Source organism: Onychostruthus taczanowskii, unplaced genomic scaffold, assembly GCF_017590055.1.
Source record: "Onychostruthus taczanowskii isolate IOZ18803 unplaced genomic scaffold, ASM1759005v1 scaffold201, whole genome shotgun sequence".
NCBI classification, from domain to species: domain Eukaryota; kingdom Metazoa; phylum Chordata; class Aves; order Passeriformes; family Passeridae; genus Onychostruthus; species Onychostruthus taczanowskii.
In genome coordinates, this window is record NW_024499252.1 from 243,324 (window position 1) to 361,452 (window position 118,129).

Below are 118,129 nucleotides of genomic sequence, written 5' to 3' on the forward strand. Positions count from 1 at the left end.
ACTCATTCGTAGATTTTTTTAAAGTTTTATCCCCCAAAATTCCCCTACTTTTCCACCAATTCCCTCATTTTTACTTCAACATATTTATTTAACACCATGGAGCTTTTCTCAAGATGTACTCTCACAATTTCCCCTACTCATTGTCTCATTTTTCCCATTTTTCTTTCTCTTCTCCAGAGAAGGATGGAGACTGTCCTCAGAGGGAAACACAGCCTGGTGGGACCCAGCTCTGGCACCCGTTTCCTCTTGTTGCTGCTGTCTGGAAAGCCACGGGTAAATCCAGCCCCTCTTGGCACCCAGAGGCATCTATTCCTGCACCTGACCCCGATTCCAACCCAGACCCCACCGTCTCAGCACGATTTTCTGCAGCACTGTGGGTCAGAGAGAGAAAAGGGAAATGACTTTTTATGATCTTGACATTTATCCAGGCAGAAGTGGGATGTCGCCTTGTCCCTCCCAAAGCACTGCAGGCACACGGGAGCAGCTCAGCACCGCCCAGGTCTGAGAAATAACAATGTCTAAACGAAACTCTCTCGTCTCTTGGTGCCAAAGATTCAGTCCTACAGTCCCAGACTGATGAGGGAAGAAAGGAACTTCCTTTCTTTTATTCCTTCTGCTGGCTTTTAATTCAGTGGCCTGTGTGACTGTCTGGTATCTTTCTAACAAGACTTGTCAGAGATTTAGATTTAGGAATTGAATTTGGGTCAGTTCACTACAAAATCTTGCCAAACCTGAAGGCCTGAGGTGATGACTGCTCTTAATCCTCTGTCAGATTTCCCGAAAGGCGGAGGTTTGGATCAGGAATTCTGCAGGCAGGGCCTGTGTGAGTGTGAGCGAGCCAGGGCTGGGACAAGGCCTCGTGCAGGAGCTCTTCAGAGCCATTTTAAAGGCGTGGTCCTAGAACATTTTGGAGGCTGTTTCCAGAGTTCCATTTGTAGCTGGAACTCACCCCAAGTGCAGCAGTCCAGGGCAGGGCTCTGACCTCTCCAGACTTCTCCTCAGCCAGGCTGTGGCTGCTGCTGGCTCAGACTGGGACTGGGGCAGGTTTTCCAGGGAACTGGAGATCAGTAAGGTGCTCTGGGAAGCAGGGACCTGCAGGGATTGGCTTTAGCAAAGCTGAAATGCAGTTTGTAAAGGTAGGCCAAATTCGAATTCCTGTGGTTTTTGTGGAGGACAGAACTAGATCGGAACTGGCTCGTGTTGTAAGAGGGTCTGAGGAGCTGCATCCCCACATGTGGCATGCTCTATGTAATTAAAATGAAGTCCTTGTCCCAGAGGCTGATGGTTTCTGCTCATTCCTGTCCCCAGCACGTCACTCTGGTTTCAGACTGTCCATGCCCTGGTCACTGCAGTCCCCAGTGCCTGAGACACAGAGACAACCCTGACCAGAGTGGCCGGTGTCACTTAAATAGAAATGAAGTGCGCCAAACTTGCTGTGGACAGGAACTACTCTGTGCTTGCCTCAGTTTTAAAATTGTGAGTAAATTCTTGATGCATAATCACTTAATTCTGCCTCTAAAGGGAGAGATTTTCCTCACCCCTATTTACAGATTGTTATATACAATATATATATATACATAACTTTATAAAGGAAAATCGGAAGTAAAAACCAACACCCTCTGCTACATTGGATTATTATTTTCTTGTGGCCATTTTTTTGGTGGTAAACCTGCCTTTCCCAGTGGGCTTTGGGGTTTCAGCTATTTGGGAATAATTTCAGCTGACTCTTTGCAGTGAAAATATGAAGGTGGAGATGAGTGACCAGTACACTGGGAAGGGCTGTGGGTGTGCCTGGGTCAGGAGCAAATGGTCAGGGTTTATCTTCTCCTGGTTTGAGGCTGGGTCTGGCAACACCACAACATTCCAAAGCAGACTAATTATTTCCTCCACTGTCACTTGTCCAGGCTGTCTGCATACTGCCATGTCAGTGGATACATCTCAGTGCCACAGGGGCTTTCCATGTGAGCTTCAGGGCTTTCCTCCAAGTAGTGGCAAACCAATTTCAGTTTTACAGACCTCTATTGCTGCTGGATAAGCTAAAGGACATGACCTCCCTGTGAAATCAGTTTTTAAACAAAAGGTAAACTTTGAACCTTGGACTACAGCTAAAAGATAAGAGATGCACACTAGATCAATACTTGGCAAATATTAGTCGCATGCCATGGGCAGATACCTGTCTGCTGTACCTTCACATGTTTTAGTGTGCTGGTGCAGCACAGATATTTAAGGGGGTTCTTTACAGAACTGGGCTTCTTTACAGAGCACAACCATTAAATAACTTCTAGCTGCTTAAAAGTGGGGTAACATAGTGTAAATCTAGTAATTACCTTCCTCTGCAGCCCACCTAGAGTCCAGGGAACTGAGGGCCACCTGTTTGCACAAGTGACAACATTTTTCCAACCTCACCAGTAATTTCCTTTGCCCTAGTGCATTACTTCTGTGAACAGCAGCTTTTAAGAAAATTGTCAAGTTTGAAACAGTTCCTCTTCCTCAGCAAGCAAGCAGCTGGTTCACCTTCTCCAATTATGTAATAATAATGTAAGTATAAATTGTGCTTCTATGTTTTATCAATAGCTGGGTACAACACACACATTTTGGACTCAGCATTTCCTGATTGTGCCCATAGGTTAAAAAGAGAGAGAGAGAGAGAGAAAACAGAAGCATTCAATTCCATTTTTTCACCTTTTTTTAGGGGACTTTGCTATTTGGTAGCAAGGCAGGAAACATCTTTCTGTTGCTCCTTTCTGCCTTTGGTTTGTAACAATGCCAAGCCTATTGCAAGAGTTGGCACATCAGCCAATATTCTGGGAGTCCAAATCCCCAAGACAAAGGCAGGTGGTGTTACACGCCAGGGAAGCAGCCCAAGAGAAATGAGTGTTCCTCAGGAACAACCCAGATGTGACAGATGTTCCTGCCCTACACGTGAACAACAGCCAGGAGCAGCCAGAGTGCAGCAGTTTGTGTGCAGTGCCAGGGTCCAGCCTGGCAGCCTCCTGGCCCAGGAAAGCACTGGCAAGAACTGCAGTCCAGTAAGAAAATGCAGCTGCCTTGAGATTTGCTTTGTACTCTAAATTCCCAGAGCAACAGAGCTGCTGACATCTGTTTGGCAAGGACACTCTCATGGTGAGATGTCAGCAGCATTGTCATTCCTTCAGCAGCTCTTAGGACCTGGAGAAGTTAATCAGGACTTTGGTGCAGAGACAAACACTAGAGAGAGGCAGAATCGCTGTTTCTAAGCACAAATTTGGACCAGAAATTGAATCTCCACCAATGTGGATTCCTGGAAGCAAGGTTTTACTTCATGTCTCGCTTAGGTGAAAAAAATAAAAACAACAAACAAAACCAAACCAAAACTGTCCTTGCTTCCCTAGGATACCACATTTCCTAAGGATTTTGGGCTGTTCTGTCTAGTGTCTCTCAGGCTTGAATGCAGGCACCAGGAAACTCAACTCAGAGCCAGTTCCTGCATCTCTGGCCTCTGGTGCATTCACCTCAAGCGTGGTTTGGTAACACATACCCCCTATATAGTGATACATTTCTTGTAAACAAATACAGGTCTGTGCAGTACACAAGTCATCTCAATTCATCGTATTCTTACTACGAACTTGTCATTTATCACGTGGCAAACACAGTCTTCTATCAGCATCAGCACAAGTACCTCGCTTGGGATTTTTCTGTCTGATGATAAAACCCCATTTCCTCTCCAGGCAGCCACTGGGAGCAGTGCACAGCCGGGCCTGGCTCTGACAACACTGACAGAACATTCCTTCCCAGTTTGCTTAACATCACCTTGCAGAGCTTTCACCTGGCACCACGAGAGAAGAAAGGCACCAAGAAAGTGCCACATCAACTCCTGAGCTCCTTTCAGCTCAGCAGTAGGGAGTCTGCTCATTTCAGCAGGGCGAGGGACTGCTGGGGAGCCAGCTTGGGAGAGGCACAAGGCAAGGCAAGGCCTTCCTACACCTCCTGTGTGCACACAGGGCCACCCCAGAGAAGCCAGGACAGTTCTCAGTTTGCTAGCATAGCTGTGGAAACTGAAGATAACTGAGTGCCTTTAGAAAGTGCTGGGGAAAAAAAAAAAAAAGATGCTGGATCAGCGAATACACATAAATAATACATAGCAACCCTCACTCAGCTTCTTCCTGTTCTTATGCTCAAACTATACTACCTAAAGCTGACTTTAAAAAAAAACCCAACCACTAAACCCCCAAGACTTCATGTAAATGAAAGCACAACTTTAAACAGCACTTAAAAAGCAGCATTAATTCAAACTGCCGTACTAATGCCAGCTTTCAGGAGTTAAACAAAAATACAGGTACAAATTAAATAGAAACCTTTAAGTTAAAATTTCAGCCGAGCTGGAATATTTTGTCAAATTATGCATTTCAGGAAAACTTAATTTGATGAAAAATTCCCAGTTTGGGTAAAGGTGAGCCAGCCAGTTCTCACAAACCTGTAGCTGCCACTGCCTGACTTCGAGAGAACTCCATCCCATGCTCCCAACAGATACAGTCATTAATCTTTATCCTGTCATTCACACGGGAAGTGCTGCACTACTACATACTGGGTGAAATCCAGGCCCTGCAGAAACCACCAGGAATTCTGCCAGCAGCACTGCTGTTTCTGTTAGATTTCCTGCCACTGATGGCTGCCCAGTGTTCCCCCTCTCTAGATCCCTCTGCAAGGCCTCTTGTCCCTTGAGCCCGCAGCACCTCCCACTTGAGCATCCTCAGCAAACTCCCTGCTGCACCCAGATCCTGGATAACAGCGTTGAACAGTACGAGCCCTTGGACTGAGGCCCAAGGACTCTGCTCTTCCCGTGGCACCTGGCCTGGCTTCCAGAGAGCCGAGAGCAGCGTGCCCTCTTCAGCCAAGCTGGCAACCTCGCCCTGCCTGGCTTCTGCCTGAACGGCATCACCTCTCCTGCACGTGTTTCACTCAAACCTGAGCAGCACTCTGGGCCCCCTGACCAGCTCCTCAGGGGACGTGGCCAACTGCTCCCTGGCAGCTTCAATTTGCCCTCTTGAAATGCAGAGTGACAACTCTGCTTTTTGTAACTACACCAAAAAATGTAAATCCAACCATTTCATGGTCTCTGTGACCAGAATCATCACTCCTGCCATGAGTCCTCCACTCACAAACCCCTGTGGCATAGCACCTTTCTGAGTTGGCTCGCTGAGCACTTGTGACGAGAAATTCTCCTCAACAAACTTCAGCAATTCCCAGACTGCTTGTCACAGCAGTATGGTACTCATGTCTAGTTAAGTTACTCACTGATCCTAAATTAAAATTGGACTTTATATTCCACTAGCACTCAGGAATGTTCTACTAGCATTTAAGAATTGTGAAACACACATAATCTTGCCACACAACCACTTAGCTTCAAACATGGCCTCGGAGCCTGTTCACTGACCTGGCTAAAGCAGAGTCTGGCCCACGCCCACGGAGGCTTGAGAGGGATGATTAATGCTTAACATGCTCCAGCTCACATATGTGAAATAGCTCCAACACGCCAGCCATGGGCACACGGTCCCTTCATTCACCAGGCACACTGGGAACACACGTGCTGTGCCAGCAGCAGGCAGGTGCCACCACACCCACAGAGCCGTGTCCCCCCACCCCAGAGCGAGCACAGCCCCTCGGTCAGAGCCCACAGCCCCTCTCAGCCAGGCCCCAGAGATCTCCATCCGTGTCCCCAGCAGCTGTGACCCCTCAGCTCCATGCCCAGGTCCATGCCCAGCTCCATCCTGCCCGCAGCCACACGCGCGGCTGGAGGCTCTGGCAGGGACCAGGGCCACCCCATCCCGTGCCAAGGACAGCTCCACAGCCTGGGCAGTGGGAGAAAGCTCTCACAAAAGTTGGAAAAGCATCAGCTAATATCTGGAGGAAATAACTCGCTTCCCGCTGGGGATAAAGATTCAGATTTGTATATGTGGTGGTCTGATTTTTTCTAGTCATAATAAACTTGTGAGGAAGAAAACCAAGTTTTCAGGAGTATTCTAGGAACAGCAGGTGAGTTCTAAACTTCAGTTCATACAGAATTAGTCCTGCAAGCATTAATTAAAAGTTGGGGTTTTGTCTTGGTAAGCAGAGAGAATAATATCTGAATCCCTGAATAAGCCTTGGAAGCAAATAATGTTGAAATGACTGCAAATTACACAGTTAAAGAGTCTTCACTTGGACATGAAATTCAGTAATTGTTTCTTGATCTTTAAATGGGCACATTCTATCTCCTGTTTAATGAAAATAAAGATTAATTCACTGAGATCACTAAGACAAGAATTGCATGTGTTGAATTGTTCTCCAATACAACAGAAAAATTCCAAGAGGCTGGAAAGTGTATTGTTTTAGAGCCAGTAGAAAGTTTTAGCTTTTAAAAATAAAACCACTCCCAAACAGCAAGCTGATACCAGTGATTCAGCAAAAGAGGGGACCCATACAGCATTAACAGGCTCTACAGTGGCTGTGCCATATAACCCCTGGTGAGACTGATACAGATTGATAGAGCAGGTACCTTTGGTCCAAAAAAAATTCACTGAAACACCTTAGCAGTATCTCCAAATAAGAATATCAATACATAGATATTTAAAGTGGGCATTTGCTGGAAACCAAAGAGAATTTTCCTCCCTTCTCCCTTATTTTGTGTTTCCTTTAAAAAAGGTTACTTTTCACTGTTGGATCTCATTTCTCCATTAAAAAGAAAAAGAGAGAAAAATAATTAAATTAATTTAACCAGCAAACTAGTTCCTTTCTCAAACACTAATACTACTAACAGCGTGAAACAGTAAGAAATGAAACACAAAAAAAGGAACTCTCCAAATAATTTTTCTTTAACTGTATTCTGGCGACAACATTGTGTAACTGGGAAACCTTGTGAGGCTATGGCAATAGATTTCAGGCTCCGGTGAGCCGAACCGGTAGGTGATCACCCAGGCAGGTCGTGCATGCAGTTCCTAGTGGTTAAAGACGGGCAGATGTTTCCTTCCAGAGCTGGGCACTCCTCCCCTCCCCACCCAACAAGAACCTGTGTCCTTTTAAGCCCGGCTCGGCCGCGGCCGGCCCCGTTTGCCCATGACATCTCCACGGTGTGCGGGACACAGGCGGACACGGAACAGCAGGTTAGTGACTGTGTCTGTTTCCACAGCGAGGAGAGGAGAGGCTGTTCTTTGTTCTCTAACGCCAGCACACGCACGCCCTGGAGCTTTGTGGACAGCGCTGCACCCGCAGGAGTGCTCGGTGCCCGGGGGACAGAGCCAGCAGCCTGCCGGGCCGCCCTGCAGGTGCCAGGGCTCCGGGCAGCACGAGGCTCCGCAGGGCCCGAGAGCCCCCCGGGCAGCACGAGGCTCCGCAGGGCCCGAGAGCCCCCCGGGCAGCACGCCGCCCTCCCGCAGCTCCGCACGGCCGGGCTGTCACAGAGCTGCGGCCGGGCTCGCACGGCGGGGACAAAGCGACCCCTTGTCCCGGGGACTGCGACTCCAGTGCTCACACTGCTCCCGTTTCTCACACGCTGGAGCTGCAGCTGCCGGGTACAAACATCACACGGGGGTTCTGAGGTGCGGGCACGTGAATGCCTCAGCCTAGTCCGTGACACAGCGTTTGGGGTTACACTTCAGCTAAATACCTTCGGGAGCTCTGTGCCACGGTGCTCAGTGAGCACAGTACAAACCCACTGATTTCCAAGAGCTGATCTGGAAAAAGCCCTGGAACACAGGGAATTGTTCTCTCACAAAAGCTGTTGCCTCACTTTCCTTCCCACTTCAGTCCTTCTTCTCACTCAAAACTATCTTTGAACACCTAAGGATGTCTGATGTTCAGCACTGCACCAACCTAAGTAATTACAGACCAGCTGCAGCTGAGCAGCCACAGCCTGCCCCTCCAACCTGTTGGTTTGGATTTACCCAAGGGACAGACTGGGAAAAGATAGCAGCTTCTTTTTCTCTGAGGTCTTGAAATCAGGATTTTGTGAAAAAGGCTTCAGGAAACAGGCAGAAGTGTCCATGATCCAGACACCATCACCCTTGATCATCCAGAAGCTGAAACACAAGGCCAACTCTGATTCACTAACCACACCCTGGTTTATTTGTTTTTCTCTTTCTAAGCTATCCTCAGAGAGTATGAAGATGGTGTGGCAGGCAGGCAAAAAGTTTTCTGGTAATTTCTTTCCGATCCAGCACATTTCCCACAGATAATCCTTCCATAAAGCTCACCAAATCTAATACATGCCAAGGCAAATCATCACGTATTTTAACTGCCAAGTACAGGAACCTCCGTCACCCCGTTCCAACCACAAAAAATAGAAGTCCACTTACTTGTCAGTTTTAAGTCTCTCCAGGCAAGTCAGTCTAGAAGAGCAGTCTCAGGAATTCCAGAGCTGTTGTTAGCCAGTAAATTTAATATCCAATGCAATGGCTACGCTTCTCCAACTTGGCAAAACCACTTCCAAAGCCCTCACTACACTGAGAATCACTTTAGACCAAAAAACCGTTACAAGGTCCCTGAACCACCCTCACAGCTGATCTTAATCAGGACTAACTTCCAGCATGCCTGAACACCTGTGTAATTCCCACACCTGTTTCTACAGCATGTACTGGACATTAATAATTCTGCTTTCCATCCTTTTGATACATAATGTTGCAATTCCCAGTGCTAGGTCAGGAATTGCCAGTGCTCACTTTATTTTGAGCTCAAGATCTGTATTTCACCCCCCTGCTGTTTCTGTGTGCAGATTCACTGCAAAACAGCAACTTGCAGCACCTAAGGGGCTCACAGGAGGGATGAGGACAAACTTGGGACAAGGGCCTGGACTCACGACACAGGGAATGGCTTCACACTTCCAGAGGGCAGGATTAGAGGGGATATTGGGAAGAAATTCTCAGCTGTGAGGGTGATGAGGCCCTGGCACAGGGTGCCCAGAGAAGCTGTGGCTGCCCCTCCCTGGTAGTGTCCCAGGCCATGTTGGACAGAGCTTGGAGCAGCCTGGGAGAGTGGAAGACATCCCTGCCCGTGAGGGTGGAAGGAGATGATCTTTAAAGTCCCTTCCCACCCAAACCATTCTGGGATTCTCTAGTTTTGACACTGGGAAACTTCCCAGTTCTCCCTGGCCAGGTAACAGGGGCTCGGGCTGCCACTGGTAACTGGCCTCTGCCCACTGGAGCAAATCCTTTCTGGAGCATTCTCCAGTTACCAATGCTACAAATATTTTCTTTTAGAAAGAGAGTACTTCAACTTTTTCACAAAAGCTGCTGCCTCACTTTCCTTCCCACTTCAGTCCTTCTTCTCACTCAAAACTATCTTTGAACACCTAAGGATGTCTGATGTTCAGCACTGCACCAACCTAAGTAATTACAGACCAGCTGCAGCTGAGCAGCCACAGCCTGCCCCTCCAACCTGTTGGTTTGGATTTACCCAAGGGACAGACTGGGAAAAGATAGCAGCTTCTTTTTCTCTGAGGTCTTGAAATCAGGATTTTGTGAAAAAGGCTTCAGTTCAGCAGAGCCATGGCAAACGGGACTGGAATAGCTATGGGAAATGCAATTTCACAGTACATAGGGTGATAAATGAGTTGGTAAAACAGCTCAGACTAAATGTGGAATCTGTGTGAAGTTTCCATCTAGCAAGGAGAGTGCCTGCAATGTCACTCGATGGCTCATTCTTCGTTACATTGTCACCACTGTCTCCAAAACATTGCCATCACTGCTGCCCTGTTTTTCTGTGTAACTGGGGAATTAGGAGCAGATGAATACAGAAAAGGAAAGCCAAGTCCAGCCCATGCCAAGCTGAGGCTACTTGGCTACTTCTGGGCCCTGACTTTAAACTCTTCTGGTGGCCAGACTAGCTGTAGGGAGCTCCTCCAGTCACCACTGACCCCAGCAGAACATCGCATGGAGTTATAAAACCACTATAAAAACTTTGTCTGCACGATTCTTCAAGGGGTCAAACTGATTTTTTTGCTTTTCTCAAAAGAGCAAAACTAGCACCTGTGTGAGATGCTGACAGGCATCTCCTGGGACACGGGAGCCACACAGGGACTGCTCCTGGCTGTACTGCAGCGCTGCAATTAAAACAATTTACAGCGGGCTGCAAGCCAAGGGCACCAAGAGCCCTGTCCACAACTATTTTCCTGGGGAAGAAGCAACATCATGGAGGGTACATTGTCAGCCAGACCTCAGTCTCCTAATCTGAAGATAATTCCCAGCCCCTCTCTGTCAGAGGGCTAATGGTTACAGGAAATGCCAGGACGATCCAGAACTGATGTAATGAGTTTGATGATTGGGAAACTCAAATCAATTTCGTTTACTGATCCCCAGCAGAAATCAGAAGAGATCATGGCTTCCAGGTTAAAGACCTTTGCTCAGCTTTCTGCTGCTCTGAGTTAATCTTTCTCTACCCAGCCATCGGAGTGACCAGCACCGGTAATCTTTAACCAGTGGCCATTGAATGACAAGGATCACAGCATTTCTCCTCTGGGACCCGAGCTGTCCCAGCACTTGTAGCCCTTACCTCTGTCCATGAGATTGTGGTAAATATGCCCTTTGAATGCTGCAGTACTCTGGGATAAGCTGATAAACACTACCTTTTGTCTACTCTTGAGCCCAAGAATTCCTGTTTCAATGTCCTCTCAAAAATTATGTGGCCATATCCAAAAGTGACGTGAGTCAGCACAGTCACTGACATTAAGAAAGCAAAGGGAGAAATTCAGTTCCACTGTTGGATATGTATAATTTTTCTCCATAAAAGATTCTGGCCTAAATCTTTGACCCAGATTTGTCTGGAAGTTTAAGCCAAGGGAGCCATGTCCACAGCTGGTGGGACAGTGGCAGGATTTTTCCAAAAATGAAATAGTATTATATGCTAGAGTAAAGCCACAAAGATACAGCTCAGGTTTTTATCCCTGCAGTTATTCCTTCAGTTTTGAAGCTGTTCTTCCACTGTTTCTGCACAGAAAAGATACCATCCCTGTGACTTCCATTTCCCTCAACATATCTTTCACATTATATATAAGATAAATGAGGGGAAAGAGCTTTTGTAGGGATCAAATCGTGTCCTTTGTCTAGTGACACCTTACTCACCAGCAACTCTGCATATAAAATGGAAGCACAGAATCATTTAGGCTGGAAGGGACTTTTGGAGATCACAGGACTGAGTCCTCTGCTCTGAGCAGTGGCAGCCTCACAGTTAGACTGCACTTCAAAGTTAGACAATTTTGCTTGGGGTCATAGGAACATATTTCCAAGGGAAGAATCTGGCCCTCAGGTCTATCTGCAATGTATGTTGCATTATCTGCCCCTGTGTCACCTTTAGTAACATTTAAACAAACCAGTTCCTTTTCTTTTTCCAGGAATTTCCCAATACTTTGGCATTTCATTTCAGAGAACTGGACCCCAACCAGTCTGCAGCAGTACTGGATGTTGCAATGCAGTTCCAGACTTTCCCCAGGCTCCCTGTGGAGTGACCAGTGCTTCACCTACAGCTGCAGAGCCCCATTTTGGGGGAAACTGTTTTTCCCCCCCCCCCTCCCAAAACACAACCCACAAATACCAAGTAAGTGGTGTTTCTGCTGTGATGAAAAGTAGCACATTTTAGGGTTTTTCTACTACATGTTTTGGACAACGTGGCATTTTGGTTTTGGGTTGGTTGTTTTCTATTTTAATATGAGGTTTTCTTGACCTAATATTGTCCTCTTTTTCTGATTAAGCATATTACCCAATATCTTCTGTATACTTCAAATGCCCACCCGTACTTTCAGAGTAGCATAACAAGTTTGCACACAGGATGCTGATATAATTTTTACATACCTACTTTCCCCAAACCTTGTTCTGCTACTAGGGCAGACTCTGAACTAGTAGAAGTAGTATTTTTGTCATCTTTACACTGGGTGCGTGTACCCGTCCCAAACAACGAATTACTATTTACATAACAGGACTGGGAGTAGAAATCAGCATTTCAGGAAAGAGTAGATTATTCTTGCCATGACAGATTTGCAGTCCAAGACAGTGTTAAGCAGAAAAAGATGTGTCATCAACTGGTAACAAAGAGAGTGTGAGGAGGAGAGGGCAAGAATGTTCTCCAAATTTGATTTCATGGTGGTTTTCTGCTGCTGGATGGACACATCCAGCCAAATTCAGTAAAATTACCTGGTTCCTCACTTTTGTGAAGTATTTATATTGAAAAGTTTGCTTCCTAAACCCCCAAAATATTACTTCAGATTTTTCCAAAACGTTCTAATGGAACAGAAGTATGGTAATGAAAGTAAGCGATGAAGCACCTGTTAGTTAACTAGCAAATGTTCTCATACCCAAAATGTGCTTTATTTTATGTTCAGAAAAAATCTCAGGTTCAAATCCTATTTTAGCCTTCACAAAAAAAGTGAAATTCATCAGGCCCTAAACTGGAGGTTTATGCAATGGTCTCATTGTTGAATGAGGTCCTGGGAGGTGTGTACCATTCCTGGGTTTGCCAGTGGTGTTCACACAGGCTCAACTGAAGCCAGGCTTTCCCCCCTACCTCCTAGGTGTAAAACCTGAAAATTACCAAGAAAAGTAGACAGTACATCAAAATTTAAGAAAGAAAAAAGATTGGCAAGCCTCAGCAGTGAACATGAGATGAGCACTGAGGAACTGACGAAATCAGTCTCACTGGCAGAAGTAAGCAATTAATATGCAGCCAGAGTAAACACTCTTCATCTCAGGGTTCAGCAAAACAAAGAGCTGAAACCCCCTTATCTTTTGCATTTTTCCCTCCCCACATGTGTTCTCTGAAGGAACAGAGAAAATTGAAGTCTCAGAGCTTTTTTCCATTCTTTCGTCTGACTAAAGGTGACTCTGGCTCAGTGCAGCAAGGGTCATCTCCCTCCCCCAGATCAATATTTTAATATGACTTATCAGAGCAAGAATGAATTGTTTACTTTAAAACCTCAGGATCCCATAAAGGGAGAGGGAAAGGTGTCCACTGGAAGCAGAGGCTTGCAGCAGCTGCCCACTGCTGGGAACTCAGAAAAGAAACCAGGACTCCAAAGATTCGAGTACAGACAGTCAGCAAAATGTCCTGCGAGAGAATCCCAGTTCTGCCAAGCCCTAACAACACACCAGAGGATCCTTTGGCTGTTGTCTCCAATGGTAAGTGCCTTCCTGAGCAAAATTTAAGTGAGGAAAAGGAAATGCTAAAAGAGATTAACAAAAATAAAATAGTGCAGGTGGATTTCCAACACTAAGCACTTCAGCGTACTAAAATATCCACACATACCCGGGGCTCAACTGTGTAATTTAACAGGATTTAATGTCTTGGACCTAGGGATCTCTACCTGCACTTGGAAAGAGATTTTGCTTTTGTTAGGGTAGTGCAAACCACCCTGTGTATTGTTTTTAAGAAATGGTGTGGTGGGGAAGCTGACAGACTTTCCGGGGGACCAAGAATGCTTCCAGGTCTGGCCTTGTGGGAAGGACAGGTTCTGTGACCCATCTCAAAAAACTCTCTTGAAAACCCATTTTTCTTCACAATGCTCCTCTGCATTGGAACATCCCAATTATGTTTTTTACACAAATGTCCAGCAGAAGAGAAGCAAAAAGGGGATTTTTCTCTGATGTTTACGCTTTGTTTTCTCCCTGTAGCTTTCCCATTATTTTGGGGGGGTTTTCCCCCCTTCCAGTATTAAAAACTAGTGGCCATTTCTCTTTCTTGCATGATATTTTGTCTTGGAAATATTCTTGTTGATTTGCTGGAAGCTTCCACGTAGCTGAGGGACTAAAAATTGCCTGTTTGCAGTGGCATCAGCTGCCTTGCTTTCTCCTTACGTGTTCTGCAGTGAAGTCAAGTCCTTCTGCCAGGATTTCTGGGCTTTCCTGCTCTGCACAGGATTGCCAGGCTTTTCTTCAGGGAGCTTCATTAGTAGGAATTTGCATGATCCTTCCCCTCTGCTGCAGAGAGAAAGCTGAGTAAAATGTGTATGAGGAAAGGGAAGGGAAGACACCAACACTGAGGTGAACTAGAAAGCCAGGTACAGCACCTCTGTCCCTTTGGCAATCGTTTCTCACTCTCAACAGCTGCAGCATAGGCACATTTACCAACACCAGCCCCGTGGACCTCAGGGCTACAGCTGCATCCTTGCTGACAGAATGTTCTGGCATGACTGGGTTTTTGCCATGATTAATTCCAAAGACTCAATGCCATGTGATGCTCAGGGTTTGCTGCACTCATCTCCTTCTTTCAGAGATGTCTCCTTCATAGCTGGACTGCATAGGAGCCTGACCTGTGGATCTGCACATCTGCCTGTTTTGTGTGTGTGTGTGTTCAAACGCTCAGCTCTGTCCCACTGCAGCACTACAGACTCAAAACACAGACAGAACCAGTGGGACATGAAAATCCCTTGGATGTCAGCCATGCCCGAGCATTTCTAAGCTTGCTTTTGTGGCAGGGATGGGAATGCCAGAATATTACTGTTGTAATAATCACACTGGAGAAATGAAACAGCCTGATCTGGTAATCAGACACTGAAGGTCCATTTCTCTGCTGGTCTGTCCACCAGCAAAGGGCACTCAGAACCCAGCTTCTACTGACAGCTTGTGGCAATGATTTATCACAAACCCTTCCCTGAGGTCCCTGATGTAAATGAAGAATTAAACCGATCCAGAGCCCTACTACGTCTGCCCTGACCTATCAACACTGGTTGAACTATATTACATTTGGGAAGAAGATGCAGATAAGATGATACAAAGTTAGATCACAGGGTGAGGAGACCCCTGTTACACTGTGAAGAGCAGGCTGGTGGTTCAGTTGTGTCAGTACAGGTGGGCAGCAGCTCGTCTGGGTGCCTTGGCATCACCTCTGTGCAGGCACTTCGACATTTGATGCTGTAGAATTGAGTGGGCTGATTTGTGAGCACTGTGCTCCCTTCACAGCTAAATTCAGGGAGGAGTTCTCAGAGGATGAGCCTTTTGAGGGCTTTAACTTCCTTAATACTCTATTGCTAATGCAGAACCAGATTCAGAAGACTGCTGGAGAGTCTGGGTTTACTACACATGAGGAGCAAATTCTCCACAGCATGTAAACTGGGAATGCATTTCTGAGCTTAAAAATAAGTGAGAGGGGAGTTGAAAAGCACTACAGCAAGACATCCCATTCTCACCTTTTGGCACAAAAAGACAACTGCATCCCCTCCCAAGAGGCTTCCAACCAGTCCACAGGGGATTCTCTTTTGAGCCAGAAAGTTCAAATTTCAGTACTTAAAAAAAAGGTTACTGCTGTTCACCCCAGCCCTGGTTTCTAAACTCCCCCCTTCCATGTGCTCCTCCTTCTCTGTTTTCTCTGCCTCTCTGCAGCATTCAGATGTGATGATGGCATATAACTGAACTTCCATGCATTACAAATCCCTGTGCAGCATGTTTGTGTGCTCTTAATCCACTCCTTAGTCCACATAATCTGTTATGGGATGTTTTCTACTCTCAGACTGAGAGTGTGGTGAAATGTTATTTGGCTAGCAGGCCAAACACACAGAGAAACACTCTGAAAACACCCAGCCTGTGCAGAGATGAGCACCACAGCTCTGGACCCTAGAGCTTAATTCCCTGATGCACAGGTGCTGATGTGTCCCAGAAGAACATTACGGAATAGCACAGGGGCAGTGAGACCAGGACTACAGACCAGCTTGGCTGTCTTGTATGTGGGCTACTCAAAAATGCTGCTAAAAACAAGTATATGAAGATCAAATATAATCCTCAGCATTTTAATTCCTCAGGTCTGACATAGCTATAAAAGTCTGACGCTGATTCTGAGCTGACCCTACCACTTAGAGGAAGACACAGGCCCTTGCAGAAATTACTCATCCCTCTCCTCAGGAATTTGCCTCTAGAATAGTACAGATTACTTTCTCAGGTGCTGTCCATCTCCCTTGTCTGTAAGGACACTCAAAGCCACTTAGCTTTTACATTCCCACAGCTAGCAGAGACACAATATCCACCTCAAACCAATTCAGGATGCTGTGTCCCGCCTCCTTGTGAGGACCCTGATGTGCCACATATAAATATGCACAAACCTGGTCTTGTGTCTGTTTTGCAGGTGTTTGAAAGCCCCTCTGCTGAAGTCTGCAGTGTGCCTCCATCACTCCTTCCACAGGCTAAGGACCTGCTCCCAGAGCTGTGGAGTGTGACAATGGTGTTTGTGTCCAGTCTATCAAACGCCATTATCACACTAAATAGTTCCTGGCAGACAAGGCATCGGGTCAGGAAGGTTTGGGACCTCTGGCAGTACATCTTCCCACTGTACTGAGAAATAAACAACTGTGGTACGTGCACAACAGGATGACTCTGCTCCTTCTTTCAGAGGCAAAAGCACCAGAATGTGTGAGAAATCCATAGTTTCACACATGCACTTCCAGATTCCCACTGTAAAGCACATCAGACATCTTAAGGAATCACCACTATACTGTCATCATTAGGAATGTGGATTTCCTTGGCATTAATAGGGCTATGTTTACCTCTCAGAGGTCAAGTCAGCTTGTGATTTTCATTGAACTGACCAGGACAATAAACTGAAGGCAATTAGCCAATAGAGTGAAACACCATCTCTGACTTTGGGACCAAACTACAACATACATTTGGAATATTAATTTGTTGAGATGCTCGTGGCATTTTTCAAACAGAGCACTTCCCAAAATTCTGATAAAAACCTATTGCCTCTACCTTGAAATACCATTTAGCCAATGCTTTTAGCTTTGTTCCCGTCCCACCATGCTCAAGCCCCTTGCGTTATGTTCTAAACCTCCTGTTTTGGGAACAGTCACAACGTCCTCACAGAAATTCTTTTGAACATTATTGTAAAGAATAGGCATCACCTGTAGGAACTTCCAAAAGCCAGGTACCAGCAGTGCACTGTGAAGCCTAAATTGCAATGAATAGTCCAAGATTTAGGCTCAAAGGATGTTTGCTCTGATTTGCAATGGAAGTGGTAACTTTAATATTCATCAGTGTGTTCCAAACTTCACCTTTCCTGACTTCTAAGTAACCCAGCATGCATATGCATATGCAATACTGTGCAAAACTTAAATATATTGATGTTTCCATAGCAGCTGAACCACAGGGCCATGGATGTAGACACAGAGATCTTCTTCTCCAATACCAGTCCACAGAAGCCTGTAAGGAAATCCAGGAGATGGCTTAGTTTGTTTTCAAAACCTTGCCCCAGTGTTATATCTCAGGCACCAAGAGCAGAGGATCAGCTCCTTCCTTTGTTGCTGGCAGCAGCATCAGGATGATTACAAAGCAATGTCAAAAGGCAAAAGACTAAAGTTATCCCCTCAGGTCACTGGTGCGTGTCACTGCTCCGTGTCCTCAAGAGTAGTTTCACAAGGTGGGATAGTGACACTCAGTGTTCTGAAGAAATGAAGTCTCTAGGTTCTCTTGCCTTCTTGGGCATCATTTTCTTTACTGTTGATGAGTTTGGCAGATTTTTGCTTTTAGTGGGTGCTGCTTTCCTCTGTTTTTGATGAGTGGTTCGGAGAGATTTCAGCCCCAGCATCTCACAGTACCCATTGCACTGGTGGAGGGCTCTGAACTGCTCAATGAAGGAAAAGGAGCAGTTGCCTTTAAACCCCTTGTATCTGTAGTAACAAAGGGAAAAAAACAAAACCAAATGGGAATTCAAGATTCATTTTCATCACAGGGAGGCAGAGTATGACTGCTGACTCATAAGCAACTTGAAAACATTAAGCAAGTCTCTTCTACCCATGCTGGCTTGAAGCATCCACTGCCACAGAAACTCAGACTGGGTCATTGGGAGGTGAGAGGAACCAGGTAACAAGTGGTGATAGAAGAGGGAAAAGCATTAGAGGCAAAGCTCTCTGGGCTGGGTCCTGGCACTGTCTTTATGGCATTAGGTTGGGAATAAAATTGTCTGCTGGCTACTTTTCTCAGTAACAGACACATGAAATCCGTGCTGCATCATTCTCTATGAACAGTTCTGTTGGCCACCATGAAGAAACAAGGTTGTTGCACAAGGTGTTTCAGAACTAGAAGCTGTTTCCATCTAAACATGTACATCATTTCCATGCTATGCTGCTCCCCTCCCCTGGCTGCCTACGGGGTCTCAAGGAGCCAAGCCCCCCAGGGAAGATGGAAGGAATGTTCCTGAGGAAGGCAGTCTCATCCAGCCTCTGCTGTACCTCCCACCATGAGATGTACAGGGCACATGTATCCCTCTTCTCCTCACCGTGCCTCTGGATGCTGACAGTCCTCCCAGGGCCTGCTTTTTAAACTGCATCAGTTTATTTTAAAAGGTGCACCTGCTCTTCAAAGGAGCCTTTTTGGTTAAATTCTCAGGATGGAGAAGGGAAAAGAAAGGCCAGGGCCAGGCCTCTCCCTTTTTAACCTTAATCAGTGCCTGTTCTACCCTGTTCTCTTGGTTTGTTGGACATCCAGTGTCCTCAGAGGTGAACTGTGAGTTGTGACTACACAAAACCAACCAACCATGATTTGGTTCTGAAATGAACAGAGAATGCTCATTCCCATCATCCAGAGAAGGAGTCTTCCTCAGGAAGACTGTGCAGTGCTAAAGAGAATACTGCTGCTCTGAGAAGGTCAGGCTCCTGCTGACAGACAGACCTGCTCTGGAGACACTACTCAGCTGGCTCTGAGCAGCAGGTGAACCTCAAAGGGATTTTCCCCTCCTCTCCAAGTAAACTGTGTGTTTGTTTAACCAAAGCAGGTTGAGGAGGCATGTCATGTTATCCCAAGACTATATCCTGGAGTCCAGCAGGGTGAACGGTTGGTTCTCTTGTTCCCTTGGAGAAATCAGAGACTTCAGACTTTACTGAGCTGCTCTCAAGAGCTCACATGTATTGTGTTGGTGGATGCACCAGACACACCCACAGAACAGGAATTCCACAGGCAAACACACCTGCCCTCAGCAAGGGAATTTCTTCTATCCAGCACCAAACCAAACCAAATCTTCCTTAAATCTGAAAGGGAAATGTTGGATTTGCCCTCAGGCTTAAACTCCCCAATGTCTCTTGTTACCATGTGGAGTAAAGCTAAACTTGTCAGTGCCCTGGAACCAGGCAGAGTTTCAGCCCCAGACTTGGCAACCAGCACTCCAGTTAATGACCATAACTGTGGGTTACCGTGCTCCTCATTCCCTCCTTTGTGTGTGCCATTCCTGGACAAATCCCTGGGCCCTCATGCACACTGCGTGCACAGTCAGGCACTGTGCTGTGTATTTCCATTGGCCACAGAAGCTACAGAGCAGCTGATTTAAAGGCTCAGGAGCAGCACTGTGGCCGCATTAAAAATGCTTCCCTGGCATTCCTGTTTCTAGATCCACTTCGCCCTCTCCTGACAGAACTGCAGTGCAGCTCCTGCAGCACATTCACCACACCGCTGTTTTGGGCTCCTCTGCTTTCCAGTTCCCTGGCAAAACACACAGAGCAAGGACAAACGATCCAAATTCCTTCCTCCACGCATCGTGGACTGTTTTGGAGTACAGAAGAGATACGTTCTGTGTCCCCTCTGCCAGCACAGTTCGAGCCACACCAGTCCCACTCTGCATTTCTGGCTCACTAGAACCATGTGCTCTCCCTTCATGGGACCAGGTTAGCTCTCAGCAGCTCGGCTGAGCACAGCCCAAAGCAGCAAGACCCAGCAACACACAGGAGTTCTGGGCACTGAGTTGATTTTCCCCACCCATGTTCACAGAATTAAAAATCCAACTGCAGACATTAATACAGAGATCTTCTTTCTAGGAAAGGAGCATGAAAACAAAATACAGGACCGGGAAAAATCTGTCATCTTGCAGGAATACCATTAGTTAAATAACTAACAAAATTATATTCAACATTTTCAGGAGGTTGTTCATTTAGGAAAATTATTTTCCTTTCTATATGCCTGAGCTGATCCTTACTATAGCTTGCATTGTGTGCTCACTTCCTCCTCCCCAACACAATGTGTGTTTTTAGAGGAATCGTTTCCCACAGTGAGCTGGACAACATTCACTGAAGCATTTTTATAAATCTTCTGATTCCTGAGAACAGTGTTGCCTAAATAAAACATTTATTACTTTTTTTGGTTTGTAACAGGATGATGTACATTCATTTCAACTGCTTTACTTTGGATCCACAGCTGCAAGGGTAAATCAGTAAATCAGTCTAACTGAACGGATGCCAGCCTGCAAATGTTCAAGATTCTCCCAGAACATTCTAGAGTTACATTTTTAATAATTTAGATGATATTGTGAAGTTTCTTCTTGTATCTGAGGTATACAGACATGGTCCCATTTAGAATAAAGGCTGAACACATGACCAGATCCTCTTTCTCCTGCCAGATTCTCAAAGCAGAATATGAAATTAAAGCACTTACCTCCATCCCCTTTCCCTGTCCAGCAGCCACTGCCTACTCCTATCCAAAACTCTGCTGGCCCATGTTATACCTAGAAGCCTTAATTAACTTAAGAGAAGTGCACTAAAGTTAGAATATGACAGGCCTACATCTTTACACATATGCTTGACTTTCCCTAAAAGAGCTGAAGCCTTTGCAAGGGCACTAGAAAACAGGCTCTAGCAATGCCCTGAATAATCTTTTGTTACCGCTCAGAACTGCTGTTTTTGAGAGAGAAAGGGGAGAGATACCATCAAATCCCTTCACAATTGTCCTTGTTTATCAGGGAAGTGGCCAATACACAGCATCCCACTGAGAAGTGTCTTTATAAAAGCTTGTGTCACAAATACTTATCCCAAAGCTCTGGCACTTCTGCTGGCTGCAGGAGGGATTCCGGGTTGCCTTTACCCCGGACTGCAGCCAGTGTGTTCAGCCCTACCTTCCTCCAGCTGATGGAGGAGCCTTACCTGCTGTCACCAGAACCCTTCATGTCACTCGTGGAATGCCCTTTAGATAAGCCCCTTTCAAGGGAGGCATGCAGGAAAAACAAAGCTCAATGTACAGGGTAGCCCCATTCTTTCATAACAAAATAAAAGTGTTTCCTCTACAGGCAGGTTTCCATAAATATGAACATGAAGAAGTTAAAACACTTAGATAAGGACTGTTTTCTTCTAAAGCTAAAGCAAGAATGAATTTCCAGTGCACCCTCCCCCATCCACATTTAACTGTGAAGAGACAGAGCAGTAAAGCACAACCATGCTGCTGAGAAATCACGTTCACTCACCCTTTGGCCAGGGTTGCTATGCCAACGTCCGTTAACTTCATCCCTACACCTGCAAGGCAGCAAGGAAAACACAGCTTAGCTTGCACTGGAATTTCTAGGACAACATTCACATATGGAGGCATTGAATATTATTTATTGAGTCACCTTTTTCGCTTTAATTATTTGTCACATTTTTTTCAAAGCATTTTCAAGTACCCCAGTTAAGAAGAGGATGTTCTCTGTGTCACCAGCAGTTTCTAGAAGTCAGGCTTATGCCACTATTTTACAGCTGTCAGGGAGATCAACAGCACAGCTTATTTCCTGTGCTACGATTTTGTTCTTTCTCCTCCCTTTAAATTACTTCAGGGAACTCGTTTAGGTGCCTTTTTGTTACTTTTCCTGCCTTCACATATAAAAGAATATAGGATGTTTCCTAAGATTCCAGCTTTTTCTGTTTTTCTTCAAGAGGGGTCTCTCTTCCCCTGTTCCAAATACATTGCAGGACTGAAGAGGAGTCACACCCGTGGGAGCTGAGGTAGCACTTAGCAAACATGAGGGTGTTTCTTCACTATTCTTCTTTCTGAAGGAATATATTTCTTCAAAACTAGCCAGGACCCCACCCCAGGAGCATTCCACTGTTGAGTGGTTGTTGGTGAGTATTGAAATACAACCAAGGAGGAAGGACTAGGGTGTCATTAACACCTGAAGCCTTTTACTCAGCAGCTATTTCATTAATCTCGGGGTGGTGAATGAAAAAGGCAGATTTGGCTCATACTGAGTGTCCTGATTCACTAAGGTACATGTGAAAGAACAACTCCTCCATTAAGAGTGTGATTTAGTTTTCTTTTCCAAACTGCCCTCTTACAAGAACATAAGCTAGATAAAAATTGTCCCTACTCAGACAACTCACCTTGCAGGTCAGTGACAAGCAAGTTCCCATTGGTCTTCTCATACACCCAGTGCTGAAAGGTGCAACACTTCTGGCCAGCCTCTGAGTCTCTTCTCAGGAAATTCACTTCCTTGCCATCCTTGACAGAGTATTTCACAAACTCCCCAACCAGCTCCTCCTCCACTGTGGCATAGGGGATGTTATTAGCAGGGCGATGAATAAGAAAAATCTGAATGATTCTGAAATCAAGGGATAGAAACATAAAATCCTGAGAATTCTTTCAGTAAGAGGGTAAGAAACAGACAAAAGTGGTCAGCGATCTCAGAATGAACAGCTACCAACTCTAAACCAAGCTGGAAGAGCTGTAACACTGTTCCCAGGTTTCCTCTTTCCGCTTTAGTCCCAGCAATCGGTGGGTTGCCATGGCACAGGACAGTATACATAAGCATATATGTATAGAAAATGTATATTTATACTCACTCTGGTACTTCTCCAAAGCCTTCCAAGGGTTCAGCTTCAGCTGCATATAACTTTGCATACTCTCTTGCAGTATTTTGGACATAGCATTCCTGTATTACAACAGACACGCCCATGGGAATATTGCTCAAAACATTCAGTGGATCATCCGTTTGAATTTGAGGACAGCTTTGGCCCACAAGTCTGGGGGCAGCTCACCTGCAGTGCCAGACTGTAGTTCTTCTGCAGCAGCTCGTCCCTGCTCTTGGTGCCGTAGGCGAGGGCGCTGTGCACCTTGAGCACGCAGGGGTGGCCGGGCGCGAAGGCGGGCGCCAGGCCCTGCAGCACGCGGCTGCGGAAGGCTCTGCGGTGCATCCCCTCGCCGAAGTGCAGCCCCTCTGTCATTATCGCTCCATGCAGCGTCCCACCAAAGTAGCTGGAGCTCAGGGGGTCTTCTCTGAACATCAGCTGCATGAACTCGATTTCTTCCACGCCTAAAAAATAACGGGAATCTCTGCAGGCGCATGGAGGGGTGGCATGCATGGGACAGCAGATGCATCTCTCCAGAGAGGAGGGAAAAATGCTCAGTGGAAGCACAAATTGTGTTACTGAGGGCTGGGATCTCAAGCAGCTCCTAAGAGGCAGCTCCTTGCCTGTATGACCTAAAGCCAGCATGGAGAAAGGTGGCAGCTCAGGATCATAAGGAGAGAAGACAGTGTGGCAAACAAGTCTGTTATAGATGAAATCAAGGAAGACTCTGGATTTCACCCCTTTAAATGATCTTTGGAATCCAAATGCAAAAAAAACTCAAAAGGGGGAAAACTGAGAGAAACTAAAAAATTCTAACTGCACTTCAAGTGTCTCTAATAATAACATTTCAAGGACCATCAGTAAAGAAGATAAATAGGAGAACAGCACTACACAACAAAGAAGTCCTTCCAGCTGTCCCTTGCAGTTACCTCTGGTTTAGCCTCTGTACACTATTGCCACAGAGGAAACACTGCACAGATAAGGCCAGAATTAGAACACTCCTTAATTCCACCTAAAATTCTCTGATTAAAAGTTATACAGTGCTGCTACATGAAAAGTCCTGTCTTTATTTTGCACAAGGAAATAAATGCTTCATTTTAATTCTTCAAGGAAAAGAAAGAAAAGTCAGCATGCCAGCTGAAGGCCTGGACCTCTGCAGGCTGTTCAGGAATGACAACCCCACTGGCAAGGCACTATCTTTAGCTGCAGCACAGGACACATGCTGGGTGTCACTGAACACCAGTTAACACACAGGGAAAGCATTCCAAAGCTCCATGCCTGCCTTTCTCCTGGAGTACAGTTACACAGCAGGTGACCTGCAAGAACCATGCGTTTGTGCCAAAGAGCTGCCAGTGTGTGTGGGTGTGGGTGGGTATGTGTCTGTCTGTCTGTCTGTCTGTCTCTGTATGAAGCCATGCAATGCTACTTCACTTTATATTTACCTTCATAACTCTGAAAACTTGAAAGACGTTCCAATACTAGGAGGAAATAAAAAAAAAAATTGTAGTAAAAAACTCTGAATGGAAACTGTCATTGTCATTATTATTAATCAAAACTCTAAACTGGGGCTTACCTGCAGCAGTCAGATGAAACTCAGCAGTCACCTTTCCATACATGTTATTCAAGCAGCAATAATACATTCCCTGGTCTTGGTAACTGGCTTCAGCTATTTCCAGAGAGACGGGAGAGACATCCTGGGCACTGGAACAGAGCATTTTGTGCTATCACATATCTTACTTTCTTGATAAATTTGATCTCTCTGCACTGTTTACTTGTTAAAACACAGCACAATTATTTAGCAGATAATGACATGTATTAATACTACAATTGGTATTGCAATACAACAATCAAAATCAGGAAAGTTAAAACAAGAAGAATCAGAATAGAAAGTTTAACCAATTCATGCAACTTTTTCTCTCCACTTAAAAGAACATGTAAGAAGAATCCTTCCTACAAAATTTTTTATCTCCTCAGAAGTGTGCATTTTGATAGAAATGTATTTTCTTTCTTTTTTTTTCTGTAATGTTAATTTTGTATTTTTGAAACATTCTAAACAGTTTTTAGATTAGAATGTCATTACCACTACAAAGAAAATAATTAATTTCATTAAAATGGAAAGGGTAAATGCTGTTAATGCCCTTAAGAAGCTTTTATTTCCACCTTTCTCTCAGTTAAAGGTCTTTGATATTTTTTTGAAATTGGCTGTGAACAAGCTGAGAGGTGATATAACACAAACTGTGACCAATATCAATGCATTGTGAGAAGATCTCCCTCCTACGAATAGCAAAGTTACCCCGAAACTCCCAGTCCTTCAGAAACATTCCCTTACCTTCTCTGCAGCTGAGCCAGTACCTTGGAATCTTTAGTCCATGTAATGGTGGAGTCACCATGAATGTCACCAAACTGACAGCACAGCTTAATACTTCCAGAGCAGTCGGGGAATAGCTCTGCTTGGATCTTCTTCAGCAGCCTGGGGGCTTGAAACAGAAGAACCACAGTTTAGGATTTGAAGACAATTACATTGTTTTGGCATTTTAACATTGCACGTTAAGAACACAAATGCTGAAATCCCTGGTAAGTAATTATGACTTCTTGTGTCGCAATACTAATAACTAGTAGAATTTTTTAGCTCATCACAGCCTGGAAAAAAGTCCCAAAAGGCCCTACCTAGCCTTGATCTCTGCTAGGACTTTTCACTGCCTCACAGAACCCTCCAGACACTTTGCACATGGGCATGGTGTGGGCAGGGGGCTGGAGGGGACTTGGAAAGAAAGAGAATCGACATATACTTAGAGAAAGGTTTTGGGATCACAACACAGCCCCACCCCAATGACACATCCCTGCTAGATGTAAGAAATGTAAAATGCCAGATGTTTTGTTTCCATCTGTGTTAATTCTGCACTCTGAACGAGGTAGCATGGCATGTGTCCCTCGGGGATCCCATTCCTGCAGATCATTGTGCACTGGTGTTTCTCCAGTAACACCCACTTACAGGGTCAGGCACACTGCCATGGTTTTCCCCATTCCCAGTTCCAGGCCCCATCCAGTCCACGTCTCCCCACTGGACTAGCAGTCCCTGAGTCCTGGGGCATGTAAACCTTGCTGTATCAGGGCTAAAGTGACACAGACAGGACCTGACAGCTCTAGAAATAGAACTAATGGCTCCAGGTTCCTGCCCTGGCCAGCCTTCTGTCCTGCAGCTGAAATAATGCAAAAGAACACCGAGTATATTCCACAGCAACCAAATTGGCCTTGCCATAATGCCAGGGAAAGGGCCACAACTGTGCTCTAGAGCACAGACATACTTCAGTTGAGACTGAGGCAGAGCAGAAACAGGTGAAGAAAATTCAGTGTTATCTGATGCAGCCTGAATGTTCAGAACATTTTGCAAGTGTAGCCTCAAGTAATGGAAACAGGTCAGGCATTGCACAGTCACTGCAGTTTGCTTGTTCTGCTTTGAAGGAATGTGTCTCTCCTCCCACACATCTGGTTCCCTGGCAAAGGATGCATCTTTGAACAGAGACAAGTCTGGGTTTTTTTAAATGTGATTAGAAAAAGTCTCACGAGACCGCACAGTAATTAGAGTGTGTGAAAAGCTCCACAAATGTGCAGCTTACCTTTAGTCACTGTTCAGTCTTGCTCTGAACTATTAAATAATTTTATGATGTGAACATGAAATGTCACATCAAAAGGTAAAAATAAGACCTTGGTCCTTGCAAACTACCCATAGTAAGAACAAATCCCTCATCTGCCCGGCAGTCACAATCTTGCTACAGTGTTAGCAACCTTCTAGAGACTCTGACAGGATCTCCTTTCAGTTATACGTTTCCTGTATCATTTTAATATTGCTCATTTCATCCGTGTCATTTTTGCAGCAGGGCAAAGCAATGCAGAACCAGTCAGAAGTCAGCACATAGGACCTCAAAACATTGTTTATCAGTGGTACGCTACTGCTAACAATAATACTTTGCTAGTAATAAATCCTTTGGTAACCAAGAGGGGAGAATTGCAGCTGGGAGCTGCAATGCAGGAGCATAAGTGGGAACACAGCCCTGCAGGAACAGAACGAGTAGTGGGCTTGCAGCTGCTACGTGGTGTGTAGTTATGTGGTGCCATTATGCTGTTCATCTGTGAAAAGTGACTCCAAGAGGCCAATGAGGCAGTGATTATTTCAAATGAGCTATAAAGCTCATGAATTCAATATACTTGCCAGCTGGGAAAAGGGTTCATCTCTGTGGCATGGGCATAGCACTTATTACTGAGTGCACAAATCTGGAAATAAAGCTCCATGAGGGCAGGACACCTTTAGCTGACTGAGTCAGTCTGAAAGAGGCTTGCAGTGCCTTTCAATAATCTTAATTTTGTACTGTAGCCACAATGACGGGAAAGGACAGAAAAGAAAATCCATTTTCTCTTACCTTTGCTATCCTTTTTCAAAATGAGTTTCCTTTGCTCTTTTCTATCCTCTTTATGAATCACGCCTCCCTCGCTCTTCCCAGACTTTTTAACACAGCTGGTATCCTTGCTGACACTTCCCCTCTCCTCCAGCCTGGGTTTTTTGGACAGAGTTGCTGGTGGTAATTTCTTCTTAGCTCCAGCAGCTACATGCCCGCTCTTTGTTGTGTCCTCTCTACATCTGATGGGCTCAGGTTCTGCAGCAGCCACTGGTATCTGGCAGGATTTTGACCCTTCCTGATTTCTTTGGCTTTCTGTGTTGACTGGGAATGGATCAAGTGTGGTCCACACCAAAGAGAATGATGAAGTTCTTCTGTGGGGTGGTTGCTCTTGAAAACACTGGTTGTTCCCTGAATCAGCTGATGGCAAATTAACCAAACCACTTACTACACTCTCTGCTGTCCTGACTTCCTCCTTTTTATCATACTCAGTGGACTTAATTGAATTCTCAGCCTCAGCTATCTTGCTGGAAGGGATCAAGTCAGGACAAGACTGCTCTGTATTCACAATCTGTTCCAGAGCCTGGGAGCCAGTCAAAGTGTGCAAAGGAGCCTTTGCTTCAGCTTCATCTGGGTTATATTCAATAGCTCTTGGAATCTCATGTTCATTTTCACACAAGGCTGCTTCTCCTTTGGTTTCTCCAGGGACCCTCTGGGACAGACCCTTCCATGACTTGCAGGAAATTTCCAATGTAGTTAAATTTCCATTTACTTTGACTCCAGTTTTTATGGATCCAGTTTTTCCCTCATTTCTTGTGACAGGACATGCCACTGCAGATTCACTGGGAAGGCCCTCTGAGTGGCTTACAGATGTGGGGAAGGGCAGGGTTTTGTTTCCAAGCAGTTGTGGGGAGTGTAGCCAATCCTGGGAACCTCCATCCTCCCCACTTGCTGTGCTGTGGTGCTCGCTTTGAGCCTCCCTGGGCAGTGGAGCACTGACTGATGTTACACTTCCAGCTGCATAGGTGGGATTTTTTGAAGAATCTATTTTTAATCCTTCATCAGACCTGAAAGTGCTGTCAACAAAAAATGAATGCTGTTCTGCTGTATTACAAAGGGAAGCTGCAGTCTGACTCTCTGAAACCTGACTAACTCCTGAGTCACAGGAAGCTTCAGCCCTGTGTTCCTCAGGTATGCAAATCTCTCTCTGTTCTCCTCCTGGTTTACATGGTTCACAGCTGGGCACTTCTACATAAAAATCTCTTAAAAATGGCTCCCCAGAAGGGGGAGGGACTGCTCCTTCTTGTTTTGCTGTTTCTGTCAGTTGGTCCGTATTTTGGGGTAGATTCTTATGTGTTCTTATGTTTTCTTGAATCTGAATTAAACTAGGTGATTGCATTACATCACTGTATTTCTGTGCATTAGAAACAACTTGAAAATCCTGACAGCCATTATTTTTTGAGAGATGGTAGCTGTCAGAATTAGTGAAATTTGGTGCACTCAAGCCTGAGTGATTTCCTTTTTCTTGTAAATTCACTACACAACTTTTATGTATGGTGTTAACAGAAGAGTGTTCTGCATGTATAAACTGGCTGGTCTTTTCACTGGGGAAAATGTCTTCCTCTTCAAGGAAATAAGGCAGTTCTCCTCTCACTGGACAGGAGTCCATAAAATGACAGCCTTCTCCAGGTACAGACTCGTTTGTCATGGCTATGTTGCATTCAGTGTGAAGTAACTGTCCAGCTGTCCCACGTGACATATCTGATATGTCAGCTTTGGCACATGCTAAATTACAACTCTGAGTATTTTGTAACCTTTGAGGAGAATCTGCTTCACAGGTTTGGGCAGCATTATTAACAGCAAGCTTCCCTTCCCAAGCTACAGTGGATCCATTCCTGTCCGTGGCCATTGGATTTGGCTCTAAGCACTCCTGGGTACGTAGTAGGACACTGCTTGCTGAAACACAAATGGATGGTGTTTCCCTCTCATTCCCAGTGCCAGAATTTAGACAGACACCATCTGTTCCTACCACTTGTGCAAGACAAATGTTTCCTATGGATGCACTCTCACATGCTGCAGCTCTCTGCAGGAGGATATCAGAAACATTGCAGGCAGCTTTCTCAGTTCTGGGGTTATGAGCTGGTTCTGTGATGGGCTCCTGCTCTTCTATCAAATCCATTGGCAAAGGCTGATCGGAACATGTCCCCCCCACAAAGTTCAGTTCTGTGACTTCGATATCTGTCAGCCTCGTACCTAAACTTGGGACGCCTCTGTTTTCAGGTGGGATTCGATAGTCTGAGTCATCTTCATGAAGAAGTTTCCACAGCTTGTCATGCACTGCAGATATATCAGCATCTCCTTGGCACTCAGGTTCTCCAGATTCCAGGACTGACTTGGGATTAGCTTCAGACACAGCCTCATCGGCTGATCGGCTGCAGAGAATATCTGGGTTACTGCTATCATGTGTGTCAAGCCCAGGCCTCTGCTCTCCCTCCCCTGGCTCATCACACAGCTTTGCAGAAGAGAGAACAGCACACAAGCGTTCCTGTTTATCAGGAAGAGAGTCCATATCCCATCGAGGAGAAGGAGAAATGTTATTCTCTGACTTTTTGCCACTCCTAATAATTTGTTGTCCAGAGAAGACCTGTTGGTGACAACCTTCTCTCTTTTCACAAGGAGCACAGTGAAGAGAAGAGGTCTGTAAATCTGCATTCTTTACTTGCAGCCTGTTTTCAGCAGAGAGCTGGCTGGTTCCTGCGCTCTCACAAGTCCTGAAGATGCCTTCCTTTTCTGTTCTGGGCTCCATACAGAGGTTCTCACAATTCTGGGTAACGCTTTTAAGATTAGCACTTTGACTCTTCAAAGAAGGAAAATAGAGCAATGTAATTAAAAATTAGAATTACAGCTTGACACAGGCCTGAAGGCTTGCATTTTTTTTAACTTTTTTTTTTTAATATATTTGTCAAGTTTCTGACTTGTAACTATCAACACAATGGATTGAAATCGACCTCCTGGGTCTGAGTCTGAAAGTGTTGCTCCTTAGAGAAGGATTTGTAATGAAGCTAATCAATTTTACCTCACAGTTTCTCACTGTTTTTTAAGCAGAAATAGTTTTGCAAGGTAATTTTCCTTTGCAAGTAAAGTCCCCATGTTACATTTATATCCCTCTGTTTGCACAAATGGAGTGTAACAAACAATCCCTAGAATACAGACTAAAAGTACATCACTGTCTCTGGGTCTCAGCTCCCTCAAATCCACTACATTTGGGACTGCTTTTACTTTACACTGTTCTCCAGTAATCCACCTTAATGGATCTTGCCACTTCCCTGTTTCATGCAATGCAACTCAAATTCCCCTTTCCTAAAATGACACTCTCTTTTAGATGGCACACCTGCCCTGGAGTAGCTGAAATACCTCAATATCTGTAACTATTTCAACTGCTTTAGACAGGTGAAACAAAATACCTGAGCTGTGCTTTGTCCTGCAGACTGACAGGCACATCCTGCCAGCATCCTGCTATTCCTGCTCAAAAGGCAGAAAAAGAGGAAGAACTATAATATTTTAAAGGACAGAAAGTGAGTTCTCTGGCAACAACATAGAGCAACAGGCTAATCATGCACAGCTGTCAGGAGTCCATGCTCCAGAGCAGCATGGATTTTCTAAGGGATTTTTTCTCGGTGTGTCTCCCAGGAAAGACTGGAGCCAGCTTAAGACATGGGCAACAAAATGGGATGTTAACTGCCATTCCTAGGGTAGATCCTACTGAATGAGCAGGGCTGGTGTCATGAGCTGCAGTCACTCCACGCAGGACTCCCCTGCTTGCTGTGACACAGAGCTACAGCCCCTCTGGCACAGCTCAGGCCTGGACCCTTCCCTTGCAACGCCGAGCTCTCATCTCAGCTAGATGCCCAATTACCTGGAACTTCTGTGTCAGTTCTGCTTCTCTCCTTTTTGGATAACAAAATTCAAAATGATCTAAAAGTGACAGAAGTTTGTCTTGGGAAGGTCAAACCAAGGATCTCTCAGATTTTATGTGAACAGGCTGTTCTGATATGGGAAAAAATAGAATAATGGCTCTGTAACCCAGGAGTGACAGCAGCACCTTGTGCTAAGAGTGCTGAACATTGACCACTGACAGGGACCCAAGGGTGCTGACCACTGAACTGTGACAGGAACAGGGTTCTGGCTGAACGCTGGACACTGACAGGAACAGGGTGCTGGACACTGACAGGGACAGGGTGCTGCCTGACTGCTAACAGAACTTGATTCCCAATGACACCCAGCAAAGCCTCCTGGCTCCCTGTACACTATGTAACATCACACAGCTGGCACCGCTTGTGTCTTGGACCTATTATTAATGAAGCTGCTCTGAAGCACCAGGTAAATAAAGAATTTCAGCTGGGCTAGGCCATGAGGTCGTGAAAGGAGTGAGGAGCCTCCCACCTTATCTATCTAATGGAAGGAGAAGTCACCCAGCACAGCAGGTGCTGCACAAGACACACTGCAAAGGTTGTTCCAGTTCGAACGCTTGGCGCCAAGGGAAAGTGTAAATCCTTGTGTCATTAGTGCTGTGATCCCGTGGCTGCTCTGCGCCACTCAGCAGACCTGATTCCCACATGGACAGGGAAAATAGCACACCCTTCCAAAGCAGTCAGCAGTGGGGTTTGCTGCGAGCCCCTCCCCTTGCTCCCGCAGAGCTGTCTCGCTCTGGGCTCCAGCAAACGCCCCAGGGTACTTTTACAGAAACCCATGTGCAGCAATAGATTCGTTCTTACCTCTCTTAGATTACACAGGCAGATTTCTGAGGTGTTGCTGGCTTACTATATGGGCGCTGTGAGAAGCTGTCCACATTTTTCTAGTGCTCCAAAAAAAGGAGCAGTATTCAGGTGGGATGCTTTGCTTGGCTCATTTTCAAGGCCACTTAATTTTGAACCTACACCTGAATTTCACTGTCATACACACATGTTTAAAAATGGGGGGTTGGTGTGTGCCCAGCTCTCGTCCTTTTGTGTACACCAATACTCATTTTTTATCCAATGAAAAGTTTTGGCCATGGAAATGCAGACATACTGACTACGCACAACAAGAGTCTAAGTGGCTGCTCTGAAATTTGTGCCAGGCACCTGACAGCTGCTCTTGGCTAAGAGGCTTCTGGGATTTAAATTATTGCACTGGACTTGGGGAAAAAAAAGCAAACAAAGCCTCTGGCAAACCACGGCCATGCACCCTGTCAGGAAGCTCTGGGGAGGTTAATTCCAGTGAGGGGTATTCCCCATCATAAGGACATCATGTGCTCCTCAGATGGGATTGGAATTTTATATACCATAAAACCAGAGAAACCTATCAGCATTTTTCAGGAAAAATAATTCAGTGATTTCTGACTGCTGAAGATACCGCAGTGGTGAGATTAAAGTCACTCTACTGTGACACTACACCCAGAACTGGGAGATACTTTTGCCCAGATGATCAAAAGAAAAGCATGTGCAACTGGAAAACACTTTTTTGTGACAAATTGGGTTTTTTCCTATGCAATTAGCTACACACCTTCAAACCAGAAAAATTGCTGACAATAAGATTATTCATGATTTAATAGTATTTATATATCTTGAGTCTTTACAATGTGAAATAAAAATGATGATTCAATTTTCCTACTTAGGAAACTGGTAGAGCATCATACCAGTCTCTACAACTGTAGTGATTTCTCCAGCTCATTTTCTACCAACAGCATAAAATATGCAAGTAGTTGGAGAGTACCACAGGGGTTTGAACTTTTAATTGGTTTGTATGTTTCAGCCATAATATCCAACTCTTTCATAGTTTTATTTTTAAAAATCACAGAGCTCCATTCACCTCTGTAACATGAACTCTCTGCACTGAATTCCCTTCATTGTTACAAAACCAGAGCAAACCCCTGCTGGTTTGATTTAGGTTTCCAGCACCGTAAGTGGAGGATGGTTTTGTGTGTTGCATATAGATTGAAAAAAAAGTAAATCAAAGCATTCTCTGCTCAAATACCAACAGGTATTTGAGAAACTTTCTGGGTTGAAAGAAGCATTACTTCGCTAAGACCTGTGCAATACCCTTCATATCAGATTTCCCTATCCAGCTGTCCAGAGGCCCATTAGTGCCTCTCACCATTATCAGGCTCACTCTATAATTAGAACAGCTTAGGCTTTACTTGGGCCTTTTCTAAACCCAGATTTCCCTCCCAGCCGTAGCTGTCATTCAGAAGTACATGAATAGTATCTTTCAAAGTAATTTTGATTTTACATTATTTTGTGACAAGCAGGAATAAATCACATTGAGTTCAGCAGAGCAGCCCTTTGTGTTAAATGATAAACATGTTACTTACCCCAAACAAGATGTTCTCATCTGGCATCTGCTTTTGCTCAGACAGCCCCCAAGTCCTTTTCCTTTCCCAGTGACTGTCTCTATCTGCCTCTTCTGTCAGACACAGACCAGCCTGCATTTGCACACTTTCTGCCTCTTCGGGAATCTGTGCTGAACAGATACCTTCCTGGCTGGGAGACGGAGCTCTGGATTCCCTGCCTGCTGCTGCAGCCTGGAAAGACTGTCCTATAGTACTTACATATCTGCAAAGTTCTATAGGGTTTAACAGCTTCAAAAGGTTTCTCCTCAGACTTTCTGTCAAGGTACAGACAGCGTGCCGTGCGTTTCCCTCTGGCACATTCCCTCTCCCCTCCTCCAGCAGCAGCGAGCTTTCCCCCAGCACGTCCCCGTCGGGGCTGGTTTCTGTCATTGTCCCCGAAGCCTGATCTGTGCAAGCAGCACCTATGCCATTGGCAGAGGAATCTACCTGGGCAGGGACAGTGTCCATGGGCTTTGGTTCGTCCCTTGAGGAACCTGCAGCCAAATGGCCACTTCCATTAGTCTCTTCTTCACTTCTGGGATGTTCATTTCCAGTGGCTGCAGAAGAAACAGGCACTTGATTCTTCTCTTTGTCTTTCAAAATGGCACTTTTATCTCGGTGGTGTCCAACAGTGAGAGTCATCTCTGTCTGCAGAGCTGACTGGCTGTACATAGAGGGGTCTCTCCTTACGTTTACTCCTTTGGTTTTTGACTGATGCTCACAGAAGCCAATGGGGGTATCCATAGGCGTAGTGTTATCTGACACTTGGAACACACAAGGCATTTCACTGAGGAAGTAAGCACACCCATCACAATCCTTACCCAGTTTTAGATCATCTTCATCATCACTTTCTAATAAAAATTCTAATTTCTTTTTCCAGATTTCATCTTCATGTACTGTAAGCACATCTGAACATTCAAAGTACTCCAGGTCATCATCAGAAAAGTCATCACTTACATTTGTTACTTTCTCTGCATAAATCTCCAGAACAGCAGCAGAATTTTCAGAGTCATCTTTTCCAAAATCAGTGAGATTACCTAGGGAAGTGTCTGCCTGCTCACCCAGCAGGGAATTCCTGCTTAGAGGTCTGCCCAGCCCAGGCCTTTTACATGCCTGGACATCTGCCAGAGACTGAGGAGATCCAGAGTCTTTTGTGTTAAGGCAACAGCTGCCTGTGTGACAAGTGGTTACATCTGTGGAGTGGGAAGGCACCTGTCTGCTGCAGTATTCCTCTGCTCTTCCAGCAGTGACATCAACCACACCGTTTAAATGAAGCAGGTCATCACCATCCTCTAACAAATCCTTCAGGCAGGAAAAGGTTGCCTGGGATTTAACTACATTTTTAGCATCCATGTTGTCTTCTGTGTTAGGCAAGTGTCTTGAGGGATTTCTCAAGTGGAGACAAAACTCCTGCTTTGCTGAGTTTCTCAAGCAGTAAATGAATGATTTTTGAAGAGTCAGAACCTGATGAAATCAACACGGTCTCACCCTCAGAGGGGGAACTCCTGCATTGTGCAAAATGTTTCCCATTTTGCTCATTCTGCCCTGAAGTCTGTCACGAGTTCATTTAGGACAACAACAAATTCTGGGCAAGTTTTGTTCTTTGTTTGTGGTTCTGGGTCAAGAAAAGTCATTCTAGCTCTCGGTGAAGTGCAGCTCTTGTTCTGTGCACCTGCAAGTAAAAGAAACACGAAGTTTAAAATTACTTCTGAAATGGCTATAGGTATTTCCTAAAAGGTGGTCAGTTGACACATATTTGCAAGCACTTTCAAAACAAGAAATCGCTATTTAAAACCCAAGCTCAGACGTTAAGGCAGTAACCCTAACCTGGCTGCCTATGCAATGACACTTACTGGCAGCACATTGCAAGTGTCCAGAGTGATCTGTGCTAGAACAAATCCTTGAGCACACCCACACATCCGTGTGGCACCTCGACAGGGGCTCTAGTACACAGCCTTTCAACTTTTCTAAATGCAAACAGGAACCTTCAGACAATGTACATTTCCACATGTACACCACTGCTGCAGCTGCCTGCTGCTTTGGTAGTCACATTGGCCCAACAGCAGGCTATTCCTTGGACTGGCATCATAGAGATATAAAATCCCAAACTCTGTAGAAATACCCAGAACGACCAGCCTGCTTAGACTTTTTAGGACAATTTCTGTTAAAAGCAATTTTCTTGTGCTCTGGCTTGATATTTGTCATTTCTGTGCTGAAAGAACAATGAAATGAAGCACGCTTGCTTCAATTTCCTGCTCATATCAAGTTTTCCCCTCAAGCGGGTGTGCAGCAGCACAGTGGTGTGGAGTTCACATAAAATCCAAGTGAGATACACCAAAAGGTTTCCACTGGCTGAATCCAAAGAAATGTGGAATCATTCCTCTCTTCCTGTAACAAAGCCCTCACCCATTTTATTACAGTACCATGGAAATACCCTTCAGAGTTCAGCCTCTCCTCTTAAATATGCATTTGCCCAATGTTTCCTGTTGCATTCTTTCAACGCTTCTCCCATTTTTGCTTTTCAGAAGACCAGATGTCTCCCTCCTCTCTTTTGGAGGTTGCGAATTATTTTAAAAGCATGGTAATTTCCCCAGCTGAAAAGTGCTTTGGCAACATGTTGTTAATGTAGATTGGCTAATGAAGAGCCTTTACTAAAGCCATTGCACTAGACAGTTATCGTTGTCTCAGTTTGGCTGCACTCTGACATTGAGGGGAAAAGAGCTGTCAAGATTTTTCCATATGAAAATTACATTGGATTTCCATGCACTGTCAGATGCAACCACAGAAATGAAAGCAAAATAACATTCCAGGAGAAAACTGCAATAAATGTTGGATTTCCACCCAAGACAAAGAGATACTATTTTTTTTAAATCTGGGAAGAAAATAGAAAGTATTAAGATTTTTTTAAAATTCAATTACTGAATTTAGACAGAAACTGGAAAGCGAACTTTTAGTACTATACCCTCTCAGCTCGTCAGGAAAACTTGTGACAGAGGATGCATAGTGAAATTCACAGAGGGAAGAGGAATGGGAGACACCATGGTAATTTACCATCAGCTGTTGACTAGTAACCTGAAAATTAATTCACTTCTCGATAAAGCGGAGTGGAACACTTGCTGGCAGAAGACATGAGAACATGCCAGGGTGTTGTGGCTGCTTGTCCCAGCTCTCACTCTGAAAACCAGTGATGTTACTTGCTGAATCAGGTCCTGGCTCACAACAGGAGACACCTGAAGCACAGCCACACAGGAGGAATTCACACCCCAGGTTTGAGCAGGTCATGGCAGGAAATATGCCTTGTTTGGCTCTCTAATCTTCTGTAAACAGATTTTCCATTTCGTACTGATCAGAGCCATGGGGAATTTTTTATGGTAGTCCTTGAGGCAAATGAAACACAAGTTCATGCTCAGCAGGGTCTGGTCCTGCCTGAGCTCAGTGCCTGGGAACTGAGATTAAGGGAGAACAAAGCTGGGAGCAGCATGAGAACAAAAACCTGACAACTGTGCTTGGGTGTGATTGAGGAGAAATATTGAACTGATGCAAACCTGTAACAGTCAGATTAACAAGGCAGCAAGAGGCAGATGGAGCTGCTTCACCAAAACCCTTTGATGGCAGGAAGTTATCAGGGTTTGTGAAAAACAATCCATGTCAAATAATATTTAACAAAAGAATGGCTGGGAAAAGCATCAAAATGGCTAAAACAATGACCCAACATTTCTGTAAGGCAAATATATAATAAAACAAATTTAAGTCAATTTCCAGAAGAGATTTTTCATTTAAAATTCATACTTTGTCATAGTTCCAAACTGGTTGTGAAAAGCCTGTTCACTATTCATAGTGCAAGTATTGTCCGAAATTCCAATTCTAAATATAAAATTTGACTGTTCGAAATTATTTTCCTTGAAATGACATCACTCCCAATTGAACCTTATTTTTATACATTATTAAATATGTTCAATATTTGATAATTTATTTCAATTGAGATCAAAACAGTTTTGAATTACACTTTAACATGGAAGGAAAAAAATTTAAATTATTTTATATTCTGTAGGTAGTTTTGGTGACAAAGCCACTTCTAGTGATTTCAGAGGGACCTGAGGGATCATTCCTCATGTCAGAAAAAAAAAATAACTGACAAAAAAATATAAACTTGATTAAACTTGAAAAGTGGCCATTACATTTTCTCTCTTGCGTCACATTTTTTCCTACTTTATTAAATTATTACCAAAATTAAAATCTTCGTCTGAAAAATGACCACATAATATTTGCTTTTGCATTTATGTATTAGCCTATGCATGCTGTTAGTGGTTATAACTATTTAGAAATAGTATCAATTATAACTGGTTTTAGCTGCATTTTAGTATAATATAATCTATCAGCTTAAGTATGCACTGTATTGCTCATAGAAATAGTAGTGTAATGAATATAACAGCTATGTATCACTTATGGAAATAATAGTGTGATGAATGTACTGTGTTATAGACCTTAGCAAAACATAAGATGTGAAAAAAAGGCTTTTGTGTAACCAAAAACAGTGTAAGGCCATCCACTGACCAACCTGTCCAAGTGATAAGATAACCATGACACAAACCAGAGCGCCGGAGGACAATTAGAGAAGACCATGTTAAAATTAAGGAGGACATACTAAAGTCTTATCAGAGGATGTGAAACAGCAGGATGGAGACACAAGAAGAAATAAAATATATTGACCTGACACCCAGCATGTCATGCAGATAAGCCGGAGTATGAAGAAGTCAAACAAAGGAGTTGCCAAAACACCAGAAAGTTCAAAAGAACGTTTGAAAAATGCATTAAACACAAGAATATGCATGTATCTTATCGATAAAGATAACATTGTCTGTATGTCGTCCCCCCCCTCCTCCCCAGCACTGGAAATATTGTCCTTTTTTTATCCTATTACTATTACTATCATTGTTATTATTATCATAAAACTTTTAAAAACTCTAAGCAATGATTTCTGTTTTTCACATTCCTTTGTAAGCAATTTTATATTTACAGAAATTATTTATACAGGAAGCTTATGCATTTTAGCAACACAGAAGTGAATTTGTGCCTTTCTGTGAGGTTCGTGTCCTCTAGAGTCAGTGGAAAAACCCCCTTTATGACCTCTCTGAAGCATTTTTCTTTTATTTAAGATCTATTCATGGAGTAATCTCTGTTTTGTGTGCAGGCCCTCCTCAGCCCACACCCTTTTCAGTAGGATTCCTTCCTATCTTCCAGCAGCACCCACTCGTCCCTGACCTTGCTGGAGCTGTCCCAGCCAGCCAGGAACCACGTCCCGTTATCTGTGCGGCCGCAGCCCTGGGGCTCAGGGCCCGTCCCACGCGTTCCCATGGCACCTGGTCAATGCTGTGACCCTCCCAAAGCTCCCACTCAGAGCAGGTCCTGCCAAGGATGTGCCTCACACCCACCAGGCCAGAGGAGTGGGAAGGGGGGAGGCTGAGTGAGCCCACACAAGCGATATCTCAGCAGAACACCGGGGGAATGACACTGATAATGCCACAGTGGTTCGCGCTGGGAAACAGCCTTTCATCAACCAACACTTTGGGCTCTCCACACCGAGCTGACAGCGGTTCTGGGATACCTGAAACATGAGAGAGAGCTCCAGAAACACTGTGTGCCTCAGGGCACGTGGACCATGGCTGCAGGAACTGAACTGCTGCTGGCCACACCAATTCAGTCAGAACCCTTTGCCTAAAGGATTAACTTTCACCAAAGCTGTACGCACAAAAAGGCCAGCCTTTCTCCTTTGTACGTAGGTGCACCTGAGGAGGATGTGGATGTGAGCCACACACAGTCTGCTCACTGTTCTTTGAACGCTTCTCCAGCAGACAGATCCTGTTTAGAGAGTCAGTGCTTGTGTGCTTTGCTTTTTTTAATCTGAGCTTTTTGGTCTGAGACAACTCAGCAGCTGCCAGCTGAGCTTCCCACTATGGCCTCCACTCCACAGGCTGAACTTTGGGATCTGGAGTTACTCTTTTGCAACACAGTCATCTCCTATCCTATCCTATCCTATCCTATCCTATCCTATCCTATCCTATCCTATCCTACCCCATCCCACCCTACCCCTGTTCTTAGATTTAGCCAAAGCGTTCTCCACCTGCCTGAGCATGCATTATACATTCCCTTTAAGAGACATTTTACTCGCAGGTAGCCAAACCACAAAGAAATATAATATATTTGGTCAATATAATTAGACTTCATGTAAGATGAACAAGAAATATCTCCAAACCAAGCCACCAATAACCAGAGAACTTGTCTTGATGATGAACAGAAATGGTTATATATTACATAGATCCAACCACAAAGCTTGCTGGTATGAACAGCAGGATGTAAGAAATATTGATTAAAGGAACAGAAAGCAGCATAAGTAGAACAGAAACAATAAAAATCAAAAAAAAAAAAGGCAGAAAGGAATCTCTACTAACCACAGAATCCCAACACTGACCAACTACAGCACCATATGTATAACAAAAAACCTGTCACCTGTGAAATCTGAGTGTCCTGCTTAAATGCTGCTATGCTCCAAGGTTAATGCTAATTCCCTTGCCCTTCTCCTTGGAATGTCCCTCAAATATGTCTTAGCTTTCCTACAGAACTTTGCATATGTTTCATTTAGCTTCTCTAAGAAGTCAACAGGTATAATTGCATCCAATCCCCACTCTCACCCTGTCAACTGTTTTTTATCTGGGAACATATATATTTTTTTACTCCTCATGCAGGGCAGCTCTCAACAGAGATCTTTTGAAGTTTAACATTTTTCTTCTTCCAAAGTAAAACAAAACATAAGACTTTTCAGTTATACAATTAACACAGACATTACGCACCAATTTGTATTTCTGAAATGAGGTATTATATGCCCTATATGGAAATACATACAATATACTTATGATCTGGAACATATAACTTCATCTTTCCAGAAAGGTTGCCATGAATGTTTTGCTATGTTTAAATGCTTTTGTTTGTTTTAAATGATCTCTGTTTAAACTTTCCCTTTAATAGAAATCAAAGATTTCAAAAGTTTTTGGCTAAAGGTTTCATCAGCACTGACATTGTGAATCTTTTAAGCTCAGTGCATCTGTAAGTACTAATGGAATCAAGTTCCACGTGAAATTTCTGATCCGCTATTCCTGGTCTATACAAGCTTCCCAACTTGGAACACCATAAAAACATTTTCCAAACGTGTTGTGATCGTGGTTGCATTCTTAAACTGTTACCTTGTAAAAGTTACAACCTCCAAGAGAACAGAAACCAGAATTCCAGATTCATTGTAACTTTGTGAACTCCACTCAACCACAGGGCTATAGTGAGGATTTATACAGCAGTCAGCCTACTACAGAGTGAAACATGTGATGGGGTAGTAATGAGAACCCACATGTGCACAATTTGCAATGATCCATTTCCTACTTGTTTCTCCCCCTCACAGGAGTTCTGCCTGGTTCAGTTCTGTCTCAAATACAAACAATAACTATAACCACATCATTCTTTTCCAAGTCCGTCGAGATACCACAACCAAATGGAACACCTCGAGCAGCATTCTTGTCAAAGAGTGCACAGTGTCAGAAACCAAACTGCAGAAACGCTGAATTATCTAAACCAGTTATCACGCTATCTATTGGATTAACAAGGTCTAGGTAAGAAAAACATCAGTGAAGTTGTGGCTGTTCAAAAAGCAAATGTCTGGAAAATATGCCCTTGCCAAAAATTCTGTGATACATTGTGGTTCTTCAGCTGCCAATATTCAAGGCTTTTTGACAACATTTTGATTACTGCAGTACCCACTGTAAACAGCCCCACGCTGTAAAAACACCTCAGCCATAATTCATCAGCTAAACAGAATAATAAATGACTGACTCTGCACATGTCAAACAAACACCTTAATATAGAGTAATTAAAATAAGCAATCACAGCACAACTCTTAACACTGATCTGTCTTAATCTATTTTTAACATCTGTCAAGCATCTGACCCTGTCAGACTGAGCAATTCCTGAAGCCTGGGAATCGTCTGTTACTAACAAGTGACCAGACCTTTTTCTCAAGAATGGAGGAACTTTTTATCTAAGGAGTATTAGACTGTGCAATAAATATTTAGAATTCATAAATGTGTTTTTCAGGATACCTAGTATCACTTACACAGTCTTTAGAGAAGGAAGCTTGCTTTCGTACAATTTTTGCAATTTTGTCTTAAGGAGACTTGGTGGAAATAGTAGCAGAGTGTAGTTTCAGAAACAGTGAGCAGAATTATAAATGCAACATGTTTAGAAAAACCTAAATCTATCAGGATAAACAAAAATGGCTCTTCTTTAGCAGAAGGAAATAACAAATCCCATTTCCTGGTCAATAGCAGTATAAATCACTATATCCATGTAGCGCATTGATAATAAAACTAACTTGCTTTTCTTCCTTTATTAGTCTTTTATGATACACATTCTACTTGCCCACAGGAGAAAAAAGCAGACAAATCATTTTCAAAGTCAAACACCCGGACGCCTCACTTACCCTCAAGCTCTTCGTGGATGTTCTGGGATAGGCTGGTCCTGGGCTGGGCCTCCCTGCTGGAGACAAAGGAGGCTGAATTTGCGCGTGTTGTTTGGAGCTGCAAGCCAGCCCGACGGCTTCGCTGGTGTTTTGGAGTGTGACCTCAGGATAGGGAGTCTGATCACTGAACAGTTTGACTTTTAAGAGAGACGATTTCATTACATGCAGCAGATGGCCCTTCCTGGGAAAACCTCTGCCAGACAGGGAGTTGGCAGTGAGAAGAGGGCACATCCTACTTCCATAGAAGTCCATAGGAATTTCCTAATGGCCTTGAGACAGAGGAAGTGTTGGCCTTAGCTTTTCATAACAAACCACTGGCTTGTTTTTTGAAGCACGTGCCTTACTGCTCTCCCGGGCACATTGGGAATTTCTTACTTGCTGGAAGTTAAGCACACAAAAGTTCTGCTGAGCATGAGGAAATCCACAGCGCCTAACAAGTAGGCTGAGGAAATCAAAGGTGGACAGTGGACTCTTCATAATCTGTATACAGAAATTACCGAATGATTCTCATCCCTCAAAGGCAAATAAGCAAATCCTGAAGTAAGAAAGTATTTCCACTCTTGGTACCCAAGGAGACAAGTCTCACACAGGGCAAAGTGGAATGAATTGCAGAAACTGCCCTGAGCTCAAGGGATCTGGAAGAGGCTGAAAAGCAACTTTTGTGCCAAGTTTTTTCTTAAGCATTTTAAAGGATGCAGCTAGAACTAGTTACAAGATACTACTGTGCTAAATACTTCTTGCTCCCAGTGTTATCTATACAGATAGGAAACAGGTCTTGAGCAATAAATACAGCACTTCCAACCACCCTCATCCAGAAATAGCAATAAGGATATCTGTGTTTTATATAAGATCCTAATAGTCAAAATAACCCCCAAAGAAATGACAGGCAGCCACGTCCAAATCGGAACAGTTTGGGTTGGAAGAGGCCTTTAAGAGTTATATAGTCCTACACCAACATGGGCAGAAACAACTTCTGTCAGACCAAGTTGCTCCAAGCCCCGTCCAACCTGATCTTGAACACTTCTAGGGATGGGGCATCTACCACCTCTCTGAGCTACCTGAATGCTTGATCACTGATTAAAAATGTTCGTACAATTACTTTCTTAGGCACTTTCAGTCCACTTTGAGCAAGTTGCAATACCAGAGAGGTGAGAATTCTCCTCAGACCATCTGTCCGTTTGCAGCGATGAGCATCACCCACGGGAACATCTCCTTGGTCCTTGGGAGCCTCCTCCCGAGCGGCCCCTCCTCTCCCTCGCTAAGGACGCAAGGTGCCTTACACTGGGCGCTCCCACTGTGGCAGCAGGCTGGGGAAAGTTGTGCAAGAAGGAGAGTCCATGGTCGTGCTGGTTGCAGTTGGATAAAGCTGTTTCTCCTCAAAGCGAAATCCCTGCCCGCAGCGTCCTGTGGGCTTTGTTCTGGTTTACGCCCCAGGCCCGGTTCTAAAGCCACGTTCGGCCTTCTCAGCGCCAGCTGGGGACGCTGCAGGAGGTCTCGCCCTCGCAGTCGGATACACGACACTCCCATTTCAACACGGGTACACCCGCACCCGGTGTGTTCCCTCTCGGTGTCCGAGGGGGCGGACGGGACGTCCCCGCGGCGCGGTGCCCTCAGGGCTGGGCCCCCTCAGGGCAGGTCCCCTCAGGGCAGGTCCCCTCAGGGCGCGATGCACGCGCTCCCCTCAGCCGCGCCCCGCTCGCCGCCCCGTCCCGTGCTGCCCGCGCGGCGCTTCCTTCCGGGCGGCAGCACCGCCGCGGCGGGAGCCATGGAGCGCGGCGCGGCGGGGCCGCTGCCCCTCAGCCGCCTGGCCGGGCCGCTGCTCCGTAGGCTCAGCGAGCTGCTGGACCGCGCGGCGCCCGGCAAGGGCTGGCGGGAGCTGGCGCAGCGAGCGGGGAGCCGCGGCACGGTGCGGCTGAGGTGAGCGCGGGCGGCGGCGGGGCGCGGGCAGCGGCGGCGGGGCGCGGTCCAGCGGTGCGTGTTTATCTCTCTAATCCCGTAAAACACTGAAAGTCCGCTCGGTAAGTGAAGGTATCACCGCGTACTGAAGGTATCTCGCCCCCAGGTTTGCGTGGCACTGTGATTTAAGGAAGGAAACGTTGAGTGGAAATGCGTAACCTTGTATTCTCTTTCGGAAGCTGTCGTTATTTCTTTGTTTGTGTTGATTGAATCCGCTGTGATTGAACGTGCGGGATGACAACGACGCCAAAGTTGAAACGATAAAGTTTAGACACAGTTAACTACACTGCGCAGTCGGTGTGTTAGGCTGGGCTCCAGCAGTCACTTGTTTACAACAACTTTAAAATCAGTCTTCCTGTACTTTGAAGTTAAGAGTCTGACTCACTCGCTACGGCTTCTGAATTAGGCTCATGGAAATGAAAGGTGCTGTACTACTTTTTCTGCTGACACTTTAAAAGTGAAAATTAGAAGGTTTCTTAATACATTTGCTGAGATTTGTGAGGTATATGCATCTCTTTTACCATCTAGCTCACTAATACTAGTTTCTGTCTGTGGAGGTGTCACTGAATAACCTCTGAACTCCTGAAACTTGAAGGAAATGCTGCAAATATGTCCAAATCAACTAGGAATTTCCCATCTCTATTTTTGAAAGTCTTTTTAATTTATCTACAAGTGATTGTTTACCCAGGTTCTTTCTGAGGAAAAGGTATTGAGAAGGTCTGTGTCTTGTCTTTCTCGCATTATTCCATAGCCCGCTGGACTTGGAGCAGTGTTCCCTCCAGGTGCTGGAGCCGGAAGGCAGTCCCAGCTGGAGTCTCCTGAAGCTGCTGGGGGATCGGGGCTGCACTGTGCTGGAACTGGCAGAGTCCTTGCAGGCCCTGGAGCACACAGAGGCTCTCCGGTGCCTCAGCCATTCAGGTCAGTTCTGGGCTGTGCTTTCACTGCAGCCCTGGATTTTAGACTGGGAACACTCAAGGTAGCACTCTACAGTAACCAAAAGCATCTTTAATGCTTGAATTCTGGTAGCTGGGATCCAGATGATAACCAAGGTTATTGGCTGATCTGATTCTGAGGTTAAATGTGAGCCAAGCCTTCATGCAGTGTTATTGCAGACTTGGACTTGTCTGCCTGGGTGTGCTGGGTGTTGTCATTCTGTCTGCTGACTGGGGTTTGGTCTCCCTGTGCCTCTGGGAGATGCTTATGGACCTGAGATGGACAGACAGGTAGTGCTGCCAGCACTGGGGTCTGGAGGTGTCAGTAACTTATCCCAAGCGAAGGGGAATGGTCCAGTTGGGGTCCAGTATGTGCTGGATTGGGTCCATCTTACTAACTGGACAGATTAATTTAGGATAGAACTAGATTATTTTCTACTAACACATGGATTTGATCATCCTTGTGGATCCTTTGTAGCTCAGCATATTCTGTGATTCAGTGTGGCTGTTCACAAAGTCTGGGAAGTGGGGCAGCACAAGGAGATACACAACTAGGACCGTGTAGATCAAGTGCTACTTGCTGTAGTACAGAACCAGAGCCCTCTCTCTTAGGTCCTTCTTCTTCAGGATGGGGTGAAATTCAATCTCCTGGGAAATGAAAAATCTTCTCCTTGAATGGGAAGTGGAAATGAGTCCTGCAGGCTCCTTACCATGGTGATGGCTGTCCGGTTCTTTGGACAGTGTGTGAAAAGAAGCCATGGGCTGAGAAGCATTGTTAGGACAATCTTGGGCTTTTTCAAGTGTATTGTAGCAATGCTTTTCACTCTTCCATCAAGTGTTTCCCAGTGTGTCAGCTAAGGATATAACAATTGGATTGTAGGTAAGATTATGAATACTGAATTTGCATGGTTTCAGAGTCTGGTAACCATAGATGTCACTTTGCCATATTCAAAGGTAACACATGCTCTGCATTTTCCAAGTAAAATGGAAGAAGTATTTATGTGTCTTTGTAATCAATCACAAAATTAAGCTGGAAGGTTTTTCTTTTCCAACCATTAAATTCCATGGTATGTACAAGAAGTGACTGTGTAGTGCTGAATAAACCGCAGGAAAAGAAATGAAACTGTGAAGAAATTATGGATCAGATTTCTTAGAACTTGTTTGGAATGCTTCCGATGAGTGCAAAATGCTTATCTTCCAGTGGATTTTTCTGATCTGTGTTCTTAAGAGCTGTTTGCGATGCAAATTGGGAGAAAAAAAAAAAAAAAAAAAAAAAAAAAAGTGGAAGTTTTGGAAAGGGCAAACCTTAATTTTTCTGTCATTTAAATTGAAGTAGTATAATTGCTTTTTCTGTTGGTTAATGTTAGAGGATCGTGATGCTCAAAAACTACTTAACACAGTTTAACTGCAGAAAGCAGCAGAGGAAGTGCTAAAGAGGAACTGAGGTAGTGATCTCCAGTGCTAGGTCTAGAAGGAAGTGATTTTAGAGCAAGAAAGGCAGGGAATTTCAAAGTGCTGCAGCTTTTTTGGAGTAGCTGCCAGCGTGTTCCACTCTTTCAGAGAAATCCTGTGTGTGAAGGCAGAACTCACTGTCCTGCCAGGCAAGGCTATGCGATTTCCCAGTGCCATGTGCTTTCTGTTTCAGGCTGTTGTCTCCAAGGGTTCTGGTCTAGTTGTACCATCCAGAGCAAAGAATGCTTCAAATCATGATTTTTAAACTTTCTGTTCTCCTTCTGATGACCTTGGCTATACCAGTGGATTTGGTTTTGAGACCATCCTGTAACAAGATCTGGAATGGTTTAGGTTAAGAAAATAACTGCATCATATCGGAGTGGTGTCAGAGTTGCTCTCCTGGCAGTTAAGATTTGAAGCAGAAGATTTTACCTTGCAGAAAACCCCACCCTTGTGTTCTGCAGGAGTCAGAGGCATAAAGCTGAAACCAAAGATTCGGTTCATAAGAGTGCATAAGGAATAGCAGGAAAATGTGCTCTGTTGGACTTAAACTCTGACTGCTTTGATTCCCTCAGGCTGGGCCTTAATCTGAACAGCTCAAAGAAACTGTTGGGAGTGAGCAAACATTTGAAACTGAGAATATCCTTCCAAAAAGGGATCCGTGATACCATGAGACATATTATTTCTTTTAAAATTAAAATACCTGAATTATACACTTTAAATCTTTTATGAGCTCCATTGAGTACTGATCGATTTGAGCATGGATTTTGTGTAGTGGAAGACAATTTTGAATGTTCTAAAGTAATACAACTAATTGGAACTGTGTGTATACACAGTACAAACAAATTATTTTCAAGTATATTTAATGACAGAAATGTTCTGTGCTCCAAGGGCAATTTAAATGCAAATATAAATGATGGACTTGTATTTCTTCATAACTTTCCTATGTGTAAATTCTGTCTTAAAGGTGTAAAGATCATTGTACAGCCAGACTCTCAAGCAGTGCTCTCTGGTCAGGTCGTCAAGATGTGCTGCTGGGCAACAGGACACCCATTTGTGCAATATCAGTGGTTCAAGCAGGAAAGAGAGGTAAGAGTTCATAGAGAATGCAGGGTTTTTAAACAGTTAAAATAACACGATGATTTTGGATCGTCCTTTTTTTAAGACTCTTATTCACAATGAGAGAAGATTGCTGTGTATACTCATAAAACTCATAAAGTTTAAGAAATGCTGGATGATCCTGCGAACGTGCTAAAACAAAACTGTGATTCCTTGTGTTCACCCCACTTCATTGCTGGGGGCTGTGAATGTGGAATGGGGCAGAAAGGAAGCTGTAAGTTCAGCTGTGTCAGCCTACCAGTAAGTTTTGAATAAGTGAAGGAGTTGAGGATGGTGTTAAGGACTTGGGATTAAATACTATCATGCTTGATCCTGGTTAAGATTAAACCAATTGAAACTGAAGTATTTTTGGTTCACCTGTGATGCAGGTTCCCCACGGTAATTCTCCAGAACTGGTTCTGAGTCCAGTGAGTGTAAAGGATTCTGGCTTTTACATCTGCCGAGTGAACAGTGAATCTTCTTTCACGTTCAGTCGGTGGGCACGCCTTGAAGTTTGTGAGCTTCAGGATCCACCTCATGGTGAGTGGCAAAAACACCTTCTGAAAGTGCCTTCCTGCTTCCTCAAGGTGCTTGGGTCCCTGTTGCTGTGCTTAGGTTGTCTCACACTTCCTTTTCTTGTTACTTCCTTTTCCTTTTATAAGGGCTCTTAATGGGTTTGCCTGAAAACAAGTTGTGCATTTGTAATCAGCCTCAGCCACAAAACCTGACAGTGGGGGATGCTTTAGTACTGGAATGTGGAGCTGTTGGAAACCCAATTCCTCATTACCAATGGTTCAGAAATGGATTTCCTTTGGCAAATGGGAGCAAAAGTGTCTACACGGTAAGTTACTGCAATGGCCACACTTGGGAGCTAATGTTGACCACCTTGAGCTTACCACAGAAGGTTCCCTTGAAGAAAATAATTTCTCCAGAACCTTGGTAACTTCTTATGAAGTGCTCACTTGAAGTGCTGCTTTTAGTTTTTTTACTCCTTCTTGCCTGTGGGGCTTAGATGCAAGGCTTAAATACCTGATGCAGGTATTTTTGGAGGTCTGTTGGGATGATTGTGATGATGCTTGCGCAGGTGCAAGGCTTACCTGATGCAGGTATTTTTTGGAGGTCTGTTGGGATGATTGTGATGATGCTTGCGCAGGTAACTTATGTGGATGTGGGACATCAAGGAACATACTGGTGTCATGTATTCAATGACCAGGAGGACGAAGACAGCAAGAAAGTAGAAGTCATTATAGGTAAGGAGTTCTTCTATTTCATACAGGTCAGCTCCTTTGTCCATTTCTTCCACATCACTAAAATTTATTTTTGAAGCCTTCAGTATTAAGACAAGCACATGCCTTCTATATTTCTAGTTTATCCATTTGTTAAAACACTCGCGCTTGCATCCAGCAAATGGCATTTTAGAGTTTTGGGTTTTTGTGGTAACCAGCACAGAATTGCTGACTCTTTTTGGCCCTGCCAGCATGTATGTGGCTTGTTAGCAGATTGCTAGCTGATTTATGATTTTTGACAACTAAAAACCGCTTTAACCCTTGCTGGGGACATGAACTCTGTTACATGGAGTCCTTCAGCAATAAGGAGAGGTGAGATTGTTAATTTCAAGTAGAATGAATGAATACATTTCAGTGCATGTGTATTTGTAGTGAACTGAAGAGGAGCAGATCTGTTTGCATAGCTTCCAGATTTATCTGGCAATACTACTGTGTAACTTCCTAACCTAAGAAATACCCTGGTTTAGTACTCCTGAGTTTCAGGAATCATTGCTGTACAGTGTTATGGCCAATGCAAATTTACACTGCTGCAAAGTGAGCCACATTGCAGAGCAGCTTGACAGTGCCCTTTGTCTTCCACCTTGTGTGCTAACTCTCATAACTGAGAGCTCATCTTCCAATTTTTTCTCCTCCTTAAAACACAAGGAAGGAAAGCTATGGCAGTGGAGTGCACAGAAGGTAATGTAAACCTCTAACTGTGAATCAGTTTTAAAAATCGGTGATGGGACTGACAGGTTGTTGAGTGTGTTGCTGAAAGGCATGTGTGGATTAAGAGCTTGGGTTTAACACACTGATGAATGATGCGACAGTCCTTCTACACGTGCTTCTCTCTTCATTGCCTGGACACCATGATCTAGATCACACAGGAGAAAAAACAGGCTACTTCCTTCTTTTGTGGTATTCAAGTGATCTGGAGATTTCTTTGGTGGGGCTCAGGAGGCAACATCCTAGCAAGAAAATCTGGAGATATTCGGGTACCTGGGTGATCGAGCTAGTTCCAGTATCAGCTCCACGTGTGCAGAAGTGTTTCCAGCAACTTCCTTAGGATGATTTCTGTTCTCCTTTGCACTGTTGCAATAGGGAGGAGGAAGTGTATTGTGACCCTTAGTGTTGGTGCCATCCCTCCCTCGACTGCCGAGCATCTCGCAGGCTGCAGTGTCCGCAGCACGGGGGATTGTGTACAGTGGTGCTCCGAGACAGCACTGCTGCTCCAGAGATGTTTGTTTTCTTTTCCCTGCTTTCCAGTGTTCTCACAATAAAGAGGTGAATCCCCTGGTAGCTTAGGATGTTTGGAGATTGTGTCTGAAGTCTTTCTGAATACACACGGCTTCCCAAAATCAGATTTTTTGCTCAGGATGTTGCTTTTTCAGCAGCCCTTCAAGCATCTGTTCTTCAGTGGGATGATTTTGATACCTTGTTCCTTTTTCCTTCAACCTACTTGCATGCCTGTGGGATTGAGGTGTCCTAACTTCCCCCCTCTTTGTTTTTACATTTACTGTACTGCAATGCTGTGTCTAGCACAGCTTAATGTATTGCTATAGGATTTTCTCTTCTCTGTCTGGAATAAGCACAAAAGGTTTGATTTGCACAAATGCAAAGTCAAAAGTATTTTAGAAAGGTAGTTTGTTTTCTGTGTTCAGCTTTGTTTAATAATGGCATGACACGTTTTTACTAATAAAATGGGATTTCTCCTTCTTGTTTAAACTATTATTTTATCGGTGTTTTTCTTCACAGAAGATTTAAGTGATCTTCAGGAATCAGGTAAATGATAAATTTTGAAGAACTTTAACTTGGCATCTTTATTTTATGTTACAAATCACTGAAAGCTCGCTGGGTTGCAGTATGAACTTTACAGTATTTGGATGTACCTGTAACTGAGAATTGAATAGGATCTGGTATCACCTTAAGAGCAGCACAGCTTTCTAGTTCCAAGAGATTTAACTTGAAGTACATAGAGAATCATAGGGGTGCTGTTTGTAAAATAACCCAAGGCTGCACATATACTTACATAGATACAAAGGGAATTATCTTTCTTGTCTGGGGTTTCTTGGGACTCTCAGTTTTAGCACATTGCTACTTTCTCAGATAATTATGGTGAAAAAGATGTGAGGTGTCTGGCTATCATTCATGACATGTTGAGTGGCATATTTCTTCCAGTCACGTTGGAGTCAGCCAATGTGATTTGAAGCCTGTTATGTGGTTATTGTAGAAGTGTTGCTCCAGAGGGGATTATCCCTGATACAGTTTTTCTAAAACCTCAACTCCCAAAGATAATTTCCTGGGTTAGATATCAAATATGTTTATGTTTTTGGCCAGCCTCAGTTTCAACCACTGAAGGGCTTCTGTGTCATACCGTGTCATTTTATCTAGGTGAGCCACTTTGGCACTCTGCTTGCTGTTTCTCTTGGCACAGCATTGGCTTTGCCACCCCTCTGTGAAGTGCAGAATAAAATAATTTTCACATTCAGATGCGAATCCCTGCTAAGCATCCCCCACCTTGCATGTCTGCATTTTGTTTGGAGACGATGAACTGGTCAGATGTCAGTGAAACTGCCAATGTGCAGTTTGTGAGATTCAGCATCTATTCTTCCTTAATCTATAGAATTAGCTATTCACATCCTGTCAGGTTGTTTGCTGGAAGAGGGTGAAGGAAATGATCTAAACAAAAATAACAATATCAACAAAACATCCCCAAACCCTACCAAAACAAAAAGAGGACTTTTCTTGCATTAAACTGGCAAAGTTTTAGAGAAAGCAGTGCTACTAGACTGTGGCTGTGGGGAAGATGCAGTTAATTTCCTGTAGTCACTGACACTCTGCTCTTTTCTTCTATTTCAAACAGATCCACAAGAAGAATCAAGTCACAGACCTGTGGGTAAGTAGTTTTGGACTGAAATGACTGTATGTATTTGACATCTAGGATGCAGATTTTGCTGCTCCTGAGTATTGCTGCTACTGACACTGCCAGTGCAAGACCCTTGGGGCAAATAGGGAGCTCCAGGGAGGGAGATCTGTGCATATTTGTGTAGTCCTTTTAGTATGCTTGTTTGCCCGTTCAGGAGTAAACTGTGCTGAGGGTACCAGTGTTTTTAGTGACCCGTGAAGCGTTTGCAGCTTCTCATCTGTTTCAGTTTACTGCTTCAGATTCCTGTGGCCAGGCCTTAGCCAGGGTGTTACTCCATTCCTTTGAACACTTGGAGCCAGTGGTACTGGGATGATGTGATAGAAACGATTGCTATCCTGTCTGCTAAGGAAATGCTGTCCTTGCACTCTGCCTGTTCCATCATGTGGATGCTTTGATGCTGAGCTGAAGCTCAGAAAGAGATGAATAGCACATGTGATATGAAGAATAGTTGCTGGGTTTTTAAACCACTTTCTTAAATTTGCACTGTAGACTCGAGTGGTCAGGCATGTTGTCCTGTTGATACTTAACCAGATGGAAAGGCTGCTGGCCTCTGTCAGAATTTTATGGCTCTTTCAGGTTCATTAGTGTGAAGGGAAGTGGAAGTGTTCCCCTTTCATGCAGGTGAGGCTTTTTTCTTCAGGCTGAAAAGAGTTGAGCTGTGTTGATGTGGGATGACTTGTAAAATCAGACAAAATATTGTGCCTGAAGTAAGATTTCACTTTGGAAAAGTTTAAATTTAAAGGTGTTAAATCCATGGAATATATAAATGTGACTTTTTTTTTTTTTTTCTCTGTGTGTCTTGGCAGCCACAGACAAGGTGGCTCTGTTAATAGGAAACATGAGCTACTGGAATCATCCCCAGCTCAAGGCTCCAATGGTAGATGTCTATGAATTGACCAGTTTGCTAAGGCAGCTGGATTTCAAAGTTGTATCTTTGCTGGATCTTACTGAGTCTGAGATGCGAAATGCAGTGGATGAATTTTTACTTCTCCTGGACGAAGGAGTTTATGGTAAGGATACAGAAATCCCTTCTGAAGTAGGTCCATTTTGTATGTATCAAGTAGCAAACATCTGGTATTTGCCTCAGCTAAACAACCTTCAGTGTAAATATGATGTATGTAGAATGGGAAGAAAAAGTTAAAGGCAACCACCAGCATATCCTCTGGCTTTGGTTAAAATGTTATTGTTCCTTTACTTTTAGAACAGATCAGATGTTTGAACTTCATTCTTTAACCACACCTAAAACTGCTGTGCAGGCTTTCATTTTGTTTGATAGTATTGATAGTACTTTGCTTGCCTAGATTTGATTTTGGGGCACAAAGCACAAGACAGAAGTGGGGGAGAGCATGATGGAATTTATGCATGGAGCAAAAGCCTTGCATGGAAAAGGCCAAGAGTGATCTGGTTTAGAGTGTAAGAAAAGTTCTTACATTTTCTGCTGACTGCCATTATTTTGTCATTTTTCTAAGATTGTATTTGCTGAGATTGTATAGAAAACTCCAGAAATTATTTAGGACAGAGAGCAAAATGTTTTCCCAGGTCCCTATTTATTGGATTGCAGAATTCCTGTAGTAAAAATCCATTTGAGAAAACATTATTTGATCCCTTTTCGGAACACAAGGTCAGCTTATTTCTTAGCATGACTTTTTTTACGAATGTGTTACTTGATGCTCTCTCTGTACAGAACTGCCTGCTCTGACATTTGGGCATTTATATCTGAGCCAAAACCTGCCTGACACGAAGCCTCGGTCTGGCTTTTGAGAGCAGTTTGCTTTTATTATTCCCTGGGAAATAGATGGGCTTATCTATTTGGGTGAACTTTGAGATTTTTGCACCTTCTCAATTTTTCTCCCTAATTGTGGACATGAATGTAGCAAATAAAGTACTGCAAGGCTTTAATTAATTTCTCAGCAGCACCATATGACAGCTCTTACATGGCATATTTTTGCAGTTGTACTTTTCCAGCCACTTGGTACAAAAGGTAAGCAGAAGAGTTTTCGGTGGTGTTTGGCAACAACTACTTCTGTTTAAATGATTACTTTGTTCTTTCTGCATAGTGGCTATGAATGGCTTAAAGCCTATAAAAGATGCTGTCAGTGCACAAATAGGTAACGATTTATTGCCTTTTCTAGTGGGCATAGTTTCAAATAGGAGAGGCATAATGACTACTGCTGTTTAGTCCCTGCTACATATAAACCTGATGCTTACTAGGTTGTGTAATTCTGGCTTACTGCCAGGAAAGTGGCATTTCAGATGCTGGTCCTTAAGAGCAGGAGTAGTAAACAAAGTGATGACGATTGTCTCCTCTGCTGTCTTAGTCTGTGCTGTTCTAAATGTGGGCTGCAATTAACATTGTATTCCACACAGGGTAAAAGCACAGACCCATGTGTTTGAAAGGCTAAAAATATTTAGGCTGCTTTCTTCTTAAATGAGAGGGACTGAGAGAGGGAGGGAGGGAGGGAGACAGATATCAGTTAAATGCTGACGTCTCTGAGGAACTTGAGCCTACTTAAAATTGTTGTGTGCGAGTCTCTGTTGAGGCCCTCCAAATATGTTTACTCCACTTACCCCAGGTATGTGCAGATTTATTTCTGATCTTGAGCTCAACATATTAACTGTTGCAGGTACTTGGCACATAGCACAGTCATCTGCCAAGGATAGAAAAGGAATGTACTCAGTCAGTCCAATTACTTACAGAATATATGCTCAGATACATAGAATCTCAAATATAACCCTGATTTAGGTCCAGGTTCAAGCTCTGGAAATCACATTAAGACTTTCCTTTTAATCTAGGGCCTAACACAAGGTTATGCAGTTGCACTTCATACCATTTTTAGCTCTCTTGAAGCTCACCAGACTCAGGTAGCCCTCATATTTTCATTTCTTGTAGCTGTGTGTACTGAAAAGGTGAAAGCATCTAGCCCACCTCCACAAGCTACTATGTTAGGGTGAGGCTTATTTTGGGTTTTGTCTGAATCTGCCAGTGTTGTAGTGACTTAAAATTTTCAGCAAATTTTAGTAAGAATAACAACATAAGAATATGGTATCTCTAGCCAGCATAAATTGTCAGATTTCTGTTGACTTTTATTCAGCTGAGCACTATATTCTAATTTCAGATCTGACCCACAGACTGCTTTGACTAGATAAATAAAAATTCTTTTTAGAAGATGGAATTTGCATCATTAAGGAAAACCAGCACTGGGAATGGGCAATAGGAAAATTCAGTTAAATCATGCAAACCTCTGGTAACTGCATTTCATGGCAGTAGAGATTACTGATTCTAGGATCATCAAATATTCATGCAACTTTAAATGACTTTAACATTGGACATTTTTATTCATATAAGGAAAATCTAAGTCCTAGTTTGCAGTTCCCTTTCTCAGAGTTGAGAACAACTTTCTTATTTTATTGAAGATTCTAAATCTTAAAATGTTGTAGACTGTTGTGCAGTGACACATGAAGGACATGATGGCAGGATAATAATTTCTGGCTAGGTAAGCCTGAGAACAGTTTGTTTAGTAGACCCAGAAGAGTCATGAGTGTGTAACTAGGAGATATAGCTGCAATCAACTGAACATGAGCTGTTGGTAGATGGTAACGGGGATGTGCTCTGGAGTCCTGCCAAACTCTTCAGCATTATTTTTTTTTTCTGTCTATAAGCTGCAGACTTAGTGCTGCTCAGAGCTTTGTAATTGCACATGTGGAGAAGATGTTTTACGGTTGGCACATTTCCTTGTTCCTCTCTGTGAGTTACACATCACACATAACAGGCTGTCTCTGTTACAGGTTAGAGCATTTTAAGAGTATTTAACTCGGTGTGTGTATGCAAATACCTAACTGATTCTATTGCATGTGTGATTTCTGTGCTTCTTTTAATTTATTGTGTTGGTGTATTGTGGAGTTGATGTTATTGTGGCTTGAAGTGGCTTCAGTGAACTCCCTGGCCCACAGTCAGCGCTGTGCATGACGGTTTTGACCCTCTGAAATGGACAGAAGTCTCTGATGCACTGCTCACTATCACACTGTTTTGAACTCAGGATTGTTATACTATGCTGGCCACGGCTACGAAAACTACGGGAACAGTTTCATGGTTCCTGTTGATGCCCCGAATCCCTACCGCTCAGCAAACTGCCTGTGCGTGCAGAGCATCCTGCGGCTGATGCAGGAGAAGCAGACGGGACTCAACGTGTTCCTGCTGGATATGTGTCGCAAAAGGTATCTCCTGGGGTGCAGCTCTTTGGGGTCTGAACAGAAAGATGGGCCTCCTGCCAATGAGAAGTCTTCAGGCTGAAAATTCACTGTACTGCAAAGTTCATGGTTCTGAGAATTCACAGCCTGCACCTGAGTGCTTTTAGCATCAGTAGGATTCACCCACAGACTTCTGCCCATGGCCTTGGATAGAGTTGTGAACCTGGTGGTTGGACTTTGTTCCCATGGGTACATTCCTACCTCCTGATTTCAATGACATTTATTTCTTTTTTGCTGTTGTTTTTTAGAAGTTATAAACAGACTGATTGGATTAAAGTTAAATTTGGCATCTTAAAGAAGAAACAGGACCCTTTCCCCTGAGATCATTATCCATCCTCTTCATTACAGGGAGGAAGGAGAAGCCCTGTGATCAAAGGCATGTTAACTTAGCAGAAGGGCTCAAGTGAAGTGCTTATTTTGGAATTCCTGAGAGCCATGGACTTTGCTTCTATACTGAGGATCTTGTATCTTTATTTAGAGGTTAAAAACCAACTGATTTATGAGATTTTTCTACACAAAGTACTGTGTTCTTTCCATGTTGAGAAACTACTGTGATCAATTAAACTTTCACTTGAAATCAGCTCTTCAGTCAGCACTTCTGGCAATTGGTCTCAGAGGAATGTTTCATAACAGAAAGTTGCTGGCACTTTAGTATCTGTGCAGCCTCCAAACTTCTCTGCCAATGAAATGCCCATGACCCAATCAGCTTCACAATCTGCTGTCCAAATACAAAATCCATTGTACTAACAGCACCATGTTTGGTGGGGAAAAGAAAAATTTAAAAAAAAACATGCCATTTTTTAAGTAACCTAAAATGGGCAGATATCAGAATTGTGTTTTTCAGAGAATGCAGCCAAACTCTGCTGGTTACTACAGCATGCCCTTCTCTGGGTAATGCCTGGTGCCTCTGTCTTTACACTGCCCTCAGGCAGAGTGTTGATGGGGCTGACTTTTGTATATGAGCAGTCAGGATTCATTATAGACTTGGAGGAGTGAAACAGATCACTGGTTCTGAACTCTCTCTGTTTTGTGTTTTGATTTTGTTGCCATTATGAGTTCTCAAATTACTGTTTTACTTTCTCGTGCTTCCCTTTGTTACAGAAATGAATATGATGACACTATTCTTATCTTGGATGCTCTGAAGGTTACGGCAAACATTGTTTTTGGATATGCAACGTAAGGAAGTTATTCTTCTGTGCCACAGAAATAACTGATACTGTATAGCTGATCTTTTTCAGAACTGTGCTGTGGGCCAGTAACCTTGGTCACTTTTCAAGTGCAAAAAACTGCTGAACAGAAGTAGTAAGGAGCTTTACTAAAGTCATCAGTAATAAATTTAAGCTCCTCATGTGAGCAGTTTGATGAACAGGTCTAGTCTGTGATGTCATTTTAAGAGAAACTTCCATCAGCTGCTTGCAAGGGGACATGAAGAGCAGGTTGGCCTTGGACACAACCTGGTTTTCAAATTGTAGGGTTTGTTTCCCCATTCCCAGTATAAATTTACTCTTAATCCTGCAGGTTTTTCAGTGTTTTTTCCGTGTCCAATGCTGATGATCTCACAGGTGCCAAGGAGCAGAAGCTTATGAAATTCAGCAGCTGGGGTTGGCCAATGGAATCTTCATGAAGTTCCTGAAGGACCGTTTGTTAGAAGACAAGAAGGTCACTGTTCTGCTTGATGAGGTTGCAGAAGGTGAACTCCAGCTTACTGCACTAACAGTCTCCTCAGTCTGCCGTACTGAAAACAACTTTGCTTCCGTGTCTTTCCTCTCATTGTGAATGTGTTACACTGATTAAATCTCTTTCTTGTTGTGTTTTGTTCAAATAGCAGGTGCTGCTAGACAGCATATTAACAACATTACTGATGCTCAGCTTGTTTAATGGTTTTCAGTTTTATACTTTCCTCTTCAGTGAACCTTATTTGTTCTAAGTATCTTTCTGCATGGAGCTTTGAATTGTCCATCCACAAAACAGCTCTTCTGTCCTGTGGTGCCAGCTGCTTGTGGTAGTCCAGTCGTTTGCATATTCATTTAAACAATTAACATTATCCTACTTGCCTCAGAGTGCTATAGCAATAATGATTTGTTCTCTAAGTGCAGTAAAAAGGGCAATGCAGTGTGTTAATTTGCCTGGTTCGGTGATTGTATTTTTGATGTTTTTAATGGGAGAAACACTAAAGTAAAAAGTGTGGAGGGAAAGCTTACTGCTTCTGTGCAAACACCTGCTCCAAGCGCAGAACAGTGTCAGACTGGTGTGTGGAGGTGCATCAGCCCAGCTCTGCCCTGGGTTCAGCAGCCTGGGGCAGCTGCAGGTCACAGAGCTTTGTGTTCTGTTCAAGAGCGCAGGGAAAGATTGACTTGTCAGGCAGCATGACAAGCACTGCTGTGAGTGTTCCCAGGTGTTGGGTGTCAGGGAGTACACAGGTTTGTGCAGACAGTGCTAGAGGAATGTTCCCATTAAGTGTTCCATGGAAACAGCCCCCATGGAAAAGGCTGCAGCCTGCTGGGTCCGTGGCTCTTGCTGTGCCTGTGCCACAAGAGTGCAGTGCTGGCTCATGGTCAGCTTGGTGGCCACTAGGTCCCCAAGCAAGTCCTTCCTTGCACAGGTTCTTCCCTGCAGATTTGCGTCCCAGAGAGTCAGGGCCCTTTGTGGGCCTCTGCAAGGGATTATTCCTGCTTGGGAGCAGAACTTGGTGTTCCCTGTTACTGGACTTCATGACATTCCTCTCTGCTCAATTCCACAGCCTGTCCAGGACACTCTAAAGAGCAGTACAGTCTTGTGGGGTATCAGCCACTCCTCTCCGTTTTTAATCATCTGCAAACTTTCCAAGTTTTATTCTCTGTCCTGACATGTGGGTCATTAGTGATGCTGTTAAATAATCAATATTGGGCCCTTGTATCTAAACCTAAAATACACTCCCCTTACCCCCAGTTCTTTAGAATAATCTCCTCCAATGGAATTACTCACATTCTTGAACTTAGCCCCTGTAATTAGGACCTTACCCAGTCAGAGCTGTGATGCTGCTTGGATGGCTCTGAGGAGCAGGGGACGATGTCGGCCAGGCTGCATGCGACACCTCGGGGCTCTGCAGAACTGCTTCAGCCTTCAGGGAAGGAGTAGCTGAGCAAGGAGTACCTGTAAAACAGCAGCTCCTGATGGGTGTGCTGGCTCTGGCATAACCACAGTCACCACACATTGCAGGAAGGTACTTAATTCAGTTGGAATTGCAGCAGCATTGATTTTGAAAGAACCTCTCTGCATCTTGTTTTTAGATATGGGCAAGTGTCCCCTTACCAAAGGCAAGCAAGCCCTGGAGATCCGCAGCAGCTTGTCAGAGAAAAGGGCATTAACTGATCCTGTTCAACAAAGCACATCTTCTGCAGAGTCCCTGGCACGGAACCTGCAGTGGGCCAAAGCTCATGGTACTGTACAGTCTGCCTTCAGATCCTGATGGGAGAAGGAAGGGCTTGTACTACTGAATGGAAATGGAAGAAATTCAAGGCTATAGCTACATTTTCATTACTGTGTTCAGTTGGAAGTTTTTGAGTTGGAGTTTACCCCTGCATGAGATAGTAATGAACAAGGTGACATGTAGAATTCGTGTATGTTCAGTATATTTAAGACCACTCAGACACTGGAGGGGGAGACTTAGGGGTTGTCTGTCTTCTGGGACAGTCTCCCAGTACTGCTTGTCTAGCAGTGACATTTGTAAGATGTCATTGATCTAGTTCCAACATCATCACCTAAAATGCCAGGTGAAAAGCCAGGTGAACTGTATGGTAAATGTGCATGATGAAAAGAAGTTTTCAATGCAGACAACCAAGAAAAATAAAATAAGACTGAGATGAGTTCCAGGCTTCCTAGCCTTTTAAGAAGGCCAGTGGGGTTTAAGACCTGTTTTTACCTTTTTCACCTAAACCTGTTGGAGTACATCTTCAAATTTCTTTGACAGTTGGGGCAGAGGGTCAGGAAAGGCATTTCTAAGAGCACTCGTCATATAGGAAGACTCTCTCAGAGATGCAGAAGTTTAGTTGTGATCCCAAGCACTAAATTATTGTTTGTTAAAGGATTGAAAAAGAAAAATGCATATGCTAAATTTATATTTAGACTGTAACAATGTGTTATTTCTTGGCAGAGCTTCCAGAAAGTATGTCCCTTGAATTCCAGTGTGGTGTTCAGATTCAGTTGGGGTTTGCAGCCGAGTTCTCCAATGTCATGATAATCTATACACAGATAGTTAAGAAGCCCCCTGAAATCACAGCTTGCAGAGCCCACATCACAGACTTCCCACTCGTAAGTGCTTCCTGCTGCTGTCTCATGATCTTGCTCCACTGAAGTTGAAAATTTTCTGCTCCACCCATATCAAGTTGCATCTTCTATAGTAAAATGGGTCTAAAATGCTGCAACTTCTCAAACTGAAAGAAATACTATTTTATGGTCTACAAATTCTATACAATCAATTAAGTTCTCTTTTTTTTTTTTTTCTTGCAATAGGACTTGGATGTAGATCCTAAAGAGGCCAATAAAGGAACTCCTGAGGAAACTGGAAGCTATTTAGTATCAAAGGACCTTCCCAAACACTGCCTCTACACCAGGCTGAGTTCACTGCAAAAACTAAGGGTTAGTATATACTGTTAGTTACGAGTTTGCCCAGATAATTGACACTGTTTATGTTGCTTTGCAGATCTGTTGAGGCAGCTGTGTATTGTTAGTGTTGTTAGTTCTTTGGAGGGAAAGAATGGATAATGGCACAGTTCAGGGACTTTAATTTCAGCTGAAAAGTAAAAGGCAGGGAATTGATGCATATGCAATCCTGAAACAGGTGTGCAAGGCCCTTTGTATTTTCCAGGCCCATACTGAACTTGGCCAAGATGGTTATTTTTGTGCAGATAACCTATTGCATGCTCTGAGGGTATTCCTATGCTTTTTAGGAGGAACATGACCTGAAGCAGAGCTGCCTCTTACAAAATCATTAGTGGGAGATGAAAGTGTTGTGTATCATCTGCCTGTGCTCCTGGCACACAGTTTTTGAAAGGTTCTCTTCAGCAGACTGGGGCACAGCTAAGTGTCTCTGTATCTTTGTGTCATGAACATCTATGCCAGACACAGCCTGGCATCTCTTCTTCAGTGCTTTTGGCAGTTGAGGTAACACAAGTGCTTCTGGAAACAAGGAGTGACCAAAAGAGGACCTCAGGAAACAAGGCCTGGCAATTGTGTGTCTCTAGCTCCTAAAAAGGTCACTCTGCTTCTCCAGGAGACTGGAGCCTCCCTAAGTGTTTCCTGTTGTGTTTATTTGGGGAGGAAGTATAACTTTTCCTCTCCCCCTTTTTCTGCTTTTACAGGAACATTTAATCTTCACTGTTTGCTTGCACTATGAGTATTCAGGAATAGAAGATACAATGGATGAAAGAAAGGAGATTAATGTTGGGAAGCCCCTTATTGCTAAATTAGGGCTTCACCCTGGATTCAAAACCAAGAACTGTCTCCAGACATGTTGCATGCCTGGTTATCCTTTTCATAATCCAGTAGAATTGAGTCCAGAGGCAGCTGAATACTACATCCCTAGTCATTGCCAACCCAATTCCTCTCCAGGTGTTTACCATCCAAACTGTGCTTGCTCAAACAGCATCACACAAGCAGAGGCATGTTCCTGCAATGGAGCTTCCAGGATGTTGGCTTCAAGACACGAAGTACAGCATTACTCACCCACTGTGGAAAAGCATAATGTACCAGTAGAGACCACTGATGATACTGTTGAACTGGAATTCTTCCTCTCTGACAGCCTTAGCTTCTCTGAACAGCAATAGCTGGGATGTGTTTGGACTAGACCATCCTTGGACAGAGGGGCTTCCACACTGACTCTCCATCTTCTGGAGTCTGGAGACTTCCAGACAAGGCCCTGCAGGGTCTAGAGTAGGTGCTGGGAATGAGGTTGTGATGAAAATTTTTCATATCTTAAGAGACAAAACTGGACCAATAGATTTAGGAATGAAAAATGCATTCTTTCTATTTTTTTTTTTTTTCACCTACTATTTGTTGTTTGGTACAGAGAAAAATCTGAACTGCTCAAAGTTTTCTATTCTTTGGCCATCGTGTGTTAGGATTGGTCACTGATGTTCCAGTGCCTTGGATGTAGCCAAAAAGCAGCTCTGACTGCATTCTCCTCTCTGATTGCCAGATATCCAGCATCTGGCAGTGTCTGAGAGGGATAAGAACTGTGCAAGGAACCCAAAACCTGGAGAGCCAGCAAATTGACATCACTTTTGTTTTTAAGAGAACTACAGATTATCAGAGGGAGCAAAGTCACGGAATCATACTGTGGTGGATTGTTTCTATTTTGATTTTTTTTTTTCTTTTCCATAACACTTAAGATTTTTGCTGATCTGATACCTGATTTTTCATATTCTGGAAGAACACTAACTGGAAAGATGAGGGCAAGTACCTGCTCAGCAAGCAAGGTATTGTATGGTCAGTCTCACAGACATGCTGAGGGCTAAAACAAGAATTACAAGAAGAGTGATGTTTTATTAGGTCATTGAAAGTCTTGATGCTTTGAAAATGCAAAAAATATTGGGGTGTAAGGAAACTAAAATCAAAGGGAGTTTTCAGACAGGGGTAGTAGCCTCTCCTGTACTGGTAATGTTGAGAGGAAGAATTGCTTTAATTAAGATCCTCATAATGAAAACAAGATAAGTGAATGTTATTGAAGCAGACAAGCCTGTTTCAATCTCCAGTGGAGAGTGCTGCGATCTGGTGCCCTGGCAATGTCTTGGTGTGGCCATAAAACTTTTGAGATTGGAATGTTAATGCTTCTTTAACTAAATCTGGTGATCTTCAGGATGCTCTGTGCTGAAAGGTGGATATAGGTACATGGATATAGCTGTTTCCAGATGACAGCCATGCTTGAAGTAACCTGTACATGAGCTTGAATTTCTGTTTTCCTTCTGCAGGGTGTTAAATAGCATCATACCTATTAATGAATGAGATGGACCTGCATTAACTATTCTGTGCAGTTGACTTCTAAATCAGATTATAGTTTGAGACGATGGTCTAGGAGTGTACTACTTAGCTAATACTTTGTCAGTTTCCTAATATGTATAAAAGCTTATTCTTTTTTCTTACCCTGTAATAAATTGTTTGTCCACAAAATCATGTACTATGTGCATATGTAGTTGCTACATTCTTCTATGCCTTCCAGCCTTAAAAAGCCCAAAACTTTATTGAAACAAAACATGTAAGGAAAGAATTTCCTTAACAGAAAAGAAGGGAAATCTGAATTACGAGCTTCAGCTCAAGATACACAGGTCTGGGCCTGGGCTGATAGCCTTGCCCCTCGAAGCTAAACCCCTGCCTCTTGAGAGGTGCAAAGGCATTCGATCTTTAACAGGTATCCTTGGAAATATTTGTATATGCATGCATGTACTTCTGTGTGTGTGAATTGATTTAAATCCTCTATGGGAAGTATAGTATAGATATTGCCATCTTAGATCTGGAATTGAATTCCTGCTGCACTCATAGGAATTAAATACTTTCACAGATGTTAAACAGTCAGCAGTTAGGTGGTGCCAGATTCTTCAGGCGTAAACCCCTGCCCAGGTCTGAACCCTGTGACTCAGCAGCAGCCTCTGGCATTCATGGTGCCTGTGTAAATCATTCTGCATTGATTCTAGACAGATTTCCCTCTGTGTGCATAATCCATGGAGCAGTTACCAGAGTGAACGCTGCCATTCAACCTCATCACCCTTTTGCACATTTACATTAAACCTGATTTTGCTAATACCTTTAACAGAGGTTCTCTGAGTGACCTAAATCACTCAGACTTGTCCAAATTGTATGACAAAAGTCTACCTGTGGCAGTAGAGTGTCTGGAGGAAAACTTTTATCTGTCTGAACCCTCTTTAAAAAGAGATTGGTGATGAAAAGGCATTTCCTCACTGCAGCACTGTCTTTAGGAAGTGCTCTAACTGTTTTAATCGTTAGTGTTCAGAATGAAATACTCTGCTTCTTCAGAGCAAGCAGCAAGCAGCACCCATTTCCTTTGGCCCAGGTCCAGGAAAGCACTTTAAAAGTTCAACAGGCATAAATTAACATTTCAATCTCAGTGAAATTGGTGGGATTAAAAAACATGCCTAAACCTAGGCAGTTGTTACTGCTCTCTTTGACTTGTGGTACGCTTTTTAAATCAAAGCCTCGGGGTTTTGGGGTTTTTTTCTACAGTACAGTTATTTGGAGATAATTATTTTTTGCTGAAGTATCTGGTAGGCTAAATTACTTTGACCTCTGCTGTAGCATTGCTGTATTGTTTTGTATAACTTAAGTGTTTGTTACCTGGGTTTGGATGTTGAATATGTTTAGAAAAAAAAGGTTTAAGGTAATCTAAATAAACTCAGGCTTCTCTGGCAAAAGAAGGGTTCATGTGCTTCAGAAAGGCCAAGACAGTTCTTCCATTGTCCCTCACCACACTGCAGTAAGGTGGGAGTGCATTTACCTTCTGTACCTCCACAGAACTGTGCAGGCTGACTCCTCTCGTTATCCTGAGAGTCCTGAAGCTGCCTCTGGCTCCAGAAGACCATCTGCACCATGGAACTCTTCAGTAGATTTCAGGGCTGGTGTTGCTGTCTCTGTAGTTGCTGCCTTGGTTCATGCATCAACTACTTTTCCTCATTCTGTCAGCTAATTAGTAACTTTGGCAGCTTTCACATGCAGTAAGCTCCTGGGCTGTGTTCACCTTGACATAGATTCCTCACTGCTGTAATGTGGATACGTTTTAGTATTACTTATTCCTTGCACAGGATTTTAGTTCAGGGTACAGTAAGATCTGCTCACATTTTAGAGTGCAGCATTCTGAGCTCCAAGGTTTTTTCTGGGAATTGGAGATAGGTTTAAAGTATCAGATGGAGGAGAACAGGTTGGGAATTTGGTTTGCTGGGTTTTTTTAAAAGACTGATCATTTAGTAATTGCAGTAGTCTAGGAACGGAGTGAGGACACCTCCATGTTGTGGCATTTAAGCAGTTAGTAATTTCTAAGGTATCGCTGCGGCAATTTAGTCATACCAGGCTTATTTTAAGAGCTAATGAGAAGAAATGCTGTCTCCCATCCTTGTTGCTGGCATGCAGTGAGCAGGAGCCCCGGATCCCTGTGAGGGCGTGTTACCACAGCGACCAGCCTCCGCCTCTGCAGCGGATGTGGGAGGGAGCGACCAGGCCTTCCCATCTGCCCTTCAGACAGAATCTGCTGGCACCCTGCTTTCAGCTTTCAAAGTCACTTGCAATTAGGATGAAAAGTCTTCAACCTGTTAAGCAAATTACTTCACTGCACATAAGATCAAGCAGCTCTCAGATGCTTCCTGGGCTCTCTGATGATTTAACATGGTGGTTATGATTTATTTCATCTCTCTAAAGATGCGCCAGCTCTGCTTCCCGACATCCTGTAAGAAGAGGGATGTTGACTGTGCATGGCACACAGACTCACTGAATATGCTGAGTTGGAAGGGACCCAGAAAAATCATAGAGTCCAACTCCTTGCTGTGTACAAGGCCACTCCCAAGAGTCACACCCTGTGCCTGAGAGCAGTGTCCAAATGCTCCTGGAGCTCTGGCAGCCTTGGGACTGTGATCACTCCCTGGGAAGCCGGGTCAGTGTCCTACCACCCTCTGGGGGAAGAACCTTTTTCTAATATCTAACCTAAACCTCCCCTGCCCCAGCTTCAGGCCATTCCTTTGGGTCCTGTCAACAGTCACCACAAAGAAGATATCAATGCCTACAGAGGTAAGCACCTTCTGTGGGTTACCATCAGGCAGCCTGTCAGAAACTGCTCCGATTATTCCCCTCTGAAAGGGCTGTTTGCCAGAACTGCAGGTGTTTAAAGCAGTCCCAGGAGTCTTTGTTCACATCCTGTCTTCTTTGTACCTGCCAGCTCTTTTCCTCTCTTTCCTCTTCTGCTGAATGCTAGCGGTATGCATGAGACCTGCCTTGCAGGACAGGGATTGATCCAAAAATTTTTAAGGACTGCTTTGAGATACTCATAACATACAAAATCCGATATTTTTTTGGTCTTAAGAAGCTACAGAGTTGCTATAAAATACTAGTTTGCTGATTCTCAAAGCTTTGTAGGCTTTGTTTCATCCCTGCCTTAGGGATATGCAGAAAATTGCTGCAGATTCTGGTTCAGTGTTGCAGCTGCAAGAAAACACAATTTTGAAACACCCTAGCTCTTATTTTAGTGTAAGTAGTGGGTTTATTTAATCAGAAAATAGCCATTTACCCATGCTGGCAGGTGGAGAACTGCAGCTGTTAGCATCTCACTGCATCCCAGCACATAAATCAGAGGTGGGACTCATTACCACTGCAGAGCCTCCCTGCTAGTTCCTCTCTTGCTGTCTGCACTAGGATAATCCAGGTTTTAACATGAGTACAACTTGCTTTCCTGTGGTGGGATACACAGGAGCAAGCCACTTGCCAGCTGGAGTGAGTTTTACTTGGAATGAGGTGTTTTACCCTCCACTCTGGTGTTGCCTTGCCATCAGCATCTTTTTTCCTTTTCTGATCTGATGAGAAGAGCCACGTGCCCAGCGGGCCCTTAGTATCTGCATGTGCTGGGACACCTTTACACCTCCCATCATCCTGTTCTAAAAAAATCCATGGGAACTTCTCATCTCTGCTGCTGTCAATCCAATTATCCCTTCTTTTCTTTATAAGCTGCGATAAACAAATACCTTTTTTTGTTGTTGTTTTATGGAGACTGTAAGTTTCCACAACTGGAAAAGCTCTGTCTGATGTCATGCAACAATTCTTAACAGAATACGATGGCAAAGAAGGATTAAACCCAGGTTTGTTACCTAAAGGTTCCCAAGATAAATAACTGCCCTTTCTCAAGTAATTTTGTTTACAGTTCTTTTCCTTTTAGACTAATTAGTTGCAGTATTTTTTTATTGCTATAGTCTTGATGCTAGACAATAGTTACAATACAGTTAACGTATAGTTAATAATAGGGCTGTCATGAGAATGGTATTAGTAATATTTTTTCTTATACGAGTTATCCTGAGTCACTGGTGACAGCAGCTTCTCAAGCTGGCAGATGGTGTCTCTGTAAGAAAACATGTTTTCTTGCCTTGCCCATCAGTTCATTCCCAGACTGAGCAAAGAGAACTCGGTGGTAGCAGCATCTGTTGATGGAATAGTTCCTGTTAAACTCCATCTGCCTGCCAGCTCTAGGATGTTCAAACTGTGGTGTATATATAAGGTACAAAAGGTATTATTAGAATTCTGATGTATCACAAACTAGAGTGGGTTTAGTTATGTAAGACGGACATTTTTGGACAGCTCTAAGAAGTAATAAAAAAATCTCATGGGTAGAGAGATGATGCTCAGCAGTTGCTTTTTCAGCCTGCATTATTATTTGCACCCATGCAGTGCAAGATGGAGATTTTTGACTGATCTGAAGCCAAGCCAGTTCTTGCAGGGTGGCTGCGTGGGAGCCTAACTTCTGAAGCAGAGGTGAAAGGACAAAAAGAAAAGATCCCTGGGGCTGAAAGGGAGGATGACGACCCCCCCACCCCAGAAAACATGAGCCTATAATTTGGCCAAAAAAGTGCAGGCAGCCCCCAGCACTGTCACTAGTGACAGCAGGAGGTGCCTTGCCAGTGGCTCCTGGTGGCCACTGCACTGCATGGGAAACCCACGCTCCAGCACCTCGTGTCCCACAGGGAGCAGTGCTCTGTCCTTGGGGGACCCTTCCAGGCAGGGGCTGGGAGCTGGAGCTGCTGCAGCTGCTCTTTCACATGAAACAAGTCAAGAGCCTGCCCACTTGTACTGCAGAGAGGAAAGCCATCTGAGACTGCTAATCTGGCTGATGGAACTAAGCATGGGCTGCTACTGAGCAGTGAAACCCTTGGGGCTGGGGCTGGATGCTGCTCTGGTGCCTCTCCCCTCCTCTGTACCCAAGAGATCATCCTGGTCTCCTCTGTCCCTTTCTGAATGGGAGAAAGTTGTCCCTAGTGCTGGCACATCCGAGGAGCAGAGTGGCATGCCATAGGGTGGTGCAGTATGCCAGCACAAGTGTTTTTCTAACTCAGGTGCACTCTAAAGTATTTTTGGTGGTGTAGGTTGTTGGGTATTTTTAACACTTCTGCGGAGTAGCAGAGCACTCAGCAGGTGGAGAGTGCAGCAGCTTCCCTCCCTCTTGCCATGCTAACACAGGCAAAGTCATTTTTGGAGCATGGGTAAGCCCAGTAAGGATTAGTGAACTGGCAAGGACAGGACATGTACCTCGGGCTAGGGGACTGCCTGCAGTAGACCTTGGGGGTCAGGTTGTCAGGAGAGGGAAGCTGCCAACAGGCTGTTGTTTGAGCTGCAGCCAATAGCCAGCTGTTATTAAATCGTGTCTGGTGGGAGAATCACCGCAGAGGCAGCAGTATTTGCAATTTGAAAGAAGTTAAAATGGTGATAACAACCCCCGTCTGTCCTAGGGAGGGACCAAAAACCAGGATATACCAGCCACCGGCCCCCACTGGGGGCATCTCTTGCTGATCACTGTGTGTTCAGAGATTTGTTCAGTAGACTTTTATGCCAGCAGACAGGAAAGCTTGCAACATGGGATGTAGTGTTGTTACACAAACTAAATGGAATTTGTATAATCCTGACTCATCTTTGGTAGGTGGGGATGAATCAGATGTCCTTTTTCCAGCAGGAGATGCCAAGGACCAGCATGGAAAGTATGAGTGCTTGAAAGACTCCCTGGCCATGCTGGCCACAAACTAGCAAGGTGCCTTGATTTTAACTTTGCTTTCACTGTAGGAAAGTCATCATAGGCAGCTTGGAATCAGGAACTACAGCCAGGCTAAGCTGCTGCTGCCACCCTCATCTGTGAGGACATTTCCTGAAGTAAACAGAGGAAAAGTGACAGAAAAAAATTCACTCTTGGGTTCCTCCTTCTTTTATTATGTGCTTATTTCATTTCCAGAGAAGGCACTGGAAAGGCAAAAGTGCAAGCACAGCTGCTGCTGGTCCCGAGTGCCTGTGTGCCCATTCCTGCAGAGGAGCAGTACCCCTTGTGTCACACAGCACCATCCCCAGCACCCCATCCCCAGCTGTCCAGGTGGCAGCCCCGAGGGACCAGCAGGAAACCCGCCAAGCTGTGTGATTTGGGATGGATTTCTCAAGCTCATTGACACCCAGAGCTATGCAGTGTCTCCCACTTCCTAAGGCTCTCCCAAAGCTAGGGTACAGCTGTGCCTGTTGTGTCTGTTCTCACAGACACAGAACCCCCTTGGGTTCTGGAATACAGTGTATTCTCTCACTTCTTGGTCTCCTCTTCCAAGAAAGAAGTGCCTGGAGCACACAGATGATGTCTGGCCCTGCTCATGCCCATAAGTCATGGCAGCAGTTGTCATACCTTGCAGGACCACATATATAAACTGCTGGCAGTTTCTGTCCTCTACTTCACTGCTTGAAGTGATGTATTGAGTAGTTTGGTGGGATATATACTTAGCTATACCAAGATTTTCTGAGAAAATTGTATTAGATAACATCTAGGACAAAATATAAGTTTTACAGCAACACTTGCTCTCTTTGTGTGGTCTGCGGGGTCACTGCGTGGGTATTACTCATCTCCCACACCGTGTTCAGGTTCAGCACTCTCCTTTTGCTGGGTAAATGCACGGAACACACAGCACAGGAGCTGCTGATGGCACCATCTGCAAAAGCCTAATGGCTCATTCATTAAGCAGTGGGAACCGGCACCGCCACAGTCTAATCAGATATTGTATGAATAATTCAGAAATAATCCTTGTACTTGAATTAATATAAGGAGGAGGAAGGAAAAAGCCCCATACATATGGCACGTTAAGGGAACAAAACAGGCATTTTTCAATGTGCCAGGCTGCTGAGCTCTGTGGTACTGATGTTAATCACGCAGGTGGCTAATTCCTGATGAGGAACTGACTGAGGGGTTCTGGCCCAGCACTCGGAACGTGTTCATAAGCGGAAAATCCAAACGTAACGGAAAATCCAAAAATCCATCAGCCTCGCATTTTGCAATATGCCTGTGGTTGTGTTGTATTGTGTAAGCAGGTGGGGGACTGAGTTTGGGAGGTGTGGCCTGAGGCTGTGCTCTTTGTGCTGCTTGAGGATGGCTGTGATCAGGTGTGTGCTGTCCCTCAGCAGCTCCTGCCTGCACATCCTGAGCTGCTGCTCTGGCTAAAGTACTGGTGTGATGCACTGAGCACTGAGTGCCCAGTGCTCAGGGAGCCTCAGGGTGGTAGATGCTGTATAAATAGAATATACAGACATAAAGTATTAGGGTGCATATTTTTTCATCAGGGCCCTTAGTGACAGGGCAAGGGATGACAGTTTTAAATTGACAGAGGGCAGGATTAGATAGGAAATAAGGAAGAAAGTCTTCCCTGTCAGGGGAGTGAGGCACTGGCAGATTGCCCAAAGGAGCTGTGGCCGCCCTGCCTCTGGGGAGCAGTCAATTTTCTGCTGTTGGTCCTCTGGGAGTAGTCAATTTCTCCAAAAACAGTACTCCTGTGCAGAAGAAATGTCTTCCCAGCTTTTGACAATCATCAAGTCATACAGATTTTTCTATTACATTTTTCCTATTTCATATCTAGAAATGCTTGGGCTTGAAGGCACGCTTTTGCCAACAGATGTAACCCTGTGACAGTGCCTTCAGCTGTCTGCCTTGAACACCAGTGTCACCGCTTGGCTGCTTGGGGATGAGCCAGCAAGTGCTGCAGGCATATGGCCTGTGTACCAGGCGTGCTGCATGTGCAACACTGCGTCTCACATATGTGCAGGTTTTGAGCAAAGCCCTTTTTTCCCCACTGGGAATACACTTCCTACTATAGTTCATATGTAGGTAAGTGCCTGAGGTGTGTGTGTTCTGCTCTTGCCTGTTCAGAGGAGCGGGGACCTCTCAGCACGGCACAGCACGGTGTTACCTCATATGTCATACCTCATACATGTGGAAAAACTGAGGTATTGACTGCAACTCCTCACAAACAGAACTGTTTTAGGCCTATGATCCTCACTAACCAACTCTGATTTCTTTGGATAATGCTTTGTTAGCTCTGTTTTGTTAACAGCCAGAAAAAGTATAATTAAGCCCTGAAAAATCCTCTTGGCCTTGTATTATATCTAAATCAGCATCTCTTTTATAGATGATTAAAAATGGGAGTCTCAAGATGTCGAGTTGTTCGAGACGTTGCAGTATTTGGGCCTTTACAGTATTTAACATCTTGAGAGTCATTAGGGTTTCTCACCCTTCATGCTGCTTGGGCATTGCAAATGTTCACCCTGTAGTTAAAGATTCTCTCCTCACACATGGATAGCATGAGTTGCCATCTTCCATGAACACATTCTTTAAATCTGGGGGAAACTGCCTGTTGCGGAGATGTTCCTCAGCTCTGGGCAGTGTTTGTGGATTTCTCCCTACCAAAGTCCTTCATCTTATCTCCTATGAGATCACCTTCTTTTAATAAAACTCATAATTTTAAAAAGCAGTCCTGGGAGGTTTAGTCCAAAATGTAATAGAAGATACATTTTAATAACCAGGAAAGGAAAATGATTTTTTTCCCCAAGAAAATACCTAGAGATTAGTGATAGGAGCATCTGAAAAGGGGAAGTTTAATTGTAAGCTGGTTTTTAAATATTGAATGTTTAAATAGAATGCGGTGGTACTTTCCTTTAATCATATATAAACAGTGATAAAAAGAAAAATATAAGTATTCTAAAACAAGAAGTATATGCTTCTGTTCTGCTCTTGTTGATCACATGTTACAAGAATTCTTATGGTGAAAACAGCAATGGAATTAACAAACACTATTAAGCATTTGCTGGAAGTTGTAAAGCTATTACTCTGAAAACAAATTTAGGACTGGAAATATGGAATCTGTATTTTACCCTTCTTGCTTTAAGTTAAGCATGTTTTGCTAGCTAGAAAGCTAGAAAGGAAGTGTTCTCTTATTGTTCCCCAAACGTAGGAAGGACAAAACAGGCATGATTTATTCTGACATAAAAAAATCAGATGTAAATTGACTTCAGTTTTTATTGTGTCAATCCACCTGCAAAATCCTCTTTGGTCCCAGCACATCTTTAAAGTGCAGGAGCTCTGTTTGATGCAGTTAAAATTGATCCCTATACAGAAGGCATGAAATGAATACACCACTGTTCTGCGTTCTGAATTTCAAGAGCCTTAAAATCCTTACAAGTTAAATAATTAAGAAGTTATTATTGCACTCAAGTTCAGCATTCAGTGTAGCATCAAAGTGTTCTGAGTTGGCAGCACTCCTTGCTGACTGCTCAGAAGGAACAGCAGGTCGCACTGGAGGAATCTCTTCAGGAAAAGGAAAGGAGGGGCTCAAGGTTCCCAGAGAAAGAAGTACGAGTTATGGGACTGCGCAGGTGTCAGCACAGGGGACCAGGAGATCCCACTTCAGAGCTGGAGTCCAGCTGGAAGGATCCACTGGTGATGGTTTCATTGGTTGGGATGAAGATTGTCCCTGCAAGGACAGCAGGGCTGGGGACTATGAACCTGGCTGCTGCAAAGCCAAGGGATAAAACAGGATAGCTGAATCAAGGAGAATTTCTCCCACCACAGGTTCTAAGCATTATGTGGCAGAGTGTCTGGGAGAGTGATCAGGACCTCTGGTCTAAAACTTCAGAGCCAAGACATAAGGTCAACATGCCAAAAACTCCCAATGCAGAAGTGACTGCAGGGACACTCATGGTGCTGAACCTCTTTTTTTGTGTGCTTGAATTAAAAAAACCACTGGACAAGTGCTATCAGCCTGGCATGACTTGTAAAATATACTTTAAATTCTCTTCATTTTACGTGTTTTAAGTCAAATACTTAGGGTGACAGACTTTTTCTCCTATGGAGTTGTCAAGGACACCTGACTGGAAGGAAAACAAGTAGATTTGTGTGAAAAGCAGCACACGCAAAGACCTTTGTGCCATGTATGAACTGTGAAATCAATTAACATTTCAGATATTAATACCAGAGAAGTAGTAGCAGCTGCCATCTTCTTTATGCTATTATGCAAGCCGACCACAGAAATTCAATGTAAGTAAAGAGAGTGTAGTTTTCACTTCTTTAATCAAATCAGTTTACTGGTGAATTGGGAAGAAACAGGGTGTTGTAATTATCATGGCCTAATTCTGCAAGTCACAGGATGAGCCCAAGGCTTGTGCAAGATGAATTGCATGACCCTTCTTGAACATTAAAACTAGTGCACCAATCCTAACATCCATTTCTTATATTCAAATTCAAATCAGTAGAACCTATGTTCTGCTGCTGTTTTGGTTAATTGGAATAAGTTAGAATGTTTATGTGGAGGCAGGATTGGAGCAGCCAGGGTAAGCACGACGGGTAATTTCCTGCCCTACCGATACCTGCGGGCACAGCTACTGGGGCAGCTTCCCAGAAGGAGCTGGGCTTGTGCAGAACGCCTTTGCGACTCTGCTGCCTTCCTAACAGGCTCGTAAGAGACGTTAATACACCAGCATTATTTTATCTAGAATAGTTAGTACACTGTATGCTCACAGCGTAAATTTGAGACGGGTGTTTTGTATTTAAAGCCATTAGTATGCTTCAATAAAGCGATTCGCGTGCAAAACTTTACATTCTGAAAATGGTGCTGCACGGCGGTAACAGAGAGGGCGGGATCTCGTCCTGCCGTTCCTAGCAATGGCGATGCCGCCAGGATGCTGCGCAGCCAACAAAGGCGGCCGGTCACAGGCAGCGCACGGGCCGCAGGCGCTGTGCAGGCGGGCCCGAGAGTGCCCGGTTAACGAGGTGTGGAAGGAAAGGCAGCATCGCTCCGGGACACGGTTCCCGGCCGCGCCCCGGGACCTGGGGGGTGACCTCGGCCGGGCCCGGGCACAGCGGCCGCACCGCCGGCGGAGGGGCTGAACCGCCAGAGCTGGCAGCGTGTGGCTCCTCCCGTCCTTTGTTGGCCTGCAACCGGAGCAGCGGCCGCGGGCTCTTTCCCCGGCTGCCCTTCGAGGCCTGAGGCGCTCGGGCACGGGGAGAGCCCGGCGGGCCCCGGGCAGCGTCTCCCACGGCACACGGGCGGCGCCGGCTTCGGCGCGGGGGAGATCGGCCCCGGCGGCCGGCGCGCTTCTGCCCGCCGGCACCGCTCGGGAACCCCCCCCGAGCTGTGCGGGCTGCGGGAGGCCGCGACCCGGCCCCGGCCCCGCGGCGCTCGGCGGCCCCGCAGCCTCCCCGCCCCCGGCACTCTCCAGGGAGCCGTTCCACACGGAATCACACGGGAGCGTCTCCCCATCTGTGCCGCCGAGCACCCCCACCCCCACCGCCCAGCCCCGCAGCCTCCTGCCATTATGTTCCTCCGACGCGGGGCTGGGCCGCGCCGCGGGCCGTAGCCCTGCCCGAGCCCGCCGGCTCCGGCCGCAGCAGGTGTGTCGCATGGGGACCGGAGGTTGCATGCTATGGGGTCGCTTCCTCCCGGCCCGGCGGCGGCCGGAGCCCCGGGAGCACCCGTGCAGGGACTGCCCGGGCTGGCGGCTCCGGGCCGGCCGGGCGGGGGCGGATCGTTCTCCCCGCCGCCGAAGGGGCCACGGCCTCTCCTCCCCGGCCGTCCCCAGGGTTCGCAAGGCCCGCTCGGACAGGGCCAATTCGTGCCGGGAGCGCGCAGACCCGCGGGGAGGTGTCCGGGGCCGCGGCAGCCCGGAGGAGGGAGAGGCCCCCCGGACCGAGGGGCCGAGGGAGGGCCGGCCGCGGTTGCGGCCGCGACAGTCTGTGTGGGGAAGACGGGCCGAGGCAGCGGAAGAACATGGTGGTTCTCCCCAGAACGGGGTGGGGATGAGGGATGCGAAGAAGGTGTCTCCGCAGGGAGGGGTGCAGGGTTGTGCCCGAGACCTCTGTTCAGTTGCAGGTGCAGCCAGGGGCAGAGGGGCTTTGCCGGGGTCGCCCATCCACCCGGAGGGAGCCCTGCAGAGCAGCATCTCCCGCAGCCTCCGAGAGGAGGGGGTTTCAGCGCGTAGGCGGAGGTGGTTACTGGTGTTCCCAGAGCAAGGGTGAGTAGCCAAGAGGAGCGGGGTGGCTGCTGTCTCGGTCTGGGTGCCTGTCAGCCATGCAGGAGGAAGGCCCTTGCGTGGCCGAGGTGAAGGGGAGCGGGCAGGAGCAGAGCGGCCACGGGCACAGGTGGGTGCGGACCCCCGGAGCGGCGTGGGCACCGCAAGGGGCTGAGACCCTGGGCAGGCATCGCCTGAGAGGCGCAGGGCCGGGCAGGCGGTCTGTCCGCACAATCTCTGCGGGGTGGGAGCTGCGCAGAGCCTGACCGGGCCTCCCCAGCCGGCGGGTGCAAGCCGGGGGGGCTGCCCAGCCGTGGGGCCGCAGCTCGCCGCTTCTCAAGGCCTCCAGCATAGTCGAATAGCAAAAGAAAAAAAAAAAAAATCAGTGTAGCAGCCAAGTCGGTGCTGCGAGGAGGGGGCAAAGGAGCTATTTTGTAGGCATCTTGCTGCTGTGGAAATGGATTTCTTGAGGGGAGGGAGGCGTATTTGTGGGTACTCTATAGTAATGCTGCTCAGAGCGCAGAAAATGCCACTCGGGCGGCCCCAGACGGAACGAGGAGTGGGGAGGGCAGATGGGAGAAGCCCTTGATCGGGCACCCCATGGCCGTGGGCATGAGGGGACAGATGTGACGTGTGTGAGTAGCCACCCCTCATCTGGGGAGCAGAGGGGCAGCAGTCCGGGTTAGCAGCCTGTCTCCCAGGGCTGTGGCCGAGCCTGCCTGGTGCTGCAAGAGAGATCCTGTGAGGATTTTTATTGCGGTCTCTTTGTTAGCTACAGACAGGCACGCACACACAGCTCTCAGCCAGGTTGTGGGAGGTAAGTGGGGGAGGCGAGCAAGGGAGCGTGTGGGGGGCTCTGGGGAGCAGGGGCCGCGTGGGCCGGGCAAGAGGGGAGCCGGGGCACAGGGCTGTGCCAGCCCCATGCCACACAAAAACCAGCCCCTGCGATTTTCAGGGTCTTGTTGGCAACTCAGCGAGGGTTGCCATAGCTTTTTATGTAGGGTGACCAGAACCGGCTGGAACTGGTTTGAGGCAGATCAGCTCCTGAACACAATGCAGTCACTGAGCTACTACACTGGGATAGCTTCCTCCCTTCATGGCAGCCAAAAGCAGAGGAGCTTGCAGAAAGATACCATCCCAAAACAGTATGTGAATGCACACTTTAGACACACAGCACTGGTATGTGGCTAACGTAGTCATAAAGGGTTCTGTATGTAAATGTACATATTTGCAGTAACTGAGATTACTTTGGCTTTTCGTGCCTTTTTATGCTTAAGGAATGGGCAAGAGCTGAGATTTATGACCCTTACTAAAATATTTTTGCTTTGTAAGGGTGGGACACTGGTTATGCAGTCTATTTTAAAACTAAACTAAATAAAATTGATTGAATTATTTGTAATTGTAGATATGCTTGTGACTGAGGATGCTTTGCATGCTGTTTTATTTACAGGGTGCTGTCTTGTGGTTTGCTTCCTTAGGAAACATTAAGGGGGGGGAGTTGCTGTGCCTTTCTCTAAGGCCAGAAGGAAACAATATTGCTGTAGAATTTTGCATAAAAGCATTGAAAAGATGCTGTAAGGCATACTCGTTTTCCCTTTTTTTTTTCCTTGTAGGCCTATTGATTGGGGCTGCCTTTAACCCTTTGGTGTTTGCAGAGGTAATGCGGCTGTGGCAGTAACTGAGCACTGGCTAAAAAAATCCCTGAAAGGTCAAGGTTCACAAGGTGAGAGTGGTGGTTTGGGCTGAATAGAACAATAGCGTGGAGTTACATCCTGATTGCACACTTGGCACATTAGGAAGGAGGCAATTGTTTAAGTGTTAATGAAGAAATGCTATTATGGTCCTCCAGTTTTAAAAGGATTAAAGCTATTATTTGTAAAGACTTACTGATATCTTGGCTAAATACAGTATTTTCATTGAAATATATCCAGATAAACTTTTTTTTTTTTTCACAGTGTAGTGATACGGAATAGGCCTCTGAATGACAATCATGAATTGCCGACCAGTTGTGGCAGGGAGCTGTTCTGTGCTGTATTAAGAGACTCACACATGCAGGATTTGCTGTCTGATTATTTACACATTGTTGTTTGAACACATCTCAGAGACCCAATACTTGGGTTTTAATTAAGGTCTTCCGTGTTAAACATGTACTTAATATCGCCTACAGAGAAAAAAACTGTGCAAAAGAAATAGCTTTTCTTAAACTTCTGTGACCTGGGGAGGATTTTGCAGCAGCCAAGTGGAAAGAAGTATTTTGGGGGGCTGGATGGAGCTCCAGTGGTGTGAATTATAATATCGTGCATAGGAAACCGGATGGGCAGTGCAGCAGCTGCAGAGGAGTGACTGCTTTTAACTTAAAGCAATGGATAATGGAGAGAATTTTTAGTTTTTCCTTCTCAACTAGAAAATACAAAATGTGTACTTAGATTTGAGCTGACGCTTTTATCTTCTATTGAAATCTGAAGGATTCAGAGAGACGGAGAGGGGCAGAGAGAAGGAAGCAGTAATGAATCTAGCAAAGGGAAGAACAAAGGCTGTTAGAGCTTGCACAGTGGATCACTAAACATTTTGCCTGGGGGATTCTTTTGCTAGAACTGTTACTTCCTATAACAGGAAATCAGCAACTCTAGAATGCCAACCAGTGTGATTTTTTAAAAATCTTCCTAGTCCTGGCTGTGTTAGCTGGTTTGGTAACCTACAATCAAGATAATATGGAGGCAGAACATTGGAAATACTCTGTTGTGGTGTGAAATGAGGGTCCTTTCCTCTGTGCTCAGCAGAATAGACAGTCCTAAAAGCCTTCAGAGGTTGTGGATACTGGGTAAGTTGTGTGCTGGCTGCTGAGGCAGGGTGATAATACAAGGGAACCTTTTTGTTTCTGACTGCAGTAGATTACGTAAGGCACTGAGCTATTAATTGTAGAAAAGTGGAAATAGCATGCTAACATTTGGCCTGAAATTCTGGGTTTGTGAGCTTTACTGCAGCTGTGATGTGTTGTTTTTCAGGTTTGATAGAGCAGTGAATAGCTTGTGGTGGAGCAAAAAATGCCTGACAGATCTCTGTGCAGATTTCTGCTCCTGTTCTTCAGCATCGGGATGCAGAGGGTCTATATTTGACTATAGATGCCTGTAGCAGAATGATGCTTGCAAACAGGAATTCTTGTTGCATGATAGGAGTAGGATCTTTTCCTGATGAGGATGCATGTTCTTTTCCAAGTGTCAGCTAAAATTCATATATTACACAAGAGCATCTTTTGGAATTTTTTTCCTTCTGCCAGAATAGTAGGCAGCTTTAAAATATTAAGTTCTTGGATTGTGACAAAATTCCTTGAATCTGTTTTGTTTGAGTTTTTGAATGCTATCTGTATTATGAATTTTTATTTTTAGCAAAGGAGATTTTGAATTTGCAGGGATTTTTGGTGTCTGTAAGATGAGAAAATTGAATAGATGGAGTCTGTGTTCTTGGTGAGTTATCTTTTTTCAGTCTAATAATATCTGTAAACGCTCTTCATCAGGAGATTTGGATCGTGCACGCAGGCCAGCTTGCCAGCAGCAAATGCTAATGCTGGAGGGCTGGTCTTCTGTATCAGCACCCAGGATCTCATTTTGCATTGGTCTCAGTTATTCGATCTTCAGAATTCTGGAGGGTAAGGATTTATCACATTCCAAGTCCCTTTGGAATGAATTGACTAACTTGTTTTCCTAGCCATATGCCTATGTGTTAAAATACAAATATGCAGCGGAGTACCAGGAATATATGTTCAGAAAAACCCAAACTTGACCCTAATGTTCTCGGGCCTGCTTGTTGGCCTGATGTGCCCTGCCTGGCTGGGAGAGCTCCCTGAGAGGCTACAGCTGCTCATGCTGTGCTTGGGGCACAGTTGTCATCCACTTCAAAAAAGGTACCTTAAAGGAAAGAGGTAGGAAGCTTGTGCCATTCAGAATGTAATTCCAGTCTGCATTCATTTGGGAATCTCAACATTTTCTTCATTGTTGTTGTGCATTTGAATTATTCACATGGTATTACCCCAGCCTATTTTGCATATAGAAGTACAAAATTAAGCCATGATTGTAATTAATTTCTAAGTAGACTAGAAAAAGAGTGGCATGTAGATTTCTCTGCTTTTCAGGAATTCATCTCTGTTTTAGGAGGGATTTAGGAATTAGGTAGACCCAAACCCTGGCCTGAATCTATTGATAAATACAGGATTTGGTCAGCTGTAGCTGGGGATGGCCTGTTCAGCCCCATGTTGTGCATAAGGAGATTCCTTGCTCACGTGTTGAAACATCCCTGTTCTTTTTGCCAGCCAAAGGCTGATTGTCCTGAACGTTGAACCAGCTGCACATGGTTCTCTTCAGATTGTGCTAGCAGTGGTTCAGACTCCAGAAGATTCCTCTCCTCTTTCCCATCTTGTTTTCTCATACCCAAATAGAACCTGAAATACCCAGTTCAAAAACTGATGTGTTGTACTACAGGATGAGGCTCCTTAGGGAGTCACAAACTACAAGTAACACTATTTTGGCTGTAAGAATGGTGGATTAAGTGTTTTACTCATTGAGTCTTGAGCATGGAAGCAAATTGAATTTTCGCCTTTTTTGAAGGCAAGTGGATATGGTGTATAATATAGAAAAAGTAGGTTCTTGGGATAGACTTTAACTGTAAAACACCCATACTTCACAAAGATGTTTACATTAGGACTGGAATGACCTTACAGATGCTGTGGATGCTAAATGGATGCTAAATAAGACCATTATCCTAAGAAATCGAAAATTCTTAGGGTAAGAATTACTTTGCATATTACAAAAGGAATTTCTGTGATTTGTGGAACTCGGTGTTTGTCTGGGTTTTGCAACAGTAGCAGGTCATGGGCCCTTTGATAGTGAAAAGGAACCTTTCACTATGTTCATTATGTATATGAGCATGAGAGCCATTGCTGACTGTGGTTGAAGTGGCCTCTTGCACATCCCACTTGCCTGCTGAGTGTGTCAGACCAGGCAAGGCTGTGATTGGAGATGTGGTTCCCGTTTCCTGAAGAAGGTTTTGTGGTTAGATTAGCATATTGCTTTGTCTGTTTTTACAGTGCTTGGCTTTCAGAGCAAATGACTGGAAGTGTAAGTCAATCATAATTACCAATAACCAATGAAATGCTCATAATCTGTGTATTAAGATGAAGTTTGTCTAATGTTAGGATATATGTTACTGTAATTCTGATTTAATCCCTTATGTCTTCATCTCTGATGAAATTTCTTGTCACGACAATACAGAAACCAAAACCCAAAAAAGTGTGGTTTTATGCTGGCTAGGCTGGTATTGCTCTCTGTGTAGGCATTTTCTTCCAGAATGAGCTTGATGTTATTTAAGCATCATTACTCTTGTTTGGAAGTGGAGTAATTATTCCAGATTACTGGAATTTTGCTCTGGAATAGTGTGTCTGCCTGAGAATCAGTAGAAGTAATGGACCAATTCCTATATGTGGCTATAAGAAAACCAAGATGCTGCCATGTGCCAGATCCTGAAAAGAGGTTTCTCAGTGTTCTCTCAGTGTTCTCATTTCACAAAACTGGAAAGAATGCTGGTGTTTTTGGAAGAACATGCAAAAGAAAACGTCTCCATCCTACAGGATACACAGACCTCAAATGTAGTATGAGGATGTATGTATGTAGTTCAAAGAGCAGTAAAAACAAGAGTTTAGGGCAGGTAAAGGAATGTAGTAGAACGTGAATGCCATAAGTAGAGGAAGATGAAATTTGGTGGTTTTCCCATTTCCTTTGATAACAAATGGATTTGCTGCTGAGGGAACTGAAGTTGAGTAGTTGTCTGAACAAAAGCAAGGAGGCAAAGGGTAGGAATTCAGTAAGGCAGAATGGTCTGGTCCAGTTAAAGCAATTATATAAAGTTGTTAGACTTGTGGTTTAGCTATTTGGAAGATGTGGATGAATAGGAAGGTGAATGTCAAGAAGGAAGAGTTGGTTGGCTCTTCAAAGGTTAAGGATTAAATAAAAAAGTGAAAATTGAGCATGTAAGACCATGATTGTGATCCAGAAATTACAGAAGACTTCATGCATAGAAAATATTAATTGGAAAAGTATTGGGAAGGGATGAGGATTATTTGCCATTTCTGGAAAGCTTGAAGCTGTTCTTGTACCTGGTAGACAAAAATTAGGGGTCTGAGCAGTTTGCAGATAGGACCTGGCTGGGAGCTGCCAGGTTATTCTATTTCCTTGTCTTCATTAGGCTGCTGAACTTCCTCAGGACAATTCTGATTGGAGTGTTTACAATTGCTTGGCATTACCCAGAAACACACCTTTTAATCTCAGCAACAGCTTCTAGGCAGTTTGGTCTTTCTGTGGAGAATGCTGGGCCTAATCTGCAGGTGTCCTGAAGCCAGAGCTACAAGATAAAATTGACTTTGAAAGTAAGAAAAAATGTGTGCGTTTCTCTGGTGTGTCCCCTCATCTCAACAGAGAACATGGAATGGTAGGTTTGTTTTTCCTCATATGGCTAGAGTTGTTTCCCCTGTAACAAGTACAGATAGAGGGGCTGAGGAGGAGTGATAACAATTCCATGCAGTAAAACAAAAAGTCAGTTCTTCAGAAACAGCTGTTTACTTCTAAGCCCTGCTTGTCCTGCTTGCTGCTTCTGCTATCAGAAGAGAGTTCTCATGGTCTGGTTCTTGTTTTGACATAATTCCCCAAGTGAGTGCTTCACTGGAATGTGGTATCGGGTGAACTGGAGTAAAAAGGCTGACTGGGAGAAGCAAGGCAGTGGCACAGACAAGGAGTGCCTTGCTTTGGCTAAAAACTTCTGTGCCCTATGTTCTTCCTGCTGTTCATAGGATACATTTGAGGAGATGTGTTTCCAAGGAAACAACAATGTAGGAAGTCATGCACACATGCTTTGGGAAAGCATGAACAAATAATAAACCACTGCTGGTTCACCCCCAGAACTTACTTTCAGTGAGATGCTAACGCACAGATGCAGGGGTGGGTGTTGTGACTGAAGAGATTCAGGGAAACCATGTACTAAGGGTATATTCAGAATCTGTTATTTTAAGTTTTTAAGACTCGTTGTCTTCCCAGCAGTTCTCTCAACCACCATCAGAAAAGCAAAACCCAGAAACATTTCACCTTACTGCTTTGTGGCTCCCTAGCTGTGTAATTTTATTTGCCATATCCAGATTTTTTTCCTTGTTACTTTTATCATTGAATGAAAAGTAAGCAGAGTAGTGCTTGAATTTTTAAAGAAACTGGTTTTCTGTATAACTTTTGTCAAGCATTCTCAGATCACTTTTCAAAAAATTCCAGTTCCTGGAAAATCATGATTTCTTAGGGAACCAGGAGCTTGCCTGATTTCCTCTTCTGAAGTATTTACAGGCATCATGTTGGCCCAGAGAAGGAATAGACTCACAGCTTGTCTGGCAGCCAGGGTGTTGGTTGATTTTGATTTTGGATAAAAGGCAGAGTTTTATCCTTAAAGGAAAGAGTTACTAAAAGGTTTGGGGAGGGAAAAAAAAAAAGGGGGGAGGAATATGGCTACAGAGTCCTGGCAGTTGTGGTGGAAACATAGTTTATATACTGAATCTTAAGATGGGTGCCCTAGAATAGTGAGGAAGAGATTAATAAAATGGCCAGGTTAGACCTTCTCTTCCTTGTGTATCACAACTGACCATGTCTGTCTCCTTTTTTATTTAACTTTGATTGCTTGAAAAGTTAGAAGAATGAGAGAAGTTATTGATAAGGGTTCTCAGTAAAGGACAGCTGTGTCTCCTCTGCTGGGCAATTGTGGTCTTAAACATACTTGGAGGAAGAGGAATTAAGTGTGTAAGCAGGCCTTCATTCATTTTTATGGGTAAATGTTAATTAAACTCCAAGATACGTAATTGGAGGAAGTTTCAGACTATGGAGACTATGTAGTTCTTTTTGAGTGTATGCAACAACTGTAAAAAGACACCTATGGACAGACGTACAAGCAGAATGCAACTAATTAGTATCCCTGATTATGAGAAACTATGTCAAAGCTTTCTGTCAGTTTACATGGATTTGATATGCTTTCGTATCTGCAATCTTTTCCATTTAATCCTCATAGAAACTTGCTTGTGATTTTGATTCTATGCATGCAGTCCTTTTATTAAGGACTTCATAGGTTAGACAAAGGGCTGAAAACCTGTGTAAACAAATTTCTAAACCCTTCTGTATTTATTTGAAGCTGTTTCATGAAATGTCTGTGTCTATTCCAGTATCCTTTAAAAGTTTTCCTCAGTTGCCTTCTCATAGTCCACAATGACTTCAGGTAGTCAGTGTCGATGATACCTAAGTCTTACAGATGTTTATTACTTCATTATTTTCAGGAAGATTAATTACTCCTCAGATTAATAGTGCAACTGTTAAGGAAAGTCAAGACTTAAGAGAAATTACAACTGTCTTGTGTTATTTTTATGTTTGTCCAGGTATTTTGCAGTCTGGATGGGTGAGGATAGGAGTGAGTGTAGAAGAGGGAATAGGACGAAAGTCACTGCAATTTGGGCCCAGAATAAAATTGCCAGGTTACCATCTGTGGAGTTTATAAATTACTATAGTTCTTGGTGTAATAGTTCAACTGTACACTTGGACACTGTTCTATAATGAATAATCTCTGAAAACATTACTTCAGAAGTGAAATAGCACTTCTTTGCGTGGCAGATGTGAACAAGCACTTGTTTTGTATAAGGCTGGGCTACTAGTGCTTAAAGTGATGATTTTCTCCTTATTTTACAGATTTGCTTACAGTCAAATACATGGCCATGGGGGATATGAAGACCCCAGATTTTGATGACCTTCTTGCAGCCTTTGACATACCAGACATGGTAGATCCCAAAGCAGCTATTGAATCTGGACATGATGACCACGAAAGCCACATAAAACAAAATGCTCACGCAGATGAAGACTCCCATGTCCCATCATCATCTGATGTTGGGGTGAGCGTCATTGTGAAAAATGTGCGTACTATTGATTCTTCCGAAGGTCTGGATAAGGATGGCCACCATTCCACAGGCAATAGCTTGCACAATGGCTTTCTAACGTCAGCAGCTCTTGAGAGTTACAGTAAAGATGAAGGGAAATCACTTAAAGATGATGGGTCAGCTTCTGAGACTACACTGAAGGATTCAGCTTTCAACCAGTTCAGCCCAATATCAAGTGCAGAAGAATTTGATGATGATGAGAGAATTGAGGTGGATGACCCCCCAGATAAAGAGGAGATACGTGCAAATTTCAGAGCAAATGTCTTGGCAGGATCTCTGTCGCAGCAGGAATATGACAAACTAAAGGCACTTGGAGCAGAGAACTTAATTAAATCTGGAATCACTGTTTCAAGTAGTATAGATAAAAATAAAACTGCTAAAAGAGAGACAGAGACAAGCTCCATTAATTTAGGTGTTTATGAGCCTTTTAAAACTCGAAAAACAGAGGACAAGTTACTAAAAGACAATTCTGAGAAGCTTCTTGAAAACAGGGTACTTGATGGAAAACTGAGTACTGAAAAATGTGACACAAATCTTGCCAGCATTTCCCAGTCCAAAGCGAAGTCATCAGCAAAGCTTTCGTCCTGCATTGCTGCAATTGCAGCACTGAGTGCTAAAAAGGCAGCTACAGATAGCAGTAAAGATTTACAGTCTAATTCAGGAGAGTCTTCTCCATTACCAAAAGACATGAGTGAAAGTCCCCGGGCTATTGAAAAATCTCCTGAGTCTCAGAGTCTCATTGATGGTGCTAAGAAGCTGTCTGTCAAACCACCCGATAGTCCCAGAAGCGTCTCAAGTGAGAACAGTAGCAAAGGGTCTCCATCTTCTCCTGCAGGGTCAACACCAGCAATTCCTAAGGTTCGCATAAAAACCATCAAGACTTCTTCTGGGGAGATCAAGAGAACTGTTACTAGAGTGTTGCCAGAAGTTGATTTGGACACTGGGAAAAAGCCAGAGCAGAGTGCTTCCATGGTAACCTCCATGACATCTCTCCTGTCCTCACCAACTTCCACTGCTGTTCTCTCCTCTCCTTCCAGAGCTCCTCTGCAGTCCTCAGTTGTCACCAATGCAGTTGGATCTGCAGAAGTTGCCCCCAAACAGGTCACTATCAAACCCGTGGCTACTGCCTTCCTGCCCGTTTCGGCAGTGAAAACTGCAGGTTCCCAAGTGATCAATCTGAAACTGGCTAATAACACCACAGTGAAAGCCACTGTCATCTCTGCTGCGTCCGTGCAGAGCGCCAGCAGCGCCATTATCAAAGCTGCCAACGCCATCCAGCAGCAGACGGTCGTGGTGCCAGCATCGAGCCTTGCCAGTGCCAAACTTGTGCCAAAGACAGTCCATCTTGCCAACCTTAACCTTTTGCCTCAGGGTGCTCAAACCACCTCTGAACTGCGCCAAGTGCTAACAAAACCCCAGCAACAAATCAAGCAGGCAATAATTTCTGCAGCCGCCTCCCAGCCTTCGAAAAAAGTGTCTCGAGTGCAGGTGGTGTCATCTCTACAGAGCTCTGTAGTGGAAGCATTCAATAAGGTGCTGAGCAGTGTCAATCCCGTACCAGTTTACATCCCAAACCTTAGCCCCCCTGCCAGTGCCGGAATCACGCTACCAACACGAGGTTACAAGTGTTTAGAGTGTGGCGACTCGTTTGCTCTCGAGAAGAGCCTGACCCAGCATTATGACAGGAGGAGCGTGCGAATTGAAGTGACTTGTAATCATTGTACAAAGAATTTAGTTTTCTACAATAAATGTAGTCTCCTGTCCCATGCTCGTGGGCACAAGGAGAAGGGCGTCGTGATGCAGTGTTCCCACCTGATCCTAAAACCAGTCCCAGCAGATCAAATGATAGCATCTTCTTCCAGCAATACTACTGCGGCCACGCTCCAGAGCGCAGGGGGAGCTGGCACGCACTCCGTAACAAAGATCCAGACTGGCTTAACTGGGACAGTGATCTCGGCCCCTGCGAGCTCTCCTGTCATTCCAGCTATGCCGCTAGACGAAGATCCATCAAAACTCTGTAGACATAGTCTAAAGTGTTTGGAGTGCAATGAAGTTTTCCAAGATGAGACATCTCTTGCAACTCATTTCCAGCAGGCCGCAGACACAAGTGGACAAGTAGAGTATCCTATGTTTACATTCCAATGTTTCATCTATAAGCCTAGGAGACTTTGGATATGTTTTTACTTTCATTTAGCTGTTAATTATCTGAACCTCTGTGATTAAAATGATAAATGAAAACCACAGAAAGTCTTGCAAGCACTTACATAGTGAATGTCAACACTTTTTAAATAAGACTTAGAATCTTTTTAGGCCCTGAAGTCTGAAATTGACATTGTATATTTTTGCTAAAATTTAGCATTAGCTTTCTTACAGCTGAACATGGTAATACAGAAAATGATCGTGGGTATTACTAATAATATGTTAATGCTTCTTTCTGTGCTTTGGAATTTGACTAGCCTGTGGAATCCACTTAATTGGCACCCTCATTAACAGCCCGTCTATTCAACCTGAATGATAGCTTTAAGTGATTCATTCTAGATTGGTCTTCAGGTTTTAGAGTTTTCACCAAGTGCCCTAAGTGAGCGAGGCATTCCCCTCACGTGCAGGGAGGGACTCGGGCAGTGACAAATGGCACACTGACTACTGACAGGAATGCTGCTGTTTGCCTCAGCTCTGCCTCAGAAAGTGCAAAGTGCTGTTCTCACTTGCACGTCTTCCTTTCTGTGTGACCATTGGTTTAGTTGGTTCAGTTTCTTTTCCTCTTACAAATGCTAATGAGATCAACATAAAAACCATTTGAAAATTATTTACTAATGTATGTGGCCTGACCTGAAAGAAATACGTCATTCAATAAAACTTAATATTAATCAGTGTGCGATGTATTTTATAATCCTGGCAGAGTGAAGGTGGTTAATTAAATGATACGGTTGGATCTCTGTTGGGGTGTGCCAATTAAAAGGGATTCTGGTGTGTTTCAAAGCAGTCAGGTGAGCTTGGTGCTCCAGCTTCTTGTTGCGAGGGAAGCTGAATACCTGCAAGCGTGCTCAAGACAGGAATGCCCCAGGAGTCTTCCTGGGAATCACACAACAGCGGACAGGCTAAAGATTTTTAAGTCCTGCAGTTAGGAAAAAAATGCACTAGTCCCAGGAGCACAGACAGGTTCCTGTCAGGATCTATTTGCTACATGTAGGACCTATTCTGTACCACGAGGCACCTACCACTACAGGTGGTAAAGAAATCTGCATGTGGAAATAACCTTGATTATGTGGCACTGCCTTAGCTCCTCCCTTTTACTGGCTAGCAGAGTTACACTGAAATTATCTGGATTCCAAGTGGAATGCCATGCAAGTCAATTTCTGTTTGTAAGATACTACAAGTGTGCATACCTGAAGGAGTTTCCTTCAGCAGAACATGTCCACCCATAGATGTTGCTGCAGTTCTGAACAGGATCTAATGGCTGACCATTAGAGTATATACTGCACCAACTCAGGCTACTTAATACTCAGGGTGTTCAGCTAACTGATTTGCTGATGCTTATTGGTTGTAGATAGTTTGTTTGGTTTTTTTTCCCATAATAAGCCCATTAGGTAACGTTCCATCTAAGGTCCAGCAGACCTTGCAAAAACCTGGTGGTTTTGGTACTGGAAAAGCAAGCAAGTAAGAAGGCGACAAGACAAAGCAGTTGGATGAGGGACAGAGAATAGGTTGGGAGGATGAGGCTAAAATAGAAATTGAAAGAGAACAAAGATAAAGTGATGTTCTCACTTTCAGAGTGTGAGGATTTTTGTCTTTATGGCCAAGTAAACTAAACCTTTTGCCCTTCCCTTTCTCCCTCTGTCTGATGCTTTTGCCCTGTTGCTGCTGAGTTTGCTCTCCATACATATCCTTTAGATGCTGTTTATCCTGGTAATTTACTAAAGGAAAGCAATTGTGATGTTCACAGAATATCAAAATGCAGCTGCATGGAGGTGGAGAGAGAAGTATGGGTTCCCAGGTACTGCTATTCAAGGGGGGAAGCCCCTGGAGCTGCAGGAGCAGTTGGCATTGCCTGCTGCCTGTCAGGGTGTTTGTGTCTCCTCATGGAAACCTACTCTGCTGAGCTGCAGGTTAAAAAAAAACAAAAACGGTGCAAAGCACTGGAGGAAAATAAGCTATTTTCATGTTCTTCTGTTTGAAAAGAACACTTAATAAATGTAGTTTTAAATGTTCTTTGTTGAAGTATCCTTTTACATCTTAATTACACATTTTTGTAGTCTTTTTCATATGTCAAGCAGCCGCTGTTTTTTTATGTTGAGTTTGGTTGCATCCTGTAGGGGTAGTGTTTCCTGGAGAAAGGCTCTGTATAGGCATTTATTACTAAGTATGTTGCTGCTTTTTCATTAGATGTTACCTCTTGAGAAGCTTGTATGAGAAATACTCTGACTTGCTTTCCTTCTTAGTCTTTTTGCTGTAAAACTGCCATTATTATGGGGGGAAGAAGACAGGGAAGTTAGATGAGATTGGTATTTTTTCTTTGGAAGGAAGAAAGAATAAACACTTAGATTTTGCAAACAAGTAATAGGAAAAAAGGTTATTTGCAGCTTACTATTCTTTCTAGTGTCCCATCTAATTGCTCCTGCAATGGAAAATGTATAGTTTTGTGTTTCCAATGAGTAAGTAGCTGCTCTTATACTCCTGCTACAGAGGTAGAATGTTTTGTTTAAAATAAGCAATAGTAGAATAATTTTATCAATGAAAATGCATTCACTATAAAGTTGTTACCTTTCTGTAATGTTTTATTGCCATTAATATTCCTGTTAAAGGAATATTAACCTAAAGGAATATTCCTGCTAAAGGAGTATTAATCCTGACTCACTGACAGGTTTTCTGGCTGAGTAAAACCCTCATCTACTTGCTGGGGGGAAAAGGTAGCAAATCTCAGCTAATGAATGTTAGTATTTCTCTTAGTTGTAGATAGGAGTATATAGCTCCCATGGAAACTACATAGCTCATTTCCCTTCATACTCAGCGTACGTGTGTATCTTTATTTTCCACCTCCACCATTTTTCCTTCTAACCCTTTTTTTTTTCTGAAACTTTGACTTTAAATGCAGGCAGGTGATGATTTTCACAAACTGTGTTTTATTTTGGTATGGGTTGGAATGAGAGAACTGGAAGTTAATGCCACCTTAAGCCCAAAATAAAATGGTAAGCAAACGTGCTGAATGTCAGAATTTCACAGTAGATGCTTCTTGTTCTACTGTAATCAGTTACAATTAAACATTTTCTGTACTCATTGAAATAGCAGAGCAGGGGCCTTAACTAAGAGCATTATTAGCATGTTGGGTCAGCAAATGAGTCTGGCAGCTTGCTGCAATATCAGGAAGATCACTGAGCTGGGGCTGGAATGTTGTGTGACTTCTGTGGCATCACATCCCGGTTTCCTTCAGAAGTCCTGCAAGCCAAAGGCTTTGGAAGGACTGTGAAACTTGCAAATGTTTCTGTTACTGGAATAAGTTCTGGTTTTCAGTTTTCTTACGTAATCAAATAATGCTTCAGATTCTCCAGTATTGTATTACAATACAGGAGTAGCCAAAGAGTGATTTGGGGAATGGTACTGAGCCCAGTAAATGTAGCACTTATTGCTGGTCAGAGGGTTTTGCCTTTATCTGAACTTAAGACAAAGTTAACACCCCAAAACAATTCTAGTCAGTCTGAGGCTGTGAGTCCCCCACTTTTGGGCACTCTTTGGTCAATTAAGGCCAAGTATTTGGCATTTAAAAGTGAGTATTTCTGTGTGACTCAGAAATACTGCATCCCAAAGGCTCTAAGCAGATGCCGGTTTGAAATCCCTGTAGATAGCTGAACTCAGGCAGAGCCTTGCAGGAGAGGAGTACATCTAGCCATGCTGAACACTACTGTAGTGGGCTGGCAGGAATGCCAGTGGAACCTGCATTGCAGTGATGGCATGTTTTCTTTGCTTAACGTGCTGTATATTTCATGGTTTGCATTTTGCTGTGTCAGGACATTGGAGAACATTGTATGGAGACTGTGTTCAAACACACCAGGCCACAGTGCTCCCAGAGCGTTTATTTCAGGATTTCTTCATGCATATGTTAGTGAATAATTTATAATGCAGATCTGGAGATCTTTTTTTGGTCAATATTCTTGCAGAGTGTACACATCACTACATATGCCAGACTCTTAGAACATTCCTAAAGATGTGCAAATACATGTTCAAAAAGATACTGATGTCATGAAGGAGTCTTGGGTTTGATTTTGAATCTTTGCAAGTCACTGGCGAGGTTCACAAGTCCCAGGCTGTAAGAGACAATAGCAGTAACTTGATTCTGGAGTTGTATGTAGGCCCCTTGCACTATTAAGGTAATCTGGGAAGGCACCCGTGTAATATTTCTGTAAAGCACGTGTATCTCCCGTGGTCAGTGGTGTAGGAAGGAGCTTTGTAGCCCAAAGTGCCAGTCAGTCTGGCTACCAGCACCTGCCTGCTCTGTCAGCAGGGCTTGTGTTTGTACTTGCCTACTACATGGGGTCCCGTCCCACTTACGACATTTAACCTTTATTTGCTATATTGCAGTGTTTGACTCAAGACGTTATGTAGAGCTGAACCAAACCTTTTGTCTCATCTATTCTGGTTTATCATTTAGAAGACATGCAATATCTGCCAGATGCTGCTTCCTAACCAGTGCAGTTTTGCATCACACCAGAGAATTCATCAGCATAAATCTCCATACACGTGTCCTGAATGTGGAGCAATCTGCAGATCTGTCCACTTCCAGACCCATGTCACTAAGAACTGCCTGCATTATACCCGAAGAGTTGGGTTTCGGTCAGTATAATGATTCCTTTTGCTGTCAATTTATGTATAATTTATGGTTTTTAAAGTGGTTTTTCATAAGCACTGTTTGAACAATACCAGCTTCATGGGTTTAAGATTGTCATGGCAACAGTACTATTAGTACTGAAATTCTGGAATAAATACATTAGGATTCTGCTTTGTTTTGGGCATCCACTTTTGTATATTATTAAATCAGAATATTAGCTAGTGTAACACAGATTCAAGACTTCATGGTTTATAAAGTCTAGAGAATTCAGATGCCTCATCTTAATTTCAGGTTTTCGAAAACCTTCTTGAGTTTTTCCAAAACCCTGAATTCTAGATTGTTCTTTCTGGTAGAACAGTCATTGTCAGTACTTCGAGAATGTATGGTTGAGATGCTGATGGACATACTGCACCTGTCTGGTTGTTCTCTTTTCTGTGGCAAGTCAAGATTCCTTGACTTTATCACTTTACATCACTTGGAAATTGCCTTTCTCAAACAACCTTGTCTTTTGGCTCTCCTTTGTTACTCTTCAGTTTCCCTTTGACTTTTATATTTCCCTGTAATGGCAACTCACTGAGAAAATGGGGAGCAGAGGCATTTCATAGAAATGTTTAGTTTTGAAAGACTTGGAAAAAATGCTTTCTGTTAGCATTTTCCTTGCACTTGAATGGCAGGCAGCACAGGAAGAGATCAGAAGAGCCACCTGTACCTCGAGCTTTGCTTAGCACTCCAAAAACATATCCACTTCACCCTGTCTGCCTGGAAAAATCTTACAGCAGGTAGCTCCTTCCACCCTTAAGGTGCCACAGTTCATTTTCCAGGATGGCTGTGCAACCGTCCCCTAAGGGAAGAAAGCATTTTTACTGCATCAAGCCTCTGCTTTCAGCTTGAGTTCACTGCCTGACATAACTCCAAGCTCTTTCATTTCTTTGCGTTCTTTTCTTTTACCCTTTTCTCTCAAGCAGTAGTCTGTCTTTTCCTGCATTTCCTCCATCTGCTTCCTGCACTCCACTGCTCTTCCCTCTAATGCATGCCCCTTGGGTTTGTACACGGAATCACTTCTAAAGACTCCTGGCCTGCCCCAGTAACACCAGCAGAATCCCCTTCGCTGGGAATTTAAGTCACTAAACTTTTCAAGATGTCTCATAAACATCTCATGTCACATTGAGTGAACAATTTCTTGATCTGGTGAGACTAAACCAAAGTCACCCAGGCAAGCAAAAGCAGTCTCTGGGAATTACTGTCTCCCTCCTTAGCCTCCTCAGCCACTCCTTAGAACTGTGGTGCTTTTGCTTAAGGAGCAGCATACCCTGTCCTGCCTTTCCAGAGGGCCTCTGCCAAAAAGTTCCCTTTGACTCCAGTGATTTAGACTAGTTGTCTGCACTGAATCAGCTGAAAACTTCAGCCTGAAATTTCACTGCATCCTGCCAAGGTGAAAGCAAGCAGCTGTAAGAATACTCCCCAAGAGGAAAGCTCGGTCCTTAGGAACTGTGTAATATACAATGGTGGATGCTGGGGATCAGTTGTTATGTGGCACCATTAGAGAATAAAGTCAAGCCATGGCACAGGAGGTGAAAATGCTACTGCACTCTCCAGAGGGACACCTCAGGAGCAGATGTGTTACTGAGTGCATCACGCTGTGTACGGCTGTGAAGAAGTGCTCTGCTCTCTATATGAGCACAGAAGCTCTTAACAGAGCCAAAAAAGACCAGAATAATCTGCTTTAGAGAATGCATTGGTAAGCAGAGATTAGATGGGTATAAACTCAATGAATATTATTAAGAGTGTAAATTAAAATGCCCAAAAAAAGAATGGATGACATTTCATAAAATTCAAGGGTGATAAATTTTAAAAGTAAAATGGGATCCTTGAATTCAATGTAGAACTGCATTTCCCGCTTTATTGCTATCATCAGGGCAGTAAAACTATTGAAAAATTAAATTGACATTTATATGAAAACAATCATATTGCCATGATGGATGCTAAAATTAAAATTCTGGAAGGGTGGAGACTTTCTATGTTTGAAGAGTTTGTAAAAGTCTTACTGCAAAATACTGATCAATAAGAAATTGTCTCATTTGACAGGTAATTGCTGATTTCACTTTGTTCTTGGGATGATTTGGGAGCATTTGCTACTGGAGACGTAGGGCATTAAAGGGGATCATTGTGTATAAAAATTCTTATGTTCTAATATTAATTCAATTTTTTAATCGTTTCATTTTAGAATAGATGCAGAAAGGTCACAAATTTTCGACACAGCAGAAGTATGTTTTTGAAAAATATTTTCTGAATTCCAATATTATATATTGATCTGATAGTAGGGATTTGGTTTAGTTTTCCTGAGTTTCAATCCAAGTGCTGATTTGATTACACATACAGAAAATCATTACCAGTATATCTTCATTAAATCTAAACAAGGGAAATGGTGAAAATATTTTCCTTACTGGTTTTCCATTCGGTGGTAGTTTCTAAATTGCGGTGGTGTACTTTAAACAATGCCCTGCATGTGATAAAAATGCGTTCTGGAAAATCTCTTTCCAAATTTGCAGAGGATTTAAGCATTTTTTCTGCAATCAATAGAGTATTTGTCTGTCCACCCTTCTATCTGTTTTACTGTAATAACATAAAAATATGTTCTGACCTTATATCTCTTAGATTTTCAAATAACAGTGTGTGAAATTTCTTTCCCCTTACTTTGTGATCCACAAATCACTGGTTATGTTGATTCTTACGGGCTTGTTTAAGCTGACAGAGAAATGTAGTTTTATCCAGTTGTTATCCATGCGTGTTTCTCTCTTCCCTTTGCTTGAAAATCCACGTTGATTATGTCCAGCACTGCCCAGGGCAGGCCGCACTGACTCTCCTCTGCTCTCTCCGCAGCTGCGTGCACTGCAATGTTGTGTACTCCGACGTGGCGGCACTCAAGTCTCATATCCAAGGTTGTCACTGTGAAGTCTTTTACAAGTGTCCTATTTGTCCCATGGCATTTAAATCTGCTCCCAGCACACACTCCCACGCCTACACGCAACACCCGGGTATCAAGATAGGCGAACCAAAGTAAGCAAAATTCATCTTCTACTGCGCTTGCCTGCATTTGAATGACCTGTGAAATTGCATTCTGTCCTGTGCTTGCAGGACACCTCTGACAGCCACCAGTTTGTCAGCCTGCTGGAAATGTGGGATTTGTGTAGTGCTTTCATGACTTTTCAGCTGGTTATTCATTGGGCAAAGGTGACATTTCTCTGAATGCACTAGCAGGTCTTTAAGCGCTGCACGCTACAAGAGAGTGATTGCAAGATGTAATTACACAAATTATTTGGACAGGTGGCCAGAGTGTTGCTCGTTCTGATGTTTTAATCTGCTTAGCTCATCTGCATTTTTACTGCGAATTAAAATAATGTGATTCCAAAAAGAGCTGCTAATTCTAATCAGTGCTTATGTGGTGATTTTCATAATGTGGTCGAGAAGCTGAGAAAAAGTGATTTTTTGTGTTTATATAAGCTTTTTTTCCAATAGGTAATCTCTTTCTGGCTTAAAGCAGAAGTGGTTTTGTTCTGTACTTAGGAAAGTTGCCCATAAAAATGGTGGTTTGGTGAAGGTGGTGACACAGGGTACAAGTAGGACTTGGCTTCAGGGTCTTTTTTTAAAGCTGTTGGGCACTGCGGGGCTCTGCTGAAGGCAGCAGGTGCTGCAGAGTCTGTGTGTGCAGACTCCTCCGGCCCTTGGGTGTGAGCCTCTCTGAGCACCCCTTCTCCTCCATCTGCCTCTTCCTCACTGCTAGAGTGCCCTGTTGAGAGCAAACAGGGATTGAGCTGCATGTTTTCTCTGGGGCATGCACAGAGCACCAGCACGGTAACAACCTGCAGGCTCAAGAACATGGAATGTGTCATGTGATGTAATAACAAGCATTCCTGAGAGTTCAGTTTCTCACTGTTTCTTCTAATATACTAACAGCAGATTTTTTTTTTCTTTGTTTACACTTCCAGCAAAGCAAAATGGTAACAAAGTTGCCATGTGTAATACCAAATGGAAGTAACTTCTGCTGTGTGGGAAATGATACATGTTTTAATTCAGGATGGTGTCATCAGTCAGGAGCTGTGAGATACCAGCATTTAAAACTTTTTTCAAGTTCCCATAGTTCTCATTAGAGAAATCTAAAAGATTAAGATCACTGTTTGTGTAAGATGCTACACATACGAAAAGTGAACTGTGCTCCGATCTGCCAAATTGTTTCTGATCAGGTTAATGAATTAAGTATTTTGCATTATTTTTTTCCATACAGATGCACTTATAATTGCATTACGTGATGAATTTACTTTGATTATTAAAAAGTGAAATGAAATTTTATTATGTATCCATAGTTGAGCACTCCTCTTAAGAAGTGGTGTTTCCTTTAAATTTGCCGGTTTTAATTACAGTGCATGTGGAGTGACTGGTGGGATTTTTCCAGCCCTTGCAGTGTTCAGAGTTCTGACAGGTTGTACTTGAGGCAATACATTCCCATTTGGGTTATCTGTGCTGCATCACGGAGCACCCAGGCTGCATGACTGGCACCCACTGCAAGCCTGCCAGCCTCATTCCTGAGCCCAGGGGTGTGGCACAGTCCAAGGACTCTGGCCATGGCTTCAGCAGTGCCCCTTGGCTTCCGAGGGACTCCGTAGTAGGTCACGCTCCTCTCTTTACAGGAATTGGGCTCCTGGGGAATCTGGCTGCCTGCCCCTAGCATTTACTTGGAACTGTGTGATTTACAATTACATTACAAATAGTTGCTGCAGAACAGATGCACTAAATTATTTGGTGTATGAAAAATGATTTTTATATGCAGGGATTCTCAGTGGGATGAAATAAGATTATTTTAATACAGGGAAATGGATGGCTGTCTTGTCTTTCAACTCTGGGAAGCTCTATCCTCTAACATACTCGAAGCTCTGGTTTCCCAGAAAACCACAGAGGTGATCTTTTTTTCAGTAAGCAGTGTCTAAGAATGGCACTAAGATATTTTTAATGGCTGATCTCTTTTTGAGTGCTGGAGAAATTCTTTTTATCAAGCCAAATTATGGATATTTATGGTACTGTTGGTAAAAAAGTGTATTATCCCACAAGTTCCTTTTTTTAAAGAAAAAATTTGGGAAGAAGGAATACTATCCTCTGGTGCAGAAGCTTTCCAAATGCTAAATGTCTTTTATATGACTGAAAGTATTTTCCTGTGAGATAACACATGTATTTATTCCAAGATAGTACATGAATTTGCTAAACAGATTTTTAGGAAGTGAAAAGGCCATGTGCCTGCTTTGGTATGTACTGTGGGGCAGGAGCAGTGCTGAGTAACCAGCCTGGGAGTGGGATGGGATGGGATGGGATGGGATGGGATGGGATGGGATGGGATGGGATGGGATGGGATGAACTGCCTGACTTATTCCAGCATCCCTGTAAATGACATCCTGTGGAAGCACAACTGCCTTTAAGCTTTGAACAGCATTTTAGGCAGTTGCATGTTAAACACTGACTACTACAATTAAATTTAAAAAAAACCCGAATCCAGCGTACATGGTTGCATATATATTGTTAAGGATTGAAAGTCATGTTTTTGCTGTGTCTAAAGGAAATACTCCAGGTGTGTATAGTCATAATTCATACTGTGATGTGTGTTGGTATGAATTTAAGTGAGTACAGTCTTTGCCCAGAGACTTGTCTGAAATTCAGATCTTTACCAGATAGTTCTGCTTCTGTGAAGGCAGGGTAAAGTACTTTAGCTGCCACAGAAAATACAGAGATTCAGCTCGTGGTGTTTTTAGAGAGTTACAGTTTTTATATGCGATAAATTCAGAAAGAAGTTCTACAAATCTCCAGATCTGCAGTGAAGGGTTCACCACAGAAAGCAGGACAATATTACATTGATCATCAGAGGATGCTGTGTAAATAATAAAATAATACATTTATCTTAGCATGTGTGAGAAACTGGGACCCCTTGATAGCACAAAGTCTTTCCCAGTTAATATGAAGAAGTGTATTGTTTTTCATTTGGAGTTACAGGACAGTTTGGACATGGAAGCAATGCCCATGTTCTTGTCATCTCAAAACACAGTGCAGAGTGATCCCTAGAGCTCTGGAACAATGTACTATCAATGATAATTACTTAGAGGGATACAGAAATGAGTGGGAACATTTTTGTGGCTAATGAGAAGATTTAGGTAGGAGGGTTTGAGGGTTGTTTTTTTGTAAGTGGAAGTTACTCTTAAAGATGGGAAGTGCCTGTTGATGTACTGAGCACCCGTGGTTGAGTTTCTTTTATTTTAGCTAAACTTTCTCTGCAACACTACAGATTACATGGCTTAGATTTCTCTCATGAGTTATCTCATGATCTGTGGTTAGAAAACTGCTGTAAGAACAGGAGCCTGGGGGACCTATGTTCAAAAGTCACATGTGTTCCAAGAAAGGAAGCATTTGGTGCTGTCTCTACATTTCTGTGACAGATTCATCAAGGCTTGGAATGGCAGATCAGGGAAATCCCGTCCTGCACTGTTGGAGCTTCAGGGCATTGACAGAGTCTAGGTTTGGCATTCAGGAGCATCAAAGCCATGAACATTGCCAAAAATGTATATATCTTGAAGCATGTTACTAACTACGATTGAATGAATCACTCCCTTACAATATACTGCATATACAATATACAGGTTTGCAACCTGGAGCAGGGATATTATCCTTTAGCTACAATGTGAGTTCAGAAACTGAAGGTGTTAAACTGTCAGAGTATCCTGAGCAGATGTTGCTGTTGTGTCTGTAACTGGCACACGCTGTTGTTTTCTGGCTTCTTGTTTGCACTTTTAAATTTTTTTTTCTATTTTTCTGTTGCTTCTACTGCTCCCATATTTTGAAATTGGAGCATGTGTTGAATTAGTTTAACTTTTTTCAGGCAGTGTGAAAGGATTGCTTAAACATGTCAGATCTTATCTGTGATGAGAAAAAAAGTTAACGTCATGATTCTTGCAAATAGATCATCAATATGACTGACACTGTTTGTTGTGCTTCTGTTTTTAGAATAATATATAAATGCTCTATGTGTGACACTGTGTTTACTCTACAACCTTTGCTCTATCGCCACTTTGATCAGCACATTGAAAACCAGAAGGTGTCTGTTTTCAAGTGTCCAGACTGTTCTCTTCTATATGCACAGAAACAGCTTATGATGGATCATATCAAGGTGTGTAGGCATCTTCTCTTGTTTCCTTCACGATACCATTTGTCATGCAATACATGCTGTGAGAACGTGCTGTGAAAAGGCATGGAGTAACAAGACTGCTGAGACAGATGTTAATAGTTCTGAGGGGGTAATCTGTGAATGTTGTTACCAAATATTAAAATTTTATATTTTGTCTGCTCTTCAGCATATCTGTGATGACTCAGTCAGTTTTGCTGTAAGAATGTTGATTTTGGTGTACTGGGAATATCTCAGCAAGTCCAATCCTAACAAATACTGAGTTTTATTTACAGTATTCTAAGTATTATTCCAATTGTTAGGAGCTGAGAATACTGAGTGCATCACAAAATCAAACCTTTGATGTTCAGAATTCACCAGGAAGCAGTATGTTGCTGGATGTAGAGGTTACCTGTGTTATATGAACTTGAACATGTGTGCTTTGAAAAAAACTCCAGTGGATTTCCTCATAAACACCCTTAAGAGCTAACGATTCACTGTGATCCTTGTAAGTCCTGGTTTGAAGGATCAGCAGCCCCCTGGCTATCATTTGTTGGCTGTGTTTGACACAGACTGTTACCTCGTGTCACACAGACCAAAGCTGAGGTTTTTCTGCCTTATTAATCCCTGGTGCCTGAACACAGAATGGGACTGTGGAGCTCACTGCACTTCTCTGGCAGTGACACAATTTCTGAATACTATTTCTCTACCGCAGAGTGGAAAACCAGACATCTTTTTGGCTGCTAAAACCATCATTTTGCATTTTAGTCCCAACGATGGCACTTGTAACCACAGAATTCTTTGAAGTAATGTTGAAAATAAGATCACAAGTCTTGAAAAAAACAGGTGGTCTTAAAGCCAGTCTTCAACTTGAGGAGGAGATGAGGGTAAGGCTGAGCCAGGATGTTCAGAAATACAAGGACTGGATATTTTCTTTGTTTCTGAACTAGTAGCACTAGTTCTTGCATGTTTACTGCAAGATATCATAGATGCTCCTCTCATGCAGCAATGCAAAACTCTGATTTCTGTTTCCTTTGATGTACTCATATGGTTGGGGTTTTTTTACTAAATAGGCAAATTCTGTGTATTGCAATGTAGTCTTGTTTCTGTAATTAGTTTTTCCTGACTCAGATGTTACTGGAAATGTATTGTTATATCTGTACACAAGTACTTCTGTAAGACCTGAAGACAACACTTTCAGGAGCTCAATCTGACTGCAGTTAGGGCCAGAAGCTATCTTTACAGAAACTGAGGTGCTTAGCATCTCACATTTCAAAGTTATGCTCAGTTACTTGGGCACTAGTTAATTTCTTTGGCTTTAGTGTTCCATGACAGTATTTGAACTTTCAACCAGTGGGGTTTTAGCATGATTCACTATAAATGATTGAGACATTTTTAAGACTAAAATTAGAGGATTAATCAATACACGTGCGGTAGCAGTATTGCAGGTTTTGCATTTAGAATGTCTGTATAGCAGTAGGGACTGGAGCAAAGCAGTGTAAATTGGAATTCAGTTAAGCGGGACTGAAAAAAACAGTAACAGGTTATAGATAAAAGCAGAAAAGGATTCAGGGAGAGGATAAAAGCACAAAAGGACTCAGAGAGAATATGAGTGCCAGACAGAGGCAGAGCTCAGCTGCACAGAAAGTAATGGTTTGGTATGGCTAGACATAAACCATCAAGGCAGAGACAGACCTGGGTGAAAGTAGGACAGAAAGGGACAAAAGAAAGCTCAGGAGGAGATTATTTAAAGCTACAGAAAATAACCCAGAATAACTCCTGCAGATGCCAATATTTCTTGATGGCAAAATGTATGTCTTATTTTCCTGTAATGACTCACTACAAGAAAATTTCCAGCAGCCAGTGACAGAAGATGGTGAAGGACTTGCCTGGCCTGGCCTGGAGGTGTAATGCTCCCTGTTTGCCCAGCACTGGGACTCCATACTATGCTTTAAAGCTCTTGGTGTAGTTTCAAATAAGAAACAAAATTTCAAGTATTGTATTTACAAGACATTTGGAAAGCTGAGCACTAACATTTTACATGCTGACAGGTTAGGCTGGAATGGAATCTCCAGGTCAGCTTCAGTTGCCTAAGAGTACAGGAACCTCATTTCCTGCTCCCCTGTGCAGTTGGATACTAAAGCCAGCCTCCTCCTCTACTACACAACTGCACTTGGTTCTTAGTTGTTGGTCCTGTGCACTTTGCTTTTTATTAACAGTTATGGGGGGTTAATTACTGGCTTTTCTGCTGTTTAAAAGCTGTTAAATCAAATCAATGTGATACTCCTGTATTCCCAGAATCAAGAATGGATTGAATGGGTTTTACCTGAAGGAAAAATAATTCCGTTTGGGCTGGTTAAATGTATCCTCCAAGAGGGTTATAGAAAGGGTCAGTAGGTGACAGGATCAGAACACCATCCCAGTAAAAGACCAGCCTTCCAGACATGAGACCTCAGTTGTGGGTCCCTGTTCAGCAGTGGATTAGCTCTGTGCTGCAGTCATCTCTGCTGGCCCACAACCCTCCTCGTTGTTGCTGTGTCCACGTCCATGCATGGAACTCAGACCCCCAGCCTTTTCTGAACAAGTCACTTTGTTGGAAGGCTCAGGTGTCACACCAGTGCACTACACCGGTTTGGAAATGGGGAGTGGGGGACGGACGAGTTCTTCCCTTCTTACTGACCACTGACTTAAAGTGCAGACAAAAGTCCCTGAGGAAAGCTTCCCACCCAGGAGCTTCAGGGGCTGGAGAACAGCTGCTCAGACCCCTCTGACCTGCTGTGGGGCCCTGTCTGCTCCACACACCTTGCCCCGCATTACCTAGCAAGGTAGCCCTAAATGAGTGTGCTCATAACCTGACTAGAGAGTAAGGCTGGCCTTAATCTCAGCCTCACCATAAAATGTTAATAAATTACATAGCCGTGTGATGTTTCCAGACTTGCCTTATCTTATTTACCAATATGCTAAGTCAACATTTGGTCAGTAAAAACACCTTTCCTTCTTGGAAAACTCCAGTCTCATAGTCTGGAATGAGGATGCTCAATTAACATGTCAGGTAAGTAAAGCAAGAAATTAAACTTAACATAAAGTACTTCTTGACCCCTTTTTTCCTCCCTGCTAAACCACAACTTAAACTTAACCTCCAAAGTAAGTCTCTTATTTTTTTGTGAAAATACCTACATACAATGTCAGTTATTGTTAGGGCATGCTAGGTCTTGCCTTTACTTAATCCTGTTTCTTTATTAATGTGATCTGATGATAATAGTATGCCAAAGAAGTAACTGAAGGCTTTTGGTTGAGTACAGCTGTGTATGTCTATGTCAGTTTTGTACCTTTTTCTCTCTCTTTTATTATAGTCTATGCATGGAACTTTGAAAAGTGTTGAGGGGCCACCAAACCTGGGGATAAATCTGCCTCTCAGTACTAAGCCCACAACTCAAAACTCAGCCAGTCACAACAAGGAGGACACAAAATCTGTCAACGGAACAGAAAAGTTGGAGAAGAAATCTCCTTCTCCCATAAAGAAAGCAGAACCTAAAAAAGTCACTAGTCCTGGCTGGACATGTTGGGAGTGTGACAGGCTCTTCACTCAGAGAGACGTTTACATCTCCCACATGAGGAAAGAACATGGAAAGGTAAAGGAATATATTCAGTACAAAAAGGTGAATTAAACCTGAAAGGTGAAATATTTGTTTCTAAATACTTTTCTAAATTTGATTTTGAAAATAATTCCTTTAAGTCGCAGTACTATTATTCATTGTTCTTATACCTGTTTCATCTTTTTCGCTTCGTCTGCTTAGTTTATTTCAGTTTCTACATCATTCTACTGAGAAAATCATTTGTAGGCTTGTTCATTCAGTACCGAAATTTTTTCAAGATGGAAAGAGTGAGAGATATTGCTGTATTTCATCCAAGCCATCTAATCTGTTCCAGGTTCTTATTTCTTCTTTGTGCCTTCTCAGTTCCCTGTCTTTACGGTGGTGTGGTGAATGTGGCAGTGCTGGAGTAACAGTTGGACTCACTCTTAAAGATCTTTTCCAGCTCAAACAATTTGATTCTGTTCTGTTCTGAAGCTCAGTGCCTGTTAGCCTCAGGGAATGGAGACTCAGTCATGTTTTACTTATCCAGTGAGTGCCAACTGGTGTTTCATTTAAAGGCAGACACATTCCACAGCTGAACTGTTGCTCTAATCGGACACTTAAGAGTTCAGCTGAGTTAACAAGTTGAATTTTATATTTAAAGCACCTGAATTTGAGCTATATTACTTAAAATGGATTGAAAGTGAAACGTGGGAATGTTGCATCCTCATGTCAGCAGACAGACTGTTTGATGTTCTTCCTGTGTTCAGTAGCATTTCAGTTAAAAGACATCTAAAAGACTGGCAGGCAGGAAGGCAACAGTGACCCTGCCTAGCTGTGGCAGGCTCCAGCCCCTTGCTGACATGTGGCAGCCACCGGCCAAGCCAGTCTTCACCTTTGCTGTGTGCTGGTGGCAGTGCTCTGACTCTTTCCTCAGCTGGGAACCAGGGAGCTAAACTGATGTATGGTGCTGCACTGCAGCAAAAGAGCAGGACTGGGAGGGATAATAGGCTGGTTTGGTCTAAGTGGAGGAGAACCACTCTAACTGAAAATCCGTAGTTATCAGGATTCTAATGTGCTGTAATAAATGATTGCACATTTCCAGAGGTTTCTATTACAGTTATTATCTCTAAAGCTGTTCTGCAAATTATTTTATTCTGTTTATAAACCTTTTATAGAAAAGCTGAAAATGCTGGACTGCTGAGTATCATCTTCAATTTTCTTAGGACAACTTCAAGCAAATAGCACCCCAGCATCATTGCCTCCAGTAACTCTCACCCCATTCCTTCAGCTTCCTGCTGCCCAAATATTAACTCAGCAGAGCTTTTACTGGCAATCAGAAATGCATTTAAGATCAAATGCATTACACATTTATGCAATTCTTAAGAACAAAGCAGCACAACCTCCCAGTGAAACTGTCACTTCAAGTGAACTAGAGAGTGATATTCAGTCTGATTCCATCCACAGCAGAGTAGCCAAAGGCATGTAAAAGAAGGTTAGTAACATATCAAGAATGCTTTTTAAATATTAGCTTTAAATGTGTGTCTTTCTCTCTCTGATATTTATGTGCAATGTTACCTCAATATTACCTTGAGGTAACATTGCACATAAATATCAGAGAGAGAACCTTATTATTAGCCCTTATTATGAAATATTAGATAATTGTTGCACTCAAATCCTGGCCTGAAGACCTCTTTCATTGCTTCCAATCAGGTGCTGGTTTTCATCCCCATTCAAGCAGTTCTTTGAATAACATGAGGCACACAGATACTAAAATGAACAGAAATACAATTCCATGTCTTTCAGAAATAGGGGATACAGACCAGGTGCTACATTCCTTCCCAACCTGACAAAATTTTTTGTAATTGTTAGCTGTCAAAAAGACTATGTTGAAAAACTAAACTTTTACTATAGAGAAAACAGGAATGAGCATAAGATAACCAAGTATTTGACATGGATCTAATAAATAGAGGAGCTAATTTACAGTCTTATTTTCTTAAGAATGATAGGTGTGGGTTAAATGCTCTAAAATGATCCTTTCAGGATGATTGTTAAAACTGTAATTAAGCAATTAATGTGCTATTCACAAAATCCATTGTCATGCAAGGTATATGAAAATACTAGTTTCAAACTTCTAATTTCTGCTTTTGCAGGACCAGAGTGAAAGAGCTGTAACCCCTAGCTGATCCCAGGCTGGATTAGGCAGAGGTATTCACAGGAGAGGTGTTGCTATGTATATCCCCTTTGGACAGATCCTTAAGATTCCAGCCCTTACTGGGAACTGTCTATGCAGACAGATTCACATTTTCTGATCCTCTCCTGAGGCTCCAGGATGAAGGGAGCAAGCTGTAGGGTAGGAAATTTTGTAGCCACCTTGGTGTGACTTTCTGCCTGATCTTAAAAGTGCTGCCAAAAAAAAAAAAAGTTACCAGCCCAGACAAGGGAGGGTTCTAACAAGCCTGTGTAACTCCTGTGTGAAACTGGATCATGTGTGTCTGCCTTCCAGCAGGCAGCCATCTGCTGAGCTCCTTGGACTTGTGTGCAGGTGTGTTTCTGTGAAAGGGCAGATGTTTTCTAAGTGGGAATTACCAACTCAGCTTAGTCACTGATCATCCTCTTCTGTCAAGACGAGATGCTGTACAACAGGTCATGCTGCACTTCATTACAGAACTAATTTTTGGTTTGGCTGCCATTGCAGAAACTAGTGCATCCAAAATCCTGTTTGGGTCTCTATCTTGAGTCTCCCCAAGGAATTTAGAACAAGTGTGGGGTCACAGCTGGCTACCCCACATAGTGCCCCCAGGTCCTGCTGAGCATCATCGTCCTCCTGCTTTTCTGACCACGGGCTTGATGCTTCTGCTCAGTGCCACACAGCTACGTGTGTGACTGCTCCAGCCCTTCTCAATTTCTTCCTTTACTTTTTCTTTACTTTCTTTTCTGCAACATCAGCCCCACAGAATTCCTCAAACAGATGGCCGTCAAGTTGGCATCAGATCATCCCGCTCATTTTGTCATGACTTTCCTGAACCCTGTCAATGTCTGTGAGATTCAAGTTTGGTCCTTCTTCTGTGCTCTTCACCACTCTCTGTATGTGGCTGAGGAGCTCCTAGTCAGCAGCTGAGGACATGGTTTGGTGATGGGAAGGGAAAGCATCCTGCTGCCTTTATTGATCCAGAAATAGTCCTCTGATCTTCCGTGTTTCTTTGGTGTAAGAAGTTCTCTTCATCCACTGTCTGTGACACCAGTTTACAGGTGTGTGGGGGTGTGTGTGTAGCTTGTGGGGGCCACACTGACCCCCATGAGGGGGTCCAGCTCTGACTTGTACAGTGTTGTTGAAGAGGGGGTGTACGTGAAGTACAGTACCAAAAATGGGTAAGTGATGTTTCTTTCCTGTTTATCAGAAGGTTCAACACATGCACCACTTTTACTGAGCTTTTTTAATGAATGTTTTTCTCTTCTTTTTTTTAAAGCAAATGAAGAAACATCCTTGTCGGCAATGTGACAAATCTTTCAGTTCATCTCACAGTTTATGTCGGCACAATCGTATCAAGCACAAAGGCATTAGGAAGGTTTATACGTGCTCGTAAGTTCTGGTTTTATTTATTTAGAAATGGAATACAAAAACCATTGTTAGTTGAACATCTTTCCTTAACTGTGGAAAAGCCAGTGTCCCATTCTTTCAGATGCCCAGGACAAGCCAAATCAATTACCTATCCTGCCTGCAGAAATATGTCAGGCTCCTGAGAGTGCAGTGTGTAAAGTCTACCATCTGAAATTGGCTGAGCTGAGTTCACAGTTCCACTTTGGGGAACCTAGTTTTCAGGAGACTCTCAAATACACAACCACTCTCCCAGTCTACAAAAGGCACTTGTTAAGCACGACACTTGAATGTTTGTGTGTGTGTGTGTGCGTATTTGCAGGCACTGCCCAGATTCGAGACGTACTTTTACCAAGAGGTTGATGTTGGAAAAACATATTCAGCTGATGCATGGCATTAAAGACCCTGATGTGAAAGAAATGACTGAATCTACCAATATGGAAGAAAGGGAAGTAAAAGAAGACACAAAGGTAATCACTTAGAAGACTCATTCAATCACTGAGAATGATTTTTTTGGGGGGTATATATTCAGGATCTTTAAATAAATACAGGTACTTCGATGCCATAAATGTCTCATCTTCTGTGAAGTAGAGCCCCAAAAGGATGGTTTATCAGAGTTGTTTTAGAATTTGCCAAGGGAAAGGTTCTGACATTTGCAAGTCACAAGTAGTTATGAAAAGAACTGCATATTTATGCTTACATGATACACCATTTCTGTCTCTTTGTTAGGTTCCTAGTCCAAAGCGTAAATTGGAAGAACCTGTAATGGAGTTCAGACCTCCACGAGGTGCAATCACTCAGCCATTAAAGAAGCTGAAGATAAATGTTTTTAAAGTTCACAAGTGTGCAGTTTGTGGCTTTACAACAGAAAATCTTCTCCAGTTTCATGAACATATTCCTCAGCATAAATCTGATGGCTCTTCCTACCAATGCAGGGAATGTGGACTCTGCTACACATCTCATGTGTCCCTTTCCAGACACCTCTTCATTGTACATAAGCTGAAGGAGCCTCAGCCAGTATCAAAACAGAATGGGTCTGGGGAGGATAATCAGCAAGAAAACAAACCCAGCCATGAGGATGACTCTTCCAACAGTGTGGCATCAGACAGAAGATGCAAAGTGTGCGCAAAGACTTTTGAAACTGAAGCGGCCTTAAACACTCACATGAGAACACATGGCATGGCCTTCATCAAGTCCAAAAGAATGAGTTCAGCTGACAAGTGACCAGACTCTTTGGGATGCAGAAATCTCACTCCACATTGGAATACTAATGACATTTTTGCTACAGAAAGTTCAAGGTATAATAGTGTTAACAGTACTGTTCAGGCTGTTGCAATATATTCTGCATAAAAGTGTCCCCTTCACCTCATTGTCTATACCCTCAGAACCATTGAAGCAGTATTTGAGTTGAAAAATGTTTGTATATATTTAAACTAATAATTTTTATACTCTTTGGTTATGTGTTTGTATCAGTATCTAGTGGAAAAAATGGGGTTTTTTTCCGGTTATTTTCTGTTCTTTTGTAGTAAGTTTCTTTAAAACAGAGTTCTGAATGCCGGGGCAGTTCCTTTGGTTCTCTTAAACTGGTTTTTGAATGCTTCTGAAAGAAAGTTTAGCTAATGGAAGATTAGCATCAGGAGGGAGGTGCTAGGAGGGGAGAGGAGAGAGGAAGCAAGCTAAGGGGAGATTTTAAATTCTAAAGAACTTGGACCTCCAGATGTCTGAGGAAGCTTTTAAACTTTTTCTTACAAAATATATTATAACAAAAGACGAAAGTACCACTGCATGTGTAAAATAAAGTGCTGGTTTTTAGGTGGCAACACCAGAACAGGTGCAGACCCCCTGGAATGGTAAAGTACTTTTGAAGAGTATAAATGCACAACTCTGAGTATCATGAAGTGACATTTTTAGGTCACCAGGTGCTTGTGATCAAAGCTCAAATTGTTATAAATGGGCTGGGCTGCTCTGGATTTAAGAAATAAGATGTAATTAGAGGAATAGGTTTATAATGATGATGTTTTTTGTAATGTAATTTATTAAACATATAGAAGTGAGTACACAGCATTATGTATTTTCCTTGCTGGTTATTGAAATGAAATAGTTGACCCTTGCTGCAGGGGTTGGGATTTGCCAGCTCCACATGATCATGCCAAAAGTTCTGGTGCTCAGTGTCACACACAGCCACAACTGGGAAGGAGACAGCCCCAGCCAGGAGTAGGACTGGGGCTCGCAGCTTTAGCACAGGCCCTGCAGAGCTTGGCCAGACATTGCAAACTCCTGTCCAGCACCGCTAGTTTTGCTTGCACAAGTACAAAAAGGTACCATACTGTCCCTTTCAGATAGAGTTCTCTGTAAGAGTATATTTTTAGTTTGTTTTTGCATTTTATACCTTGTATGTAACCCTACAAAAAAAATTTTGTACTTTTTTTTAAAACTAATTGTGTATATATAGGTAGCTGCATGATAAACAGTAGTAATCGTTGAGTTCCTTAAAAGTCTTGCTGCTGTCAGATGTTACTATACACTATGTCCATTATGACTGTATTAAACACATTTCATATGTAAATAAATGTGGAGCATTTTGCCCCAAAAGACTTGTGAGATTCTGTTATTTATCATTAAACTCTAATAGTTTTAAAATTTGAAGTGATTAAAAAAATATGGGTCCTCTCAGCCACCTCTGTAAAACCTAATCATTCTGGAAATTGTTTATCAGATACATTAGTTCTGCTCTCTCCATCCTCATTCCTGATTTGGCTCCTGGGTAGATGCTTGTTAGCTCATTTCTATTACTGGCATATCAAGTGCTTGTGAGGTACTTCATCCTACAGCAAGCAGTGGGCACAGCATCACTGCCACCACTGCCCTTCCCATTTAGTGGATACCTCTGAACACTTGTTTGTTGATGTGCACTGTCAACTGTACAACAAATCAGTTATCACTATGCAGAATGGTGTTTTGTATACAGTGAACAGATAATAAAAGTTCAATTTTCACAGCTATTACTATTACTTTTCTTTATTTTCCCGTTTCACTGTCTTACGCTTGCAAGTAACCTGATGATGCAAATGGCATCATGGTGCCAGGCTGTCACGCTGCCACTCGTGTCCCCAGAGGAGCTCCTGCACAGCCAGGGAGTGCAGCCCAGCTGCTTGGCAGTGGGCTCTCTTCAGGTCTAACTGGCAGAACAATTTAACTGTCCTGCCAGTAATCTCTTGAAAGGTTTAAGGGATAGAGGGTCTTGAACTGCCCCATAAGTTTCAGCCACATTTCTGTGTCAGAGCTGACTTACGTCCATAACAGGAGGTGAACAGAAGGTTTTAAAGCAATGTGAGATATGGTGAAAAGGCACAAATATCAGTAGGCATGCCTAAAGGAATTATTTCCTCTTGTATACTATAGAAAAAATGTTTAAACTTAATTTTGTCCAAGACCTGACATTTGAGTTGTTTGCTTTTAATTAACATTGTGACACGAACAGTCAGTGATGACACAAATACTCCTCTTTTTTACCCCTTTCCTGTGAGGATTGAGTAATGGATTAAACCTCATAAAATCTCTCTGAGAGTTAGGAAAGAGATCGTGTCGACTCCACCATTTTGCAGCCAATCTTGTGGTTGGAAACAAAGGTGATTAACAGTGCAACCTCAAGTTGCAACAGAAACTAAGGCTATATATCTCCTCCTGTTGTGTGCCTTCCCATTCTATCTCTTCTGCTCTTCAAGGAGGCAGGGAGTGCACCAAGACCTCTGCCCAAATATCCAGCTGCAAACTGCCCAACCAGGACTGCACCAACACTCAGGTCCACCTGCCAACACAGCCTCAATAAACCTGTTTTTTCACCTGCTACTATTGTTTAACACCTCACCTCAGGGCATGTGGGCAGTGACTACCATGTGCATCTGCCTCCCTTGTCCCTGGGGTGCCTAGGCATGACACAAGGGGTGCTGTGCCCCCCCCTGCATGGTGCCCCCAGATACATCCCTCGGGAGCTGTTGAGCCTTGGCCTGCTTGCCTGGAGGTACAACCAGAGCTAAATCTGACCAGTCACAATCCCTGTACTTCTCTACACTTGTCTGGTTTTTGTATTGCTGAAGGGCACTTACAGATGCGCAACTTGACCTGCCAAAGGCCCAAATGTTCTCAGTTCTTAACCTCTGTCTACCTGTGGGGAATTCAGTTTGGCAAGCCTATTTACTTTTAAAAGGATTTTTATACAACTCCGACCTTTTCATTCTGTTAATATTACCTTTCTCAGTACACTTAGCATACGCACATAGCTGCCAGGCCAGTCACGGCACACAGAAGAACCTATTTTAGTTTAAAACCTTTCTCAAATATTAGGGCAGTTCAGTAGTCAATTATTTGTATTTGAATTTCAGATTATTACTCAAAGGTTATCTGCCCAGGCTCTGTGAAGGGTGACTAGGAACAGTGGGGAATGGACTGACATGAGAAATAAGTACAGAACTGGTCACCCATGGAAGGCACAAGCGTTCCTGACCTACATCCCCGGGCTCTGTGGACAAAGTAGATTCTGCAGCCAGGAGCGGATGTGGACGCAGACGCACGAAAGAAGGAGCCACTTCCCAGATCATCTCTGGGCACTTCCTCACTTTGAAAAAAAAAATTTGATTTGCTCCTCAACAGTGACTGTACAAAACCTGGTTTTGATGTTATTTCTTTCCTAGTTGGCAAAAAAGAGCTTTCCTCATTGAGAACCAAATGGGCCACTTGAGGGCATTGCAGTGAGGCACTGCACTGGGAATGACCCAGATTCACCTGGAAAATGAACTGGAGGCACTACAGCTCTCTTCTCTGAACCCCAGGATTCTATTTTGAAGGAAGAAATGTATTTAAAACAGTAATGTGACTATTAGCCAAATAAACTGGGCATAGTACCCTTCTCAGATATGTCCCCTTATCTGATTTGGCGAAAGACTTTATGCAGTTCATTTATTTTCTGTTCTCAATTTGTGCTACTTTGTATTCCATGGCTCTAATGTGATGGTGGGGATATGGATGCAGTGCATTACCAGCATTGCTCTCCCCGGGTCAGTCCAGCACTTGGCTAACAGTGCCATACCTCTGCGGGCCACACCAATATTGCTGGTCAAGCACAACAATATTTCCTGATTTAGTGATTGTTTCTGATTTTTTTTTCCCTGTTCCATGGGAGAAGGGGAAGAAAAAGAGAACATGATTTGCTAAATTCAATTGAATGTTCAGATGGCTGGGTCATTCCCTCCCCCTACCCTTCCTCCCGAGCAAAATAAATTATTTTCACGAATAAACTATTCCCTGGAACAAATCCACTCAGCTGAAATCCAATTAGCTCTACAGACACTGGGTCACAGAGCAGACTCAAAATGTTGACTCATACCCTCAGAAAGTAACACTGGGGTTGCAAACTGTGCCTGTGAGTGGGTCCTTGCCAATTCCCAAGGCACATGACAAGACTCAGGACAGGAGTGACACAAGACAAAAGCCACACATGCTCCCAAGCAGTGGCCTCCAAAGTGGGGGTGTGCATGAAGCAAATAGTCTTTCTACTGTTACAAAGCTGCAATGAAACACAAGTATTAAAAGTATCCAGAAGAGCGGTGAGCTCTGTGCCCATGACCAGTCTGCTGGAAAACCAAGAGCTGTCATTCAATATTATATATACACATAGTATTAATTCCTGGCTGTGTGCAAAGGTCTGGCAAATCTGCCAGAATGTCAAGAGCTACATTTTCTGTGTACTAAAAAACTAGCATGATTTTCTAGCTGCAGAGCTCCAGAAGATCTATTGTACAAATATTGAAGTCAAACATCCAGCACAGGGAAAGATTTCAAAATACACGTAACCTTTAAAAATCGAAATCATGCAGATGGTAAAATAACAAAGCCACCAAGAGAGATGTGGGTGATTCCCAGCATCTCTGGAAAAGGAAGAAAAGCAACTTCCTGATATGTTTCTCTTACCACAAACAATGGAGGAGTCCCAAGTGTTTTCTGAGCTATCAAACACCAAGCACAATCAAACCAACAGGCCAAGGAACTGCAGTCTCAGAATTAAGTGTGGGTTTGTGCCTCGGACAAAAGAAAGACCAAAAACAGCTTCAATCCTCCCAGATCTCAACACAAAGCTGCCTTTTCTAAATTCTCCATACACTAACTCTGCTTCCTCCCTCTGCTTGTTACAGAACTAGATTTTAGCACCTCGATTTCCACTATTCATTCTCTCCATCAGGAATGACTGCAAGGAATTGTTTTAACACCAAACTTTGTCATTTACGTTCTCTCAGCTGCTGCCATCTCCCTTTGCTGAGTGGCTTGTCTTTTGCCTCCAAAAAATGATATCCCTGCTTCACAATAGGCAAGAACAATTTTCTGCCTGTTTGATGAATAAAGCACTACCCAAAAATAACATTCAGAGATTATTCTTCTATGACAGCCATTTGTCTTTGCTCTGTGAGTGGCAGCATTGCAACTATAAATGGATGAAAATTCATCCATTTACATTCAGCCATTCCTTGTGCGACCAGGTAATAGAAAAGTCTCAAATATTTACTGCTAAGTGCAAATATATAATTAAATACAAAGTAAGGATTAAATCTATTGTACTTTAGGAGGAATCTGGGTGTGATACACAGTATCTTGGAACAAAAGCTGGTTTATTGTGTTTTTTTTTTTTTCATATTGACGCAGATATGTTACCCAGCATTAATATAATTAATTAATAGCTACAGTGGAATATACAGCTAAAAACACAAGAAACGACACAGATTTCCTTCCAATAGCAAAGCACATTTAACAAAGACTTTTTTTTTGGGATTGCTATGAGTTAGTAGTGTGAACCCTAGTGTAAATTACTGGTATGTTCAACAAGGTTTTTGAACACTGAGGATTGTTAGTCTCCCTTATGTTGATTGTACAGCCTATATCAAATTTGTCCCAATCACCGTTTTCATCTCTGTTTTCTTGGGACTTTTTATAAAAATAAAGGCAAGCAGATTTGTACACAAAGGCAAAAAAACTCTATTAAAAAAAAAAAAAAAAAACCTGTCCAGATAGTATGGTATGAAAAACCTACTCAGGGAATTACAGAAAACCTTTTGCTGCTCAAGAGTCAACACAACATTTCAGTGGGTAGATCCCACTTGTACAGAAGATATAACTTTGTTACACACCTTTTTAATTAAATTCTTAATTGCATAAAGAAAATTCAGAATCTTTTCAATATCCTTTGAGTCTCCTCTTGTATATTTTCCTTCTCTGTTAGTAATTACTTCTGAATATTGCATCTGCTCAAAGGGGATAGTAGCAGATGCTTTTCTCTGAGTATGTAAAGGATAGCAGAGAACTAACCTAAACTGATGTAAGCTTAGAGGAACTCCTGTGTAATAAGTAAAAGAATAATGGTGTCACTGGACGAATAATTAGATGAAGTAAAGGATCTTATCTAGATCATGCCTACCTGGTGTCCTTGGAACTTTCTTTCCAATTTGCCATTTCTGTTCATTCCTGAGAGCATCACACCTTCCCCTGTGGTCTAATGTCAGTTCTGCCCCTCTTAGCCAGTCTTAGTCTGTTTCATGCAACTGTTTACAAACATTAAACTCTTGATGTATTTCTAGCAAATTACAAAAACACTGCTGTCAGATGGTTTGTTTCCATTTATCTTAGTAGCATTTCCATGTGTTCTCTGCTCACCCATTCTCAGTGTTCAAGGACTAATTTTAAACTTGGTGAATGCCTGACTCGGTTTGGCCCATTTAATTCCCAAGAAAACAGGCTCTAGGCTGTATCTGTGTGGCTTCACTCATGCAACCATTCAGTGACGAACTGGAAATGGGTGTCCCACTGCCAGGCACACTGAGCAGCCCCGGCCCATCGCTGTGGGCCGCCAGGCCGGCGGGGGGCACCGAGGGGCTGCAGCTTTTCTGGGCCTCTGTGCTCGTCTCCGATGGGGCTCGTGTCCCTGAACAAACGCTGAGGTGCTGCTGCCATGAAATTATTCCGCTCACAGCTGCTGAGGAGGCCATCACAGCTCCTCACGGACCCTCGGGGCCCCTCACGGCTCTCACAGTCCCTCACGGCCCTCACGGCCCCTCACGTCGCTCAGCACAGCGCCCCCTGGCGGACAGCGCCGTCCGCCCCTCACAGAGCGCGCGCGCCCCCCAGCGCGCCCCCCGCGCTCCCCTTCCCGCCAATGAGCTGCCCACACGCAGCGGCGGCTCCAGGATGCCCGCGGCAGTCGCCTGACCCAAGACTCGCCGCTGCCGGGCGAGCGGCGCAGCCGTCCCGACGTTTCTAGGGCGGGTGCGGCTCTTCCCGCCGAGCCGAGGGGGTCTGAGCCTTGGCCGACGGTCCCACGGTATGGCCAGCTGCTCCGGCACCTCCAGGAGCGAGAAGCAAGGGGCCTCGTCCTCAGGACCTCTCGCCGCGGTGCGTCTGGGAGTTATGGTTCACCTGGCCGCAGAGTCTCCCTGTGTGTCAGCAGGGCGGAGAGGAAGAAAACTACAGCTCCCAGAGAGCAGCGCGGGTGCCGCTGTCATCGCTGGCGCCGCGCTGGGGGCGCGGGCTGTGCTGGCCCGGGAGCGGCGGGGTCCGCGGCGGGGCCGCCATGGATCTGTTCGGGGACCTGCGGCGCATGAACAAGCGGCAGGTACCGGGCTCTCTGCCCTCACCGGCAGCGGCGGATTGCAAACGCCAGCTTGCAGGGTCCTTCCCACCACTGTCCCCGTGTGCTGCCGAGAACAGGAGCCCAGAATAATGAAGGAGTGTGGTTAAAGCGCATCCGCTGCTGTGAGGGCCGGCGGAGCGGGAGCACTGGGGGCAGAAAGTCAAATCAGTGATTTTCTAGATAAGAGATTTCAGTATGACAGTAGCAGGAAATGATCTTTTGTCGAGTCTCGTCTGCTCCAGCTCCTCTTTTTAAGAAAAGTCGCTCTCAGAAAGCCAGGCTCTGCTGGTAGGCCGGTGCGGTATTTCCGAGCTCGGCAGGGAGGCAGGGTCGTGTCACCGAAACAGCTCTGATCGTCTGCCAGGGCGCTTCCCCAGCTTTATAAGCCTTTATCAGAGTGTTCTGTCACTGCCACACAGGAGTGAATTATCCCAAGACTAAGGCACACTGAGGATTCCAGCTTTATGCTGCAGTTTGGTGGATTCTGACGTGGCAGCCTGTGCTACCAGACTTGTGTTGGAGTAGGATTTTAACCTAGAATTTGAGGTGGACTTGAGTTAAAGTTCTGTGTTGTTCTTCCAAATACAATACAGGACCTTTAAAAACCGATTTTCTTGTTTCACACAGCTATATTACCAAGTCCTAAATTTTGCTATGATTGTGTCTTCTGCCCTGATGATCTGGAAAGGGCTGATCGTGGTGACTGGCAGTGAGAGCCCCATTGTGGTGGTGCTCAGGTGAGTCAATGGAAAGGCTTTCTGCTTCAAGTCCAGGAATTGTTTTGCCTTTTGTCTGGTCCCCCTCCTCCTTGGATACAGTTGGAATTTGAGATGTCACCTATTTAAAGAAAGACTCAAACACTCGCTTTCTTCTAGCTGTGTTTGGGCTCCAACAAAAGTCACAGTGTCAGTAGCCATGGCCCAGTTCCCACTGAGGTTTGTAGGAGCAGTAGATGTGTGAGACCTTTTAAAATCCAAGTTCCTTCACTTAATGGGTAAACTCCTGCAGATTGCTTTCTGGGATTTGGGTTCTGTTAAAGGTCTGAGCAGTGTAACTGAATGGGTGAAGCTACAGATCTCTGTTAGAACTGTGGATTTATCTGTAAGAATTAAATGTTCTTTGATTTCATGGTGCTTCTTTCATTTTTGCCAACAGACTCTCTTTCTTGTTTTTTGTAGTGGCAGCATGGAGCCAGCTTTTCACAGGGGAGACCTGCTGTTCCTAACAAATTTCCATGATGACCCAATCAGAGCTGGTGAAATAGTTGTTTTTAAAGTTGAAGGCAGAGACATTCCAATAGTTCACAGAGTTATCAAAGTACATGAAAAGTAATGCAACTTGGTGGTTTTTTGTTTGTAAAGCTCCTTTCCTTCCCCGTGGCTTTCAGTGTCAATTTAATTGTGGTTTAGTGTGTGAGAAAGGCAAGTGAGGATCAGCAGTGAGAGAAAGCTCAGCTGTAGGATGTGATCCACTTCTGTCCCCAGTTCTGTGTCACACTTTGTGAGGGTCTGAGACCTTTCCCTCAGCGGAGCTGCTCAGGCTTGGAGCAGCTGGAGCTGTGCCCAGGATGAATCTTGGCAGCAGGAATGTGCGTGGGAGCAGAATCCACATCTGTGCTGTTGGTTGTGCAGTTGGGATTTTGGTTTTAAGATGTAAATTTTTGATGGAAGGTGGAGATCCAGAATCAGGGTGCAGCCTGACAGAGTGTGTGAACTTTGCTAACTGAAGTTTTCCAAATTTGATTCAGGATAAAAGAAGAGACTCTTGTTATTCTTGTGTCTCTTGGCCACACTGCCCATGACAGTTCTTGCTGAAAGCAGCAGGGAGAGGGCTTGGTTTGGCCTTGATTGCAGATGCCTGCCCTGCCAAACAGTTCTTCCAAACCACAGTTCTGCTCCTAGTTCTGCACAGTGAAAAGCCAAGCTGGAGGTGGCAAGCAGTGATGTATTTGCTCCATGAACTGAAGGTGTTTATTTCTTGAGTAGCATCTGTTCTTCCATGCTTTTTTAAAATTTCCAAGAATTGCTTATTTAATTTTTTTTTTAAAAATTACCTAATTTGTCTTTATGAGAACTCCTCATTTCTTGATATTGGTACTTAAGCAAAATTCATTTGAAGACTGTAAACTTAAGAACTTTATTTGAATTTGTGTTCTGTGGAAGATGCTGATAAACACACAGGATTTGCTGAGGAAGTTTAGTGCCTGGATGGACAATGTCCCTTTCATGTCCCTTGTGTAATTGCTTACATCAATTGACAATCTAGGAGTGTTGTAAAAAATGTTTCTTGCTTTTTATCTGTCTGTTGATAGATAAAGTCAGTAAAGTCTGTAACGTTAATGATTTAATGGTGGTTGTTCAATAAGCAGGGCTGAAAGCAAACGTTGTTATCTAATCTTGTAGCACTTTTCATCCTCATTTGCTTTGTAGATGTTAATTGATATTTTTAAATTAAGTGCTATTTAGTTTATCACCTCATTGCCTTCTAGAGGAAATGGGAACATCAAATTTCTGACTAAAGGGGATAATAATGAAGTTGATGATAGAGGCTTGTACAAAGAAGGTCAGAACTGGTTGGAGAAGAAAGATGTTGTTGGAAGAGCAAGAGGGTGAGTAAAGCAAAATGTACTTTGTAATTAAAGAGAAAAATTAGGTCTTAAATCGGTTCTGCTGTTGCTACAAACCAGATCTGATGTATTTTTTCAATTTCTTAAATGGAATTGTAATTTAAAAGAAAACCTGGAAAAGTTGCTTCCTATAGTCCTCACACTGATGTGGAGTGTGGGGGTGGAAAAAAGGGCATTTAACAAATAGTTCACCTGAAAATGCAATATTAACCAGCTTCTCCTTGTAATTGCTGGGAATTTCTAGGAAATTGTTTTGGCATTCCACAGAAATTTTATGGAAGGTTTGAGCTTTTGACTTTGTCTCCTTCTCCTTCAGTTGAGCTGAAATCTCTTCAGATTTTCTCAGATAACTTTGATTAAGGAAAACTAATGAATTTTACTTCCTATTCAGATCCCCATTAGGTGTAGATTATGGGATCACACTGAAATATTCCAGACTGAGTAACATTAAAATACTTCCATGTAATATTTAAGGGTCAATTTTACATTCACCTGTTTTGTCAATTACAGGTTTTTGCCCTATGTGGGAATGGTAACTATAATAATGAATGACTACCCAAAATTTAAGGTATGTATGCTGACATTGTGAATACTTGAGTTGCTAAAATAACAAGTACAGACAATAAGAACCTTGCCTCTAAGCATACATGTTAATAGATTTGTGCCTGTGGTTTGGTATCTAACGTAGGATGAGCTGGGTTTCCTTGCTGACTGTTGGGCAGTAGAATTTGTTGTTTGTAAGGAGTTGGAAACATATCATTTATTAGAATTTTGTTAGTTAAGTGTATGCAGTTGTGGTGCCTGGTTATGATGAATTTGATCGCTTTAAAATCTTCCTGCAATTTTGTAGGGCCAGAGCTCTGTAATTGTGCAGAGTGTGATGTTTGAGAGGGCATCTTTTGAGCAGTTTGTGCTTTCAGAGCTCAGTGGAGAGGAATTGTAACGAGTCTGTGTTCTGTGTTTCCTTGCAGTATGCTCTGCTGGCAGTGATGGGAGCATATGTACTGCTCAAGCGGGAATCCTAAACTTGAGAACAGGGGGAAACAGCCAGGGGGAAACAACTGATATATTTCAGATGGTTTCATTTCTGTATACAGTTACAAAACTGTGCAAGCTTTTGTCTTGTCTGAATAAACGACTCCTAATGAGTGAAGCTCTTGGCTGCTGGCTGATTCCAAAATGATGTATTTACCACCTTCTGCAGGCTGCTCTCAGCTAGCCTGGCACTGGCTGGGGGGACTGTCGTGCTGGTGCAGCCAAGGGCTCTCCTGCCATGCTGCAGTGGGTTTGACTGGCTGCTGCTGCATCTGATCCCACTTTTTCCCTCCTGTTAGTTTTGGGCGTTATTTTTCATCTGTCACTGCCCTCTTTTCTCCATGCTACATACTGTTTTGATCAGTGCTTGTAAGGACACAGAATCTCTGAACAGGCAGTGAGTTCTAGGAGTTTAGTCAGACTTATGCCTAAGTTGGCTGGTTGTGGCTGCCAAAAACAGCCAGGAAGGGGAGTTCCGCTCCAACTTGGTACTGAGCAGTGGGGACTCACAGCTTTTTCCTTGAATTTGAAATTTGCTCCTTCACGGGGTGAGGAAAAAATGCAGATGGCCTGATTTTTAGAGGCCTGGTTTTTAGGGACTGTATGTGTTGCTAGCGCTTGGGCTGTTGATGATCTGCCTTTTGTGTTCTAGCTCTTAAACTAACCCAACAAAAAGGTTTTCTGGGGCTGTAATAGCACTTGTAAATTACTGAATGAATAGCACAGTAGTACACTTCAGGGATGTTGCCAAGACGGGGAAACCAGAACTCTTATGCCAGTTTGGAGAATGTATTGTTCTCTCCTATCATATGACAAGTGAATAGTGTTAAACATAAAATTGATTTTTCATTTAAAAACTTACCTGATAACTGTCTTTTATGAA

At 43.6% G+C, this 118,129-nt stretch overlaps 4 protein-coding genes across 15 annotated transcripts; 3 read left to right on the forward strand and 1 right to left on the reverse strand.

The window, feature by feature from the left end:
* Window positions 1-16,920: 16,920 nt before the first annotated feature.
* Window positions 16,921-41,953, reverse strand: ALPK2 (alpha kinase 2). The gene is given in 12 exon segments (XM_041403829.1): window positions 16,921-17,468; window positions 17,470-17,590; window positions 21,142-21,190; window positions 22,031-22,248; window positions 22,490-22,578; window positions 22,685-22,959; window positions 23,938-23,973; window positions 24,069-24,196; window positions 24,825-24,972; window positions 26,914-29,746; window positions 33,242-34,931; window positions 41,781-41,953. Coding segments are annotated over 11 exon segments (5,322 nt in total). The 5' UTR covers window positions 34,613-34,931; window positions 41,781-41,953; the 3' UTR covers window positions 16,921-17,414.
* Window positions 41,954-42,756: 803 nt separating this feature from the next.
* On the forward strand, window positions 42,757-62,842 carry MALT1 (MALT1 paracaspase). Of its 4 annotated transcripts, none has more exons than XM_041403831.1 (17): window positions 42,757-43,736; window positions 44,527-44,693; window positions 47,127-47,248; window positions 47,647-47,797; window positions 47,920-48,098; window positions 48,411-48,507; window positions 49,189-49,221; window positions 50,278-50,304; window positions 51,386-51,418; window positions 52,255-52,458; window positions 55,486-55,663; window positions 56,798-56,872; window positions 57,259-57,386; window positions 58,966-59,115; window positions 59,829-59,986; window positions 60,188-60,313; window positions 61,036-62,842. In XM_041403831.1, the coding sequence occupies exons 1-17, from the start codon at window positions 43,006-43,008 to the stop codon at window positions 61,498-61,500; spliced, it is 3,024 nt and encodes a 1,007-aa protein (XP_041259765.1). In that variant the 5' UTR covers window positions 42,757-43,005; the 3' UTR covers window positions 61,501-62,842. The 4 variants fall into 4 exon arrangements, with proteins under 4 accessions (XP_041259765.1, XP_041259768.1, XP_041259767.1 ...); XM_041403834.1 differs by having other exon boundaries at window positions 61,286-62,842; XM_041403833.1 differs by lacking the exon at window positions 56,798-56,872.
* A 10,594-nt stretch (window positions 62,843-73,436) lies between these two features.
* ZNF532 (zinc finger protein 532) lies at window positions 73,437-107,916 on the forward strand. Of its 9 annotated transcripts, none has more exons than XM_041403808.1 (12): window positions 73,437-74,111; window positions 74,590-74,731; window positions 75,684-75,907; window positions 76,342-76,451; window positions 83,482-85,841; window positions 90,370-90,551; window positions 93,427-93,603; window positions 97,585-97,747; window positions 101,095-101,373; window positions 104,787-104,899; window positions 105,237-105,384; window positions 105,644-107,916. In XM_041403808.1, the coding sequence occupies exons 5-12, from the start codon at window positions 83,502-83,504 to the stop codon at window positions 106,136-106,138; spliced, it is 3,897 nt and encodes a 1,298-aa protein (XP_041259742.1). In that variant the 5' UTR covers window positions 73,437-74,111; window positions 74,590-74,731; window positions 75,684-75,907; window positions 76,342-76,451; window positions 83,482-83,501; the 3' UTR covers window positions 106,139-107,916. The 9 variants fall into 9 exon arrangements, with proteins under 9 accessions (XP_041259742.1, XP_041259739.1, XP_041259743.1 ...); XM_041403805.1 differs by having other exon boundaries at window positions 75,684-75,873; XM_041403809.1 differs by having other exon boundaries at window positions 75,703-75,873.
* Window positions 107,917-113,454: 5,538 nt separating this feature from the next.
* Window positions 113,455-117,364, forward strand: SEC11C (SEC11 homolog C, signal peptidase complex subunit). Its single transcript, XM_041403813.1, has 6 exons — window positions 113,455-113,567; window positions 114,213-114,322; window positions 114,764-114,913; window positions 116,074-116,193; window positions 116,722-116,779; window positions 117,183-117,364. Exons 1-6 carry the CDS (start codon window positions 113,526-113,528, stop codon window positions 117,234-117,236), a joined length of 534 nt encoding a protein of 177 aa, XP_041259747.1. The 5' UTR covers window positions 113,455-113,525; the 3' UTR covers window positions 117,237-117,364.
* The last annotated feature ends 765 nt before the right edge of the window (window positions 117,365-118,129 follow it).

Excerpts from the sequence above, each read along its gene's own strand:
- MALT1 (XM_041403831.1), top strand. The coding sequence starts at position 43,006 with ATGAGCATCACCCACGGGAACATCTCCTTGGTCCTTGGGAGCCTCCTC. Across the intron at positions 51,419-52,254 it reads ATCAAGTCACAGACCTGTGG|CCACAGACAAGGTGGCTCTG; the intron begins GTAAGTAGTTTT and ends GTGTCTTGGCAG. Across the intron at positions 60,314-61,035 it reads GTTCACTGCAAAAACTAAGG|GAACATTTAATCTTCACTGT; the intron begins GTTAGTATATAC and ends CTGCTTTTACAG.
- ZNF532 (XM_041403803.1), top strand. The coding sequence starts at position 74,524 with ATGCGAAGAAGGTGTCTCCGCAGGGAGGGGTGCAGGGTTGTGCCCGAG. Across the intron at positions 90,552-93,426 it reads ACCCGAAGAGTTGGGTTTCG|CTGCGTGCACTGCAATGTTG; the intron begins GTCAGTATAATG and ends CTCTCTCCGCAG. Across the intron at positions 105,385-105,643 it reads AAGTAAAAGAAGACACAAAG|GTTCCTAGTCCAAAGCGTAA; the intron begins GTAATCACTTAG and ends TCTCTTTGTTAG.
- SEC11C (XM_041403813.1), top strand. The coding sequence starts at position 113,526 with ATGGATCTGTTCGGGGACCTGCGGCGCATGAACAAGCGGCAG. Across the intron at positions 114,323-114,763 it reads CCCATTGTGGTGGTGCTCAG|TGGCAGCATGGAGCCAGCTT; the intron begins GTGAGTCAATGG and ends TGTTTTTTGTAG. Across the intron at positions 114,914-116,073 it reads GTTATCAAAGTACATGAAAA|AGGAAATGGGAACATCAAAT; the intron begins GTAATGCAACTT and ends ATTGCCTTCTAG.